The sequence below is a fragment of the Tachypleus tridentatus genome, chromosome 3, assembly GCF_004210375.1.
Source record: "Tachypleus tridentatus isolate NWPU-2018 chromosome 3, ASM421037v1, whole genome shotgun sequence".
Taxonomy (NCBI): domain Eukaryota; kingdom Metazoa; phylum Arthropoda; class Merostomata; order Xiphosura; family Limulidae; genus Tachypleus; species Tachypleus tridentatus.
This window is the reverse complement of record NC_134827.1, coordinates 101,073,430-101,217,608: the sequence shown is the minus strand read 5'-3', so window position 1 is coordinate 101,217,608 and position 144,179 is coordinate 101,073,430. Positions and strand designations below refer to the sequence as shown.

The following is a 144,179-nucleotide window of genomic DNA, read 5'->3' as shown; positions in this document are numbered from 1 at the left end:
AAAACTTTCGTTATATGATTAAATTATTATGTAATTTTTAAAATATCGTCATTATTAGAATTCTTATTATAAATCGACACTGATTCATCTAAAAAAATTATTTCCCCGCCAAACTTAATTTCACAGAAACAATTTAAATTAAAGTAATAATGGATCAGAAACTAATCCATGACATCATCAATAATTATTTTACGTTTCCTTACTTTCTCTTACATATTTATACACGACTTAAATCTGTTTCAAACAATATCTTTTATCCCATTCTTATGCAAATATTTTAAGAAATGATTTAGAGAAATTGTATCGAAAATTTGTGATATGTCTAACTAAAAGAACGTGTTAAATTAACATGTTAACAAAACGATTTCATTTACTAATCTCTTCAAGTCGTGCTTCCTCTGAATCTTTACTATTCCTGTTCGTGAAGTGATAATATAGAGAAAATGTTATTTTTTACCTTTTTAAGTACTTTTGATATAACTGATAACAAAGCGACAGGTCTGTAATTGTCTTAGTTTTGGGTTTAATTACATCTTGTAATGTCTGGAAAAATTCCTTTTACCGTTGACATATTAAATAAGTATATTATTATCTGTGTTAAATTATCAATATTCCATTTTATAGTTTCACTTGTAATTTTAACTTTTACTGCAAATTTTGTATTGTTAAGACATTTTATTAATTTCGTAATATTACATGCATCAGTTCGTGTTAAATACAGTGAATTTGTAGTTAAACGATTCTTTTATACATTTTATGTATTTGTTAAAAATTTAAACAGGTACAATAATTTGAATTTATGAACTATATTCGATGTTGTTAATCAAATTTGATAGTATTATTACTTACTGAAATACTTTCTCATTTTGTGATTCTTATTTTCAAGTCGTCTTTTCAGCCTTGAGTGAAGCGCTCATAAAACGGCTCTGTATGAATTTCTACGTGTGTATTTTTTTTGTTATTTTAACGTGTTAAATTTACTCTCATAGTTTCGCCATCTCCTGGCCGATTTGAGATGTAATTACAGTTTTGAGACTCAGAAAACCAAACCCTTTCAATGCATATATTTGACCATTCTCAATGTATATTAATTTACTTTAATAGTGCCTAGAAGAATTTCAGTTCAAGGGTAGGCTGATAGAGATCCTGATGAGTAATGAAACCGAAACCCGAGTATAGACGGTCCACATGCTGACCAAGAAAAATAAAAATTTCTAGTGCTGATTCCCTCTTGTTCCCTGATTATAATAACTTTTTGTTCTATTTTTTTGTACATTTAATTTCTATACTGAATAAATTATAGTAAGGCTCGGCATGGCCAGGCGGGTTATGGCGTTCGACTCGTAATCTGAGGGTCGCGGGTTCGAATCCTCGTCGCACCAAACATGCTCGCCTCTTTAACCGTGGAGGCGTTATAATGTGACGGCCAATCCCACTATTCGTTGGTAAAAGAGTCGCCCAAGAGTTGGTGGTGGGTGGTGATGACTAGCTGCCTTCCCTGTAGTCTTGTACGCGAAATTCAAAAAAACAACAACAAAAGTTTATAGTAAAACATATCCACGAGTAGGTACGTTTCAGGACTTACAACAGTAAATTACAGTGTTTGATTCCAGAAATAGGTTACATTTCAAACCCTCACGTTTTTTACTTAATATATGTCACCTCGTGCCAATAGATATTTGATGAAAATATCTTATTTGTTGGTTATTCTGAGTATGTGCAAAATTTAAGCAATGAATCAAAACTTTCGTACATTCACAGACACACAATGATATCGATTAAGGTGTTGGAATATTATCCACTACACAGAGGTCGCCATTTTGTGTGAAATTCAATGCTTGTTTACTTCTTTATATATTTCATTATTTCTGTCCAAGAAAGAAGACGGATGGACGGATGATAATTTTAGTGTAATGCAACATAACGTCTATCTGTATTTACCCATCCTTAGTTTCCAAAAAATGGTGTACAGGGATAGGCAGCTAGTCAAGAAACCTCCTCTTATTCGAATAATAGGTGTAATTAACCATCACTCACTTAACACATTCATTCCGCCAAAATGGCACCCCAGTGGCTCAGCGGTATGTCTGTGGACTTACAACGCTAAAAACCGGGTTTCGATACCCGTGGTGAACAGAGCACAGAAAGCCCATTGTGTAGCTTTGTGCTTAATTCAAAAACAACAAAACGACAACAACTGTCAAAATGTATAGTACATGTTTTCACTAACGGAATACGAACCATGCATCCTTGGATTCATAGTTCAGGCACACCGAGCACTAGGCTACGCCAAGCTCATGTGTGAGATTAGAATAATCGAACATGTTATCGTTAGAAATATGCTATTTTGGAGACAAAAAATATGAAAATTCAAAATTATAAGCGTTAATTATAATTTACGAATAAATAACTTGGAGAACTCTAGTGTGTGTAAGTAAACGGTTTAATCGCTAGAGGGCATGGATGTACTATTAGAGGAGTTTTACATTTAATAGGCTTACTCGGATCTGAGCCAACACTTCCCGAGGCTTAGTTTCAATTCTAGTCTAAAACATGTATAAATAATCTTAGTGGTTATTTAATTTTAATAAAAACATACATAAGGAGGGTTAATTTTACTTTATAATTTGGTTGCATTTCACAGCACTTATGCAAATTGTGTGCCACGAATGACATGTTTATCTCTTATACATAATAGCTTGATGGTGAACTTACAGCCATTTGACAGTACATTGGTTAAATGTATGGTTCAAGAACAAAGCTCGAGGAACACCATGTTTATAATATAGTAAACATAATTGATAGAGATAACTGCAAACACCTGAATACAGTCGCTACTGTTATTAAAACTTACCATTCGCTTTAACCCTTACACAGTGGAGACGTTGTACATAGTAGCGTCAATTGATGATGGCCGCTGTTTAAGGGTTAAAAGTGGCTGCTAAGAAGTTTCACATGCCCCAATTAGTTCAGGGTGGTTAAGTCAATCGACTCGTAATATGAGGGTTACGGGTTCGAATCCCCGTCACACCAAACATGATCGCCCTTTTAGCAGTGCGGGCGTTCTAACGTGACGATCAATCCCATTATTCGTTGGTAAAAGAGTAGCCCAAGAGTTGGCGGTGGGTGGTGATGGCTAGTTGCCTTCCCCCTAGTCTTACAATGCTAAATTAGGGACGACTAGCCCAGATAACCCTCGTGTAGCTTTGCGCGAAATTCAAAACAAAACAAATCAAACCCAGTTGGGTAAAGAAACAAAAACAACAAATACACGTGTTGTTTTCCAGACACGCTGTAGAAAAATATACAAGTCTTCCAGTGCGTCTCAGCAGTAGATCTGAAGAACATATAATGGTAAAAACTGGGTTTCGATACCCGTAGAAAGAACAGCACAGATAGCTCATTGTGTAGATTTGTGCTTAACAGCAAACAATAAACACACAATGTAGAAGAGACAGAAACTGTTGGAATATTTGATGAGGCCTGGATGTACTTCAGTGAATGTGGCAAGAAACGGACATTTTGTTAGTAACCACGAGGAGGCGTTCCAATATATTTCGCATTATGTAAAGAACCTTCAGTTTCTGATGTAAATTACACTTTGAACATCACAAACTGCACAATGAAAGAAAACATTACCAGGATAATGCATTGACGCCATATTGACGCCAACTGCACAGGAAGAAATATTTTTTTCAACGTGTGGTCGGGTTTCCAAGTTGTTTTTTGTTATTTTCGTAATGTTGCAATCTGGATCAATAGAGGCTTTCTTCTCAGATGTAAGTGAAGTAATAAGTATATATATTCGTGCCATTTGGTTTTGATGTGTTCACTAATCCGTTGTATAATTATATCTCGACAAACGTACGTTTCGAAGCATAATATTTTGGGACACGTTAGGACTACAGTACAGGGATAGCTATTAGTTCGTTAAGTCTGGCGTAACCAATTTAACTAAAACATTTTTATCATTTGGAAAACAAATTCATATCATATAAGGCTTAAACTATCAAGTCTACTACTAAAGCTTCAGAAAAATTCGAACTTCTCAAAATGGCGTGTCACAAGTTTAAAAAATTCGTTCCTTGCACATGAAAGAAAAACGACAAAAATTCAACCACGTTAGAGAAGTCGTAAAGAAATACAACTCTTGTATGGAACTTAGGGACCTCAGATTATATAGAACAATTATCTCACAAAGTCTGTTGTATTATGGTTGAAAGTTGTTTTCTTGTATAGGTGATGCAGTACGAATAACACCTTGCGCATTTGTGCACGTGATGCCTAAATCCTGAGTTTAAAACACTTTAAAAACAGCTAACACTAATATTTAACTTCAAAATTCGATACAATGTGAGTCTAGTGACCATGGTTTCTCTAAACTGTAATTTTCAAATAGTTACTTAATTTTAATAAAAAGCTTGAATATAGGCTTCTTTAAACTAAAAGTGTAAGATTTATATGAACGTGGTATGGTATACGACATTTATTTTTTGTAAAAAACAGAACAACAAAGAGGAATTTTTATTTCGATTTTAAGTTGTGTTCTTTCCTTGTTCGAATATAAAAGAAAACAATAAAACTTAATTGCATAGTGATGAAAACATGTTGACATCCTGTAACCGTCGTCATAGCAACAATATATTGTTAGTCTGAGACAAACGTCAACATGTCAAAAGCACAATTTGTAAAGGTTCACATTAAAACAAGTATTTATTAATGTGTACGCTCACATAATTTATTATTACGTACGACATTCTATATATGTTTGTATTAAACTCTTATAAGGTCCGCCTTTTTTTACGTCTTTGAAATTTCAACTAAAATATATAGCTATATAAAATCAGAAGTAATGAAACGTTGAAGGTAACACTAAAACTAAGTATTTCATCGACTGTAATGTAGTGAACGTCTAACTGGATGAAGTGAATGTGTTAGATGTGTGTTATTTTCTTTATTTTAGGTCAAAGTAACGCGACAAAATAGTAAAACATTCTTACTTTATCAGCTTATAAAGAGGTCATGACTGAAAGCTTTTAAAAATAACATGAATAGCATGGTAATATATTAACAATCGTCACAAGTAACATGGTAAAGTATTGTAGTTAACAACTGTCACCATCAGCATGGTAAAGTAGTGCAGTTAACAATCGTCACGAAAAGCATGGTAAAATATTCTAGTTAACGACTGCCACCGGTAGCATGGTAAAGTAGTGCTATTAACAATTGTCACGAAAAGCATGGTAAAGTAGTGCAGTTAACAATTGTCACCAGTAGCATGGTAAAGTAGTGCAGTTAACATTTGTCACCAGTAGCAGGATAAAGTAGTGCAGTTAACATTTGTCACCAGTAGCATGGTAAAGTAGTGCAGTTAACATTTGTCACCAGTAGCAGGATAAAGTAGTGCAGTTAACATTTGTCACCAGTAGCAGGATAAAGTAGTGCAGTTAACATTTGTCACCAGTAGCAGGATAAAGTAGTGCAGTTAACATTTGTCACCAGTAGCATGGTAAAGTAGTGCAATTGACAATTGTCACCAGTAGCATGGTAAAGTAGTGCAGTTAACAATTGTCACCAGTAGCATGGTAAAGTAGTGCAGTTAACAATTGTCACCAGTAGCAGGGTAAAGTAGTGTAGTTAACAATTGTCACCAGTAGCATGGTAACGTATTGTAGTTAACAACTGTCACCATCAGCATGGTAAAGTAGTGCAGTTAACAATTGTCACCAGTAGCAGGGTAAAGTAGTGCAGTTAACAATTGTCACCAGTAGTAGGGTAAAGTAGTGCAGTTAACAATTGTCACCAGTAGCAGGGTAAAGTAGTGCAGTTAACATTTGCCACTAGAAGCATGGTAAAGTAGTGCAGTTAACATTTGTCACCAGTAGCATGGTAAAGTAGCGCAGTTAACATTTGTCACCAGTAGCATGGTAAAGTAGTGCAGTTAACAATTGTCACCAGTAGCAGGGTAAAGTAGTGCAGTTAACATTTGCCACTAGAAGCATGGTAAAGTAGTGCAGTTAACATTTGTCACCAGTAGCATGGTAAAGTAGTGCAGTTAACATTTGTCACCAGTAGCATGGTAAAGTAGTGCAGTTAACAATTGTCACCAGTAGCAGGGTAAAGTAGTGCAGTTAACAATTGTCACCAGTAGCAGGGTAAAGTAGTACAGTTAACATTTGTCACCAGTAGCAGGGTAAAGTAGTGCTGTTAACAATTGTCACCAGTAGCAGGGTAAAGTAGTGCTGTTAACAATTGTCACCAGTAGCATGGTAAAGTAGTGCAGTTAACATTTGTCACCAGTAGCAGGGTAAAGTAGTGCTGTTAACAATTGTCACCAGTAGCATGGTAAAGTAGTGCAGTTAACAATTGTCACCAGCAGCAGGGTAAAGTAGTGCAGTTAACAATTGTCACCAGTAGCAGGGTAAAGTAGTGTAGTTAACAATTGTCACCAGTAGCATGGTGACGTATTGTAGTTAACAATTGTCACCAGTAGCAGGGTAAAGTAGTGCTGTTAACAATTGTCACGAAAAGCATGGTAAAGTAGTGCAGTTAACAATTGTCACTAGAAGCATGGTAAAGTAGTGCAGTTAACAATAACTATATTTAAAAACTAAAATTACTCATTTGCAAGTGAAACATATATTACCTGTATACAGAAAACTTACACAGCTTTGTTTACACGTTTTGGTCATCTTATCAAGACTAATAGTCCATCTATTAAATACGATAAGAATTATTAACATAAACTTAAAGCTGTGAGAAACCACTTAGTAATACATTCAACTATTCTCTGGATGGATAGAAGGACATAAATAAAAACTTCCAACACTCTTACAGCGATATGACGTCAGAGAGTACTGTAATTTTAAATAACCCGTCAGTGAGTGTTAAACCAATAAGACTTCTTGACGTAAAGTAATGCAATTCGTTTGGTTCTTTAAGAGCAAAGCCACATTGGGCTATCTGCTGTGTTGTTCACTGCGGGTAAAACAAAGGATTTTAAGGTTTTTGAACCGATACAGATTCAGATCGTTTCGACGTTTCTTTCCAGCGATAACATTTCATCGCTTATGTCATAATAATATGTCATCAGTAAAAACAATGTCAACGTCATCTAGTACAGATGAACAATAATAAAATGGTATGATGACGTATCAGACTACTTGAAGTGTCTGTTAGTAAGGACATCTCTTGTTTTATCGCGGTTTCTTTGATCTTATTGGAGTCTCATTGCACTATAGAAACCACGTGACAGAACGGGAGCATGTCTTAACCCTGAAGTGGCCCAGTGGTTAAGACGCTCGACTCGGAATCTGAGGATCGCAGGTTCGAATACCCGTCACATCAAATATGCTCGCCCTTTCGGTCGTTGGCAAATTTTGATGTGACGGTCAATCCCACTCTTCGTTGGTAAAATAGTAGCCCAAGAGATGGCGATAGTTGATGATAGGTAGCTGCTTTCCCTCTTGTCTTACATTGTTAAACTAGGGATAGTTAATGCAGCTAGCCCTCGTGTAACTTAACCCCGAAACTTATTTTGATGTTATTAAAAAACAGACACAGGTTGCAAGCAACCACACTGCAGGCTGTAAGTTTCTCCGACCTGATCTGTAAATAAAAGTATTCAAACTTTATTCAGTATAGAGAACTATATTTAGTCTTTTATGTTGCAGATACAAATATTTCACTTTTAACAGTAAAAAAAAAAAAACACCAACAAAAACTAGCTTGATTCACTGCAGTTTCGAACCGATAATGAAATGAACAAGGAAGCGAATGTATCCAGAACCGTTTAACATTATAAAAATAAATTATTACGCGAAAGAAAATATTGGCAGTTGCTTTACAAACACCCCATTTTGTTTAAATAAATTTATTACCATAAAATCTTCAGTGAATGTATCTCTTCTCAGCAATGAATAACAACTATAGAGAAACGGAAACTGAAACTGAGTAGCAGATGTGTTTGTTTTGCCTCAAGGTTGTTCGGGGCAAATGTGCTGGCGTTATTATCCATTTCCCTTTATATGTCGCAAGGCAATGGGTAACGCCAAACTTTTATTTGTTGCTTTATAAATCACTATTCCCAAACGACCCCTAAATACACACTAGCGCTCCTGTCGTGCAGAAAGTACATGAACGAACGTTAAGTGATAGATCGATGGAAATTTGGTAAATACATTTTCGGTTGCTAAGCCTAACAATCTGCAGTAAACGTTGGTTGGTTCCAGACCATAATGGTTTTGATAAACTATCCAAACAAAATACAATAACTTCTGGTTATTCATCCTCGAAAATATAAAACATAAAAGTTCTGGTCTTCCTCCTACTGACTCCTCTAATCTCTTAATGTAAACCTTTTATCAAATAGACTGTGGAAATATAAGCTCAACGAAGCCTATTTTTTATTCCGTCGTCTGCTTTGTCTGTGAATGTGATTATGAAATGAGAACGCTTCTGGTTCCAGGCTACAGTACGCTCGGCATAAACCTGTTATTCGAGCAACTAACCCTGACTCAGCTAAGTCATATTTTTGCTAATTAATCACGAACTTGAGGTTATTTTTCATTTAAAAAAATGTATTTCTTCATTCTCAGAGTTTCTTCTAATGCAGTTCTTCTATTATTGTTTGTTTCTCATGACTGGCATTTGTTTAGAAACGTATATATTTGTTGTTAGGGTTAAGTGTCACTCCTTATATTACTATAGAAATGTACAACTTTGCCTTTTCATGATTGTTTATAAACTAGATCGGAATTGCTTTATTCAAAAACCGATCGTAGTCGTGGGCGTTTAAAAGCGTCCTGAAATAGTTTCTATAATTTTTTTTAACAAAGGCTTCAAATTTTTCCGTGGGTGCTTGATTGGTAGACTAAAATAGTCTTCTCTTAGGGCAGCGCTAATGTCCTGAATAAATAACATGTTAATTTAATGTATTATTTTAAAAAATAATGGATTTACTTCTGTTGAATGAATATAATATGGACAATGCTACCCAGTTTTGGTTAGTCAGTTAGTTAACCCGACGGTACAGCGGTAAGTCTATATATATATAAATAGGCAACCATACCTCAGTTTCTTCTTAAATGGAACTGTATTAGCATACAAATTAGTATACGTTTTGGTTTTCACGACTGTTTCACATAAAATAGGGGTGAGGAAATTATAAAAAACGAAAATTCGTGGGTTAAATACATGGATATTTCAACAGTAATTAAGGTATTCATTGTAACACTGAACCAACAACTGTGTGAAATATTTCATTTCGTAGGTTAAATACATGAGTATTTCAACAGTAATTAAGGTATTCATTGTAACACTGAACCAACAACTGTGTGAAATATTTCATTTCGTAGGTTAAATGCATGGGTATTTTAACAGTAAGTAAGGCATTCATTGTAACACTGAACCAACAGTTGTGTGAAATATTTCATTTTTCAAAAAGAGTAGCCCAAGAGTTGGCGGTGGGTGGTGATGACTAGCTGCTTTCCCTCTAGTCTTACACTGCTAAATTAGGGACGGCTAGCGCAGATAGCCCTCGTCTAGCTTTGCGCGAAATTCAAAAAACAAACGTAAAACAAATTATAAACATATGAAATCAACGGTCTGAAATTAAAATACAATTGACGTAACGGATGCAAATATTGTTTGTTTTTGCATTTCGCCCAAAGCTCCACGAGGGCTATTTGCACTAGCCGTTCCTAATTCAGTAGTGTAAGACTGAGGGAAGGCAGCTAGTCATCACTACCCACCGTCAGCTCTTGGGTTACTCTTTTAACAACGAATAGTGGGGTTGGTTGTAACATTATAACGCCCCCACAAAAGAAAGGGTGAGTATGTTTTATGTGAAAGAGATCCGAACCCGTGATCCTCAGGTAACGAATCAAGCGCCCTTACAACCTGCCACGCTGGACCGGATGAAAATATTGATTGAATGGAGTCAGTCTTGGTCGAGTGATTAGAGATCCATATTGCAAATTGAAAAGTCCAAGGTTTCAACCCTGGATGTTTTGTTGAATACGTCCGTACTTCCAGCCGTGAACAGTTTATAAAAGTATCAGCCAATCCCGGTTAGGAATAGTTGTGTAGGCGGCGGATACTGCTTACTAGTTGTCCTTCGTCTGGTCAGCAGTTCTAATATAACTGATGCGTGTGTCTGCATGAGCCTCGGTCTATCTGACCTACGTGCCACATATCACTCATTTAGAAAATACCCAAATACTACTCGCAGTTGAAAAACAAAACAAATGAAAACGGAAAAAAATGTTATACAAAGGACTGCGTATGTTATATTGAAACGATTTTGAATACGCAGATAAGCAAGTCACACAACAACCACACTGATATTCCACACTGGAACAGAATGTATCAGAACTATATTTTACCATTGATCGACGGGCGTAAGTAGTGAGATGGCACCAAAAATGAACCCCTTTTGGAAATGTTATATAACTTTATTTTTCCCGTCCAAAATATCCATACGCTCAGATCACAAAAATGTATTTTTATCAGAAATCGGGTAATTTTTCAGATGGAAATATCTCTTGCATTTGATATAAATGAAAAAAACAACAAAGGAATATGATAAAGTTCACTAATCAAGACCATCGAGGAAGAGATCCACAAAAAATACGTACTCCAGCCGTTGTGAGTAAAGTGTGAGATCTTGTGATAGGTGAGGACCCATGAAGACAACGGTCAGTGATAAAAGCTGTCCACCTGCACAAAGCAACAGTACGCAGCATAACCATCTTGGATTTACCGAGTTAGTTCCTATAACAGACATGCCTTAAGAAAGCATATCTTGAACAGGTGAAGAATGAAACTAGAGTTTGTGATATTCCATACGAAGACATACCAGTGGTTTATTTCTGTGTGATCACACTGTTCTAATGAACGCTGGAAAACTGATTATTTTTTTTGTATACTGGCTGAATTAAGGAATGGCTGCAGGAAGGAGTTGTGTGTTCTGGACGTGACAATTTTTCAACAGATCGTTTGGATGCAGTGGAAACTATGCTTCATGGCTATTTTCAAGGAAGCCGTCAAATAGAGCACGATCACACGTGTATCTGTATTTACAGATCACCTTACATGCAGTAAAACCCAGGTTACTTCTGTTAGTATGATTAAATGAGACCATTCCGTGGTTACACACCGATTCAGGTACAAAAGTCACTCACAATAGGTGTTTAAAGTTTAAAAACAATATTCTACATAAGTTCAATCGACTAAATAAATCACGTTGATGACTCACTGTTATGTAATAAAGTTACTCAGCCGTTGCATTTACAAATGCCTTGTTTTACAAAATACCACTTGGCTTACCTCTCTTGGAACAAGTACTTAGCTAATTATTCAGCACAACAGCGAAAATAGTGCATCAAGTAACAGAAAGTCTGAGATTTCCATTTCACAAACGTCATTTCCGTTAGCTCGCACGTCATTTCCTGTTAGTCTGGTTAAAGATGGCTTCTGTTGCGTGAAAGGTCTGTGAGAGAAAGTAGGAGTGTAGTGTTTGTTTACCAGCTTAGGATTTTTTTTCTTTTATATCGGCGTTACCAATTCATCGACAGTGAAACGTCCAGTGTCTCAAACTAATACTTTTTGGCTCTTTTACACAAATATAATTTCTCTGTTTTATAAAAATATCGTTCAGAAAGATCCAGTTTTACATCTTTTTGCCATTTCTGTATTGATTTTTTGCAAGCTTGAATGATGTTCTATAATTCTATAGTTCGAAGTTATTGAGTTTAGCGTTATAGAAGGTATTTCCTTGCAAGAACCATAAGCAGGCTTAATGAAGTTTCGATTAGTCATCACTATAATCATACATCGATTTGACACTTGTTTCTATCCAGAAGGCTCACCATGGCCAGATGGATTAAGGCGTTCGATTCGTAATCTGAGGGTCGCGGGTTCGAATCCCCATCGCACCAAACGTGCTCACTCTTTCAGCCATGGGGGCGTTATAATGTGACGGTCAATTTCACCATTAGTTGGTAAAGAGTAGCCCAAGAGTTGGTGGTGGGTGGTGATGACTAGCGCAGATAGCCCTCGTGTTGTTTTGCACGAAGTTCAAAACCAACCAAACCAAACCAGAGGAGATAATTAGTCATCCAGATTTTCCATGAAAATTGTTAAATATGAATTATTTTATGAAAATTCTGAAGAACTATTTCGTACAGACAACGTCCACTTTTCTTCCAAACTAAAAGCGAACATTCATTCTGTTGAATTTCTTCACGGAAATGTTTGAAAAGCAAATGTTTATGAAGTGTTAAATCTAAGTAATGTGTAAACCTAATGGTTTATAACAGTTCATCCTTAGAACTATTTCTTATCTTGTTTTTTTAACTTGTACTCCAGTGAGAAAGCGGTAAGTTTACGGACTTACAATAATAGATTCCGGGATTCAATTCTTTGTTGCGAACACAGCAAATAGTCCGATGTCAGTGTGATCTGAAAACAAAAAAGAAACGCTCTTGCGTTAGATATATTTTGAATTTCTAAGAAATCTGAACTATTCGTGAACAATCATTTCTCAGATACTTTGTTTCAGCTATGCCTTTTTTTTGGGGGGGGGATTATCGCTTTGGTACCAATACATTTTTCGAATTGGTCTTAAAACCTATAATGTTGTTGAGAGGGGCTTTAAACGTCACGCGTAGTTGGGCAAAAGGAAGCTTTAGGGTTAGCTTAACCCTATTTGTTGATTAACTTCGATTTTATAGTTACACACACAGTTATTTTGTAAAATCAACTTGAATAACTGAATAATTACACATAGATATTCCCCTGATGATTTCACTCAGCGTTGGACGAACTCGACAACGCGAAATCTTATTTGGAGTACAGGTTATCACAAGGGTAAACGAGTTTGCTTAGGCCTAAATATAAATCGTAAGCCTAATCCTTATGTTTAATTTATTGAATAGAATTGATAAAAGTTTACCAACTTATTATAATTCACATCGAGATAAATTTTGTTCAAGTAGTTGAAGACATAAGTAGTGTCTGGACCAATCTTATGTCTGCTGCATCCCAACCAGCCTGATGAGCTCTGGAATTTACGAAAGGCCTCATCGGCATTGGATATAGCAGATATAATATGGTTGACATATTATATTCTTCTTTACTTTTATCCATTAGTGCCCACTTGTGGCTCAGTGGTACGTCTGATTATATGGCTTCTCTCTTAACAACAAAGAAACAGCTAAGTTTTTAGGACTACTAATGGACGCTTCATCTGATGGCGCTGTAGTCGATGGAACTGACCCACGACAAAAAAAAAAAAAAAAAGAAGAAAGAAAAAGATTAGCTTATTGGTGCGTCAGTTCATCTGAATGATGTGTGGAGTTAATTGAAATATGGTAAATAAATAATGTTACCAATAAACAAAATGGTGTTAAAATAGATGAACAACATTAATAGCAAACAATATGTTATTAAGATAAATCAATACTTCTAAATTAATCAAAATTAGAAACCCCTTTATGACGTGTAATGACTTAAATAAAATTTAACAGAAAATTAAAAGCTCAACTACATAATTTATTTCAAACTGAAATAATTAGTCGACTTAATACGTTAACAAAATGTTTATGGCAAAGACATTGTATATATTATTTGTAAAAGTAACAAACAGATGCTCGCTTCCTTTTCTTTGTTGTTTTAATTTTCTTCTTCAGGATAGGAGTTGCAATTAACATATTATTGTTTATATATATAAAGTACCTGGAGCAGCCGGTAATGTTTATAGCTTTTCTCTCGTGTCCGAGGCTTCCAAATAATGGCTACCTTCTTTCTGCTGCGTCAGTTCTATTTCTTCAGGTCCTTCACATTTTATGGTTTAAATCTTAGTTTTATATGTCTATCCTTTAAGTGCAATATTTTTCTTTTTGTTTGTTTCTGGCGTTGCTGTTTGAGAAGTTGCTTTAAAGTATCGTCGAAGGCAAAGAAAAATGGAAAAGCGAAGTTAAGATGGCCACGTTAACTTTGGACGATGTTCTCCCCAATCAAAGTGAATGTTATAAAAATGAAAAAAAAAAAAGTTTTAAAATGAGCCCTGTTTTACTACAAATGACATTTCTATTTAAAAGAAACATTGGACGATATTGGAAAATGTATTTCTTGTTCTTGGGGATATTTTAACTATGAAATTTAACTGTACAGAACAAAATTAGCCGAGTAATTGTGGGTACGTTGTCAGAACATATGGGGAAATATAATTCAACTCTTTTTCCTACTGTTATGTTCTTTTTTTTTTCGTAAACGTTAGAGTTAGCACAGTTTTCATGTAACCTTTATGGATACGCATGTCTGTCTGTCTATATGTATGTATATGTCTTTATACTCAACATGAAGGCTAGGACTCAATAAACACAACGGTAGTCGAAACACTATTCATATAAGCCATCTGTAAAAACAACTATTGTCGTGGTTTGAATGCAGTTTACAAACTAATGAAACATGAATATAATTAATTACAAAGGTATAAATATAACTCAAGTCTACGATTCCACATAACGTTTGAAAGTAATAAGTTTCATAGGCTCAAACTTCTATATTTGAAAGCACGTAGCTCAGGATATAATAACATTACCTTTCTTATTTCTTCAGATTTTTAGATCCCAGTCACCTATCTGGTCTTAATTTTATTTGTTTGTTTTTGAATTTCGCGCAAAGCTACTCGAAGGCTATCTGCGCTAGCCCTCCCTAATTTAGCAGTGTAAGAATAGAAGGAAGGCAGCTAGTCATCAGTGGTACACTGCTAAATTAGGGACGGCTAGCACAGATAGCCCTCGAGTAGCTTTGTGTAAAATTCCAAAAACAAAAAAACAAACAAACTTGCCTAATTGAACAGTGGGACCTGCACGTTGTTCTTTTTACGTCCCATTTGTAGAGCGTGATAATGCGGGAACGAGATGAGAACCACAAATTCTCAGATTCCCAGTCTGCGCATGCTAACCACTTGGCTCCGTACAGCCATGAAATTTGACGATTCGGCCTAGTAAGGTGACATTCCACTAAACGTGTGTCTGTGCTTTTAAGCCTACAACTGGTAAAATTATGATGCAGGCTGTAATATTATTCTTTCTTATTCGATGACTTTATTCAAGAAACACGTTCAAAATACAACAATAATAAAACAATTTTCTCTTAACTAAACCGATCGACAGGAATAATTTGTTTGCCTATTTTTAAAATTTGTGCAAAACTATCAGAGAGTTAACAGTGCTAGCCGCACCTAATTTTAAAATGATAGGACTTAAAAAGGCAGCTAGTCATCACTACCCACCGCCAATTCTTGGGCTACTCTTTTACTAACGAATAGTGGGATTTGACAGTCATATTAAACGCTCGCATGGCTGAAAGGGAGAGCATGTTTGATGTGGCCGGGATTCGAACTCGGACCCCAAGATTACTAGTCGAGCGCCCCCTAACAACCTGGCCATGCCGAGCCACCTATCATAGTTGTTGTTTTTAGGTGAGATTTGGTCGTGTTGTAACACAGAAGCGTAAGACTTAAAACAAAAAAAACACATTTTGGACTTGTTATATTATCTCAAAAGGCTCGGCATGCCCAAGTGTGTTAAGGCGTTCGACTCGTAATCCAAGGGTCGCGGATTCGAATCCCGGTCGCACCAAACATGCTCGCCCTTTCAGCCGTGGGGGCATTATAATGTAACGATCAATCCCGCTATCCATTATTAAAAGAGTAGCCCACGAGTTGGCGGTGGGTGGTGATGACTAGCTGCCTTCCCTCTAGTCTTACACTGCTAAATTCGGGACAGCTAGCGCAGATAGCCCTCGAGTAGCTTTGCGCGAAATTCAAAACAAACAAAACTTATCTGAAAAAGAAAACGCCACCAGACTAAACTTGCAACCTAAAGACTGATAACTGTATGAGTTTAGGATTTGTTAGAATTTCCCTTAACAAAGTGTTTTGATTTGAAAAGGAGTCGTTTGAAACGAGCTCTAGATAATACATTGTTTACTGCTGATGTGTGGGCTGTGTTGAATATATCAAAGTTCTATTAACAGCCATCGTTTGTAGTGTTTACTGTCGACTAGGGTCCACTTACAGTATACTATTACAGGATTTTATGTCTTACTTGATCATAATTCTCAGTGTAAACAAACAGTTTAAAAAGTGTCAAAATTTTCTATGTTATATAGAACATCCATAGAAAACATTTACAGTGTTTAGTTCTGAGAAGTTCTCTAGGAACTCCGTAACCAACAAAGTTGTAGGTCCACAAAGTAGTTGGTGTGAATTTCTATCGACAAGTTTAGGGTTTAAACGGGACCGTGATAATTTCTTTTTTTTTTACACCAAAACGTGAATTAAAGGAAGGAAAGATGACGTGGAGTTCTAACTTATACCTCAAGTCGCTAATTTTGCTCTAAGAGACTAGTTTTGTAGAATTCACAGTTCATCAGTGTTGCTTGGGATAGTGAAACAAATAAATAATGTAGGGCCTCATATAAAGAACGTATTCTGTTTGGTTTTGGAGTGAATATTCATTACTTACTATCCTGAAATATTAAATATTTAAGTTGTTCAGATAAATGTCATACGTCACAATTAATTATCCAATATTATTGAGCGGACTAACTGGTTTTGTATTCAGTTTATAATTTCTTAAACAAGCGTGACGATATGCGTTAATTAGTTAGTTATTATTATTAATTTTTGAATTTCGCACAAAATTACTCGAGGGCTATCTGCGCTACCCGTCCCTAATTTAGTAGTGTAAGACTAGAGGGGAGGCAGCTAGTCATAACCACCCGCCGCCAACTCTTGGGCTACTCTTTCACCAACGAATAGTGGGATTGACCGTCACATTATAACGCCCCCACGGCTGAAATAGCGAGCATGTTTGGTGCGACCGGGTATCGAACCCGCGACCCTCGGATTACGAGTCGAACGCCTTAACATACTTGGCCATGCCGGCCCGATACGTGTTAAAAGAAAAATAATACCAAATTAACACGAAAAGTGGAAAATGTAAACGTATTATTTTCCAGCAAGAATTATTCAATATAAAGGATGATTTAACACAAATATTTTGAAGATGGCGACTGATCCGGGACATTTCCACCTGGTGAGAGACAGCGTCATGAAAGTTTGAACAATAAACCTCTTCAACATTGGAGATACTCGTTTGCGAATCATGAAAATAAACAACACACACACACTCACATCCCTTGTCAGGTTTTAGGTCTTAAAAACCTGGGAGGGTCACATGCGTTTGACCTCTTCCTCCCTCCTTGTAGATGGCACAGGGTTTCTGAGGGTCAGAGTAACTCACACTAACTCGGACCTCGTTCAATGTAATGTCCATATAAGTACTTGTAATAACATGGTGGCTATAAACCATTATCTTTTGTTCTTTATTATAAAGTCCTGTACTTAACCGACAATTCCAGTATAATATCCACTTCCATTAGTTTTATAACTCTTTGAAAACATTTTTTAAAGCTGCTTTAGAAAGTAACGTAAATTATTTTAATCTACTGAGAGAAAATGAACAATTGAGATTACATCCTAGCACTTTAAGGGAAAGTTAGAATACCTTCTATTAGCACATATCTGTACAGCGACCAGAAATGTCAGGAAATCCTCGTGTATTTTTCTTTCCTCTTCTGAGGATAAATAAACTCGATGAATGATTAAAACTTTCTGACTGATTTATATTTTCTTTTAAATGATAGAATTCGCAGTAGAAGTCAGAAATATGAAGTATATCAATGTTTATGAGTGAGTTTTTGGGTCTTTGCATACTGCCTACATAGTTCACTGTGATTGGTTTCAACCACTACTTGTTATATCTGCTTTAGCTCATGAAATGATTCATCTATTGAACCCTGGACAAAGTCATAAGGCGAACCGAACTAATGCAATAGAGTGTTTAGTTGATTACTGGTACGTGAATCTTTTTCAAGTTTCACTTCTAAATGCACCCAAGCAAGCATCCATGCCTTCCAAGGATAAATTTTGCGTAAAGCAAATAAATATACGTTATACTTATGGAATGGAAAATCCAGAACTATTTCTTTCATCGCAGTAATATTAGGTTTTTCGATGCCTTTTGACTAGTGAGTTTCTCTGGCATGATCTGTATCAATATACAAGTTGAAACTGTCCAGAAATCTCTTGTTTTTATGGAATGTCTTTTCAGTTGAGCAAAAACTTTAAAAAGGTGCACGTGTTGAAGCGAATTGATTTATCGAACGTGACTTATATTACAACCAACAATTCAGTGGTTTCTCATGCATTTTGATGTTCCAACCCGTGAACATGCTTCAGTAAACGTCAATTAGAAAATGTTGTGAAAAATTGCATTTAAACGAACCTACACCATCTGTCGATGACAAAAACATTAACGTTAGAGATGAAGGATGGTGGATTCTCCTTCTTGTCAGCTCCTATGACGTAGTTAGAAACTTCTATACAACCTCCCGATGAAGGGCTTATCGACAAGTCTGTTTAACTTTCTTATGAAAAGTTTTTTTTTTTCTCCAAATTATTAGAAAACATCGTTTCTATAAGATTGGACTATTTTCTAGTAGGTGGTTATCCGTAAATAAAAAATATTCATTTCTTATATTGGGCCTGGCATGGCGAAGCGTGTTAAGGCGTGCGACTCGTAATCTGAGGGTCGCGGGTTCGCATCCCCGTCGCGCCAAACATGCTCGCCCTTTCAGCCGTGGGGGCGTTATAATGTGACGGTCAATCCCACTATTCGTTGGTAAAAGAGTAGCCCAAGAGTTTGTGGTGGGTGGTGATGACTAGCTGCCGTCCCTCTAGTCTTACTCTGCTAAATTAGGGACGGCTAACGCAGATAGCCCTCGTGTAGCTTTGCGCGAAATTCAAAAACAAACGTTTTTGATTAATGAAAGCTGGCGCAGCTATGTAAACCAATAATAATAATAAGTCTGTTATTAGAGATAAAAAAACAACACCCAAAACTTGATAGGTTGGGCATTGAAAACTGCATATATATAAAAATAAAGTTACATATAAATATTGGGCTAACATACCCCAACCTAGCTGATGAGTTGCGGCATTGAATGGACAGTGACTTGTTGGAAACAAAAGATAGACTTCAGATTCTATTTTTATATACTTTTTACACATATATTTTTATTTTTGTATTCCTATCTCTTTAGCAGCACATTCACTGTTTATCTGAGACAAGGCGTCTTCTTCTTACACAAATCTACTGTTAGGTACTACTTATATTCTTATCAGACGGTTCATTGTTTATCTGAAAGGTCCAGGTTTTACACAAGTCTACTGTATATTGGCATTACCTATCTTAATAGATGACCCAGTGGTTATTTGAGATAATTTATATAACGATTTTCCTATTTTCATTTCGTGTTTATGCTTTTATACAGGTACTAAAAGCATAGTGTTAAAATTGGTACAAGTTCAAAACTGCACTTGAACAGACATGTGTGTGATCACATAAAATTTACTTGAAATATAGAAGACTGTTGAACTTGCTTCTCCAATGGGCTCACACGCGCAGACTCATTTAGGAGATCTCAGCTTACAACGACTCTGTCCCACCATAAAAGAGCGCCTGGTATATCAGCTGCATGAACACTTAGAGGGAAGAGCACATATCCCAAGGCCTCATTAAGGTCCATACCAATGTTTATGAGGTTTAAAGGTATTTGCTGTTGTCATTCGCGGGACATAAAACCAGTTTTTTCCCCAAACTTAACGACGTCTCTGCAGAGCGATAAAGCGAGATATCCTTGTTCTGATGATTACGGTTGGCGTTTGTCCAAATAGGTGAGAGGTTTTGATGAAAAAAAATCAGGACTTCCTTGTGTTCTATTGGTTGTTTGGGCCTAAGTAATCATGCAATTTCTGGGTTTATTCGACACTTTGTCTGTAGTGTACCACACCCGTAAGCCTAACCATGCAGAGAGTTTGTTAAAAACGTTGGTTATGTATAACCATAACCTCTCTGTCAAAGAGGACGGATGGATTAATTTATCGACAGCTTTGATCTCTTTACTTTGACGTCCAGGAAAGCTGATATGTTTTCCTCACGAATGGGAGGATGGGATGAAAGCAGACGTCTCTGTTATTGTCTTACAATCATCAGATAGTCGGAACTTCTCCGATCCCTGGGTCTAACATAACACTTTGTATCACCATAAATCGAATGAACGAAGAGATGAGATTTTTTCACATTTTTTTTTATATTATTTGAGTGGATTTAAACGTACGATGGCTTATTACAAAGTTGGTAAGAAAATATAAGATCACGGCGAATATTAAGATGCCAATTTCCTGGAGTTAAATAATTAAATATAATTATACAGCATCACACCAGGTGGCACTAGTATCTTGACAGACCGTTGTAATTCATGTTATTTGGGCAAATGTTGAATCACAATTTCTGATTTCGATGTGCACATAAAAAAAAATGATGTCGTATAATCGGTGTCAGTTGAAACACCAGGAAATCTCATTTAGTAAGGGACTTGGAGTCTATTACGATTATTTCAACTTCGCCTTCTGATTGTTTATTCTTGACTACGCTTCATTACAAGACGTGTGACATTTCCACTGCAAGAAGCCATTACCTCTCGAGAGAATCAAAGGCGCCTACTTCTGACAAGCTTTTCGGATCTCATTCTGACACGTGGCTTAATGTAACCTTCTCACTGTCTACTTCTGTAGGCTTAAGACACTTCGAATCTTCATCATTTTTGCCACACTTAATAGAGATATAAGAAACTGCTGGCTCGTCTGTCCATCTATTACTCAAGAGAATGATCTCATGAAACTTTCATAATCAACGATTTTATCAGATTTTCTTCCAGAACTGAGATGTTATTGGTTTTCTTACTGGGTTCTCATACATGGTGATTTTTGAACGTCTTTTAACAAACAGCCAAGTCTGAATCAAAACGGCGTTTGGACACAATGCATGGTTAGGCGGTTAGGGTGCTCAACTCTTAATCTGGAGGTCGCGGGTTCGAATCCCCGTCACACCAGACATGCTCACCCTTTCAGTCGTGAAGGAGTTATTATATTATAGTCAATCCCACTATTCGTTGGTAAAAGAGCAGCCCAAGAGTTAGCTGTGGGTGGTAATGACTAGTTGCCTTCCCTCTAGTCTTATACTGCTAAATTAGGGACGGCTAGCGCAGATGGCCCTCGTGTAACTTTGCGCGAAATTCAGAAAACAAACAAACACAACGCAAATAGCCAGTTGTGCAGTTTTACGTTAAAACAAAGACCAGTTAGATCAAAAAAAGGTTTGTTTTTTTTAATTTCGCGCAAAGCTACACGAGGGCTATCTATGCTAGCCATTTCTAATTTTGCAGCGAAAGACTAGAGGGAAGGCAGCTAGTCATCACCACCCACCGCCAACTCTTGGGCTACTCTTTTACCAACAAATAGTGGGATTGATCGTAACATTATAACGCCCCCACGGCTAAAAGGGCGAGCATGTTTGGTGCGACGGGATTCAAACCTGCGATCCTCGGATTACGAGAGACCAAAAGAAATTGTCCGTGCGTGTTTAGAGCAATAGGCCAAATTTTCACCTAGATCTTAAGTTAGATCAGTACTTACAGAATTTGAACTGCACGATCGTTTTCGAAATGTGCTGATAAACATTTTACTTACCACTTACATACTCTACATCTAATAGATAAACAGCATAAATATGTTGTAAAATCGCTAATATCATTATAAAATAAGTATTCTTCACGTAACTAAACCGCTAATATCATTATAAAATAAGTATTCTTCACGTAACTAAACCGCTAATATCATTATAAAATAAGTATTCTTCACGTAACTAAACCGCTAATATCATTATAAAATAAGTATTCTTCACGTAATTAAACCGCTAATATCATTATAAAATATATACTTTCTTTACGTAACTACACCGCTAATATTATTACAAAATGTGAACGTTCTTCACGCAACTAAACCGCTATTATCATTATAAAGTGTGTAATTTTTTGAAATAACATCCGATACTGAGAAACAAGCACATTAAAAAAGAAAAACGTTACATAATAATATTATCCGTAAGTTAATAATAGTAACGAACAACAAACCGTTAACTATGCGATATTTTCTATAAAAAATATTATTAAACCTTTAAGCTGTAGAAGTGAAACACTGATTAATAAATGAGGTATTCATTGAAAAGTGTATTTTGTTAATATGATGTCAGTAATCCTTCTGTGTTATAAGAAGTTGAGTTCTAATAGATGATTTTACTTTGGTCCGAAATTATTTCTTTCAAGTTAACTATGTTCAATGTTTACACTGTTAATATTCCTGCGTCATGAATTTCAATGGATTTGTTTTAGTAATTATTATTACGTTATTGGAACAAGCGTGACCAACGGGTACCGTGCCGGGTTGTCCATCAGATTATCTACGCCTCGTGCCAGCTGTGTGCCATTGAACACGCTCAGTAATATTAGCTATTTGACTTGGAGTAGCCATCTTGTTTCTGACAGCCTTCCCTCTAATCCAGTGGTTCTTGACCGTTTTCATCGTCTTACCCCTGAGACTCTCCAGGGAATTACCGTGACCCCTATAATAATTTTTGTAATGGTGAACTTTGCATAAAGGTAGAATAAAACAAAACTATATAAAGATCCTAATTTATTGAAAATGTTACAAATAAATTACCTTGAGAAATACTACAAGTGCTAAACAAATGTAAAATCCATGGAATTACTGAACACGATAGAAACCTGCTTATTCACTCAGTGTGAGGGTTAATATATATATATATAATGAGAGATTATACTAAATACGATGGAAACTTTGATATTTAAATGTTAAGTTCGATGTATTAATATTATATAGTTAAAAATTTAGTCAATCCAAAACGTAATATATGAACATTTCTACTCAAAATTAGACAGGTGGTTGCGCAACAAGCATCTCGACGTGGTTCAACTGCCACACTTCAGAGTGTTTCACATTGGTGGGCAGTTACAGGCACTTGTCACAAAAACTACAAACTGCTCCGTGATTTCCCCAATAATTCCCAAACCTTCCGTGACCCCCCGAGAAACTTCAAACGACCCCCAGGTTAAGAACCACTGAGACTAATCAGGCGTTCTAAATTAGGGACGGTTGTTCTTGGCCAATCAGCCAGGTGTCGTATAAGGCATGTTTGTTCGGGGGAGTGTCAATCCCTGGATTTGAAGACAACAGTTAATTAGGGAGAGCGTAGCTCCCTGGACGATAACAGTTCATTAGAGAACGTGCTGCTCCCTAGATCCAACGATAACAGTTTGTCGATATAAACACAAGATTAACACTAAGTGTTATTATTTTACTGAAAGATGTCAGATGGTGTCTAGATTTATGATGCTATTTCTGTTTTGTTGTAGTCAGTAAAGAAAACTTTGTATGGTGAAATTCACGGAAATTTCTCTCATGATGAAAAATCTTCCGTATGAACTATCCGGACACCTCGGTTCACATCACAAACACCAATTGCAAACAAGTCGAAACAAGAGAAATTACACACAAAAACTCTGCATCAACTGAAAAGATCCCAGGGTACAAGCTACAATACAGCGTTTTTTGTATCGTTTCAGCTTGTTTTTGAGTTATAACAATTGTTTTTTTTTTGTTTGTTTGTTTTGGAATTTCGCACAAAGCTACTCGAGGGCTATCTGTGCTAGCCGTCCCTAATTTAGTAGTGTAAGACTGGAGGGAAGGCAGCTAGTCATCACCACCCACCGCCAACTCTTGGGCTACTCTTTTACCAACGAATAGTGGGATTGACTGTCAGATTATACGCCCCCACGGCTGGGAGGGCGAGCATGTTTAGCGCGACGCGGGCGCGAACCCGCGACCCTCGGATTACGAGTCGCACGCCTTACGCGCTTGACCATGCCAGAGTTATAACAAACTAATATAATTAGTCACAGGTTTGGATTTACTGTTTTTAACGGAGTCCTTCCTTGCAATTTTACTTATTCTGCTATTTAACTTCAGTAAAATGTATTTATTATACTAATATATATATATATTAAATACAACTCTGTTTTTCCAATAATAATACACAATTTTGTTGAATGTATTTTGGCTGTAACTGACCTAACACAGAAAGTTTTGAGTTTATTAGATGCTCGGAAATTACAAGATATTTTGTTATTTTATTATCTTGTGTTATTCAGATTTAATTAATAAAATTATTTTTAGTTTTATATTCATGAACGTGTGTGTGTGTGTGTATATATATATATATAATATTAAAATAAAGCCCAACCAGTAGACTCCAGAAAAGCATACTGACTGAACTGTTGTACCCGTCTAAGGAAATTCCCCCAGTCTAACACAGTACACAAAATTAGGTGGGTCTTGAGACAAGCTTTAACAAATTGAACTAAGTCCACGAGTTTTACAATATACTGATACATACTTGTGCAATATCATAGTTTGTTGATGATCCTTTTATATTGTAGTTTACTTAATCATTACTGGAAGAGCAGAAAACAAAGTACACACAAACAAGTTGAAACAGCTAGATAAATTGACTGATATAGGTAGGTTCACGTACACACAAACAAGTTGAAACAGCTAGGTAAATTGACTGATATAGGTAGGTTCACGTATACACAAACAAGTTGAAACAGCTAGGTAAATTGACTGATATAGGTAGGTTCACGAATACACAAACAAGTTGAAACAGCTAGGTAAATTGACTGATATAGGTAGGTTCACGTACACACAACCAAGTTGAAACAGCTAGGTAAATTGACTGATATAGGTAGGTTCACGTACACACAAACAAGTTGAAACAGCTAGGTAAATTGACTGATATAGGTAGGTTCACGTATACACAAACAAGTTGAAACAGCTAGGTAAATTGACTGATATAGGTAGGTTCACGTACACACAAACAAGTTGAAACAGCTAGGTAAATTGACTGATATAGGTGGGTTCACGTATACACAAACAAGTTGAAACAGCTAGGTAAATTGACTGATATAGGTAGGTTCACGTATACACAAACAAGTTGAAACAGCTAGGTAAATTGACTGATATAGGTAGGTTCACGTACACACAAACAAGTTGAAACAGCTAGGTAAATTGAGTGATATAGGTAGGTTCACGTACACACAAACAAGTTGAAACAGCTAGGTAAATTGACTGATATAGGTAGGTTCACGTATACACAAACAAGTTGAAACAGCTAGGTAAATTGACTGATATAGGTAGGTTCACGTATACAGAACCAAGTTAACAGCTAGGTAAATTGACTGATATAGGTAGGTTCACGTACACACAAACAAGTTGAAACAGCTAGGTAAATTGACTGATATAGGTAGGTTCACGTATACACAACCAAGTTAACAGCTAGGTAAATTGACTGATATAGGTAGGTTCACGTACACACAAACAAGTTGAAACAGCTAGGTAAATTGACTGATATAGGTAGGTTCACGTATACACAAACAAGTTGAAACAGCTAGGTAAATTGACTGATATAGGTAGGTTCACGTATACACAACCAACTTGAAACAGCTAGGTCAATTGACTGATATAGGTAGGTTCACGTATACACAAACAAGTTGAAACAGCTAGGTAAATTGACTGATATAGGTAGGTTCACGTACACACAAACAAGTTGAAACAGCTAGGTAAATTGACTGATATAGGTAGGTTCACGTTTACACAAACAAGTTGAAACAGCTAGGTAAATTGACTGATATAGGTAGGTTCACGTATACACAAACAAGTTGAAACAGCTAGGTAAATTGACTGATATAGGTAGGTTCACGTATACACAACCAAGTTAACAGAGAGGTAAATACACGGACAGACGAAGAGACAGAAAAATGGACGGACAGATAGAGAAATAGAAAGTGGATGACAGATAAATATTGTTAAGAATAGGTGGTCATATAGATATATTAAGTAATTCATACAGAGGCGGAAAATATATTCACAGGGAACGACCATTCACCGGACGGTAATAAATAAGAGACACTTTTCTATAACAGCCAAACGGCCCGGCATGGCCAAGCGTGTTAAGGCGTGCGACTCGTAATCTGAGGGTTGCGGTTTCGCATCCCCTTCGCGCCAAACATGCTCGCCCTTTCAGCCGTGGGGACGTTATAATGTGACGGTCAATCTCACTATTCGTTGGTAAAAGAGTAGCCCAAGAGTTGGCGGTGGGTGGTGATGACTAGCTGCCTTCTCTCTACTATATCAGGGACGGCTAACACAGATAGCCTTCGAGTAGCTTTGTGCGAAATTCAAAAACAGACAAACAAAACAATTCTTTTACACAGCCTATATTGCTGTGCGTGTGCGCGCGTATATCACACAAAGACGGTTATGCATGAGCAACGTGTATCTTTTCCACCCATACACGCATATTAGTCACCTTCAATTACTTAATATGTTTATTCTAATCACTCCAGCTATTGTTGTATTTATATTCTTAGATCCCAGAACTCTAGCTGTGTTTCGAACTTCTGAAACGTAACAGTTATTGTACAATATAAAACGCCCGACTCTCTGTTAATATAATTTTTTTAAGTTATTTCGGTTCCACGGTGGGACAGCGGTAAGTCTTTGGGCTTACAACACTAAAATCAGCGGTTCGATTCCCTTCCGTGGACACAGCAGACAGCCCTATGTGGTTTTGTTATAACAAAACACACACACAGATGCGTTGAGATGTAAATCACGCTTATTCCTATCCGGACTCTGTTTGTTTTTGGAAATTCTGTCAAAGCTACACGAGGGCTATCTGCGCTAGCCGTCACTAATTTAGCAATGTGAGACTAGAGGGAAGGCAGCTAGTCATCACCGCCAACTCTTGGGCTACTCTTTTACCAACGAAAATAGTGGGATTGACCGTCACATTATAATGCCCCCACGGCTGAAAGGGCGAGCAAGTTTGGTGCGACGGGGATTCGAACCCGCGACTCTCGAATTACGAGTCGAGTGCCGTAACCACCTGGCCATCTGGACTCTTACTTAAATATATTATCCTATTGCAAAAACACTGTTTTGGCAGCGTTTCACGTATATGCTGCATTATAATTTAATGTTCTATGTTCGATTATCCTTGTAATATCAAACCTTCTGTTTCATTAAGTGTTAAGTGTTCCAGCCCCAAACGTTGTGAACAGTAAAGAAACCATTAACATTTTTCATGGTATTAAGATTTTCCACCGTTTTGTTTTAGAAATATAGATATAACTAACTAGTTAGACAGAGAAAGCGAGAGAAAATATGGATGAATGCATAGATAAAGAAATACAAAGATGGAGAGATAGGTTGATAGGTATAGTTAGAGACATACATACAGATATAGCTAACTACTTAGATAGACAGAGATAAACAATATGGATTGATAGATAGATAGGCGGACAATTATTTATAGTTGTAGATAAAGAGACATATCAATGTAGCTAGCTGTTTAGACATACAGGAATAGAAGGATAGATAGATAAAAATGTACAGAAAGAGTGACAGATATAGACAGACAAATATACAGATAGAGAGTCTGAGAGAAGAAGGTACACAGACAGACAGACAGACAGACAGACACACAAATAAATAGGCTCTTTGAAAGCTTATTTAACAATAAGCCATTGAACATCAAAGCATACAACCTGTATCCATATTTGGATTGTTAAACCTATAAATATGGCAAATTAAACGAGTCTAGAGCAGTTAAAAAACAAACAATAGGAAAATCGATTTTATAAACTTCTTTCAAATTTTGCAGCACTGACACAGAAGACACGCGGGTTTCTAAATATTTTTCTTCCACTTCACGAAGAAAAGCCTGTACCGATGTTCCGAAACGCCCACTCGGGCTTAAGATCGCACGAAACCATAATTACTGGTTCAAGTTGTTAGTGTCTTGAGAGATTCGGTTTAAGAGAAGCTATCAGGTCTTGTTAAGGAGTATTGTTCTAAACTTTACCAATTAATGATGAGATATGTCACGTTTAATCAGCCCAGAAGAGGCTAGGAGAAGAAGAAACAAAATTCATTAAAGGAAATTTAGTATGTCTGAAAAATAAGTCGTTGTGGAAAACCCCATGTCCATAATATATCAGAATGACAACTCATAACACATGAGAATATCTGGACAACACGACATAGCATGTGACTAACAGTGTTTAATTTATAATGACATTTAGACAACAGACTAGATCATTTATCTTGTATTGTTGGTTGAGTAAGGGTTCGAAATTTGAAACGAGTGAGAGAAAACAAAAAGATGACTTTGTTGGATATTAGGGGCAATCTGCTGGATGACATTTCGGGTAACAGTTCTTATGGTTTGAAATTAAATAGTAACACGGCTGTTGACTGTACAGCAGTCTTAAGACACGGGTGTTGACAGTACAGCGGTCTTAAGACACAGCAAATGACGATACGTTGGATCAACAAGACAGCTGATGGCAGTACATCGGCCCTACAAGACAGTTGGTGACAGTAAATTGGCCCTACAAGACAGCTTGTACGGTACATCGGTTTTATAATACAACTGGTCAGAGTACATCGGCCCTACAAGACAGCTGTTGCTAATACATTGTTTTACAATACGGCTGATGAAAATCCAGCTGTTAGCAACATATTGGTCTTACAATAGCGGTCGTAGGAACACACAGGTTCTACAAAACAGCTGATGGCAGTTCTATGTGTTCATGAGTGACAATTCTTGTTTGTTATTGAATGATACTTTAGTTGATAACAATTCATATTTTATTACTGTAAGCTTTTAGTAATTCTCAGAACGGCTGGTATGGGTATTAAAACTGTTATCGAAATATAGTGGAGAACAACGTTTTGACCTTCTTAGGCCATCTTTAGATTAATTAAAAGAGCTTGCAACTGACCGTTGCCGAGCGCAAGTCTTAGGAACGAGAGTGTAAATGGGTACGGGATTGTAGGGGGCGTTGCAAGTGGATGTTAAGTTACTAATTAGTATTGGTTTAAAGGTGTTCCTTTATATTGGTTTAATTTTTGTTTTAGTTGCTGCATAAGTAGGACTTCTTTGATTTTACGTTTGTTTATATTTGTTTTCCTACTTAATATCTGAGTGTTTTCTACGGTTATCTTGTGTTTGTTTTATTTACAATGATTGATCAATTACTTTTAATAATTCCACACAATATTCTTAGGTTACCATAACAATATAATAAACAATTGCTTGTGTGTACAATATATAAGGACTTTTGAGCAGAATAGCACTATTTATTATATGTTTATGCATATAACACAGTCGCTACTCTATAAAGTAATAGCACATGTACAGTAATGTGTAATACATACAGCTGTCAATATTTAATGGACAGAATACATAGGACCCCTAAGCAATGCAGCTTTATATATATATATTACAGTCACCACTGTGGAGAATGAGGACACATGTATATAAAAAGTAATATATAATACTTAAAGCTGCTGTTATTCAATGGAAATATATTTTTTTAACTGAACTGTATGTGTTGTAGAATATGGAGCCCATATTAAAAATACTAGGAACGAATATTAATAAAAATATTGAGCAAACACTTTAGTGCTAAATATACTGTAAAAAAAACTGACAGAATTTATCTAATCAACTATAAACATAGGAAAAACACAAGCCTATTTTTCTTTACTTTTTAAAGCCTAATTTAGACTATAATGGATAAGTTAATCTGATAAATAGGAAACGTATTAGTTCAAATGATAATAAACTGTTCACTTTGTTCCTATATATACTCTGTGTTTTTTGAGATTTTTGGTTCATCGACAGCGAATGTTCCAAATATGGGTGAACAATGTAACCGGCATGTAACTCATTTCGTGTTTTGTTTGTCTCCACTTATACTATTCAATACGTATTTAAACTACACATGATATTAATTATGCTGTTCTTGACGTCTCGGAGTAGCGAATAGAACAAAATCTTATTCATTACGAGGAAAAACACGCCCCTAACCCTAACCTAACTTAGCAGTGATCCCACTTCGCAGACCGACCGAATATTTTCTTCCCTCATTCATTTACGTTAGAGATCATTATAAAACGAACGTTGTTTCGAAAGGGAAGGGGGGGGAGGAAGACACAAGAATTAACTTGAAAGCAAACAAATTAGTTTAGAGAGAATTAGGAAAACATTTCACACAATTTCAGCAGCTTAATTTTCGTTTGTCTAGTTCTTTATAAATAACCGCGAGTGCGTCCTGAAAAAGAAATCCCATAAAAACTACAACAAACAAACTCACTTCACCTTGATTAACGTGAGATTGGGAGACGTTTCTAATGACTTTGCTATGCTGGCGTTATATCTCCGTATATAGGATGATGATGCGACAGCGCAAACTCAGATATAATTAATCATTCCTGTAGGAGTTATACACAGATCTATCCACGCATTTCAGGTTGAGGAGAATACGATAACATGCAGATATCAGCTTTTTGTTTTTGCTTTTTTTAAACGTAAGGCTTTTCTTAAACCATGGACAATCACCTAGTGTTTGCTATGAATAGGCCCGCTTAGATCGGTAAAAAAATCAATTGTCGCTTCTTATTGAATTATCACGGCATACCACGCGCTCATTTATAAGCTGAGGAATAAGTCCTGCGAGTACATTAAGTTGGCGATAAATAATAAACATCATTATATATTCCTGAAGAATAATTTGGAAATGGCCGACACAAGAACGGAAAGCTGTCTTTGTAAAAATATGACATTCGTTTTATACATGTATATAATGGTGGGTCTTATTGGTTTCTACACGATTAACACTCAAATTACCGACTTATTTCTATATTCTATATACTGGTTTTGTCCATATATATTAATTAATTTTAAGGTTTATATTTATTGAAATATTTAATGCACAGAACTGAAAACAATAATTGGAAGGATTAATTAATTTTTTTATGTAAAAGCCTAGCGGTAGTTAGTGGAATTAAACATAATTTTGGTGTTACTTTGATTGACTTTCCTCTAGGTGTTTCATGTTTTTATTATGGAGGCCACAAACAGTTTCATGTTCGAGTTTGTTCGTTTTTGAATTTCGCGTAAAGCTACTCGAGGGCTGTCTGCGCTAGCCGTCCCTAATTTAGCAGTGTAAGACTAGAGGGAAGGCAGCTAGTCATCATTACCCACCGCCAACTCTTGGGCTACTCTTTTACCAACAAATAGTGGGATTGATCATCATACTATAACGCCACCACGGCTGAAAAGGCGAGCATGTTTGGTGCGATGGGGATGCACCATCATGTTCGAATAGTTTTTTTTAATGTTTTTAGAAATCCAATGGGAGAGAACCCTATCAGCGGTTCGATGGACAACATTTAAATTTGAATTATCAAATATTATATGTTAAAATAGCTTGCTTTTTACTTACGTTTCCGTTTTTTTTTTAAATAATGAGATAGCGTTTTGGTCTACAAAACAACATAAAACTTTTTACCAGATGTAGTCTATTAACAGTTAATTACATATACAAATGTTTAGCATCAGAATGTACTATTTCTTATGTCGTTTCTCAGCTATTTAGATGAATTAAACCGGTGTATGTTCGTTTCTTTGATTATTTTCAGAAGCCTCGTAACCAGGGGTGCTGCTACCACCCCAACTACTACACATGACACTCATATAGTAACTTTAAATCATACTATTGTATTAATTTCCAAAACGAAAACCAAACTTACTATATCCTTGTAAGTGTAAAGTACGTTTTCTAGAGACATTTAAATAAGTGTTGTTTTTTCTTTTTTTTACAGTAAGTTTGAAAAGAGATAGCGAATCTTAATATATCAATGTACCGATATAATATGTGGAAGACAAACTTGCTGGATTATTCACGACAATACAGACCAAGATTAATAGAAGGTTTATAAAATATTCCGCTATATTAATAGTTAAAGATTTTTCAGAGAACGTTGAAACAAAGTTAAACAATCTAGAATCTACATAGTATCAGTAACTCCCATGTGGAAACAGGCAATCTAGAATCTATGTAGTATCAGTAAATGACATATGGAAATAGATGAAACAGACAATCTAGAATCAATGTAGTATCAGTAAATGACATATGGAAATAGATGAAACAGACAATCTAGAATCAATGTAGTATCAGTAACTGACATGTGGAAATAGATGAAACAGACAATCTAGAATCTATATAGTATCAGTAACTGACATGTGGAAATAGATGAAACAGACCATCTAGAATCAATGTAGTATCAGTAAATGACATATGGAAATAGATGAAACAGACAATCTAGAATCAATGTAGTATCAGTAACTCACATGTGGAAATAGATGAAACAGAAATCTAGAATCTATGTAGTATCAATAACTCCCATGTGGAAACAGATGAAACAGACAATCTAGAATCTATATAGTATCAGTAACTGACATGTGGAAATAGATGAAACAGACCATCTAGAATCAATGTAGTATCAGTAAATGACACATGGAAATAGATGAAACAGACAATCTAGAATCAATATAGTATCAGTAACTGACATGTGGAAATAGGTGAAACAGACAATCTAGAATCTATATAGTATTAGTAACTCCCATGTGGAAACAGGCAATCTAGAATCGATATAGTATCAGTAACTGACATGTGGAAATAGACGAAACAGACAATCTAGAGTCTATATAGTATCAGTGACTGACATGTGGAAATAGATGAAACACACAATCTAGAATATATGTAGTATCAGTGACTGACATGTGGAAATAGATGAAACACACAATCTAGAATCTATGTAGTATCAGTGACTGACATGTGGAAATAGATGAAACAGACAATCTAGAATCTATGTAGTATCAGTAACTGACATGTGGAAATAGGTGAAACAAACAGTCTAGAATCTATATAGTATTAGTAACTCCTATGTGGAAACAGGCAATCTAGAATCAAGATATAATCAGTAACTGACATGTGGAAATAGATGAAACAGACAATCTAGAATCTATATAGTATCAGTAACTGACACGTTGAAATAGAAGAAACAGACAATCTAGAATCTATGTAGTATCAGTGACTGACATGTGGAAATAGATGAAACAGACAATCTAGAATCTATGTAGTATCAGTAACTGACATGTGGAAATAGGTGAAACAAACAGTCTAGAATCTATATAGTATTAGTAACTCCTATGTGGAAACAGGCAATCTAGAATCAAGATATAATCAGTAACTGACATGTGGAAATAGATGAAACAGACAATCTAGAATCTATATAGTATCAGTAACTGACACGTTGAAATAGAATAAACAGACAATCTAGAATCTATATAGTATTAGTGACTGACATGTGGAAATAGATAAGACAGACAATCTAGAATCTATGTAGTATCAGTCACTGACACGTGGAAATATATGAAACAGACAATCTAGAATCTATGTAGTATCAGTAACTGACATGTGGAAATAGATGAAACAGACAATCTAAAATCTATATAGTATCAGTAACTGACATGTGGAAATAGATGAAACAGACAATCTAGAATCTGTATAGTATCAGTAACAGATATGTGGAAATGGATGAAACAGACAATCTAGAATCCATGTAGTATTAGTAACTGACATGTGGAAATAGGTAAAACAGACAATCTAGAATCTATATAGTATCAGTAACTCCCATGTGGAAACAGACAATATAGAATCTATATAGTATCAGTTACTCCCATGTGGAAACAGGCAATCTAGAATCTATATAGTATCAGTAACTCCCATGTGGAAACAGCTAATCTAGAATCTATATAGTAACTGACATGTGGAAATAGATGAAACAGACAATCTAGAATCTATATAGTATCAGTGACTGACATGTAGAAATAGATGAAACAGACAATCTAGAATCCATGTAGTATCAATAACTGACATGTGGAAATAGGTAAAACAGACAATCTAGAATCTATATAGTATCAGTAACTCCCATGTGGAAATAGATGAAACAGACAATCTGTTGGACTACTCTTTCAGCAACGGTTAGTGGGAAGAGAGAATGCAGCTAGCCAACACCACCCACACCAAATCTTGGGTTACGTGTTTAGCACTTTTCTGAAACTGTGACCATGAACGAACACAATAATTAATCCGTACCCGGCTCTATGATCTATATCTTCTATATGTTACTAGCGCAACTGTTAAATACCAACAGAACAGCTTTTCTGTCAGAGCCCCCATTCTAGTGGCTCAGAAAAAACTGGATTTCGGTATCTCCGATGGCTCAGTACAGACAGCCTATAGTTTAACTGCGCGTTTAATAACAATAAAGGGTGAAACAACAAAAAATTGCATAACACTATATGGCGTGCTAGATAAAAGATGACAAAATTATATGACTGAAAAATAAACTTTTGTGATAACACAGAATATTTCATGTCCACAAAATACAAACTATAATTAAATAATTTTTGACATGTATTGAAACAGATGCTTTAGGAAGAAAATTATGCTACGGTGATCTATTATCTTAATAACAAAAAAACAATGGTATCCAAAGTTTCTTTGCTAATGTGCTGCCATCTATTTACAATTTGCAAAGCCTAACTTTAAAAAAAAAAGTACATTTTATATTAATATTTAAAAATCTGCGCAGTTAGTGGTAGATAACAATGCATTAAAACGTCGAGTTATCTAAAGCGATATATATACGTGTAGATATATTAAAACGTGTGTATAAGGCAAACCGTGAACTCAGCTGGACACTAATAATTAATTTTTAAATACCAGATCAGTTTCTAACAACATTTATATGTATATTTACGTAGCTTTACATTTAAGAACTTCGAATACGATTTATGTTAATTAAACCGGCGTACTGGCAACACAAAGTTCAAAACTATTCATTTTCCTGAACCTTCTGCCTGACCTGTATTAATTATCAACTATACCAAAGGTAGATTCTTGTTATGAAAAGAAACAACAATTACTTGAGACAAAACGTAGCAAACCGAGAAATAATTTAAAACACAAAATGGTTTGTTTTTTGAATTTCGCGCAAAACTACACGAGGGCTTTCTGCGCTATCCGTCCCTAATTTTGCAGTGTAAGACTAGATGGGAAGGCAGCTAGTCATCACCACCCACCGCCAACTCCTGAGCTACTATTTTACCAACGAGTAGTGGGATTGAACGTCACATTATAATGCCCACAAGAGTGAAAGGGCGAGTATGTTTGATGTGACGGGGATTCGAACGCGCGACCCTCAAATTACGAGTGGAATACCTTAACTACCTGGCCATGCCAGGATTTAACACAGGATGAAGTGTTGGAAAGGGTTATAATAAAATATACTCTTCAAAAAAAGAAACGCAAAAGGCAAAATTTGAGACAAATTGTTAACAAGTTTATTCAGGGTAGTTCTGTATGACATGTGTGAAACTTTGCACATTCACTGCTGAACATCCAAAGTCTGCAAAGGCGAAGTCCACGCTCACTAGGTGAAGTTTAACGTCACTCAACGTCAATAACGAGTATGCCCCCCGTGAGCATCAATAACTGCTTGGCATCTCCTGCCCATGGAAGCGATGAGATGACGAATCACATCCTGTGGAATGGCTGTCCACTCAGCCTGCAAAGCTGCTGCAAGCTGAGGTAGAGTCTGTAGTTGAGGTTGTCGCCGTCGCAGACGTCGGTCCAACTTGTCCCAAAGATGTTCGATGGGGTTTAAATCTCGTGATCTGTAGGGCTAGGGAAGTACGTTGATGTTGTGGTGTCTCAAGAAGACAGTGGTGAGTCGGGCTGTGTGAGGACGGGCGTTGTCATGTTGAAAAGCGTCGTTGACGTTCACCATGATGGGTTGCACATGGGGCCTAAGAATCTCGTCGACATATCGTTGAGCCGTAAGATTCCCTCGAAAGTGCAATAGGTCTGTTCTGGCATTGTAGGCGATGGCAGCCCACATCTGTCAACTTCCTGCACACAGTTTGCTACAAAACGTTCACCTCGGCGACGGTAAACACGGGTCCTTCCATCCTGCCTACGAAGCATAAAACGTGATTCATCGCTGAACCAAACATGCCTCCATCGTCGATGAGGCCATACCCGATGTGCCCGAGTCCACTGCAGCCGTGCTTGACGAAGTTGCTGGGCGAGGATGACGCCTCTGACTGGACGTCGAGATCGGATTCCTGCATCTCGTAGACGGTTGCGTACGGTCTGATCGGAAATCCTACGCAGCCCTGGTATGGTTGAGGCAGTAGACGTCGCAGTGGTGGTCCTATCCCGAAGGCGACGTAACAGGATGTAGCGATCTTGTGCGGGCGTGGTCACACGAGGTCTGCCAGATCGTGGACGGTCACGAGTTGATTCATGTTGTTGGTGACGATTCCATAGCCTTGTGATGGTGCTTGGGTGGACATTCACAGCTTTGGCAACATCTGATCGAGATTCGCCTGCTTCCAAGCGACCAATGGCGTTGTTGCGTTGTGCTTCACTCAGTCTTGGTGTAACTGTATTGCGTGTCGGTGGCTTAACACTGAGCTATGGAAACCGAGAACCCGTTACTTTTATAGGGATTTTGCACATGTTGCACTTGCAGAACATGCAGATCTCTCAAACAAATTTATTGGACACGAATGCGTTTTGGCGAAAAATCCGATGTTTTCCTCCGTTTTCAAAGTGCACAACTTTTATTGTCATTTTGGTCTGACAATCAGTGCCTTAACACGTGTAACATCACATACTCTGAGCTTGTAACATTATTACATATATTTCTCTTTAAAATAAAAAAAAAATATTCCTTTTGCGTTTCTTCTTTTGAAGAGTATATATAGATAGAAGGTTAGTAGAAACATAACATTCAGTAATTGTTAGAAGTTTCATGATGGGTCAGAGGTAAGTTTACGAACTTATAACGCTCAAATCCGGGGTTCGATTCCTCGCAATGGACACAGAAGGGGTAACCTAATGCTTTAAGTTTATCTATATTTCTAACATTTGCTTGCTTTGTCTTAAAGCAAATAAATAAAAATAAACTTAAGCAAATGGGGGTAATCATATAAGGTAAAGAAACGAAAATAAGTCAACGTAAATAGTATAGATTAGCTCGAGAGAGATAGGTATATGAAATCATAAGACGGCAAAGACAAACAATGTATGTAAAACGTTAACCCTACAATACTCTACGCATGTAATACGTTACCCCTACAATACTCTATTATGTAATATGTTAACCCTACAATACTCTGTGTATGTAATATGTTAACCCTACAATACTCTACGTATGTAATACGTTAATTCTACAATACTCTACGTATGTAATACGTTTACCCTACAATACTCTGTGTATGTAATACGTTAACCCTACAATACTCTACGTATGTAATACGTTAACCCTACAATACTCTACGTATGTAATACGTTAACCCTACAATACGCTGTGTATGTAATATGTTAACCCTACAATACTCTTACGTCAGTGATGCAGATAGCGTTGGTTTTCGTTACCCGTGGACTGATGTTTAGCCCTGGATCAGAGTGGCAACTTATAAGAGCTTCAAAATTAATCATTTAAAGAAAAATAAAATCAATACTTAATGGTGCTCGTGCGGATGTCAATCGATAGGGACGAATTTGTTTGAAACAAACAGAGAAGGAAAGAAAAAACTCAGTAGTTTTGCTCCCTCTGTACACGTGATGTATGTATAATATATATTAATTTATGTCTTTAACGGAAAGTACGCCATAGAAAATGCATTTAGATCCGAAACGTCCTGTATATGACTCTGTTTCATCAGTACTGAGTATAATGCAGATAGTCGAATAATTGTGAAAGAAACAACTTAACATTATGTAACTTTCAAGCGAAGTTTCAACCCATCAGTAGTATCACTCCATCAATTATTTTATAATAAAACTGACTTCATGCTAGGACTTTGTATCTTAGAAGATTATTACGGGAAATAATTCAAATATATTATGGTTATTATATTTTTAAACACTGCATTCATTATGCAGCCTCTTAGGGGTTTTCAAGAATTAGAAGGGTCATTATAACAATAGTACTTCCACCACACTATGCTCGTCATATCCGTTGTCGACGACACGTTTCGCTCATTGAAACGCTCATCAGGACACCCAACAAACATAATAAAGTCGGAACTCTGTTTATGTAAATCATTTGTCACTACAATTTTACGGTGTAGACATTCCATCCAAACTAACGAAATGTTATAATAATTATACTAGTCATTAAACATTTGTGTTAGCCCTAGTAAGGTGTTAACGGAACATTCTTTATGTTGTCTCTTGGGGACTTTCGAGTTCTCTACTGCTGAACCGAAGCATTCTCAGTAGACAGTGTTCGAAGCTGAAATAAATAAAATTTATTTTCGGGAACAAATTGACAGTGTAACTTTCCCACCAGTCACTATTTTGTGGTGATTCTTGACGCTACAGTAATAAATTTAATACTTAAAAAAATGCACCCTTTTAAATGTCCCCTCTCCAGTGGTACAGGGGTATGGCTGTCGAGTTGCAGAGCTAGAATCCGGATTTTAATACCCGTAGTTGGAAGGGCACAGTTAGCCCATTGTGTAGCCTTAACTTCAAAACAACAATCCCTTTTAAATCTATAAACTTCTGAATTCCAAGAGAATTTTGAGCTACCAACTACAGGGAAGACTACCAGTCGACAGCACCAACAGCAAACCTTTGAACTGTTCTTTGTCAATGTATAACCAGTGGCGGCGCCATGATATTTTCGTTTGGGGGCTGAGGTAAACTGTGGAGGGGCTTTCTAAAATGTCATCAATATGAAGTATAGATGGTAAATTATAATAATGTAAATACCAAGGTACATTTCAGAAAGGTGTGCTATTTTGAACTGCGTTTTCAATGCAGTTTCCATTGAAATAGAAATAATCTGTTTATGAAAATATGCGTATATGTAAAAGAGGAAGCTCACCTAAATTCCACCCAAGGTAATACATAAAAATAAAGAAAATCAAGATTAGCTTAGATTGAACATTTAATATACCATTAAGAGTAAAGCTACAAATCAAAAGAAATATAACATAAAGACATAGTTAACATAGCAGAAATGAATTATCCCATGTGAAGTTAATACACTCTGAGGAAAAGTAAGGTCACTCACTATCAGGCTAACTATCTTTCATCATGTTGTGTTTATGGTCAATATTACTTCGAAACAATGCGCCTGTTCTGGTGATTGGCAGCAAACGTGTCTATACAGTATCAATATCGAGTTGTTTTGCCCTCCTGGAGTTTACTGGTATGACAGCAAGGTTGCTGGTGCGGTTGTTACCACTGCTGGGTTCGGTTGTTACCACTGCTGTTGCGCAAGTATGTCTTGAGAAGCTTCAGACATGAGAAACTTCTCTCACAGGCAGCTGAAGTGACAGACAGGGTCACAGCGATGCATACAAGTTTGTGGAGATCCATGAAGGCATCCTTGTATTAAATTAAAGTGCTAATTAAGGAACACAAACACAGCTTTGATAGGGCATGTTGTAAAACTGTGGGCAGCTAATGGGAGTAAGCAGGCGGGTGGCGTGCGGCTGGCATCTGGATCTCGATCGGGCTGAGCCGATCGTTAGCCGTGCGCAGAGCGTACACCATAGTCAGCGGCTCGGTGATCATATACTTAAGGCGTTCGAGGCGGGAATTGCGCGTTCGAAAAAGAAACCCGCGGCCTGGATATTGAATGGTCATAGTAGCACCAAAACAAAATGTCTAAATTTCAGTTGACCTTCACAGAAAGGCTGGTTTCTTCATAAGTTCACATTATTCATACAGGCCAAACTGTGATATTGTTCTTATTATCATAAGTGTGACAAGCATCTCTTACAATAATGTAACTACTACATTACATTAAATTAGGCACTTCTAAATAGCCCAATGACAATTTGGAAATTCGTTCTGGAATTGTTTAGAAATATTATTTGGTCAGTTAACATGTAAGGTTATTGTCCATTCATAAGTATTACAATAATTGGATTGTAAGTCACAATTTTAGGTGTATGCCACAATCATCAGTACAGTTATGAATGACTGATACACAATGCAAAATGATCTCACAGAGAACACAACAACGGCTAAATGCTTCATAGTTTTGACCTATACACAATACACTTATACATGCATGCTATGTTTTACTTTTCAATAAAAGATAAATGAAATTAATGGGTAAATAAATACCTGTGAAACATTTGGTTTATCAAGTAAAATCCCTGATAATCTGTTGTAACTTGAAATCAACGTGGTTGTCTAATCTTCGTCAAAGTTCAAGATAGAATGGCATTACACAGGAAGCGGCAATACAGTGCATGAGTTTCAGTGCATTCAGTACGTTGCTATGGGACGCATGACACATACTTCCGTCCTACTGAATACGTTGAGTTCTACAGATCTATGTGTCTTTGATGCTAATTGTTAAGCAACAACGACGATTGTGTTTTCCATATTTTTTGAATATATGTAGGTAACAATATTGGGGGGGCTTGTCTCATTTGGGGGGCTCAAGCCCCCAAGCCCCCCTTGGCGCCGCCACTGTGTATAACCGCAAGGTAATTACGTTCCCACGTCTGAAAGAGAGCCATGTTTAGTGAGGGTTTATATTCCGCAACTAGCAGATTGCTAATCGAAAGCTGAAATTATTATACAGTGTTAGGCCCACTAGCTTTGTCATAAGTACACAACGCACTTTAGTTAATGGATTTTAAACTTGACTCAATGTCTTAGAAAACTGACTCGAGCTTCGATCCTCATGAAACTGTTTAGTTGCTTGAGTAATGTTCACTCAAAGCTACGCAAGGACTTTATGAGCATATTCGCACCTACGTTTGAGCTGATAGACTGGAGGACAAGCAGCTCACCAACAACACAAATTGCAAGTACTTGGGGTGCTCTTATCTGACCATGGTCCAGCATGGTCAGGTGATTAGGACGCTTGACTCGTAACCTGAGGATCGCTGGTTCGAATCTCCGTCGCACCAAACGTGCTCGCCCTTTCAGTCGTAGGGACGTTATAAAGTGACGATCAATCCCACTATCCGTTGGTAAAAGAATAGCCCAAGAGTTGGCGGTGGGTGATGATGACTAGTTGCCTTCCCTCTAGTCTTACACTGCTAAATTAGGGACGGCCAGCACAGGTATCAAACAAAAACAAACTTATCTGACCGGATAGCTGGATTTAGTAACGGTCTGAAATGAACACGTCGCTACAATCAGGACTCAGTAACATCATTTAGAAATATATTCAACGGTTAGCTAATACAGCTAAACACAGCTAATAAAACAGTACCTGGCCAGGATTTTACAGCAATATTAATAAACAAATTACCATGAATATTAATAAATTATTAATAATGGAGTCAATTAAAACATACACAGAGGAAAAAAACAACACCACAGTCAGTACAATATTCAAACAATATCAATTCGATATTAGCTAATACTGCTGGATATAAATATGTTCTTTAAAATCTTCCCTGTGTTCGGAAACCGTTTCTCATCTGAAAGCCTTTCACCATTCTCATCTGACCTCACTTCACTACCTCCAGAGTGCGTATCTTTCACACGCCCTGATCTTTGGTCTTCAAATACAATAATTAGGACTTCTTAAACAGTATCAAATTCGTTATTTTAAAGTAGTTGTATACCTCTATACCTGAAACCAGCAGTACTGAGTGAAACTCTACAATCAAGAGAGACATGGGCAACTGTACGTTTCACAAATGTTTCATACTGTCATGGACTTTTCACCAGTAAAGACGAAACCACATGAGTGATAAATGAAATACTTCTGAAGCGTACAATTGCTGTTTCCTTCAATTATGAAAAAAAAAAACAACAATGGCGTAGTTACCAAAATATAAATGCAAGAAATAAAACAGGTTTAATATTTTATTGTTTGAAATACAAGTTACAAAAAAATGAAATAAAATGGTTGCAGCGAAACCTTTGTGGTTTCTGATGCGGTAATGGATACACACTTCTTGCCATGTGTGAGACAGTATGGATATAATTTATAACTGATAGCATTAGGCAGCCAAATTTTATCTGCACCTTGTGTGGTAAGATGAACTGATAGAAGAGAGAAATCCTAACCTAATTATAACCACGTACAACGTCTTATGAACGTTGTGTCTTCACCTTGTATATAATACTCGTCTCTTTGTCTAATTTTCGTGGTGCAGAGATTTAATCAACTCTATTTCTCTCGGTATCAAAGGAATCATGTTGGAGGAAAATAAAAACGATAATAGAATTTACTGTCGAGTTTTTTGTCTGCCCTCGCACTTAATCACAGGAAGTAACAGCTGTTCTAACGCTCACTCAGAGAACTAAATAATAGGATATTAAACACGTGGACAACAATGAAAGAGATGAAACTATAACACATATAATTTAATTCATAAAAAATTCAGAAAATCAAATTGGTTTTAAAAGTACAATTACGTTGTACACGTTACTGATGTGTTTTTTTATTGGTTTAGTGGTGAAATATATTTCGACAACAAAATGTTTTGTGTCTTCGTTACAGATAAATAAAAGGCTGTCAATGTATGGTTTTCTATTAGTATATTATTATTATCCCGCGGTAGGACAATCCTGAAATTTGGAGTTCAATTCCTTTCGGAGTATACAAGAGATAATCTAGTGTGGTTTTGTTCTGAAACAAACAAAGAAGTTCACACGAGTATGTAAGTATGACCAAACAACGTTTCGACCTTCCACTTGAGTCATCATCCAGGATGTGTTTGTTTGTTTTTCAAATTTCTCTCAAATCTACACAAAGCCCGGCATGGCAAGGTGGTTAAGGCATGCGACTCGTAATCACCACACCAAACATGCTCGCCCTTTCAGCCGTGGAAGCGTTATAATGTGATGGTCAATCCCACTATTCGTTGGTAAAAGAGTAGCCCAAGAGTTGGTGGTGGGTGGTGTTTACTAGTTGCCTTCCCTCTAGTCTTACACTGCACAATTAGAAACAGTTAGCGTAGATAGCCCTCGTGTAGCTTTGCGCGAAATTAAAAAAAACAAACCAACAACATTACATGAGGGCTATCTGCGCTGGTCGTCCCTAACGCAGGAGTATAAGTCTGGAGGAAAGACAGCTAGTTATCACAAATTCTTGGACTACTCTTTTATCAACAAATAGTGGGACTGACCGTCACATCTTTAACGCTCCCACAGCTGAAAAGGCGATCACGTTTGGTGTGACGGTGATTCGAACCCGCGACCCTCAGATTACGAGTCTAGCGCTCTAACCGTCATCAGGAAAGAGAAGATAGCGACCAACTGACACCTTAGAGAACACCAGAATAATAAAATTAATCAACACTATTATCGACTATTGACAAACAGTATCTATGAAAACGAAGAAATGAGATTGGAAAACTCATTTTCATTTATTATTATCGTTTTATAAACAGTATGTATACAGCCACAAATTTTGTTTGAAGTAGGTTAGGCACTCTTGTGTTTGTTTTTTGAGTTATCGCGTAAATTTAGGCGAGGGATATCTGCGCGAGCCGTCCGTAATTTAGCAATGTAAAACAAGTGGACAGGCAGTTAGTCATCACCCCCCACCGTAAACTCTTAGGCGACCCTTTTACTAATGAAATGTGGGATTGACCGTCATATTATAAGGGGCGACCACGTCTAATATGACGGGGATTCGAACCCGCGATTCGCAGATTACAAGTCAAGCACCCCGAGCCACCTGGCCATGACAGACCTAAGCAATCTAGTGATAATTGTTTTTACCTTCTAAAGTGAAAAGTTATTCATTGGGCTATCTGGGCAGCGTCTTCAGCGAGGGATCGATCTCAGAATTTTAGCGTTGTAGTGACAGAAGAACAAAAATTTCTGAAATAATTCAAACTTGTTAATGATGTAAAGTTTTTAATTATTATTAGTTCGTGTGGGTAAGCCTAACAGTCATTCGGAAGTTTGATCTAAGCTTTTTAAATTATCACATCAGTGCAAACCAAAATTGATTTTGACCCAGAATTCAAGGCTATTAGTTTGTGTTTATAGTAACGTTCAGCTTATGCTTACACACGAAAGGCTAATAATAAACTACTACAGTGGCACATCTGCCAGAAACCGAGTTTCGATAGCCATAGTGGGCAGAGCACATTGTGTAGCTTAACTACAAACTACTGATAATAATTATATTTATTTACTAGATAAAGGAACGATGTGGTTATCCATTAAATGCTGGCGTTGTTGGTGAAATATTATGAATGAATGAAGATTTCATGTATCATATACACATATTACATCCGGGAACTTGAAAAATCAGTATATGCACAAACTTCTTATCAACAACCAAAGGCAAAGTACGAAGAAATCACGATCAGTAAATATATTTACAAACACTCATAACACATACAGGTGTACACGATAAAGGTGTATTGAAATGTTAACTAAAGTAAGCAAGAATGGTCAAGATATGTTGTAAATTGAGAAGAAAGGAGAAGAAAACAAATATTAGTCGGTTTCCATGAATAATAACCATAATTGGTTCACAAATGTTCGTTGGCGTAACTTTTTTTTTTTTTTACATGCATGTTTATTCTCACTGAACTGCCACTTACGCTCGAATTGAGAAGGTTATTAGCTCGTTATTAGGAACTGCACGAAAGGAGACAATGTCCTACGTGTGAGTGAGCAGTTTAGTTAAAAACTACAGCGAAACAGTCAGAGAACAAATGGATTCGTTGAAATACAGGAGTCTTTACTGTTTAATGGGTTTTTTTATGTTAACAACCACTGATATTTATAGCTATTATTTTACGAAACAAACGAGAAAAATCGATTTTTCCACTACATCTCTTATGTAATTAGAGTCAAATACGACAATATCTATGAATTATAGCAATTTATTTTAGTAAAATTGCGGTCACTAGTTATTTCTAGTTTATTTGCACTGAAACATAATAGTCATGGAAGTAACTTAATGTCAAAGTAATCCATTTTTAGATTATTTTAACACTGCCTTTAATGGATCACGTTTTTAGTGCATATATATTGCTTATTAGTTGATTTACAGGAGATCTAACTTTTCAAAATCACCAGGGATGAGTTTCTACTGCACAGGTTTACTTTGTGCAATATGTGCCTTTGTGTATTCCTATGTGTGTATGTGCCCACCACTGTAGTCCAGAGGTAAGTATTAGGGTTTATAATACTAACAATTTGCTTTCCATACCCATCGTGGGCGCAGCATAGATAGCCTATTGTGAAGCTATTTCTTTAAAAAACTAAGCAAGCAAACCTTTGATGTTAGGAAGAAATGTTCAACAGTTTTACCATGCTCTTACACTTTGCCTGCTTGTTATCGTATCCACAAAACCAAATTTAAAACTTGAAACATGAAATACCATTGTTATCGTATCCATAAAACCAAATTTAAAACTTGAAACATGAAATACCATTGTTATCGTATCCATAAAACCAAATTTAAAAGTTGAAACATGAAATACCATTGTTATCGTATCCATAAAACCAAATTTAAAAGTTTAAACATGAACTACCATTGTTATCGTATCCATAAAACCAAATTTAAAAGTTTAAACATGAACTACCGTTGTTATCGTATCTACAAAATAAAATTCAGTTTTTGAAGTAACACCACTGTTACTACACATAAAGAATCAAATCCAAGAAGAAATACCACTGTTACCACACATAAAGAATCAAATTCGAAAGAAGTAACATCACTGTTACCACACATAAAGAATCAAATTCTAAAGAAGTAACATCACTGTCACCACCAAAGAATCGAATCCTAAAGAAGTAACATCGCTGTAACAACATCCAAAGAATCGACTTCTAAATACGTAATACCACTATTACTACACCCAAAGAATCGAATTCTAAAGACGTAACACCGCTGTTATCATACCCAAAGAATCGAATTCTAAAGACGTAATACCACTATTACTACACCCAAACAATCAAATCCTAAAGACGTAACACCACTATTACTACACCCAAACAATCAAATCCTAAAGACGTAACACCACTATTACCACACCCAAAGAATCAGATCCTAAAGAAGTAACACCATTGTTATCACACCCAAAGAATCAGATCCTAAAGAAGTAACACCATTGTTATCACACCCGATGAATCAAATTTTAGAGAAGTAACACCATTGTTATCACACCCAAAGAATCAAATTCTAAAGAAGCAACACCATTGTTATCACACCCAAATAATCGAATGCTAAAGAAGTAACCATTGTTATCACACCCAAAGAATCAGATCCTAAAGAAGTAACACCATTGTTATCACACCCAAAGAATCAAATTTTAGAGAAGTAACACCATTGTTATCACACCCAAAGAATCAAATTCTAAAGAAGTAACACCATTGTTATCACACCCAAAGAATCCACTTCTAAAGAAGTAACCATTGTTATCACACCCAAAGAATCAGATCCTAAAGAAGTAACACCATTGTTATCACACCCGAAGAATCAAATTTTAGAGAAGTAACACCATTGTTATCACACCCAAAGAATCAAATTCTAAAGAAGTAACACCGTTGTTATCACACCCAAATAATCGAATGCTAAAGAAGTAACACAACTTTTGCCACACCCAAAGAATCAAATTCTAAAGAAGAGACACCATTGTTACCATACCTACAAAATGTTTGAAGAAATAACGCACTCTTGTGGCTTTACTCTCAAGTATCACAGTCACGTGGTGTACTAAAGCTTTAAGTTCTAGAAAATATATGCTGAAGTTATCAGAATGTAGCATACACTGTCTCTCTTTGTGTTTCAATAAAATATACCTGGCGGTTCAACTGACTGACTACAGGTGGCGAGTTATGAACCATGAATGTCAACGTTATTCATGTATAAAGATTAGAATAATAACAACAATAGTTTGTCCGATAAGAAAAGACATATATCTTTTAATACATAGAATAAACTCATCCTCTCGGGTATACAAGAAGCTATATTGCACACAAAGCAATGTTTCTTTTGAGCTATCACTATTCCAATGACGCGCCTAGAGTCCTCTAAGTTTATTGAAGTGTTTCTATAGCCCCATTTACCAGATTTAAGGATATATAAATCCAACAGGGGCTAAGATATTCCTTGCTCCGCAACCATATATAACAATTATGTGATGTGTTGAGAGTTTTTCGAATGATTGCAGAGAAAGACAACACAATGTCTTATTGAGAAACTGGCCCTCTGTCTGTTGATTAATCTGTCACGTATTGGCTCACAGCGTCCCCTAAAAGTAGCTGTAATGGGAAGGAACTATAATTGTTATTTATTAACTTGTAATTTCATTTTAAGTTAAATTATTTTTTTAAGTTTGTCTCTTAGCTTCACGCTTCAGTTTGTTTTTCTTTTAAATTTGAATTGTTTGTTAATTTATGTTTTGTATTTATTCCACTAGTTAAGATCATTGTCTTTCTGTTGTTCTTTTTCAGTTGACGTCTCTCATTTTACGTTCTCTAACCTCATCTGAACTAAGCTTACCACACTTAGCCTGTACTGTTAAAAATCAGGTTTAGATATTTACCATAGGCACAGCACAGATCGCCCACTGTATAACTTTATGCCTAACAATAAAAGAGACAATTCGTTTTTTAAATTAATTTTACCCTTTCAAATTTTTGAGATTTCATCTTTCTTTTTTTTTTTTTACTTTGATGAAATTATTTTTATGTTGGGATAGACAAATAAATTAGGCGAAGTTCTAATCACGTGCTCAGCTAGGCTGAGTTTATTCCGATAGCAGTAAACACGAGCCAGGCTGGGCCTGTCATGTCGTTAGTCTGTGCATGAAGTGAATCAGAAGGTTTCGCGTCGTTGTGCCAAAAACAATTCGCCCATAGTTTGGGGTTATGAGGGCGCTACAAGATCGGTGATCAAATCTCAACATTAAGATAGACAAGAGTATCACAAAAGTTTGCGGTAGGTGCTGTTGACTTGATCACTTACTTCTGGTGTATCGAATCAAAGTTAGAAACAAACGACGCAAATACGTCGTTGTGTGACTTAGCACGAAAATTCTAAAACAACAACAAACAAACCCGAAATAACCCAAACTGTACGAAACTCTCTAGGTCGAGGCGAACCTTAAAGAGGTTAACTAATATATATATTGTACAGTTTATTCATGATTCTAGAAAAATAATAGGTTCAAGAAGTGTTAATAAAAATGAATAAAATCCCTATAACACGATCGTTTGTTTTGTTTTTGAATTTCGCGCAAAACTACTCGAGGGCTATCTGCGCTAGCCGTCCCTAATTTAGCAGTGTAAGATCAGAGGGAAGGCAACTAGTCATCACCACCCACCGCCAACTCTTGGGCTACTCTTTTACTAACGAACCGTCACATTATAACGCCCCCACGGCTGAAACGGCGAGCATGTTTGGCGCGACGGGGATGCGAACCCGTGACCCTCAGACGTTTTAGAAAGGTGGACCTTTCTTCTTCAAGGTTAAACTGGGAATAGTATAGTTTATCCACAGTCGAGTTACTTTATTTCTTCCTCTTATGTTTTGTGTAAAACCATCGAAAAAAGTACTGTTGTGCTGTTTGAAATATTTACGACAGATGTTACTGTAGAGATTTGTGTTTTCACTGTCGTAGTTTGAATACCTTTCAGAAACTGACGAAATAGTTCCCACGAGAAAACAGAAAAGAGTGAAGGGAAAAAAATATATTTTTGTCCGTAACTGAAAACTGCTCTTCCACTTTGAGAAACCAGGAAATTAATCGATAACTTAACACGCAAGTCAAATTTCAAATTAAGAAAAAACGAGTTGAAAAGAAAACGTGAAATGGAAAACTCAAAACGTAACGTGTAGAAGTGAAATAGAACAGGGAAATATAACACGTATTAAAACGTTTATTTTATAGAACGTAACGTGGAGAAAACGAAGAAAGAAATTATTCTTGATGACGAGAAACCGACTTGAAGTAAAAATGTATCTCAGGTTAACCTTGTTCTCTCCTTATCAGTAAAAGTGTTAATACCCATACCAGCCGTTCCGAGATACAAGGCAAAATTAAAGTGTAAATACCGGGAAAGGAAACGTAAATGACAAAAGATATCAGGTGTAACAAATAAAAATAAAAATAACAACAACAGATATTACTTAAAGAGTGTAAATAATATATTAAAAACTAACACATTACAATTAATGGTTTGTTTATTGTTTCATGTATCAGCGTCAGAAATAGACGAGAAACACGTGCAACTTACTTTGAAAAAAAAACACATTCTGATAGAAAGTCTGTAATTTTTTCTTAGCCACAGGTATTAACTACGTACAACTCCTCTCTGTCTATTTTCCCTTTCCTTTTAAGAATATCTCAAACACTTTGTTCGATTTGTATTCTTTGTTCCTTTCGCAAAGACGAAGAAACTTTAAGAGGAACATACGTTTGTTGGATGATGCAAGGTTATTGATAGCAACGTGAGCTGTTTCTATTGAGGTTTTTACCAGATACGACGTTTTGGACACTGTTAGAAGTTCTATTGTTGACGTCCCAACCAGTGGTAGCAACACGAAACTGACCATAAGACAGGAAACAGGAGTTTTTATCAGACACATTCCTTGTGTTAGTGGCTAACACATTAAGCAGTGGCTATGTGCCAAATAGAAATATTCACCCTTCAAAGACGACGTGGAAATACCAACTTTTGCAAGACCAATTCTACTAACACCTAAAATATTTTTCAAATAACTTTTGATGTTCTCTTACGTGCGCTAAAAAAGTGAATCACATTAGTTCAAGTTGGAGCTGTCCAGAGTTAGTATCTAATTACTGTCAAACATTTATTACAATCGGGCTGCGAACAATTTCATCAAACTTTCAAAAATCTATAAAAACAAAACAGTCCCAAATCCTAGTTATTGTTGAAATTATTAATATGAATAACATGTGGATTGATGGAAAATTAGTTCTAATTTGTCGCTAGTTTCACTCCATTTGTTAAGAATGGGAAATTTATCGTGTAGTGTAATTTAAACGCTTAATGCAATTGAAGGCAAATCTAAACATTTGGATAATTTTACCTTTGTTAAAAGTTTAAAGAATTAATGTAATTGAAGGTAGGTCCAAGCCTTCGGATGGATGGCTTTACTCTGTAGAGAATGTTTAAATAATTATTGTAATTGAGGGTAAGTCCATGCCTTTGGATGGATGAATTTAGCCTTTTAGATGCACTACGAGAGTGAAAGTGAAATCGCACAATTCGGAGTAACTGCGCAGACAGCCCAGCCCTTGTGTACGTTTGCGCAAACATTCTATAAACCGATGGAAACGTAACACTTATTTCTAATTTTACACATGCTGACGTTCTGTTTCAATGTTAATGTTCTTTCTTATGTTTCGGATTGTGTATTTGTTTTAATTTAACAGGTAGCGTTTAAGGTTTAACTGTTATAATAACGTGACCTTGGTTGTTTCGAATTAACCACAAAGCTACACAATGGGCTATCTGTGCTTCGCCCACCACAGATATCGAAACCTGGTCTCCAACGTTGTGCGTCCGCAGACATTCCGCTGTGCCACTGGGAGAGGGGGAGGGCTAATATGATCTTGATAAAGGCGTAATCCGAAACGTTGAACAATACAAAAAAATTACCTCGGTCTTTTGGAGTTAATAGTGACTTAGTTCTAATAAATGAAGTTTCGTTTTGAATGCAAAATACGTAATTTTACTTGCTTTTCTATGGTCATAAACTATAATTTGAACCATGTTCAATAAACAATTCTAAAATATGACATAATTATAGCAAAATGTACCCATGCTACAGTTATTTAAAATATATATATATATATCGATAACAGAAGCGGATTCGTTTTTAATCATTTACGTTGAATCTATACACATTTCAGGACCATTTGTGTTAGCCCGGCATGACCAGGTGGTTAAGGCAATCGAGGATCGCGGGTTCGAATCCCCGTTACACCAATCATGCTCCCCATTTCAGCCGTGGGGCGTTATAAATGTGACGGTAAACCCCACTATGCGTTGGTAAAGGGCAGCCCAAGAGTTGGCGGTGACTAGTTACCTTCCCTCTAGTCTTATACTGCTCAATTATGGACGGCTAGCGCAGATAGCCCTTGAATAGCTTTGCGCGAAATTCAAAACAAACCTAAGCTACGCAATGGGCTATCTGTGCTCTGCCAATCACAGGTATCGAAATCTGGTTTCTAGCGTTGTAAGTCGGAAGACATACTGTGCCACTGGGGGAAGAATAAATGAGTTTAGTTGATTTTTTTGTAGTTTCGCGTAAAGCTACCAGAGGGATACCTGCGATATCCATCCCTAATTTTGCAGTGTAAGACTAGACGGAAGGCATCATCACGCACCGCCAACTCTTAGGCTAATCTTTTACCAATGAATAGTGGAATTGACCGTCACATTATAACGTTACCACGACTGAAAGGGCGAGCATGTTTGGCGTGACAGGGATTCGAACCCGCGACCGTAAGATTAAAACCGGGCCTTGTATTAAGAGTTTTGCGTCAGAGAGTAAACTCGTTCGAAAGAAATGTTTAACACAGTTGTGGAACAAAGTTTAGGTGTTAAAAACAACAACTGAACATTTGAGAAATGATTCATTACTAAGTAAGCCCACAATTAGTTATTTTCAGAAACCTGCTTTTAATGGCTTTTTTTTTCTTTTCAAATAAATCAAAGCTGCTTTATTCGTGAATATTTCATTTTACTTAGCACTGATTATGTTCCTGAATATAATATCGAGCCTAATGACTCTAATAATATGGCTACAGCGAGGAAACCGAAACCAAACCACTGGCAGTGTCCCTCGTTATTATTGGTCGAATCAAATTTCACTGGTATTATTTCCCCGAGCAGGTTGCATTGCGGAGTCGAGGTACGGGAAATGCGTGTCAGCTACCTTTTCCTCTACCCCCGTGAGAGATCCGTAATAAGTCAAGTACTAAATGTCTCTTATAATGATGAAGACCATAGTTTATTCACGTGCAACGTATAATTGACATTAATCGGTAATTCTCCAACCTCGTCGCTCGTGCGTTTTCGTGTCTCTTATCTGTGCCCTTCTCACCGTATCTTTTTGATAATTTAGAATGTTAAAGTGAGACACGACCGTGTTATAACATTTAACGTTGTATTTTTTTTTCATTGTAACTGTATACGTGATAATTTTATGAAAGAATTGCACTAAAAATAGCTGTTGTGCAGTTCTGCTATAGAATTACAATAAACCTTATTATCTGGAATATTCTATGGGAAGAAAGGTTAATTTACATTATTTTATTAATCAAACCCTATCGTCATTCTATATTCGGATTCCACAGTGAAGAAGTATTTGTATCGAAGCATTCCCACGTGAATGTACAGTAAAACTGAAGATTTACGGTTCGCATCCCGCTATCGCAAAAAAACAACAACACACGCACACAAATAAATGGACCTCGTGCGTTTGGTGCCCTAAAAGAGTGAAGATAAAATCTCACTATTCGGCTGGACAAGAGTATCTCCAGAGTTGGCGGTGGGTGCTGTTGACTGTTTCCCTTCCTTCTAATTTATCAATTCCAAATTAGGAAGGGCTAAGCGCAAATTGTTCCTGTGCAGTCTTCAGCGAATGTATGAAATACACAATCAAATATTTAACGGTTATAATTGTTTTCTTATTGGTTGTATTTCACTCAGGTTTAACAAAGTTTAAGAGAGGTTTCTTTATTAGAAATTTTTGAAAGCGATCGATGATGTTTGTTTGTTTTGAATTTTCGCACAAAGCTACACAAGGGCTATCTGCGCTAGCCGTCCCTAGTTTAGCAGTGTAAGACTAGAGGGAAGGAAGTTAGTCATCACCACCCATGGCCAACTCTTGGGCTACTCTTTTACCAACGAATACTAGAGTTGATCGTCACATCATAACGTTCCCACTGCTGAAAGTGCGAGCATGTTTAGTGTGATGGGGATTCAAACCCGTGACCCTCAAATTATGAGTCGAACGCCCTAATTACCTGGTCGTGCCGGGCTCGATGGTGTATTTGGTGTTGTTTGTTATGAATGTCCGTGCAAAGCTAGCTGTCAGAATTTGTAATTTTAAACAGCTATCGAGTAGGCAGCTAGTCAACACAACCTCCGCCAACGCGCGGGCTACTTTAAATTAACAACGCTTGTTCATGGCCTAAATTCATTGTTTTGTTAATAACGCGATGATTAAATCTTACTAATTAACCACAAAGGCTATGTAATTGTTGGTGAAGTTTCCGTCGAAGAGCAACAGCTGTTTCTCTTTATCAGTAGTTTCCAACACTTCCCCCTCTTACCCACTCAGATCAGACAACTATATCGATCAACGTATACTAGTGTAATATGATTTAGCTCTTGAAATATGAGGAAGAGAAATTCTATTCCTCATTTTTCTGTTATTATAAAATCACATTATAAAATACCGTGTTGTTTCAATCAACGAGTTTCTGGACTGGTGTTTTTATAAAATACATCCATCTGTACGTCACTGGTTTTTTGTTTCTAGTTGACTAGTTTGTCTACATTTTTATCTTATTTCACCTCAAAACTAAGCTATGTATGTAAAAGGTCTAGTGTGCATAGACTCAACACTCTGTAAGTTTACTGTGTACAGACTCAACGTTGTGCAAGTTTAGTGTGGACAATTTCAACGTTGTGTAAGTTTTGTGTGGACAGACTCAACGTTGTGTAAGTTTATTGTATACAAATCCAACGGCATGTAGATCTAGTGTGTACAAACCCAACTTTGTAAAACGTTTAATGTGTTTAAATTCAATATTGTGTAGTGTCGCGCATGTTCAGTGTGTGCAAACCCAACGACACGTGGATAACCCAATGTTCTGTAGGTGTAGTATATTATATACATCTGCAGCGTATTGTCATGAATGTCCAAGCACCATGAGGTTTACCATTAATTGATAGAACTTCAGTAATTATCATCAGAGTGATGAATACCAATACCTATGTTAATTTTGAACTTACTTTACAATATTACGTGTTTCTTATAAACAGAAGACATTCACTTACCCACTAACCCGATCTTCAGTGGAATACACTCACTTACCCAATGATCCGATCTTCAGCGGAAGACACTTACCCAATGATCCGATCTTCAGCAGAAGACACTCACTTACCCAATGATCCGATCTTCAGCAGAAGACACTCACCCAATGATCCGATCTTCAGCGGAAGACACTCACTTACCCAATGATCCGATCTTCAGCGGAAGACACTCACCCAATGATCCGATCTTCAGCGGAAGACACTCACCCAATGATCCGATCTTCAGCGGAAGACACTCACCCAATGATTCGATCTTCAGCGGAAGACACTCACTTACCCAATGACCCGATCTTCAGCGGAAGACACTCACTTACCCAATGATCCGATCTTCAGCGGAAGAACACAATCATCAATGACCCGATCTTCAGCGGAAGACACTCACTTACCCAATAATTCGATCTTCAGCAGAAGACACTCACTTACCCAATGACCCGATCTTCAGCGGAAGACACTCACTTAATGATCCGATCTTCAGCGGAACACAATCACCCAATGACCCAATCTTCAGCGGAAGACACTCACTTACCTAATGACCCGATCTTCAGAGGAACACATTCCCTTGCATCATGTCCAAACAATGTAGTCCAATCTCATCTAAAAAGTTTCGATTGTGAATAAATCGTTTGTATGTCAAGTTGGAGAGAATATTAGGGATATGTAATGTCAACAACAGAGAATATTAGGGATATGTAATGTCAACAACAGAGAATATTAGGGAAATGTAATGTGAACAACAGAGAATATTAGGGAAATGTAATGTCAACAACAGAGAATATTAGGGAAATGTAATGTCAACAACAGAGAATATTAGGGATATGTAATGTCAACAACAGAGAATATTAGGGAAATGTAATGTCAACAGCAGAGAATATTAGGGATATGTAATGTCAACAACAGAGAATATTAGGGAAATGTAATGTCAACAACAGAGAATATTTGGGACATGTAATGTCAACAACAGAGAATATTAGGGAAATGTAATGTCAACAACAGAGAATATTAGGGAAATGTAATGTCAACAACAGAGAATATTAGGGATATGTAATGTCAACAACAGAGAATATTAGGGAAATGTAATGTCAACAACAGAGAATATTAGGGAAATGTAATGTCAACAACAGAGAATATTAGGGATATGTAATGTCAACAACAGAGAATATTAGGGAAATGTAATGTCAACAACAGAGAATATTAGGGATATGTAATGTCAACAACAGAGAATATTAGGGATGTGTAATGTCAACAACAGAGAATATTAGGGATATGTAATGTCAACAACAGAGAATATTAGGGAAATGTAATGTCAACAACAGAGAATATTAGGGAAATGTAATGTCAACAACAGAGAATATTAGGGGTATGTAATGTCAACAACAGAGAATATTAGGGAAATGTAATGTCAACAACAGAGGTTATGACTTTCCCACCTTCCCTGCACTATTCCTTTTTTAAATGTTATTTGACGTTTTACGGTAGAGAACCGCATTAAAAACACATAAAGTTTGTTTTTAAGGTGAATTTGTCAGGAAATAAAAGGCGTTTCATGAGGAATCGTTTTTTCCCCATTTTTATCGAGTTTTTGGAAGAGCTGCTTCTTACATCCGGGCCATTCGTTTTTCTTTACAACAGTTTTGTTTGAGTAATCGTTGCACAGAATTGATTTGAAATTTTAAGAAAAAACAAAAAACTATTTGAAGTCCAAATCTTCGTGGCGTCTTAACGACGAATATATTTTTTAGAAAGTCTGAATTTAATGTTCAGCAAATCGTGGAGATCATCGGATGTCTGGGAAAAAAAAAAAAGCTTCCATCGATATAGTCATGGGAATTAGGTTATTTGTAAGCCTAATAACATATTGTTAATAGGTTCGACCATAACAGTAATATTAGTTTTGACGATGTCCATAGGGGAGGAATGTCCGCCTGTTTTGTTTTAGGGTAAAACTACATAATAGGCTATCGAAACCCGGATTTTAGCGTCATAATTCTGTAAACGCACATAGTGGATCATCTGACAAAGAGTTTCAAAAGTGTATATTGTTTTGCTACGTTAGAGTTTCTGTTAAGTTTTGGTTATTCACTGTATAATAATAGTAATTACAATTATATGCATTTCCACATGAATAATATCTACAGCTATACCTGTGAGATATTTACCTTCACCTCCTTTTCTTCATAGTGGCGCCTACTTTATAACTTAGTAACCATGAGGAATGTTAATTGTAATTCTGTAATACGGGTGCAAATTTTCAATTAGAATTCGCATATTTCATCAAATGCGCCCAATGATTCACTAGTTAAATATGATGTTTCTTGTGTTTATTTTGTGTGATTAATGTTACAAGAGCCCGGCATGGCCAAGTTTGTTTATTTTGAATTTCGCGCAAAGCTACTCGAGGGCTATCTGCGCTAGCCGTCCTAATTTAGCAGTGTAAGACTAGAGGAAGGCAGCTAGTTATCACTACCCACCGCCAACTCTTGGGCTACTCTTTTACCAACGAATACTGGGATTGACCATTACATTATAACGCCCCCACGGCTGAAAGGGCGAGCATGTTTGGTGTGACAGGGATTTGAACCCGCGACACTCAAATTACGAGTCGAGTGCCTTAACCATTTGGCCATGGGCCCGGCATGGCCAGGTGGGTTAAGGCACTCGATTCATAACCTAAGGGTCGCGGGTTCAATCCGACTCTCAGTCACACCAAACATGCTCGTCCTTTCAGCCGTGGGGGCATTATAATGCACGGTCAATCCCACTATTCGTTGGTAAAACAGTAGCCCAAGAGTTGGTAGTGACTAGCTGACTTCCCTCTAGTCTTACACTGCTAAATTAGGGACGGCTAGCGCAGATAGCCCTCGAGTAGCTTTGCGCGAAATTCAAAAACAAACTATTTGAATCGCAAACCAACATTAAAATTTTAAAATTCTGCTGCATTTATTATCTATTTTTTCTCCCGCGTTCTCAGCATAATTAAAAAAATGCACCGTTTTACAAGACGAAATTCATATAGCGAACGAAACCGGAAAAACGTTGCCAATACTTGGATTTTTGTTTTGGTTTTTGCTGTAACAATACCTGTTTCAGGATTACGTGCGAGATAAAACTTTGAATCGTCGGGTTTGAGAGTATTGAATACTACTTTATTAGGAGAAAATCCAGAATGGTTTATTAAAGAAAGTCTTCCGGAGAAGAATAAAAGGATAAAAGGAATATGTCGTTATCTCAATAAATGTGTCGCCATTTGTTCGGGGATGCTGGGGCCCTGGTGATGGATATTTTATGTGCACACTATTCGAATAATTCTGTTAAAGAGATCATCAAATGCTGTATAAATCCACTGAATAGATAAAACAAACACTTCTGAACAGTCCAGTTTGCTCGATCGGTTTAACAACTAGAATATTCACTTTAGTCATGGTCCCCGTTGATACAGCGGTAAGTCTACGGAATTACAATACTAAAATCAAGGGATCAACTGCTCGGTGGACTCAGCAGATAGCCCGAAGTGGCTTTACTATAAGAAAACACGAACACCTTAATCATGACTTGAAATAACTTTCACTAAACACAAAAAGTAAAAAAAAAACAACATGGAGTGAGGCTGGAACAAAACGAAAATTACTGAGAGTTAACTCCTTTGGCTGTCAATTGTGGTTTTACTTCTACTGAACTTCAGTCTCTTCTGTATATATTTGATGTGCCAAAAAGTTATCTTAAATCTAATCACCCCTATTTATTAAAAATAATCCCCTCCACGATGTGGTTGGATTTCCTCCCAGCGGACGCAGCAGCCCAGCGTGTTCTTGCTCAACAACAAACAAAATTATCAAAAGATATATTCCAAAGAAACATTTTGTGCCTATGTATTTCTTTAGCAAATGAGTTATTCCAAGCCTAATCGCTTCTAGGTCCTGTGGAGCGCACGCGCTTTGCGAAACCTAACCATTCTGGACATGGTTGGATATAGTAACTTTCTGAGAGCAGTGTAAAACTGCATTATTCTATGATTGATATGTGTTACTAATTAAACGCTGTTAAAATTACCGAAACAATAAATGATCTCGAAAGAAGACCCAACATTTTCCACGCTAAGTAACCAAAAATAAAGAAATGAATACTAAATAAATCAGAAAGAAAAAAATTACAGTGTGGAATTAGATCGGACAAACTGACGGATGTGTACAAACAAAGTCAGGAATCGTAGTTTTTGTGTCTTTCCTTCCAGCCTTGTTAAAGGAGAAGAAAGATTTATTAAAAGAGGGAAGCGAAAGGCTGTACCTCAACATATGTCGTCATTTATATTTCAACCAATAATAATAATTTGCACTAAGAAGGAGATCTTCGAGGTCAACACCTCATCCACAACGTGTACCTAAGCGTCCATAATTAAAACTAGGAGGTCTTTTCTAAGGATGCTTAGGTACACGTTAAGGATGAGGTGTTGACCTCGAAGATCTCCTTCTTAGTGCAAACAAACGCAAACTAACGTGGCAGGGGTTTAGTTTAGAGAGAGAGAAATCAGAAGAGTTCTCTCTCCAACTGGGGTGTTCAGGAACGTTGTGGTTCCTCTTCGTCCCCTTCGTGGAAGTTTATTGGATTTAGTTGTTTTTTTTTTTTTGTTTTGGACTCTTTTGGGTGAAGGAATGAGGTTGGTCATAATTAATATTATTCATGAACGAGGCAAAGGTAGCACCGGAGAAAAAAGCCAGAACTTGTCCCGAAAGGCAGATGGCATAGTAAATGTGAACATAAACGACCCGATTCAGGGCATGGCAATAAAGTTGCCCAGGCTTGGATCTAAAGATCCAAAAAGATCCTTCTTAGTGTATTTGTTTGTTTTTGAATTTCGCACAAAGCTACTCGAGGACTATCTGTGCTAGCCGTCCCTAATTTAGCAGTGAAAGACTAGAGGGAAGGCAGCTAGTCATCACCACTCATCGCCAACTCTTGGGCTACTCTTTTACCAACGAATAGTGGGATTGACCGTAACATTATATCGTCCTCACGGCTGAAAGGGCGAGCATGTTTGGCGCGACGGGGGATGCGAACCCGCGACCCTCAGATTACGAGTCGCACGCCTTAACACGCTTGGCCATGCCGGGCCAGACTCCTTCTTAAGTAACATTGAATTATAAATGACGACAAATGTTAAAATATAGCCTTTCCCTTCCATTTCTAATAAATCAATAATTACTGAAAGACGTTGAATGTGATGAATGTTTACACTTTAATACAAGCATTAAACAACTGCTACACTGTGTAATACTGAACAATAAGCTCAGGGCAATGCCATAATATTGAGGTTGACTATATTCTACCCAACGTTTTTTTAACCTGGTCCTCAGAGAGTTAAGATTAACCCTAACTTTTGTACAAAACCTTGGCCTGACTGGCCTTTATACAACAGGCTTGAACATGCGCAGTTATTTTAACTTTCTAATAAAACAGTATCAGAAACTGATGATTTCTTACGTTCTATTTATTTTGCAGACTTTAAACTGGTTAGTTAATCCATACATTATCACGATTAGAGCTCACCAAGCGAAACCTGGAAAACATTGTTTGATATGAGACGGGAGTGTCACGTCAGGTTAGAAGGTCCAAAGTTCGAGCCGCGATGCGCCGTTGTGCATGTTTCTTATTTTTCAAATGTGACAGCTATTTAGTTATCAGTACCGGTATAGGCGGAGAGTGCTGTTTCCTGTTGACCGTCACTTTAATCAGCATCTCTAAATGATGGATTTCTACATGTGACCCTTAAGGTTTTCTGGCCTGATCGTTTAGTCCACATGTCGTGGACATGTAAGGTAAGGTATCGCTTAGGTTGAGAATATCTTTAAAATTTTATTATTTCATTTATCTGGTAACAAGTTCATATAATAATGAACATATTAGATACAGCTGTTTGAATTGTGTTAAATTCTTCTAATGAAACTTAACATTTTCATAAAGCAAATTTTGAAATCTTTGCTTGTTACTTTTGAGTGTACTGGCATTATGAGATAGCTAGGAAGTTTGGAGTTGATGAACCGGGTTGGAATATATGTGATGCCACAAATTTTTCACCGCACGTGACGTTATGGATGTGTTATGGAAGAGTGAAGTTAGTTTACTGGTATTAATCATGAGTAGTAGTGTGTTGGTGGCTTGTGATATTCAAAATATTAGTTATGATGTCCTTACTGGCTTTCAGATAAATGCAAACTACGAACACGATTGTGACATCCCACAATTCTATATTATTTGTATTTATTTATATATATAGGAAATAAACAACAATTTGTAAATGACTTTTATATGGTACACCATTTTAAGCTCAAGAACTATCTAATATAAGATATCGTAATATTGATGCAAAAATCAAAAATGTTTTTGTCTCGGATATTCATACAAAGTCCCGGCCCAGCGTGGCCAGGTGGTTAGCGTGCTCGACTCGTAATCTGAGGGTTGCAGGTTCGAATCCCTGTCGCACCAAACATGCTCACCCTTTCAGCCGTAAGGGCGTTATAATGTTACGGTCAATCCCATTTATAGGTGGTAAAAGAGTAGCCCAAGAGTTGGCGGTGGGTGGTGATGAGTAGCTGGCTTCCATTTACTCTTACATTATTAAATTAGCGCATATAACCCTCGTGCAGCTTTGCGCAAAATTCAAAAACAAAACAAACAAGCAAAGCCCCCCTCTCACCACACACAAAGCTATACCAAGTTTAGAAGCGCGAGCTATCACTAATTCTATACCGGTGAGCTACAAGTATGGTCATCAGTCAACAGCGTTAGTCACCAACTCTTGGGCTACTCTGATTGAAAGGTAACTATATATTTGTTTGTTTTTGGAATTAAGCACCAGCGATATCGAAAACTGGTTTCCAGCTGTGTGAGTTCTCAGACATACTGTTGTGACGGAGAGGGGGGGGGGCAAAAAGTAGATATAACCGTTGCTCTTATAATATACCTACGGCTCCAACGAGTTGAGCCCAATATTTGTTATGTAACGGGGCACCAACCGTGGATCCATAGATCCACTTCCGACCAACAAGGAAAGAAAATATTACTAATCATCCCAAGTAATGGATTTTGTTTTCTAATCCAGCTGGGTCTTTTTATTCTTAATTATCAATGAAATGTGCTCTCACACCGAACTTCTCTCTAATTGAAAAATAAATAAATTAATAGATTTACTAATTAAAACCTCTCAAACATACACCATTTTATTGTAGCCTTCCTGAGACACTTTCTGCGCATATCGACTTGCACAAGCCTGTTTTTTAAATACTTTAATTAAAATAAAAGATTCAAAGAAGTTATAACAACGAGAGAATGAGGAATGTAAGGAAGAGCACGTGACTTGGCGCTCGTGTAATGTTAACGTCACAGCATCAAGGATGGGTTAAATAAAAAGAAATACACCTTTTGTGCGGTGAGGCTAAACGACTAGAACTCGAGGATAGTCGTTCCTAGTTATGAACAACTAAACAGAAGGAAGGCAGACAACACCTGCCAACATAAGGATCTTTCTAGCTTTCTTATAGCACGGCCACGTCTGAAAATCCTGCTGAGCTTGCTCTGTGGCATCGCGAAACGAACGATGAACTTTTTCAAGATCCGCAGCCCGGAACGCCAATCACTAGAATCACGCCTATATAAAAATAACCGTGAAGCATTGTTGTATAAGATAACTTTCTTGTTTTTTCGTATTTTAAATGCGGATATATACTTGCTTTTACAAGACTAATAGATTGTACATTGTAGTTGAATATATTACAATTCTAAATGCGATAGGTTTCTTAAACTTTGAGATTTAATCCTCTTGTTACGTGATACTTAAGAGATTAACATTCTAATCATAGACACTTAAATCATCTCTGTAATCATCTTCCATACCTAGAAACATCTTTGACGGGAATGAAATTATTTTATTTTAGCGGTAAACCTAGGCCCGGCATGGCCAAGTGTGTTAAGGCGTGCGACTCGTAATCTGAGGGTCGCGGGTTCGCATCCCCGTCGCGCCAAACATGCTCGCCATTTTAGCCGTTGGGGGCGTTGTAATGTTACGGTCAATTCCACTATTTGTTGGTAAAGAGTAGCCCAAGAGTTGGCGGTGGGTGGTGATGACTAGCTGCTTTCCCTCTAGTCTTACACTGCTAAATTAGGGACGGCTAGCAGAGATAGCCCTCGAGTAGCTTTGTGCGAAATTCACAAAACAGACAAACATAGCTCTAAACCGAAAACACGTGATAAATCCATTTCTTCATCTCCAGGTGGAACTAGATACGTAATAATTATATTAAAATATATATGTAATTTAACAGTCCATATCTTGTAGACAGCTAATGAATGTGGACTGCTTTTAGTCTTGCGAACAATTCATTTGTTGTAGCTCAACGACACGTAATTGGTTTGATTCACTTTTCGCCACAACAAACGAGATTCGGAGGTTTGCGTTATAAGCCCTAAAGTTTATTGTAAAGCCCCAAGTTGTTCATCGACAAGTCTGAAAGCAGTTGTCAGAGCACAGACAGACGGTTGTGTCCTCAACAACAAACAAACTCTGAATATAAGCAACTAATCTATTCAAATGATGTTCAGAAAGTGTTGGTATAATTTCAACAAAGTGACAACAAATGGCTAGTCTTTATTTCAAAATGTAAGCTTTCTCCTTCCAATAAATTAGGATGTGGCTTAATTGTACTGAACAAAAGTAGATTATAGTATGCGGTGAATAATAGATTTTTTTTCTTTATTTAAGAGTACCATGAATTTTAAGTATATTTTCGAACTATTTTTAGATGTTTGTGAGTATATGTGATAGCCAATAGAAATTGTGTAAAATTAAGTATGACACGTGTTATTTAATAAACCCGTAGCCTGCGTATTTATACCCAGTGACGCATGACCTGGAATGTTTATGGTTATATAATGTGACACAGAGTACTTATTGACATGTGACACCAGACTTAAAATGGTTATGGTTCTAGAATGTAACACATGGTCTAAAAATGTTTATAGATGTACGATGTGACACATAGCTATAGACGTGTGACACGTGACCTAGTGTTTATAACTTTCTGGCGTGACACAGAGTGGTTTTGACATGTGACACAAGATTAGTGTTTATAGATGTGTCATGTGTATGAGGCGTGCTTACCTAAAGTGTTTATGTGTTTTTTATGACAAATACTTATAAACATATGACACGTGATCTACAGAGAGAGTGTGTGTGTGTCTATAGATGTGTTATTTGACACAGAGTACGCACGGACTGCGATATGCGATTTGAAGTGTTTATAAATACGTGACAAGTGTATTGGTATTTTGTTTTTACAACAAAACTAATAAGGCTGTCTGTCGCTGTTACTACATTCGATCTATCGACCAAAGAGAAGACCACTGGTAAGTAACACCCTACCACTAACACTGAAGGATTAACTGTCACTCTTATAATGCACCTACGGCTTAAAGTGCGGGGAATATTTTATCGCACGGATTAGAACTCAGCTCTCCAGTTCCAAAACAAAGTAACAATGATACATGGATTTATATGTCTTCGAGCGTTCTCACCGATGTACAGCTATAATGGTTTCGGCTTTAGTATTGGTTATCAATTTACTTTCTTCTTATATCACTTAGGTCCATAATACCCAGTGTTTTGATCAATCACTGCAAGGTGGAGCACTGATATTAGTAAATATTTTATACATTTTTCATATGAGAAAAATTACATTCAGTAAACTGATGACAATCGGTGGGTTTCGGGTTCGAATCCCATTACCGAACATGATCACCCCTTTCAGCCGTGGGAACGTTATAAAGTAACGGTCAATCCTACTATTCGTTGGTAAATAGTGGTTTAAAGGTTGGCGGGGGATGTTGATAACTAGCTGCCTTACCCCTAGTCTGTCACTTCTAAATTAGGCCCTTAGCACAGATAGCCTTCGAGTAAGATTTGTGCAAGATTCAAGAAAAAAAAACAAATAAACTGTTGTTACACATTTGGTAAACAAATAGAATACGTATGAGAAGTCTTTTAAGTAGAACAAAGTAATGTTGTTATCAAATTCAAAATATTTGAATTTTGTGTATTGTAAAACACCTGCTGTTTTTATGCCAGTCAACAGAATACAGTACTGCCAACTTCCGGTTTGGTAAATATGAAACGTTTATGGTTGTTTCAGAGATCACTTGGAAATTTTAACTCTTATATTAGTAACTTGTTGTTATGTTTACCACTAGTGCATTCACATACTGATTTGTTCTTACATTTACTACTAGCGGGATCTCCATATTGACTTCTTGTTGTGTTTACTACTGGTGGGATCTCCATATTGACTTATTGTTGTGTTTACTACTGGTGGAATCTCCATATTGACTTCTTGTTGTGTTTACTACTGGTGGGATCCCCATATTGACTTCTTGTTGTGTTTACTGCTGGTGGGATCCCCATATTGACTTCTTGTTGTGTTTACTACTAGTGGAACCCTAACATTCACTTGTTCTTACGTTTACTACAAGCGGGATCTCCATATTGACTTCTTGTTGTGTTTACTACTGGTGGGATCTCCATATTGACTTATTACGTTTTCTACTGGTACGATCTGCGTAATGCAATCATTCTGTGTGATTATTTGTGAGTTTTTTTCTATTAATAAACACATGTAAAGAACTGAACAAAAACTAGTACAGTACCTAGCAGTAACAACATACAGGGTAACCAAACAATAAAAACATACAGGATAACCAAGCAGTAAAAACATACAGGATAAACTAGCAGTAAAAACATACAGGATAACCAAGCAGTAAAAACATACAGGATAACCTAAGAGTAAAACAGTCAGGACAACCTACCAGTAAAAACGTAGAGGGTAACCTAGCAGTAAAACATTCGGGATAACCTAGGAGTAAAAATGTACAGGGTAACCTAAGAGTAAAAATGTACAGGGTAACTTAGGAGTAAAAATGTACAGGGTAACATAGCATTAATTACTATAATTAATTGCAATGTTGACGCTATTTTGTATTATTTTTATGTGACAACTTTTTTTCCACTAACGACATCTTTGTTACTTGACTCTGGAAATACAGCCGTATCACGTGTATTAATACCTAGATACTTACAGTTTCTCTGACAGGCTTATCTTCTTATTTACAAAAATCAATAAATACGTTCACAAAAATATGGAATTGTGGTTAACACAGTCGTGGACTCGTAAAATATTTGCTGCATAAATAGTTTAGAAGAAATTGTGTTTCCAAACCAGATGTTGTCTCTTCCGTAATCCAAGCGTGCGGTACTTCTCAGGCCTACGCATACTGTGAGAACTATTTCGTTTCTGAGCTATTTGAATCTCTTATCTCGAGCCACATGGTCGAGATTTGAAGCTTCGAAGCTGATACCATTCCTTTGAAACTTACAGTATTTAGTTGACGCGTATCATTAGGCTTACTGATGAAAGACTTCAAAGGATCTACTCCAAGTTTCAACAGTATCTTTGTTCTCTACGCCTTCGTATTTCAAGCTCTGAACGATCACGCGGTTCCTAGTTTTAGAAACTCTCTCTCGTCTTAAGACCTTATTAAAGTTTGTTTTTTTACATCATACAGCTACGTGTATTTAAGCTTCAAAATCTGGACTAGTCCGAGAAATATAATCCTTAGGATTCAACTAAACTCGCTGTATGTTTGTTTTCTGCAGTAAATAAAAGCTTCGTAGAATAATTTTATAAAATTGGAAACATAAAAACATGAAACTATTACCTTCTGAACACTTTGGCTTTTATTTTAGTAGCTAATGTACGATTACGCTTATAAAGTGTTTCCGTAGTTACAAACACAATAACAATGGAAGACAGTTCTGGGAACAACAGGCTCAGAAGAAATCTGCTAATGAATCCATTTCAACACTATTGTGAACTGTAGAGACATTTGTATGTAAGAGGCACCAGTGAGTTATTTAGGTTTGAAATGCAAAATGTAATTTTTGTTTTCATCTCGTTTCTGTGAAGCAATTAGAAACTTTCGGCATAAAGAAAATAGAAACCAAACACGAACTTAAGCTGAAATGCCTTGTCCATGAATAAATTTGGTAAAACAATATACAGCAAATAAAATTACTATAACATTAATTCTGAACAGTTTTTTTCTTGCGAGAAATACTTACGTGCATAAGGCTTTGTTGTAAACAAATCAGTGCTTCCCCCCAGTGGCTCAGCGATTTGTCTGCGGAATTACAACGCTAAAAACCGGGGTTCGATACCTGTGGTGGGCAGAGCACAGATAACCCATTGTGCAGCTTTGTGCTTAATTCAAATCACCATCAACAACAACAACAAATCAGTGGTCTTGTATTGAACTCATATTAAGCACTATTTTTTTTTTCTCTATTCACACAAGAAAGGTTTAGGGTCAAATGTTGCGAAAACGTTCAATATATCTGTCCTAATTATAACATCGTATTACATTCTAAAGGAAATTACTTTTAAGAAGTGCATTTTCCCGCCGTTCTGGCCCGGCATGGCCAGGTGGTTAAGGCACTCGGCTCGTAATCCGAGGGTCGCGGGTTCGAATCCTCGTTTCACTAAACATGCTCGCTCTTACAGCCGTAGTCAGTCCCAGCGTTCGTTGGTAAAAGAGCAGCCCAAAAGTTGGCGGTGGGTGGTGAAGACTAGCTCCCTTCCCTCTAGTCTTACACTGCTAAATTAGAGACAGCTAGCGCAGATAGCCCTCGAGCAGCTTTGCGCGAAATTCAAACCAAACCATTCGTTTCTTGTGTTTTTTTTGGAAACTGCGTTTTACAAATGAATGATTAGTTTTATCAATAGGACAGGATTATAAACAGCTCTGCTTTATTCATCGCTTAGGAATAGTCGAGAGACTGAATTTTCAAAAAAAAACTCGGACTTGTTAATTACTCTAGTGATAACAATGTTGTAGTGATTATACCAAGTGCTCAGCTTTCAAACATTAATTTGTTAGTAGACATTTCACTATTAGTCTAAAACTTTAATAAATATACTTCGTTTATTAATGTTTCTTAATCTAAACTTTGTTTCCATGAATGAATACACGTTGAACTTTGTACGAAGAGTTCTTTCTCTTGCTCCAGAATCACATCCAGATGTTACTGTTGACACAGACCAACTCTCAGTTGTTACTCTTTAACTTCGTCCTGGTAAATATTTCTTAAAAGAAAACAAATGGAGTTGCCAAAGTAGAAAGTTCGAAGGTCTGAGAGGAATGATATATAATGGGGTATTAATATGAGAAATATAGTCTACCACTAGAGTGCCTCTTTAACTTTGGTTACCTTCATATGAGGAAAAGTTCGTGAATAGGTTTTCACTAAACACGTATGCGGTGAATGACTGAATATATTCGATAAACAAACAATAGTTATTTAATACTTAAATTAAAATTGCGACGATCGAATATCAATCACCTCCATGGTTTGGAGTATATGTAATAATTTAAGTTCGATTAATTAATTCGATACGCCTTCGCAAAATCTATTAACCAAGACAAAGAAAAACCACCGTTTGGGCAAGCTAAGTATTTCGTCACTTCCGGACAAGCGGATATGGATTTTAACAGAACAGTACGTGAAGTCCTACGTTTAGCAAGGTATCAGTAATTACTGCACTCAGTGTATCTAGATGTCAGTATATGAAGTCCTAAGTTTAGCTAAATATCAGTAATTACTGCACTCAGTGTATCTAGATGTCACTACATGAAGTGCTACGTTTAGCTAGGTTTCAGTAATTACTAGCATTAGTGTATCTAGGTGTCAGTACATCAAGTCCCAAGTTTAGCTAGGTATCAGTAATTAGACACTCAGTGCATCTAGATGTCAGTACATAAAGTGCTACGTTTAACTAGGTTTCAGTACTGTGATGTGAAAGGTATACATTACTTTAAGACTGGTATTCATGCTGTAGTTACACTGTGATATGAAAGGTATACATTACTTTAAGACTGGTACTTCATGCTGTAGTTACACTGTGATGTGAAAGGTATACATTACTTTAAGACTGATACTTCATGCTGTAGTTACACTGTGATGTGAAAGGTATACATTACTTTGAGACTGATACATCATGCTATAGTTACACTGTGATGTGAAAGGTATACATTACTTTAAGACTGGTACTTCATGCTATAGTTACACTGTGATGTGAAAGGTATACATTACTTTAAGACTGATACATCATGCTGTAGTTACACTGTGATGTGAAAGGTATACATTACTTTAAGACTGATACTTCAGGCTGTAGTTACACTGTGATATGAAAGGTATACATTACTTTAAGACTGATACTTCATGCTGTAGTTACACTGTGATGTGAAAGGTATACATTACTTTAAGACTGATACTTCATGCTGTAGTTACACTGTGATATGAAAGGTATACATTACTTTAAGACTGATACTTCATGCTGTAGTTACACTGTGATGTGAAAGGTATACATTACTTTAAGACTGGTACTTCATGCTGTAGTTACACTGTGATATGAAAGGTATACATTACTTTAAGACTGATACATCATGCTATAGTTACAATGTGATGTGAAAGGTATACATTACTTTAAGACTGATACATCATGCTATAGTTACAATGTGATGTGAAAGGTATACATTACTTTAAAACTGATACATCATGCTATAGTTACAATGTGATGTGAAAGGTATACATTACTTTAAGACTGATACTTCATGCTGTAGTTACACTGTGATATGAAAGGTATACATTACTTTAAGACTGGTACTTCATGCTGTAGTTACACTGTGATGTGAAAGGTATACATTACTTTAAGACTGATACTTCATGCTGTAGTTACACTGTGATGTGAAAGGTATACATTACTTTAAGACTGGTACTTCATGCTGTAGTTACACTGTGATGTGAAAGGTATACATTACTTTAAGACTGATACATCATGCTATAGTTACAATGTGATGTGAAAGGTATACATTACTTTAAGACTGATACATCATGCTATAGTTACACTGTGATGTGAAACGTATACATTACTTTAAGACTGATACTTCATGCTGTAGTTACACTGTGATGTGAAAGGTATACATTACTTTAAGACTGATACTTCATGCTGTAGTTACACTGTGATGTGAAAGGTATACATTACTTTAAGACTGATACATCATGCTATAGTTACAATGTGATGTGAAAGGTATACATTACTTTAAGACTGATACATCATGCTATAGTTACAATGTGATGTGAAAGGTATACATTACTTTAAAACTGATACATCATGCTATAGTTACACTGTGATGTGAAAGGTATACATTACTTTAAGACTGATACTTCATGCTGTAGTTACACTGTGATGTGAAAGGTATACATTACTTTAAGACTGGTACTTCATGCTGTAGTTACACTGTGATATGAAAGGTATACATTACTTTAAGACTGATACATCATGCTATAGTTACAATGTGATGTGAAAGGTATACATTACTTTCAGACTGATACATCATGCTATAGTTACACTGTGATGTGAAAGGTATACATTACTTTAAGACTGATACATCATGCTATAGTTACACTGTGATGTGAAAGGTATACATTACTTTAAGACTGATACATCATGCTATAGTTACAATGTGATGTGAAGGTATACATTACTTTAAGACTGATACATCATGCTATAGTTACACTGTGATGTGAAAGGTATACATTACTTTAAGACTGATACATCATGCTATAGTTACAATGTGATGTGAAAGGTATACATTACTTTAAGACTGATACACCATGCTATAGTTACACTGTGATGTGAAAGGTATACATTACTTTAAGACTGATACATCATGCTATAGTTACAATGTGATGTGAAAGGTATACATTACTTTAAGACTGATACATCATGCTATAGTTACACTGTGATGTGAAAGGTATACATTACTTTAAGACGGATACATCATGCTATAGTTACACTGTGATGTGAAACGTATACATTACTTTAAGACTGATACTTCATGCTGTAGTTACACTGTGATATGAAAGGTATACATTACTTTAAGACTGATACTTCATGCTGTAGTTACACTGTGATGTGAAAGGTATACATTACTTTAAGACTGGTACTTCATGCTGTAGTTACACTGTGATATGAAAGGTATACATTACTTTAAGACTGATACATCATGCTATAGTTACAATGTGATGTGAAAGGTATACATTACTTTAAGACTGATACTTCATGCTGTAGTTACACTGTGATGTGAAAGGTATACATTACTTTAAGACTGATACTTCATGCTGTAGTTACACTGTGATGTGAAAGGTATACATTACTTTAAGACTGGTACTTCATGCTGTAGTTACAGTGTGATGTGAAAGGTATACATTACTTTAAGACTGATACATCATGCTATAGTTACAATGTGATGTGAAAGGTATACATTACTTTAAGACTCATACATCATGCTATAGTTACACTGTGATGTGAAACGTATACATTACTTTAAGACTGATACTTCATGCTGTAGTTACACTGTGATGTGAAAGGTATACATTACTTTAAGACTGATACTTCATGCTGTAGTTACACTGTGATGTGAAAGGTATACATTACTTAAAGACTGGTACTTCATGCTGTAGTTACACTGTGATATGAAAGGTATACATTACTTTAAGACTGATACATCATGCTATAGTTACACTGTGATGTGAAAGGTATACATTACTTTAAGACTGATACATCATGCTATAGTTACACTGTGATGTGAAAGGTATACATTACTTTAAGACTGATACATCATGCTGTAGTTACACTGTGATGTGAAAGGTATACATTACTTTAAGACTGATACTTCATGCTGTAGTTACACTGTGATGTGAAAGGTATACATTACTTTAAGACTGATACTTCATGCTGTAGTTACACTGTGATATGAAAGGTATACATTACTTTAAGACTGATACATCATGCTGTAGTTACACTGTGATGTGAAAGGTATACATTACTTTAAGACTGATACATCATGCTATAGTTACAATGTGATGTGAAAGGTATACATTACTTTAAGACTGATACATCATGCTATAGTTACACTGTGATGTGAAAGGTATACATTACTTTAAGACTGATACATCATGCTATAGTTACAATGTGATGTGAAAGGTATACATTACTTTAAGACTGATACATCATGCTGTAGTTACACTGTGATGTGAAAGGTATACATTACTTTAAGACTGATACTTCATGCTGTAGTTACACTGTGATATGAAAGGTATACATTACTTTAAGTCTGATACTTCATGCTGTAGTTACACTGTGATGTGAAAGGTATACATTACTTTAAGACTGATACTTCATGCTGTAGTTACACTGTGATATGAAAGGTATACATTACTTTAAGACTGATACTTCATGCTGTAGTTACACTGTGATGTGAAAGGTATACATTACTTTAAGACTGATACATCATGCTATAGTTACAATGTGATGTGAAAGGTATACATTACTTTAAGACTGATACATCATGCTATAGTTACACTGTGATGTGAAAGGTATACATTACTTTAAGACTGATACATCATGCTATAGTTACACTGTGATGTGAAAGGTATACATTACTTTAAGACTGATACATCATGCTATAGTTACAATGTGATGTGAAAGGTATACATTACTTTAAGACTGATACATCATGCTATAGTTACACTGTGATGTGAAAGGTATACATTACTTTAAGACTGATACATCATTCTATAGTTACACTGTGATGTGAAAGGTATACATTAGTTTAAGACTGATACTTCATGCTGTAGTTACACTGTGATATGAAAGGTATACATTACTTTAAGACTGATACATCATGCTATAGTTACACTGTAATGTGAAAGGTATACATTACTTTAAGACTGATACATCATGCTATAGTTACAATGTGATGTGAAAGGTATACATTACTTTAAGACTGGTACATCATGCTATAGTTACACTGTGATGTGAAAGGTATACATTACTTTAAGACTGATACTTCATGCTGTAGTTACACTGTGATATGAAAGGTATACATTACTTTAAGACTGATACTTCATGCTGTAGTTACACTGTGATGTGAAAGGTATACATTACTTTAAGACTGATACTTCATGCTGTAGTTACACTGTGATGTGAAAGGTATACATTACTTTAAGAGTGATACATCATGCTATAGTTACAATGTGATGTGAAAGGTATACATTACTTTAAGACTGGTACATCATGCTATAGTTACACTGTGATGTGAAAGGTATACATTACTTTAAGACTGATACATCATGCTATAGTTACACTGTGATGTGAAAGGTATACATTACTTTAAGACTGGTACTTCATGCTGTAGTTACACTGTGATGTGAAAGGTATACATTACTTTAAGACTGATACATCATGCTATAGTTACAATGTGATGTGAAAGGTATACATCACTTTAAGACTGGTACATCATGCTATAGTTACACTGTGATGTGAAAGGTATACATTACTTTAAGACTGGTACATCATGCTATAGTTACACTGTGATATGAAAGGTATACATTACTTTAAGACTGGTACATCATGCTATAGTTACACTGTAATCATCAAAACGTAAAGTAACCTCCTGGTTAAGTGAAACTCATCAAGCACAATCCACGTGTTAATAACAATAAAGTGAATAGCTCTGACATTCGTTTTGGTTGGAGGAGAAACATTAGGCTATGGATGATAATTAGAATATCTCCTTCTGACGTGTCCTTCATATTTATTCATATTGTTTTATCAAGCTTGTAATATATTTCAGCAAGTGTTTTATTGTTTAACATGATCCAGCTTCATAAGCCTCATAAGATCTACGTGTGAACTTAAGAGTGCATTGTTTTAATTGTGTCGTATTGAGTGGTTTTGTATTTTTGCCTGTTGCAACACCTAGTATAAAGGCCTACCCCATGAAAAGTGAGTTAAATATTTTTCTAAGTAAAATCCGTATGATACCCAAACAATAAATAGTGGACTTAACTGCAACATCAATGCGTATTTGTTATTATTAAGCAAAAAACTACACAATGGGCTATCTGTGCTTTTCTCACCCCGCATATGTAAATCCGTTTTCTTAAGCCCGGTAATCTGTTAGATTCGTAGTATTGGTGAATTCCCCGAAAGGGAGTCGAAAGCCGACTGGAGAGGTCACCCGTTTTAAGCACTTACACCAATATACAGTAGTACGTTGTATGTCAGTCAGTTCACACTGAAACTACGTCACATAAGAGGCAGTTAACATCGCAGTTTGTACAGTTATGACGTCAATAAAACGTGAGCGTGCCGTGAATCATGAGAGGAGTTATGTATTCTGTAAGCTACAACACAGCGTAGCACGTGCACTTTAAAAGCAAGAAATACAAGTACTTGTTACCATTAATTTTGGTTTTATTTACTCTTGAAACAGAACTCTTTCGGAGAACATCTAGTGTACTTGTTTACTTTTTTATTTGATTCATGTTACTAGGTTTGTTTCGTTATCACGCACAAAGTTACAGAAAGGGCTATCCGTTCTCTGCCCACCAATGCTATGGAAAACCAGTTCCTAGCAGTATAAGCCCGCAAACGTACCACTGTGGCACTGGGGGACCACGTTACTAGGATCGTGTAAAATCATGGACTCGCGAGAAGGTTAGAAAACTGTTTGTAAACAAGTAATATGACAGATTAAAACTATGTTTATAGTTGTAGAAAACCCATAAAACTTGACAAAACTACTGATGATACAAAGTGTTCATAAATATATTAGTTGCCAACAGTCTAAGCGACAATAATATAGTTTCATGCAATGAATCTTACCTAACCTACTGTATTCATGACTCACAATGAATGAGTCAGAGATATATACACCCATCAAACAAACGAGACCGAAATGATATCTTCAGTTATATATAATTCATGTTAGGCTAGAGTGACGTTTTGAGATAAAAGAGGTTAACACAACAAAGTAATGTATTCAGCCACGTTCTTGATAAGTACGATATATGTTCGCTTATTTGAGCTAGAACTGCGTTTGAAGCGTAGTCACGATCAAAATTTACTTATATAATTTGTTATAGGAGTATCGACTCTTAAAATTCATTCATACTGTCAAGAATATTCGTTCAGTTTTCACGAAATTTCATCTGATTGTTACAACCCTCGGCTCTTGAGATTGATTTGTTTATATTGCCTTCTAGAAGACTCTGAGTCATCAAGCACCAATGTTAGGTTTAACCATGGACGTCGAGGTTTATCTGATTACGCGTTCGCGGATTAATACATTGTTTTAAAAGCTTTCCAGCATCTGGGTTATATGTAACTACGGACACTGAGGTTTATCTGCTTACACGATCGCGGATTAATACATTGTTTTAAAAGCTTTCCAGCATCTGGGTTATATGTAACTACGAACACTGAGGTTTATCTGCTTATACGATCGCGGAGTAATACACTGTTCTAAAAGCTTTCCAGCATCTGGGTTATATGCAACCACGGACACTGAGGTTTATCTGCTTACACGATCGCGGATTAATACACTGTTTTAAAAGCTTCCCAGCATCTGGGTTATATGTAACCACGGACACTGAGGTTTATCTGCTTACACGATCGTGGATTAATTTAATACATTGTTTTAAAAGCTTTCCAGCATCTGGGTTATTTGTAACTACGGACACTGAGGTTTATCTGTTTATACGATCGCGGAGTAATACACTGTTCTAAAAGCTTTCCATCATCAGAGTTATATGTAACCATGGACGCCGAGGTTTATCTGCTTACACGTTCGCGGAGTAATACACTGTTCTAAAAGTCTTCCCCCTTCTCTTTTCTATATCTGGTGACATTTTCAGACTACTTCTCTTACAAGAGCATATAAGTTAAAGAGAGAATTTCATAAAAGGTGACTGGTTTAATTTGTTTTGCGAGAGCTTGGATATCAAATGTTTTTCTTCAAATAACGCGCAGGCTCGACTTTTAGAATGCGTGCAATCGTTGAGTGTCGCCTGTGACATTTCATAATCACGATTCCAACTAATCAGACCAAGGCAAGGTTTCTGTTTGTTTTTGTGTAAATCTTTTATCGGAGTCCTCACCGACAAGAATCGAAGCTCCCAAGTGAAAGAAAGAGTCTCACGTAAGGTAACATGTCTTCCATAACCTAAGCATTATGTTTCTCAGTACGGAGATCTGCAATGTGTTATTATGTCATTTAAATCTGTGTAGGACATCGACTAGAAGTTTGTACTATTAAAATGTTAGCTTTGTTTTATTCGAGTTTCGCATTTGAGAATTAAATACTTTACCAAGTGTTTGTTTGGGCTGCCGCTTATAACGACGTGGTTTAACAGTGAAGCATGGCTTACAGTATTCAGGGCTACCTATGACAGCGTTTAGTCTTATCAGTGAAGCACGGCTTACAGTATTCAAGGCTACCTCTGATAGCGTTTAGCTATTCTTGTTGTTTGATCTCTCTGGAATTATTTTATATACGACTCAAGGTCATTAAAGTCACAAAACTGGTATCATTCCATCTGGTTATTTTTATAGTTGAACTGTATTTAATAAATATGTCATCAAAACTAGTATGGTAACTTTTACTTTATATACATGCAGTGTATCTGTGTACGTATCTGTGTGTATCTATATAACTATATAAAATCATATAATATACATTACATTTGTTCCTTTTTATAACATCTACGAAATATAAAACACCGAAATATTAAATATAAAAACAATATTGAACTGGTAGACAATCGATAACTCCTGACAGCTGTAACAGCAAATTTTGATCTAATAAAATTACGTTCCGGAAATAGAGATCGTGATTCTATGTACGCGAATAAAAATATCTCTAAGCCAATTCCGGTTGGTGTTAAACAAAATCAAGAACAATATTATAATGTCTCTAAAATATATCAAAATCAGGCATTTTCACATACTATTAGAAAAAAGACTATAATTCCTTTTCGTTTAAAATTTGATCCTAATCATTATTGTAACAATACATTTGAATCTAACAAATTTTTCTTATAATTATTATTGTAACAATACATTTGAATCTAACAAACTTTTTTCCTAATCATTATTGTAACAATACATATGAATCTAACAAACTTTTTCCTAATCATTATTGTAACAATACATATGAATATAACAAACTTTTTCCTAATCATTATTGTAACAATACATATGAATCTAACAAACTTTTTTCCTAATCATTATTGTAACAATACATATGAATCTAACAAACTTTTTTCCTAATCATTATTGTAACAATACATATGAATATAACAAACTTTTTTCCTAATCATTATTGTAACAATACATATGAATCTAACAAACTTTTTTCCTAATCATTATTGTAACAATACATATGAATCTAACAAACTTTTTTCCTAATCATTATTGTAACAATACATATGAATCTAACAAACATTTCTCCTAATCATTATTGTAACAATACATATGAATCTAACAAACTTTTTTCCTAATCATTATTGTAACAATACATATGAATCTAACAAACTTTTTTCCTAATCATTATTGTAACAATACATATGAATCTAACAAACTTTTTTCCTAATCATTATTGTAACAATACATATGAATCTAACAAACTTTTTTCCTAATCATTATTGTAACAATACATATGAATCTAACAAACTTTTTTCCTAATCATTATTGTAACAATACATATGAATCTAACAAACTTTTCTCCTAATCATTATTGTAACAATACGTTTGAATCTAACAAACTGTTTTACCTACCTTAGCTGTATTTAAAGATACACTCTGAATGGGTTTTAACTCCCAGTTAAAATAGGCAAGTAAATTTCATTATGTTAGCGTATATTTGTTGAGACAAATAAAGTACTGAGTGTTATTAAATTTTTGTTTATAATAGAAAGATAAATTCAGAAAGCACTACTGAAATCCTTATCTCAACACTACAATAGAAATACACGTGTTTCTCTTCCATAATGAATTCAAATAAAAATCTAAAAACTTGCTATAAATATATAGATTTATTTCGTAAGTGAAAACTTTAAGTTTCTACGCCTGTGTAAACGAATTGTGAGGTTTCGAAACGTGATGTTTACAACAAAAAACAGACTTACGTTTTCGTTAACTTTATTTTATAAAGTGTCAAACGCACGTGGCTTCAAGAGAGAATTTGCGAAACTCTGGTGCCCACACATCGAGTTGCTCGATAACACGTCCAAAGTTTGCTCGGACGACATGACTGCAAAAAGACGCGTACTCCTTGCTGATACGGTATTGGAAGAAGACTGCTGATTTGTCCAATAAGAAACGAGCAGTTGAAGGAGTAATCAGCGGGGATTGTTGGAGAACACAGGATGCCACTACACAGAAGCGGTCAAGTCCTCGGAACGCTCGCGCTGGTGATCTTGGCTTTTATGCTGCAGAGAAGCTGTCGTCTCTACATCTCAGGATTACCAAGAGAAGTAGTCCGTATACGTACAGGTTAAGTTAGCCCACTCTTATAGCTTTGTAATATAGTTAGAACTGTCTCAAACGTAATAATAAAACTGCTTGGAAATCGGCTTTCTAAAATATTATAGTTAACGAAGTGTTTCTATAGTCTTTAGTGTTGTTTTTTTTAGTTTAGCGGTAAACGTTTTTGTCGTTTCACATATTTTCGTATCTTTACCACTTAGGCCTACACAACTTTCTAACAAACAGTTACGGATCGGTCTTTTCTACTGAATGTATTAAACAAGAAACGTGGGCTCGGAAAAAGAAATGTGCTTCGACATCCTGCGAAATAGTTCGACGTATTTATTATGTAACGTAAGTTTTCTCTGTAACTTTACTAACGTAAGTTTTAACACTACAGCCGTTCTTTACATCACAGGAGGCTCTTACGATTGTCTTATTGACGTCATCAGCACCATATGCTACGTTAATAAGTTCCATATTTTTACCGTTATTTCTACAGATATCAATGTATTTGTTGTGAAAGTTCACCTTTGTTTTAATGCTAACGTTTTTCTTTGTTACTTCCATGTTTCCATTAATTACAGTAAACTGGAATGGTCCAGATGTTGATGTTGTAGTATTTGGAATTAGTTATTTTGACTTTAGAATGTTTGGAATAAATAATATGCCATCAACAGCTTCATACAAACATATACACATATTACTGTTAGAAACAACATTGGGTTATTAAGTCACATCCAAGTTGTCTTGTTACACATATTACTGTTAGAAGAAACACTGGGTTATTAGTCATATCCAAGTTGTCTTGTTACACATGTGACTGTTAAAAGAAACATTGGGTTATTAAGTCACATCCAAGTTGTCTTGTTACACATACTACTGTTAGAAGAAACATTGGGTTATTAAGTCACATCCAAGTTGTCTTGTTACACATATTACTGTTAGAAGAAACACTGGGTTATTAGTCATATCCAAGTTGTCTTGTTACACATGTGACTGTTAGAAGAAACACTGGGTTATTAGTCATATCCAAGTTGTCTTGTTACACATGTGACTGTTAGAAGAAACATTGGGTTATTAAGTCACATCCAAGTTGTCTTGTTACACATACTACTGTTAGAAGAAACATTGGGTTATTAAGTCACATCCAAGTTGTCTTGTTACACATATTACTGTTAGAAGAAACACTGGGTTATTAGTCATATCCAAGTTGTCTTGTTACACATGTGACTGTTAGAAGAAACATTGGGTTATTAAGTCACATCCAAGTTGTCTTGTTACACATACTACTGTTAGAAGAAACATTGAGTTATTAAGTCACATCCAAGTTGTCTTGTTACAAGTAAAAGCTATGCTTCAAAAATGTCTTCGTTCAATCATCAGTGCTGTGTAAACTTTTATCTTTTATGTTACCACAGATTATGACGTAATTTGTTTTGACCCACACATTTGTATCGGATCTGGAGAAGTTCCTCTGTTCATCTCCAGACTGTTTTTGGTTTTCAAAAGTAACCGTCTTACACTATGTTTTATTATGAGATGTAGAGAGAGTTTCTGTAACCACAAACCTCCATACATCTATGTTTTATTATAGGCTATAGAGAGAGTTTCTCTTACCATCACCTTCATACATCTATGTTTTATTATAGGCTATAGAGAGAGTTTCTGTAACCACAAATCTCCATACATCTATGTTTAACTATAGGCTATAGAGAGAGTTTCTGTAACCACAAACCTCCATACATCTATGTTTAACTATAGGCTATAGAGAGAGTTTCTCTTACCATCACCTCCATACATTTATGTTTAACTATAGGCTATAGAGAGAGTATCTCTTACCATTAACCTCCATACATCTATGTTTAATTATAGGCTATAGAGAGAGTATCTCTTACCATTAACCTCCATACATCTATGTTTAATTATAGGCTACAGAGAGAGTTTCTCTTACCATTACCTTCATACATCTATGTTTTATTATAGGCTATGTAGAGAGAGTTTTTGTTGCTATTAACCTCCATACATCTATGTTTAACTATAGGCTACAGAGAGAGTTTCTCTTACCATCACCTCCATACATCTATGTTTAATTATAGGCTACAGAGAGAGTTTCTCTTACCATCACCTTCATACATCTATGTTTTATTATAGGCTATGTAGAGAGAGTTTTTGTTGCTATTAACCTCCATACATCTATGTTTAACTATAGGCTATAGAGAGAGTTTCTGTAACCACAAACCTCCATACATCTATGTTTAACTATAGGCTATAGAGAGAGTATCTCTTACCATTAACCTCCATACATCTATGTTTAACTATAGGCTATAGAGAGAGTTTCTCTTACCATTAACCTCCATACATCTATGTTTAACTATAGGCTATAGAGAGAGTTTCTCTTACCATCAACCTCCATACATCTGTGTTTTATTATAGGCTATAGAGAGAGTTTCTCTTACCATTAACCTCCATACATCTATGTTTAATTATAGGCTACAGAGAGAGTTTCTCTTACCATCACCTTCATACATCTATGTTTTATTATAGGCTATGTAGAGAGAGTTTTTGTTGCTATTAACCTCCATACATCTATGTTTAATTATAGGCTATAGAGAGAGTATCTCTTACCATCAACCTCCATACATCTGTGTTTTATTATAGGCTATAGAGAGAGTTTCTCTTACCATTAACCTCCATACATCTATGTTTAATTATAGGCTATAGAGAGAGTTTCTCTTACCATTAACCTCCATACATCTATGTTTAATTATAGGCTATAGAGAGAGTTTCTCTTACCATTAACCTCCATACATCATGCTTTGTTACATATTGTATCAGACTTCCCCAAATTCTACACAATGTATGCATATCAGAAACACGAAACTGAGCATGTTTACACAGATCGTTCAAATGTCTATTGTTAGAAACAGATAAAAATAAATCCTTCGTCACCGATTATATTCTGTTTACCTGTTTACCGAGAAACTCGCACTTGGCCACCAACTTTTGGATAACTGAGGGTGAAAAATGATTTATCGACTATCTTTTAAAGTAAGAGAAAATACAATTCTTTGCCGAGTTTAAATACAGTAAAAACTTGGATAAAATTGTTTATTTCATACCGTAACGTAAGTAGGTTTGAGATAAGCAATATTCCAATTCCAAAACATTTTTTGAAAAATTGGAACAGAGTAAAGATTAGTGTCTCTCTATTCAAGTCTCTCGGTGACACAGCGATAGGCCTGCTGTTTTATAACGTTAAAACCAGAAGTTTGATTCCCGTCGACGGACACAACAAATAATCCGCAGTGGCATTACTAGGAGAAAATACATCATCATGCTTTCTTTACAGTATTGCTAATACATCAACATGCTTTCTTTACAGTATTGCTAATACATCAACATGCTTTCTTTACAGTATTACTAATACATCAACGTGCTTTCTTTACAGTATTTCTAATACATCAACATGCTTTCTTTACAGTATTTCTAATACATCAACATGCTTTCTTTATAGTATTGCTAATACATCAACATGCTTTCTTTTTCTTTACAGTATTGCTAATACATCAACATGCATTCTTTACAGTATTTCTAATACATCAACATGCTTTCTTTACAGTATTACTAATACATCAACGTGCTTTCTTTACAGTATTTCTAATACATCAACATGCTTTCTTTACAGTATTGCTAATACATCAACATGCTTTCTTTACAGTATTACTAATACATCAACGTGCTTTCTTTACAGTATTTCTAATACATCAACATGCTTTCTTTATAGTATTGCTAATACATCAACATGCTTTCTTTTTCTTTACAGTATTGCTAATACATCAACATGCTTTCTTTACAGTATTGCTAATACATCAACATGCTTTCTTTACAGTATTACTAATACATCAACGTGCTTTCTTTACAGTATTTCTAATACATCAACATGCTTTCTTTACAGTATTTCTAATACATCAACATGCTTTCTTTATAGTATTGCTAATACATCAACATGCTTTCTTTTTCTTTACAGTATTGCTAATACATCAACATGCTTTCTTTATAGTATTGCTAATACATCAACATGCTTTCTTTACAGTATTTCTAATACATCAATACGCTTTCTTTACAGTATTGCTAATACATCAACACGCTTTCTTTACAGTATTGCTAATACATCAACATGCTTTCTTTACAGTATTGCTAATACATCAACATGCTTTCTTTACAGTATTGCTAATACATCAACATGCTTTCTTTACAGTATTGCTAATACATCAATACGCTTTCTTTACAATATTGCTAATACATCAACATGCTTTCTTTACAGTATTGCTAATACATCAACATGCTTTCTTTACAGTATTTCTAATACATCAACATGCTTCCTTTACAGTATTGCTAATACACCAACATGCTTTCTTTACAGTATTGCTAATACATCAACATGCTTTCTTTACAATATTTCTCATACATCAACATGCTTTCTTTACAGTATTGCTAATACATCAATATGCTTTCTTTACAGTATTTCTAATACATCAACATGCTTTCTTTACAGTATTGCTAATACATCAACATGCTTTCTCTACAGTATTTCTAATACATCAACATGCTTTCTTTACAGTATTGCTAATACACCAACATGCTTTCTTTACAGTATTGCTAATACAAAAACGTGCTTTCTTTACAGTATTGCTAATACAAAAACGTGCTTTCTTTACAGTATTGCTAATACATCAACATGCTTTCTTTACAGTATTGCTAATACATCAACATGCTTTCTTTACAGTATTGCTAATACACCAACATGCTTTCTTTATAGTATTGCTAATACATCAACCTGCTTCCTTTACAGTATTGCTAATACATCAACATGCTTCCTTTACAGTATTGCTAATACATCAACATGCTTTCTTTACAGTATTAAAGAAATAATACACCAACATGCTTTCTTTACAGTATTGCTAATACAAAAACGTGCTTTCTTTACAGTATTTCTAATACATCAATATGCTTTCTTTACAGTATTGCTAATACATCAACATGCTTTCTTTACAGTATTGCTAATACATCAATACGCTTTCTTTACAATATTGCTAATACATCAATATGCTTTCTTTACAGTATTGCTAATACATCAACATGCTTTCTTTACAGTATTGCTAATACACCAACATGCTTTCTTTACAGTATTGCTAATACATCAACATGCTTTCTTTACAATATTTCTCATACATCAACATGCTTTCTTTACAGTATTGCTAATACATCAATATGCTTTCTTTACAGTATTTCTAATACATCAACATGCTTTCTTTACAGTATTGCTAATACATCAACATGCTTTCTTTACAGTATTGCTAATACATCAACATGCTTTCTCTACAGTATTTCTAATACATCAACATGCTTTCTTTACAGTATTGCTAATACACCAACATGCTTTCTTTACAGTATTGCTAATACACCAACATGCTTTCTTTACAGTATTGCTAATACAAAAACGTGCTTTCTTTACAGTATTGCTAATACATCAACATGCTTTCTTTACAGTATTGCTAATACATCAACATGCTTTCTTTACAGTATTGCTAATACACCAACATGCTTTCTTTATAGTATTGCTAATACATCAACCTGCTTCCTTTACAGTATTGCTAATACATCAACATGCTTCCTTTACAGTATTGCTAATACATCAACATGCTTTCTTTACAGTATTAAAGAAATAATACACCAACATGCTTTCTTTACAGTATTGCTAATACAAAAACGTGCTTTCTTTACAGTATTGCTAATACACCAACATGCTTTCTTTACAGTATTGCTAATACATCAACATGCTTTATTTACAGTATTTCTAATACATCAATATGCTTTCTTTAAAGTATTGCTAATACATCAACATGCTTTCTTTACAGTATTAAAGAAATAATACATCAACATGCTTTCTTTACAGTATTGCTAATACATCAACATGCTTTCTTTATAGTATTGCTAATACACCAACATGCTTTCTTTACAGTATTTCTAATACATCAACATGCTTTCTTTACAGTATTGCTACTTTTATGTATTTGTTTGTGTTTAATTTCGCGCATATCTACTCGAGGACTATCTACGCTAGCCGTCCCTAATTTGACAATGTAAGACTAGAGGGATGGTAGCTAATCATCACTACCAACCGCTAACTCTTGGGTTACTCTTTACCAACGAATAGTGGGATTGACTGTACGTTATAACACCCCCCACGGCTGCAAGGGCGAGAACCTTTGGAGTAACGGAAATTCGAAACCCATTATGTGATTTTATTGTATTTTTAATGTTTATCATGTTAAGGTAAAAAGAAATTAAACCACAATTTCCTTTCCTTTGTTACAAACAAGTTCTTATTTCACCTGTCCAACGGACACATGGATATATTCCGGGTTTGCTAGTTTTATAAGATCTTAATATAATAATATCAAATGCTTTATAAAAGAAAACAGTAATAAAGTTTATAAAATACAATAGCTTTAAGTGCTGTATTAAATATAATGGTATTAAGCACTTTATAAAATGAAATAGTGTTAAATGCTTTTAAAAACCTTAATAAAATATTACTAAGTACTCTATAAATATTCTAACTTGTATTAAAAGTACTGCCCTAGGCTTACAATAAATATATTCTTTAAACTTAGTAGCAACGTACAATAAATATTTATAGTGAAAGTCATAAAGACAAATATGATTATAAAGTTCTACGACACCTAGCGGCAATAGTCATGAAACTTAATTTTTAACATTTCCAATACATATTTTTGGTATGAAAGGATTGCAAGGGCTGATATGATGTGCAATTATATACTTGTATATGTATGAAAAGGATAAACTTCGGCATGTTTATTACAAGGTTATTCTCAGCTCCAGGGCTTTTCTGGTATTATCAGAAAATATATATCTCGATAAACATGTTCAGATAGTTTTGTTTTTAATTTCGCGCAAAGCTACTCGAGGGCTATCTACGCTAGTTATCCATAATTTAGCAGTATAAGACTAGAGGGAAGGCAGCTAGTCATCACCACCCACCGCCAACTCTTGGGCTACTCTTTTTACCAACGAATAGTGGAATTGACCGAACATTATAATGCCACCACGGCTGAAAGGGCAAGCATGTTTGGTGCGACCGGGATTCGAAACCGCGACTCTCGGATTACGAGTTGAACGCCTTAACCCACCTGACCTAGCCTGGCCTGCTAAGATAGAATTGGTTTATTCATTTTTGACCGACCATCTGATAGAAGTGGTCCGGAGTGACCAGGTGGATAGGTGGCGCTTGACTTGCGCTTTGAGGGTTGCAGACTCGACTCATCATCCCACCAAACATGATCGCCCTTTAACCCATGGGGGCATTATTATGTTTCGGTTAATCCCACTATTCGTTGGTGAACGAGTAACCCAAGAGTCAGAGGTGAGTGGTGATGACTAGTTGTCTTCACTGTAGTCTTTTTTTTTTTTTTTGGCTAAATAGTAGACGCCTGGTACAGACAGCCTTCGTGTAGCTTTGCGCGAAATTCAAAAACCAACAATCAAACCTAAAGAAGGTAACAAGACTCTAACTCTTGGATCACTCTTTTACCAACGAATAGTGGGATTCTGCATCATATTGTAATTCATCTACGACTGAAAGAGCGAGATGTTCGACATCGGGTTTCGATTCTCGACCCGTAAATTGTGCTCTAGCCACCAGTCCATGCTAGGCCTAATCTAAGTAAAAAGTAGACAGCGTTTCAGCGATGATATTTGAAAAATAAGGAGAATTTTTTTTATTCAATCATTCAAAAGTCGAACATTAGCTAATATTAGTTTAGATCAATGATCATAATTACCCGTTTAGCAATAAATCACAGTCTAATCGTCTATTGCCAGTTAAAATACTGTCAAATTGGACATCGCGTAAGGTTAAGTGTCTTCTTAATTAATTTAAATGTAAACATTTTTCTTTTATCATATCCGCCATGTTGTTTAAACGTTCGAACAAAAAATTAGGTTTATTTATCAAACGTAGTATTTTCCTTTTACGCACGTCTACTGAACATACGAACTCTTGTTGTTTGACAACAGCGCAACCATTTGTGGCAAGTTATTCACGGTTGACGAAATATCTGAGAGCACAATTCGGTTGTTTTTAAGGTTATATCCATTTTCGTTTCCTCAAATGATGCCTAAATGATAAATGAGAGTCCACGTGGAGTGGGGGATGGGGGAAGGAAAGAACAACTGTATGTCTGAAGCTCTTACTCATAGTTGTTTCCTTCTCCCCTCCCATTCTAACGTAGAATGTTAGAAACTGGGTGGCTATCGATGCTCGTGGTGGGAAGAGCACATGCAGCCACTTGTGTAGTTTTGTGTTAACAACAAACAAACATTACCGACTTCTTGACACACCCTACACTGTTGGAGTCGCTCTCGTATTGCATCGTACTGAGTATATTTGTTTGTTTGTAATTAAGCACAAACCTATAAAATGGGCTATGTGTGCTCTGCCCGCCACGGGTATCAAAATCCGGTTTAGAAAAAGGTATAAACTGAGACGTACTTACACAAAGGCTTGACTAGAATGTTGTAAAGGAAATATCTTCCTTGACTCGTATGTGTGTGTGTGTTTTTTATAGCTAAGCCACACCGGGCTATCTGCTCAGTCCACCGAGAGGAATCGAACTCCTGATTTAAGCGTTGTAAACCCGTAGAATTACCGCTGTACCAGCGAGGGGAAATTTGACTTGTAACCAATTTTTCTATTAACAGATCATAAAATTCTAATACCAGCACTAACTTTATTTTTCGAAATGTGTTTTTCAAGGCTTAAGTACAAAAAAAAATCGATATAACTGTTTCACATATTCCAACATTATCGAGTACATGTGAGTTGTTCGTTTTTAGAGAAAACCTACAAAGGAGGTTATCTACATTCTGTCTACCGCGAGGAATCGAATCCAGGATTTTAACGTTGTAACTGTCCGCTAACCCCTTGAAGAATGGTATGCGTTAAATTATAAAACATAAAGTAAAAAATAAACGTTTCTAAAGTAATACGATTACCACGCAAACATAATTTAACAAAAATATCGTTGTATTCGACGACGACTGGCTGTTAACAGTAAATGTCAAGATAGCCTGGGGTTTGAACTTCGGGCAAAGCTACACGAGGGCTATCTGGGCTAGCCGTCTCTAATTTAGCAGTATAAGACTAGAGGGAAGGCAGCTAGTCATCACCACCCATCGCAAACTCTTGGGGTAATTTTTCACCAACGAATAATGGGATTGACCGTCACATTATAACGCCCCTACGGCTGAAAGGGCGAGCATGTTTGGTGTGACGGGGATTCGAACCGGTGACTCTCGGATTACGATTTGAGTGCCTTAAGCATCCGGCTATGTTGGGCCTATTGTTAAGAATAATATTTTTAATATAATCCTTACACCATTTGAATTTCTAGGAATTCAAACTTAGGACAGAGAGCATTTTGACCATAAAATAGTGTTAAGTCATATCTATAAACATTGCTATGATAATCATACAAAACTTGAAAGACAGAAACTCGGCAACTTTCAAACTACTTACGTCATTGGTGCCCATCGTGAGCAACAAACATTTTCTAAGACACATAAAGACAGACCGTTTGATCACTCAAGCAGGCATACTCAATATGGTGGGTAATTCGTTATTATTTATTTGTTGTTTAGGGTATATTCTATATCTGTCTTTGTATAGTTGCGGGAAATTTTTCATCACTTAAAAAAGTCGCTTACGCATATTCTTTTAAATATATTTTTTACAAAATTTATATAAGAAATACACTAACATAGAAGTAGACGAATCGAACACAACCCTTGTACACTTGGTGTTTCGATAGAATGTGTTGTGTCAGAATTGCTTTGTTGTCCATCGTCTTCTAACAATGCGACAATAAACACGCAACTAGTCAATTCTCAGGCAGTATTTCTGGACATAAATTAGCGATTCTACGATAAGAATAGCATCTTTATACATATATTAGTGGTTCTGGAAGGTATATACCACTTTTATACATATATCTGTGGTTCTGGAAGGTATACACCTATTTTATACATATATTAGTGGTTCCACAAGGTGATTACCACCTTTATACGTATATTAGTTGTTCCACGAGGTGATTACCACCTTTATATATACATTAGTGGTTCTACAAGGTATATACTACCTTTATACAAATATTAGTGGTTCCACAAGGTATACATATATCAGTGGTTCCACAAGGTGTATACCATCTTCATACGAATATTAGTGATTCCACAAAGTATATATCACCTTTATACAAATATTAGTGGTTCCACAAGGTATATATCACCTTTATACAAATATTAGTGATTGCACAAGGTATATATCACCTTTATACAAATATTAGTGATTGCACAAGGTATATACCACCTTTATAAATACATATTTATCAACGGTTCGCTAAAGAATATAACATCTTTTTATGAATATAAACAGAGTTTTCACAAGGGTATAACGTCCTTATATATATATATATATAATTTTTCCAAGAGTAAACGTATTTATATATGTATAAACAGATATTTTTCAAGGGTATAACATCTTTATATATATATATGGACAGAGTTTTTCAAGGGTATATCATCTTGATGTATATATATACAAACTGAGTTATTCCCAGAGTATAGCGTCCTTATATATATATATATAAACATAAACAAAACGCATTAAAATTAAACAAAATACCCTGTATATTTTAAAAAAAAAACCGATCCTAGGGAACAAGGTACAACGTGAGATTATAAAATGTATCCCAAGTTAAAATAACATAAAAAATTAAAAATAAATTAAAAATACAATAAAGTGAAAATAAAAATTAAGGAAAATAAAGTACTGACATCTGGTGGTAAGATAAAGTGAAAATAAAAAATAAGGAAAATAAAGTACTGACATCTGGTGGTAAGATAAAACTTACCTCTCGAAGTTAGCATTCCTGCCCCCAATATGGTAGAGGCACTAAATAAGGTCATTTAAGAACTTGGCACTACTTTATGCGGATGTACATCATGAACCGCATATAAAAGCAGACAGTCACAGTAAACTATCACTTTACTGATGTCGTGTACAAAGAATATGGCACCTTTATATACACACAACATTTTTACAAGAAAAATATCTTTACGTACATAAACAGTGTTTTACAATGGTATAATAACGGGTTTATATATATTATGAGGGTCCACTTGAGAAATAAAATATTTACATATATATTTATAAACAGTACTTTTATATGAGAAAATACTAATTCCATATAAGTATTGGTTTTTCGTAGATATAACATTTATAAGAATCAGTGGTTCGACAAGTGATATAACATATATATATGTATATACACATGCATGCAGACAGAGCTTTTATAAATAGTGTAACATCTATGTTTTTATAAGTGTTATAATATCTATATATGTGTATCTGTGTGTATGTAAACAGTGAGTTACAAAGGGCATAATATCTCTACATACAATCCGTGTTTCGACATGGAGTACACCATCTATACAGACAAATCAGTGGTTCTACAAGGAGCACAGCTTCCTTATAGGGATCAATGAAAGATATTACACTCCACACAAGCTAAGAGGTTCATTTCCATTTTGATATGTCCATATAGTCAGTACTTTGACTTAAAATGTGATATATCCACAAGGACTTTGGATTAGGCACATCTGTATTGCGTTGTCTCAAAAACGTATAGTCATATATACAAACTACATACACGAGACTGGGTTTCTTTATTACACTGTGTAATCATTCTGTTACGGTGTACGTCCGTAAGTTGTACAAGCTAATAACGACAGACGTAACTAGAAGTTCTCTGTCCAATCAATTCAAGTGTTAAGATAAACGGGATGTGGCCTTCTGAATTCCAAGCAATGATTGTCCAAACGCAATTCTTGTGTGTCAGGAAATCAAGAACTGTGTGTGGACATCACTGGTTGGATGGCAGTACTTCGTGTTCGTCCAGGATTGGTGTGCGAAATCAAAAATATCAGATCCAATCTACCTGTTAGTTCTGTTTACGGTCAACAGTGTCACATCTAGTCTACATATTAGTCTTGGTAGTATCACTGTAGGGTCAACAATATTAGGTCCAATATATCTATTAGTCCTGGTGGTATCTCTGTAGGATCGACACTATCTGATCCAGTCTACCAACTAGTCCTGGTAGTATATGTGTAAGTTCAACAGTAACAGGTCCAGTCTGCCAAATAGTCCTGGTAGTATATGTGTAAGTTCACCAGTATCAGATCCTGAACGTTAGTTGTACAACGACTGTATAAGCGGTTGATAATAAAAACAGTCCACCAAAGTTAATATATTATGTTTACCACAATATTTGTTATCAGTCAGCCATGTTAACTGAATATAACTAAAACATTCGTTGCGTTGGGTAAACAGTATAAATATATATACGCCAACATCCATCTACCTTAATATTCTTGGTTACCGTTGCATGATAAAAGTCTATTAAGGTACTGATTGAACAGTAAAAGGATTATACAACTGAATCTACTAAGGTCTGGTTAAACAGTAAAATTCAATTAACTTTAGCATGTCCATTAAAAAAAGGTACCGTAACCAGACGTAGTAAATGTGGCAGATACAGAAAATTAGATCAGCATCTACCGTGTAGACGCTCTAAAAACAAAATATGTCTGATAACAATTACGAACTGGCCGAATTAAAATCAAGTGGGCTTGATTGCTTTTTTTCGAATTAAGCACAAAGCTATACAATGGGCTAGCTGTGCTTTGCCCATCAGGGGTACCAAACCCCGGTTTCCAATGATGTGAGTCCGCAATCATTCCGCTATGTCACTGGAAGGGAAATCATGTGATATAACAGTTAGGAGCTGACTGGATCAATATCAAGTGGTATAACAATTAGGAGCTGACTGGATCAAAATCAACTAGTATAACAGTTATGAACTGACTGAATCAAAATCAAGTGGTATAACAATTAGGAGCTGACTGGATTAAAATTAAGTGGTATAACAGTTAGGAGCTGACTGGATCAAAATCAAGTGGTAAAACAAGAGCTGACTGAATCAAAATCATGTGGTATAACAGTAAGGAGCTGACTTGATCAACATCAAGTGGTATAACAATTAGGAGCTGACTGGATCAAAATCAAGTAGTATAACAGTTAGGAACTGACTGGATCAAAATCAAGTGGTATAACAATTAGGAGCTGACTGGATTAAAATTAAGTGGTATAACAGTTAGGAGCTGACTGGATCAAAATCAAGTGGTAAAACAAGAGCTGACTGAATCAAAATCATGTGGTATAACACTTAGGAGCTGACTGGAACAAAATCAAGTGGTATAACAGTTAGGAGCTGACTGGATCAAAATCATGTGGTACAACAGTTAGGAGCTGATTGGATCAAAATCAAGTGGTATGACGTGAACTAGCTCAATTAAAATCTAGTATGAAGTATCATTTAAGGTCTGCTTGAATCGTAATCAATTGAAGCAACAGTTAGAATCAGACTGAATCAAAGTCAATGTGTCTGAAAGAATTACATTTTGTAAAAAGAGGTACTGAGGAAAGGATGTAAACACATCTGACTCTGGTACAGTCTCTTCATTTGTGGTGTAGACCTCTAATTAACCAGTGCAGCTCGAAGCTTCATGATGTAGCTTTATGGTTAAGGCATTGGCGTACACCACATCCAAAGAATCCTTAGAAGTGGCTAATTAAAGTTGGTTACGGTTTCATACTTGCCAGCTCTTGGCTTGTAACGGTAGTACATCACAGCCCAGAGATGTAACACCAGACATCATCATTCTTAATCGGAAGAACATTGATCCTGATGAATGGGGAACAAATTTGTAGACAGAACTGACTTCAATATCATATCTTTTTTCCACAACAGTACATCAGTTCTTCGGAATTATGATACAATCTTTTACTCCAATTTCTTTCTTATGGTTCTCCACACCATAACTAAACCGTCACTGAAACGGTTATAATCAACGATATTTTTCAGAAGGTAATGTCCATCTCTCCTGGCTCGCCGGACACAGAACTCTTCTATAACGCCCATCTCTTCTGGCTCGCCGGACACAGAACTCTTCTCTAACGTCCATCTCTCCTGGCTCTCCGGACACAGAACTCTCCTATAACATCCATCTCTTCTGGTTCTCCGGATACAGAACTCACCTTAATTCATGATGTTTAGGTTTTAGGTTCACTGCTGAATATTAAAGGTGTCAGTTGGCGATGCTGAAAGTTATGGCAATCTCAACTTATTAGGACGGCTTAGCAATCTGGCCTTAAGGTTAACAGTCGACCTTTCAGAAAAACAGCCAGCTGTACAGTAGTCTGTCACGACCTATATATATTACAATGAGCTATTTCTTATTATTGTTAGTTTTGGTTTGTTTTGAATTTTGCGCAAAGCTACAAGAGAGCTATCTGCGCTAGCCATCCCTAACTTTGCAGTGTAAGAATAGAGGAAAGGCAGTTAGTCATTATCATCCACCGCCAACTCTTGGGCTACTCTTTTACCAACAAATAGTGTAACTGATCATCACATTATAATGCCCTCACAGCTTAAAGGGCAAGCATGTTTGGTGTGACGGGGATTCACACCCGCGATCCTCAGATTAGGAGTCTGGTGCCTTAACCACCTGGCCATGCCGTCCAAAACATACCTACTCGCAGAATATAAATGTAAATAATCCCAGTGGGGTAAAAAAAAAAACGAAAATTATCGACAACGTTAAACTTGAAACTGTTTTTTTTTCATGTCGGGTAGCAAGTGGAAAATGTACCAAAACAGATGTACAGTCTCGCTTTAAGACATATACCACGTGAGCATGAATAATTATATAAATGTTTCGAACTGCATTCAGAAGAAAATTTATCAACATAATGTTTTTAAATGTTTAAATGTAAATAATTAGTAACATTGTCCCTTTCCACAAATAATAGTTTTGGTATGTTATCCAAGCTTATTTTAATCAGTAGCCCAGTGTTACCAAAACAACATTCAATCAAAGACAATAGGTTAAACAAAATATCAGTTTATTTTAAGTGGTATTGTATTCTTTTTTTTTTGTTTAGTGTTAGTTTTGCTAACGGTATCGGTTGAAATGTTTAGTAAATGTATTTATTTGCATGAATTTGTTTTTTCTTTGCATAGCGTGCAAAGCTACTCGAGTGCTATCTGCGCTAGCCGTCCATAATTTAGTAATTATAGATTAGAAGGGCGGCAGCTAGTCAAAATCACCTACTGCCAACTCGTCGCATTATTACACCCCTTAGGTTGAAAGAACGGACGTACTAAGTGACAGGCATTTGTATGGGTATTCAATTGTCTCTTTGTTTATTAAGAGGTGAATAATTGAAAAATAGGAATATAAGTGTTAGTGGTATATGTACTGCTGTGGATCTATCATATTATAATATCGTTGGGGTCATTCAGTCTCCATTTTAAGGCCATATCCTTCAAAACCTTTATTGGTATGCATCATACACCAAGCATGTCAAGTGCAATGGTGTAGGCAGTAAGAAATGAAATTTTTTAAACCTGAAATTACTGAAATAATTAAATAAGAACAACGGTTGGAAATGGTGGCAAACAGTCATTATAGCTATGATTAAAATGCAGTTCAAATGGGAAAAATGCCAATATGGCGATTTCACTGTCAGTATCAATTACTCTTCATGGTCTGCCATATGCCATCTATGCATAAATAAGACTGAAATATGCAGCTGCCCATTTCTACCACCAAATATGTCAAATTCTAAAATGGCGTATACATTTTTGTCCGCATCACGTTTATACGTAAATGAATCTGTAGTACGCAGCCGCGTTTTTCTTGTAAGCTCACATAAAAGATAACGTTCGTCTAGAAACTGTTCGGCACACAATATATAGCAACAGTCTCGCTCTTCTGGTGACATTTTTCATACCGTAGAACCATGTTAAACCATTCTTCAGCTGAACACTGTGTCATTATTTAAAATATCTGGATGTATCTGCAGCTCAGTGTTTGCGTGGTGCCTAATGTAAGAGCTTTAGATTTATTTTAATGCATTTCAGCCTTTTAAGCTCTTCAAAGGTCCAATGGGTTGCTTATACAAAATTCTGACCTTGCACCTTATATTACAGATCTTGTTATGGTCAGATGTTGATCCTCTGTGGCACAAATATAAGTGCATGAAATGGTTGCACTAATCTCTGTAACTATTATTCTTGAAGAGATATTTTGGCAATTTTTCGGTTTAAAATATTTCATTTGTAATTGTCTACACTTTTGATATATACATTTTGGAGGCATTTTGCCTAATTATCAAATATTTAATATTTGGCCTGGAAGATAACCTTGATAGGTCTTAATGATACTGTGATAGTGTCAATACGAAAGGAAAGAAAATACATTTATGGAGTCACGTGCCTGTCAATGGACGTGAAAATCACTGTGTACATTTCTGTTATGACGATTTGTTTTTCATTGTTCTCTTAGTGCGTGGAGTTTGACCGAACCGAAATCGTCTAAGCTGGCAGCAAACTTTGCGATATATCGATATAACAACTGGAAATGAGCCAAACCATTACAATCAATATGAATTTCGGCATTACAACCATTAATATATATATATGTGACCTTATTAGACCGGAATATTAAATTAACTACATTATAGACAGTATTTAATTTTTACGTTTCACATAGTTAGATAACTTGCTTTAATCAGAAGGTATTACTAATTATTCGTTGGCATTATTTATTAATTTATTTTCCCCTAATATTCCATTATAAAGACACTTCTCATGACACAGCAGTAGGCCCGGCATGGCCAGGTTGGTTAGGCGTGCGACTCCTAATCTGAGGGTCGCGGGTTCGCATCCCTGTCGCACCAAACATGCTCACCCTTTCAGTCGTGGGGGCGTTATAATACAACGGTCAATCCCACTATTCGTTGGTAAAAGAGTAGCCCACGAGTTGGCGGTGGGTGGTGATGACTAGCTGCTTTCTCTCTAGTCTTATACTACTAAATTTAGGACGGCTAGCGCAGATAGACCTCGAGTAACTTTGCGCGAAATTCATAAAACAAACACAGCGGTATCTTTGTGGACTTCCAATACAAAAACCAGATTTCGATGTCTGTGGTGAGAACAGTGCCAATGTCCCATTGTGTAACGTTGTGTTTGGCTATAAACTCATAAATTAACTAATGCAAAGGCAAGAGAAGGACAGTATGTTAAGATAATCAACAGGAACAAATTAGAAGTACTACAAAAGATTATGCTATTTTATTATTTTCTCTGTATAAGCCAACTATTCTCCCAATGTAGCAAACTTCTTTCAAATACCAAAAATATAGCATCAGTACCAACTCAACATTTCTGTACTAAAACGTTTATTGTTCTTCGTAAGACGTATTTAAAAACACCAAAAGACCTGTTGAGATGGTTTTGTAATGGACTTACCGCTTCAGTGTGATTGGTTGAATCTTCATGACGAAGATTCACGCAAGTGTGTTGAAGAGTCGTTTTTCACTGACATCATTCAGATGTCAATGAACTCACCGCAGGTTACGTAGTTTGGTGTTAAGTTTCAATGTTAATTTATCAGAACAATCTAATTATAATAGATCCCAAATAGAAGAGAATAGAATGGTTTGGTTTGTTTTGAATTTTCGCGCAAAGCTACACGAGTGCTATCTGCGCTAGCCGTCCCTAATTTAGCAGTGTAAGACTAGAGGGAAGGCAGCTAGTCATCAACACCCACCGCCAACTCTTGGGCTATTCTTTTACCAACGAATAGTGGGATTGAACGTCATATTATAACGCCCCCACGGCTGAAAGGGCATGTTAGGTGTGACGGAGATTCGAACCTGCAGCCCTAGGATTACGAGTCAAGTGCCTTAACCCACCTGGCCATGCCGGATCCTGGGAGAACAGAATGACGAAAGATTTTTAAATTGAATGAGCCAATGATCTGGATCAACCAAACGTTCTAACGTATTTTAGAGAACAGAATGAATTCTTTAGGAGTTAAAAAATAGAATTTGAATCTGTGTAAAGTGATTTGTGTTCTTGTTTTTCAACTCAACACCTCGGTCATTAAGAACTCGAAATTAAGCCCAGAACGTAACAAAAAGGTTTAAGTAAAGCACGTGCGTCTCTCTTCAAATGATCTTATTCTACTTAACATTAATATTTCCAGCCCGAACAGCACTTAGTACACATTTCAACTAAGTGTTCAATTCCAGAGACTTCATAGTTACTGGTCAGAGGGATTGTTCTGGTTTGTTTTGAACTTCGCGCAAAATTATACGAGGGTTGTCTGCCCTAGCTGTCCCTAATTTAGCAGTGTAAGACTAGAGGGAAGGCAGCTAGTCATCACCACCGACCGCCAACTCTTGGGCTACTCTTTTACCAACGAATAGTGGGATTGACTGTAATATAATAACTCCTTCACGAGTGAAAAGGCAAGCATGTTTGGTGTGATAGGGATTCGAACTCGCGACCCTCGGATTGCGTGTCAAGTGCCTTGACCACTTGGCCATGCCGGGCCGGTCAGAGGGATGCAAGCCAATCAGTATTACCTAGCGTCTTAAGGGCTTTTGTCCCTTGCTTTGAATTGAAGAATGAAATTAACTGTTACATTTGTAACTAGCCCACGACTGAAAATTAGAAACGCGTTCAATTACATTCAATCTCGAACCTTGGATCTTCTAGCTTTCTACCTGGTTTGTTCACAACTAGATCACGTCTGGTGTTTTGTACTTTTAATTTCATTTCCCATGTCAGTTGGTGAAGTGTTGTTACATCATCTCAGTTGATGAAATGTTGTTTTCACAAGCGAAATTAACGTTGGTGAAAAACCTTTTCAAATGATTCGTTTTAACAATCAAATTTCAGAAAATTATCTTGATGTTAAATTTTCGATCGTTCTGATAACCGGAGTATTTTTAAATTCGTATCTTTTCTCGACAGAATTGTATTGTAGAACATCAGAAGAGACGATATGTTTGTTTATTTCTGATATTCCAAATCGCATTCAGAACTTTGGTTTTGTTGAACCATAACCGCGAACCGTCGATCGGTCAGTCAACTTCCTTATAAACCAACCATTAGACCACGCACGGACCTGCAAGGAACGAACATACGCGTTACGTTAGATTAGGTTAACAAAATTACGATGAATTTGTTGCTTGTAACGAAACTGTAAATAAACACAGTGATACGTGAAGTTCTACCAGTCTACTTAACCAACTTCAAACAAAAATCATTTTGTGGAATTACATTGTCATGTTGGGACTTGTTCAAATACTTTCTTACCATTTCTCTTAGTTCTCAACATTTTTTTATATTACTTCTTGTCGGAAAACAAAAGAAGTGGAATGTCTTTATTTCAAGTTAAACTGAGTTCTGTCTGGCGGGAATTGGGTTTTGTCTCACGCTGAAGAAGTGCTCGTGCACTCAGCTGACGACGAACGTTAGAGTAAAATAAACATTAGCTTACTCTATGGGGACACCTGCTAAGGTTTGGAATGTGTTATAACACATTGACTGCGCCTGATTTAACTACGAATCTGGGGCACTCTCCTGAATGATACAGCCACAACGAATCAAGTGCTACTACCGTTGAGCCAAAGCTCAAGGGTTAGGGGCTTACTATGGAATTAGTGATTGAAAGAGAGCAAAAGTTAGAAAAGGAACGTTCTATATATATAATAAAAATAACTAAAACATTTCAGTTGAAGCAAGATAGCATGTCGAAAAGATATGTTTTGGGTTTCATGACCGTATAGAATAAAAAACGAAAGTTATGGGTTTGAAGAAATTATGAGTTAGCAAAGTTCAATATAATGTTTCAATACATTAATTAATTCATTTTTTCCTGATTAATTTTTAACGACTATGTGACGTCAAGGTTGTAGTTGGTCAGAAAAATATGACGTCATCAGATATGTATTCGCTACTTTTATCAAAATATATTAAATTATTAGATTCTACATACTAAGAAGATGTTGCATGTGCCTTCTGAATTGTTGGTTTCAGATTGACGGCTTTTCTGTAATAAGGGAAACATTGTATCTTTTAATTGTCGGTTTCACATTAAAGAACCCTCTAAAGATAAGGAAAACCTTGTATCTTTTAATTGTTGGTTTCACATTAAAGGACGCTCTGGAGACAAGGAAAACCTTGTATCTTTTAATTGTTGGTTTCACATTAAAGGACGCTCTGGAGACAAGGAAAACCTTGTATCTTTTAATTGTTGGTTTCACATTGAAGAACCCTCTGGAGACAAGGAAAACCTTGTATATTTTAATTGTCGGTTTCACATTAAAGAACCCTCTGGAGACAAGGAAAACCTTGTATCTTTTAATTGTTGGTTTCACATTAGAGGACGCTCTGGAGACAAGGTGGCCCGGCATGGCCAGGTGGGTTAAGGCGTTCAACTCGTAATCCGAGGATCGCGGGTTCAAATCCCCGTCGCACCAAACATGCTCGCCCTTTCAGCCCTGAGGGCGTTATAATGTGACGGTCAATCCAACTATTCGCGGTAAAAGAGTAGCCCAAGAGTTGGCGGTGGGTGGTGATGACTAGCTGCCTTCCCTCTAGTCTCATACTGTTAAATTAGGAACGTCTAGCGCAGACAGCACTCGGGTAGCTTTGTGCGAAATTCCAAAAGAAACAAAACAAACTGCAGACAACGAAAACCCTGTATCTTTTAATTGTTGGTTTCAGATTAAAGAACGCTTTCTAGCAATGAAAAATCCTTGCTTCACTGATGACTATTAGTACTTTGCTTGACCTAAGAAACTTCAATGTACATAAAGGCTTTGCTGATTCACAGCTGAAGGGTCTTTAAGCATGTGTTTAGTTTCTGCTAGGTGTGCTATTTCACTACTTTAAGTTTCTGATTCCTTTTCTCTATGTGTTTGGTGTCTGACTGATGTTATTCTGTGTATGCGTTTAGTTTCTGACTGGTGTTATTTTATATATGTGTTTAGTTTCTATTAGGTCTTTATCACTATTTGATTCCTATTTCGAGTTCTCTTGTATGTGTGTGTGTGTGTGTGTTTCCTTAATTTCTGTTTGTTTTGTTTCTGTTTAGTGTTAATTTCAACTTGACACTGCACTCTGTTTCTAAATGTGTTAAGTGTCTGCTTATTGCTTTTTCGTTTTTAGATGTTTATTTCTTCTTAATGTTCTTCTATACTTTTTTAGTTTCTTACTGTTTTGTGCTAAGTTTCTGCACTTTGTTTTTCCATAACTTTCGTTATTCCAACTTTGAATTACATTTATGAGAGAGCTTGATGTATTTCAAATATTATTTTTCTAATTAAATACTCCTCAGAACGTTCGCAAGAAGATATAACGTACACAACATAAAACAATGCGGCCAGGCATGGCCAGGTGGTTAAGGCACTCGACTCCTAATCTGAGGATCGCAGGTTCGAATCCCGGTCACACCAAACATGCTTGCCCTTTAAGTTGTGGGGGCATTATAATGTGACGACCAATCTCACTATTCGTTGGTAGAAGAGTAGCCAAAGAGTTGGCGGTGGGTGGTGATGATTAGCTGCCTTCCTTCTAGTCTTACACTACTAAATTAGGGACGGCTAGCGCAGATAGCCCTCGAGTAGCTTTGCGCGAAATTCAAAACAACCAATAAAATAATGCCAGAAGAAAAAGAAGATATAAAGAAATGTTATATGCATTAAAAATAGCCAGTTGGTCGACGCAAGTTTGATATCTGGTAATAAAATTACTTGTTTTTATTTTGATATTGAACTCGTTAGTTTACATAAACAACATCTGTGGAGTAGATTATGTTATGATAAAAGGGAACATTTATCATTAAAAGGTATTTCAAGAGAAACAAACACGTGTGTTATTCAACTAATCTGATCAAACAGCATAAACATGTGTTGGAAGAGTTCGTGCGATTCGGCGACATTTTAAACTTTATGAACAATTTATTTGAGTATTCGTTTTGTTTTCTTTAAGTAACTGAATAACGTGTTTTCTATTTAACCAGCTAGGACATATATTCAGTAACCTTATTTAGCTTTGTTCTTGTGTCTCCATAGTAATAACTGCTCATTACGAGTTAAGTAAATAGAGGAACAGTCTCAAAGTGTAACACCTTTGTTGAAAGTTAATCCTTTGTTCTTTGCCTGGATTCTCGAACAAAAGATGCATTTTTTACAATAAGAGTAATACAACAGTGTCTATGCAAAATATAGTTTCTGTCTCATATTAATACTTAACATCCGACAGAGCCACCTATATGAGAGTTTTTGTAACTAAAATAAAAACACTACGGGGCAAATTTGCGAGGAAAATAATATATCAACCTCAACACGCTTGGCCATGCCGGGCCATATATATGTAAAAATCAGCTGGTATGGATAGAGAAAGCACTATGGAGAAGAGCGAACAACGTTTCGACCTTTTTCGATAACGATGACCAAAGAAGGTCGAAACGTTGTTCGCTCTTCTATATAGTGCTTTCTCTATCCATACCAGCCGTTTTTAACACATATAATTTTCTCTACAAGTGTGTTTTCTCGTCATCACGAATTACGAATGAATCCGGTTTCATGCAGGCTCCATCTAGTGGTGGCATCCCGAGGAAACTGACGCTTTGACGTGAAGAACACACACACACACACACACTCAAAAGAAACAATTTTAATGCTGTATAGTGACGCTGTACGAAATGGCGTACAACCAGTGATGTACAAATTATAAGATTAAATTACCTTTGTTAAAAACAACCATTAAAAAATCATGAAACGAAAGAGATTCGTCATTATTCCTCGCGAAAATCAGGATGTATCCTTTCGAATGTAACCACACTTGATTCTCCAGTGAAGTATTTGGGACTGTGGTTGGGTGTGCCATAAATGTCACATCCTACTATATTGTTTGGGAGTAGCCCAAAAGTAGCTTTTTGGCGTTATATGACAAGTGTTCAATTGAGAGTTGTTCAATAATTACTTATTGGCTTTATATGTCAGGAGTTCAAATACGAGTGGTCCAGTGGTCACGTGTTTGCATTATATAACAATGAACTTGCATTTTGTTTTTGTTATAAATCCGCTAAAGTTATTTGTCGATGTTCCTCATGTTGAAGGAAGCCAGTAAACACCACTCTATTAATCATCATTCACGATAATACATTTACTATTACTCTTATAACGCACCATCAGCTTCAAGTCCGGGTAATATCTTGTGGTACTGCACGGATTAGAGTTGTGTTCCGCAACTCTAAAATTCAGAGCTCTACCACAGAGCCAGCCCATACCTCATGGGATAATGACTTGATGTTCGCTTGTGTATAAATATAAGAGAAGTGGATTGGGTAATCTCGAGTCTTTGATTTAACCACTTTAAATGAAAAAACAAAGATAAGGGTCTACGCGAATTGCATTGTAGATAATTTGCCCACTCACTATTTGCATCAATATTTAACTGTGAATTTTTTAGAGAATGTTACGTGATCTAGGTCATGTTGTACTGCACAGTCGCAGTTTTAATCAATTAAAAACCTAAAACATATTCTACAACTTATGTTTAGTATTTGAATAAAATAAGTCAGATTTATATTTCTCTACAAATTTTAAAATACTAGTCTGTTAAGTAAGAGATTTAACAATATTGTCCCAATGATGTGTGTGTGTTTTTCTTATAACAAAGCCACATCGGGCTATCTGCTCAGCCCACGGAAGGGAATCGAACCCCTGCTCTTAGCGTTATAAATCCGGAGACATGCCGCTGTACTAGCAGGAAACAACTCCCAATGATACAAACTCCATTAACAACAACACATTTAACTCAAAGCCTGACCTAATAAGGACTGTGTGTCGAAAGACATGAGACACTGAATACTCTCTGCATTTTGAATTCTAGAAGCGTTATAAAAGTAACAGTCAATCCCTTTTTCTTCAATCTTCGTTAATTCAAAGTAGCAGCAACATAGGTATTTTCTAAAAAAAATGAAATAAAAATAGAGATCGAGCGTGGCCTAATAGTGTAAAAGGTCCGATTGTGGATGCCTTTGAATATTCTATGCATTTTGAACTCTGTACGCGTTATAAAAACAGCAGTCAGTCCCTTGTTCGTTTCAAATATCCTGAAACACCCTTTGAGGTGGCTAATTCTGCCCTCTCTCTCTGGTCAGGAGTTTGACACAAAAGACTGAACTCTAAGGATAATGATTCGGCGGATTAACCCACTTAGGCGAAAGATACCAATCAGATGGAAAATTCTTATTCCCAAAAGTAGATTATTCTAAATCCAAACAAACAATCATTAAAATTCTCTGAGAGCCACAGTAGTTCTCAGTTTATCTGCTGTTGCTGTAATACGGCCCCAAACTCGATATATTTTTTAAAATTTAAATTGCTATGACGCTTGCTATTATATATATATATATATACACACACACATGTATCTACGTGTATGGAGAACTGGTGTAAAACAACATACGTCACAACACTTCCAAGGCTTGAATGAGTGTTTTTATTTGGTGTGTTGAAACTGTTAAACAAATATATCTATCTCTTCTCCAGTGGTAACTTACAGCGTGTGCTATGTCCAAAATTTATTATGTATTGGTATGTAAGAGCGACCTCTGGCATCAAATTATTTAAGATATAAATTAACTGTGTAACGTGTTTACAACTTCTGAAGAACCGTTGGAGATGTGTGAGTTTGGAGAAGTTTTTGGATGTTAAATGTTTTTGCTGTGAGTCTAAAGTCAGTACTGCTAACATACACTGATATATGGACAAACGTTTCCTGATAAGAGATTTCAGACTCTTAATATAAGAGTTTGTAGACAAACAAACGTTTCGATGTCCATCCTACACTAAAGACAAAGAAATAAACCTATAAATATCCGACTTTTAACATTCATTGTTTTTAAGATTTTGGAAAACTATGAGTATAATGTTCCTCACATTCCTGAAATGTTTCACATAAAACTCTTAATAAACATTTGGAAAAAGTGTTTCACTTCACAGAAACATGATGAAACATTAATGTTTGTCAAGAGTTATAAATACTGTATTTAGCCCTTTCATAAACTAGCCAGCGCTTTAGTCTAAAACACACATTGTATCTGTCTATCTGGAAACCGAACACACATACAGATATCACAGCAACTTATTAAGTTGTTTGCTTCCTATCAGTTAGAAGCGAGTGGATCACTTTAGACAATTTAGATTTGTATCAAACAATCTATACCTGTATCACATCAAACAATCACACTTGTATTTCATTAAACAATCTAGACTTGTATCACATCAAACAATCTATACTTGTATCACATCAAACAATCACACTTGTATTTCATTAAACAATCTAGACTTGTATCACATCAAACAATCTATACTTGTATCACATCAAACAATCCATACTTGTATCACATCAAACAATCTATACATATATCACATCAAATAATCTACACGTGTATCACATCAAACAATCTAGATTTGTATCATACCAAACAATCTATACTTCTATCACATCAATCAATCTATACCAGTATCACATCAAACAATCTATACTTGTATCACATCAAACAATCTATACATATATCACATCAAATAATCTACACGTGTATCACATCAAACAATCTAGATTTGTATCATACCAAACAATCTATACTTCTATCACATCAATCAATCTATACCAGTATCACATCAAACAATCTATACTTCTATCACATCAATCAATCTATACCAGTATCACATCAAACAATCTATACTTGTATCACATCAAATAATCTATACCTGTATCACATCAAAGAATATATACTTATATCACACCAACAATCTATAGTTGTAACCCATCAAACAATGAAAAGTTGTATCACATCAAACAATCCATACTTGTATCACATCAACCAATCTAGACGTGTATTTCATCAAACAATCTATACTTGTATCGTATGAAACAACTTAGACTTATATCAAAGAACCCAGACTTCAACATTCCTTTTCTGTTAGTGCGTTTGAGGAACCCACAGGATTTTTTAAAATCATATTTTAAAAATGATTTATATTTGGGGTCTTATGGTTTCCTAACGAAATGTGGGGGAGAAAATACTAAACTAAAATAGTGTCAGCACTGAAATAATTCTTACAAGTTAATATTGGGGTTCCACGTGCTGTTACTAATTTGTTCCACGCGGTTTTGTCTAATTCTTTACGACGAGTGCTGTCACATGCAAAACATATCATGTAACTGGTGTAAAAGCCTATCAAAAATTAGAGGAAACCCAATACATTCCATATAAAACTGGAAGCATATAAAATAAATATAAATTTTCCTTTTCGAGATACATGCTTCATTTTTTTTCGTAAAAGATTTAAACATACGATGACCATGTGATTACACACACATCTGTTCTGCTGAAGAAAAGTCGCCCGTCTTCCCTCTAGATAATTGTTATCTTCAGTCTGTTTTAAGAAAGGTTTTTCCATAATAACTTCCCATCATAGACTGGTGTTGATGCGTTGTTTTTTTTTTCCATAAGCATTAATCGGGTATGAATCCTACCAAGCTTGACGTCATAATGATGTGAATGACGTGGTGTCACACACATAACGCCACACCTGATTTGGTCCTTGGAACGCTTTCCTTGATAGGCTTTTATATAGTATTTACAAAGTGCCGAAATCTGGGAGCTATTCACGCTTATCTTAGTAATTAAATTAAATTAAAATAGGAGCAGGCAATCAGCAAAAAAATGTATTATAGGAGAAAAGGTCAAATTGGATACGCGTAATTCGCGAGAGTGAGAGAAATCGAGCGTGACCGACAAACAGTCGGTTTCTATATATATATATTGATATGTGGGCTACACCGATAGTGAATGGTATAAAAACAAATTGATCGCTCGAAGGCAGAAATCTTGTTTGTTTTGGATCTAGCACAAAGATACACTAGGACTACTTGCGTCAGCCGTACCGAATTCAACATTGTAATACATCAACATCACCCACCGCCAACTTTTGTGCTACTGTTTTGCTCATTAATTGTGAGATAGATCGTCATATTATACCACCCCGACGGATGAAAGGGTGAGCATGTTCGGTGACGGGGATTCGAACCCGCGAAACTTAGATTGCGGGTCGATCGCACTAACAACCAATTACAGACATTAAAACGGATAACTAAGAAAAACACTTATATATAACACTTATGTTGACGAGTGTCATACTTACTGGTATAAAACTCTTACGTTGACAAGTATCATAACTCACTGGTATATAACCCTTATGTTGACAAGTGTCATACTTACTGGTATATAAGTCTTATATTGACAAGTGTGATACTTACTGATATATACTTCATAAGATGACAAGTGTCATACTTACTGGTATACAACCCTTATGTTGACAAGTGTCATACTTACTGGTATATAAGTCTTATATTGACAAGTGTGATACTTATTGATATATACTTCATAAGATGACAAGTGTCATACTTACTGATATATACTTCATAAGATGACAAGTGTCATACTTACTGGTATACAACCCTTATGTTGACAAGTGTCATACTTACTGGTATACAACCCTTATGTTGACAAGTGTCATACTTACTGGTATATAACCCTTATGTTGACAAGTGTCATACTTATTGGCATATACATCTTAAGATGACAAGTGTCATACTTATTGGTATGTAACCATTATGTTGACAAGTGTCATACCTATTGTTATATACCTCTTATGTTCACAAGTGTCATACTTATTGGTATATACCTCTTATGTTCACAAGTGTCATACTTATTGGTATATACATCTTAAGATGACAAGTGTCATACTTATTGGTATATAACCCTTATATTGACAAGTGTCATACTTATTTGTATATTCCTATTACGTTGACAAGTATCGTGACTTACTGGTATATACCTTTTCAGATGACAAGGGTCATACTTGTTAGTATATAACTGTTAAGATGACAAATATCATAACCATTTGCTGTGGTTCTCATATTTGGGTGCTAAAAAATTCTGAGATGGATGGACATCAAAACGTTCAGTCACAACTGGGTTGTACATTAAAATGTAAGTTACTGTATAGTTACATACATAGCTCATAATTACATTAAAATGTAAGTTACTCTATAGTTACATACATAGCTCATAATTACATTAAAATGTAAGTTACAGTATAGTTACATACATAGCTCATAAGTACATTAAAATGTAAGTTACTGTATAGTTACATACACAGCTCATAATTACATTAAAATGTAAGTTACTGTATATTTACATACATAGCTCATAATTACATTAAAATGTAAGTTACTCTATAGTTACATACATAGCTCATAATTACATTAAAATGTAAGTTACAGTATAGTTACATACATAGCTCATAATTACATTAAAATGTAAGTTACTGTATAGTTACATACATAGCTCATAATTACATTAAAATGTAAGTTACTGTATAGTTACATACACAGCTCATAATTACATTAAAATGTAAGTTACTCTATAGTTACATACATAGCTCATAATTACATTAAAATGTAAGTTACAGTATAGTTACATACATAGCTCATAATTACATTAAAATGTAAGTTACAGTATAGTTACATACATAGCTCATAATTACATTAAAATGTAAGTTACTGTATAGTTACATACACAGCTCATAATTACATTAAAATGTAAGTTACTCTATAGTTACATACATAGCTCATAATTACATTAAAATGTAAGTTACAGTATAGTTACATACACAGCTCATAATTACATTAAAATGTAAGTTACTGTATAGTTACATACACAGCTCATAATTACATTAAAATGTAAGTTACTGTATACTTACATACATAGCTCATAATTACATTAAAATGTAAGTTACTGTATAGTTACATACATAGCTCATAATTACATTAAAATGTAAGTTACTCTATAGTTACATACATAGCTCATAATTACATTAAAATGTAAGTTACAGTATAGTTACATACATAGCTCATAATTACATTAAAATGTAAGTTACTCTATAGTTACATACATAGCTCATAATTACATTAAAATGTAAGTTACTGTATAGTTACATACACAGCTCATAATTACATTAAAATGTAAGTTACTGTATAGTTACATACATAGCTCATAATTACATTAAAATGTAAGTTACTGTATAGTTACATACACAGCTCATAATTACATTAAAATGTAAGTTACTGTATAGTTACATACACAGCTCATAATTACGTTAAAATGTAAGTTATTGTATAGTTACATACACAGCTCATAATTACATTAAAATGTAAGTTACAGTATAGTTACATACATAGCTCATAATTACATTAAAATGTAAGTTACTGTATAGTTACATACATAGCTCATAATTACATTAAAATGTAACTTACTGTATAGTTACATACATAGCTCATAATTACATTAAAATGTAACTTACTGTATAGTTACATACATAGCTCATAATTACATTAAAATGTAAGTTGCTGTATAGTTACATACATAGCTCATAATTACATTAAAATATAAGTTACTGTATAGTTACATACATAGCTCATAATTACATTAAAATGTCAGTTACTGTATAGTTACATACATAGCTCATAATTACATTAAAATGTAAGTTATTGTATAGTTACATACATAGCTCTTTGAACACTCACATTTAATATTTTAATGTTCACTGACAGGTGATTATTAGTATGTAGTTTGCCGTTAGGTGTATTTTAAAGGGATGAAGGTCATCATGACATAGAAAACAAGTAGGATGGCACTTAGAAAGTTTGCTGCCTTATTATAGACTAATATAACACATAACATTTACGATGTTTTGTCACTGTTCAATTTATGAATTAAAACGACTAAATAAAATTACATATTTGGTGCTAATATGTTTTATTCAGTTCAATGTCTGTACTAACCGTTCCAATAGAACTTTGAGTTATTTTCTGACACTAAGCCAATCACATCATGAAACACATTCTAAACTAGTACAATTCGCAAACAAGGTAATGTTGTGTATGTAGGAAATGGTAGTCATTTCAATGTGTGTTGTTAATCTATGTAACAAAGATAGATTTCAGTTGTTTTTTCCTTGGTTACTTGCTTCAATTTGCAGTAAGAAGGCTTACGAATCACTTTTTCATCTCCTTGTCTGTTAAAAACCATAAGGATGAAACCGGAAGGAGATAACTTACACACGTCATCAGACAGCTTGCTTCTAATTGGTCGAAGAATTATGAGAATGGTTTGTTTGCTTGTAAAGGAAGTTCACGCTAAACTACTCAAGGGCAATTTACGTTAACCGTCGTTAATTTAGAAATGATTGAAGAGAACGAAAGAAGGCAGATAGTCAACACCGCTCACCGCCAACTCTTGAGATACTCTTTTACGAATGAAGAGTGAGATTCGGCGTCACATTATAACTCTGTCACAAAAGGAAGGACGAGATTGTTCGGTGACGAGATTGGAACCCACAAATTGCGAATCGAACGCCCTAACTACCAGGTCGTGCCAGGCATTTTAGTAGGTTTGTTGTATTTTTCAGATAATTAATAGTTTAATTATTTTTATAAATTATTAAACGATGTTACAAGTCATATATTTATTTTTTGGTCATACTGGACGAAACTTTTATATATTTATACAAAACTTATTAAGTTTATTTGACGATTTTTCATTCTTAATGACGAAAAAATTAATAATGACCAGTAATTTAACACAGAATGAGAATAATAAATTGAAATAAATTATAATAAATGGTTAGTCAGTCGTATGTAGAATAACAAAGTGTTATATGAAAATAAATATCATACTATAGCGAATTAATATATTTTTGATAATGCAGTTTCTACTTAGCTAAGAAAGAATCTGCTAGAGTCATTAAAATAATACAGTGGCCCCCAAGGTGCCCAGATCTCAACCCAATTGAGCAGATCTGGGATTTGACAGTCCAAAAACTTGACAAATCGAAAGTTACTTCCAAATAAACTTTATAGGAGTGTATTTGAGACATTTGAAGTAAAATTTCAAAATTTAGCACTTTCACTGAGTTGATGTTGTAGCAAATATGAAGTTTAATAAACTTCTGATGTTTCACCAGTGATTTACCTTCTATTGTTCTTTGAAAGTAGCCTGAAATCTAACACTTTCGACAGAAGTTTCGTTAATAACGTAAAAACAATGTGTTTACTTATGCATTTTTTCAGTTACAAAATACGCAATCACGAGAGGTGTTATTGTAAACACGTTGCCAAAGTTTGATGCTATAAAACTTTGAATTATTTCTTTCTATATTTGTGATGATTAACACCTTAAGTAAACATTTGTTCATAAAATTAAACTTAATCTTTTATTATTATTTACACGCAACCGACACAAGTTACTCTAACCCTAGCTGATATCACTATCTAACAGTACAAGTTACTCTAACCCTAGCTGATATCACTATCTAACAGTACAAGTTACTCTAACCCTAGCTGATGTCACGAACAATCAATACAAGTTACTCTAAATCTGTACAACATGCACTGAACTTAAAAAAATGTTAAGCCTATCTTTCTACTCATTTATATTAAAAAAACAAGTTTAACATAATTTTAGTGTATCAGCAAAGAAATCTGATAACTGAATCACATTTGGACGGTAGGTAAATTAAACAGAATACATGAACGTGTTACAACTGACGTAAGTAATCACGCAACTCGGTAAGCTTGTAATTAGACCTATGATTTTTTACAGTCATTTATTCTTATTATAGTACAATATTATAGGTACTACTGCTGAAGTAGGTCGAAGCTTGAAATTAAAACTCAATTTTGAATGGTAATGAAATGCTTTTGAAACATCCAGTTAAATTATATATTTCAAATATAAATGAACACTTTGACTAGTTTAGGCTTAAACTCTCTTGATGGTTTAGATATAATCAACCCTAATTACTCTACACATTGTCTATACGATTAAACATTAATACAAGATAAATTGTGTTCGTAACAACTAAATTATCTAACTGACATCATTTTTGTAATATTTAAAATACCTAAAAATAACGACTAATCTCTTTGTCACTAATAAACGAGTATTGAATTGCGCAGTTTTATTACTTAACTATACTTTTATATTAGGCAAAAAACAGTTAGGCCTACTTTTACACACTACATCGTGTTAAGTACACTGCATTAGTAGCCATTTACGTGAAACTTTAATCAAAGTTAGAACTGTCATTATATCATTCATTTACATACAGAATATAATCATAAAGGTTAAATTATGGGGTACATTGAACAAAGCAGAAGAGAAAAAACGTGTAATCCACTAGCCTATCTGACTTATTAAAAATTATGTTTCTTATACATTGACATTTCTTCGAACCTTTTACATTGTATGGTTATATAAATTTATCAATAAATTTAACTTTAAGATAATAATAATAATTATATATATATAGATAATTTTATGTGACGATCAATTGGTTTGAAGCATCTAAATGAATCGTAAATTGTTTGGAGCAGAAAGTATATACAAATATACCACAAACATCGTAGACGTGACGTTACACAACCTATATGATGTCTTTTGACCTTTGACGTTTCATGTCACAATAATAAAATAATACTACTAATTTAGGGTTTATTGAGCTATACTTATTGTATTTTAGTTTCGGGTGGTATTGAAAAAATCATGTTGAATCCTTAATGTGTTTCAGTCTTAAATAATATTGAAAAATCATAATTCATCTCCACTGCGTTTTAGTTTGAAGTAATAATAATATTGAAAAAAAACACGTTTAACCCTTACTGCATATTAGTTTGAAGTAATATTTAAAAAATCATGTTTAACCTTTAACTGCGTTTTAATTTGAAGTAAAATTGAAAAAATCATGTTGAACCCTTACTGTGTTTTAATTTCAAGTAATATTGGAAAAAATCATGTTGAACCATTACTGCGTTTTAGTTTCAAGTAATATTGAAAAACTCATGTTGAGCCCTTACTGTGTTTTCGTTTGTAGTAATATTGAAAAAATCATGTTGAACCTTATTGCGTTTTAGTTTGAAGTAATATTGAAAAAAATCATGTTGAATCCTTACTGCGTTTTCGTTTGAAGTAATATTGAAAAAATCATGTTGAACCTTCTTGCGTTTTAGTTTGAAGTAATATTGAAAAAAATCATGTTGAACCCTTACTGCATTTAGTTTGAATATTGAAAAAAATTATGTTGAACCCTTACTGTGTTTTAGTTTGAAGCATTATAGAAAAAATCATGTTGAATCCTTACTGCGTTTTAGTTTGAGGTAATATTAAAAAAATCATGTTGAACCCTTACTGTGTTTTAGTTTGAAGCATTATAGAAAAAATCATGTTGAATCCTTACTGCGTTTTAGTTTGAGGTAATATTAAAAAAATCATGTTGAACCCTTAGTGTGGTATAGTTTGAGGTAATATTGAAAAAATCATGTGGAACCCTTACTGCGTATTACTTTGAAGTAATATTGAAAAAATCACGTGAAACCCTTACTGCGTTTTAGTTTGAAGTAATATTGAAAAATAATCATGTTGAACCCTTATTGTGGTTTACTTTGAAGTAATATTAATATTGAAAAAATCATGTTTAACCCTTACTGTATTTTAGTTTGAAAGAATATTAAAAAATCATATTGAACCTTTACTGTGGTTTAGTTTGAGGTGATATTGAAAAAATCATGTTGAACCCTTACTGTGGTTTAGTTTGAGGTAATATTGAAAAAGTCATATTGAACCCTTACTGCATTTTAGTTTGAAGTAATATTGAAAAAATCATATTGAACCCTTACTACATTTTAGTTTGAAGTAATATTAAAAAATCATGTTGAACTCTTACTGTGTTTTAGTTTCAAGTAATATTGAAAAAAGCATGAACCCCTACTGTGGTTTAATTTGAAGTAATATTGAAAAAAATCATGTTGAACTCTTACTGTTTTAGTCTGAAGTAATATTGAAAAAATCATATAGAACCCTTACTGTGTTTTAGTTTGAAGTAATATTGAAAAAAACCATGTTGAACCCTTACTGTGTTTTAGTTTGAGGTAATATAGAAAAAATCATGTTGCATCCTTACTACGTTTTAATTTGAAGTAATATTGAAAAAATCATGTTGAACCCTTACTGCGTTTTAGTTTCAAGTAATATTGAAACAATCATGTTGAACCCTTACTGCGTTTTAATTCAAAGTAATATTGAAAAAATCATGTTGAACCCTTACGGCATTTTAGTTTGAAGCAATATTGAAATAAGCATGAACCCCTACTGTGGTTTAATTTGAAGTAATATTGAAAAAAATCATGTTGAACTCTTACTGTGTTTTAGTTTGAAATAATAATGAAAAAAATCTTGTTGAACCCTTACTGCGTTTTAGTTTAAAGTAATATCGAAAAAAATCATGTTGAACTCTTCCTGTGTTTTAGTTTGAAGATTGACAAAATCATGTTGAACCCTTATTGTGGTTTAGTTTGAAGTAATATTGAAAAACTCGTGTTTAACCATTACTGCGATTTAGTTTAAAGTAATATTGAAAAAATCGTGTTGAACCCTTAGTGTGATATAGTTTAAGGTAATATTGAAAAAAATCATGTGGAACCCTTACTGCGTATTACTTTGAGGTAATATTGAAAAAATCATGTTGAACCCTTACTGTGTTTCAGTTTGAAGTAATATTGAAAAAAAATCATGTTGAACCCTTACTGTGGTTCAGTTTGAAGTAACATTGAAAAAAATCATGTTGATCCCTTACTGTGGTTCAGTTTAAAGTAACATTAAAAAGAATAATTTTGAACCCCTTGAGTATTTCACAAAAACAAGCAATAAGCTTAGTGTATAACCGTAATAATATACAGCATTGACGAAACGTTTTTCCATATGGTACTAATAGTGGTACTAATACTTGTACTAATAAGTTTAGAAGGGGATTGTAAATTACAGTGGTTAAAACGAGTTACTTTAGAATCATTATTATTATATATATATATATATATATATAATTATTGTATATATTCAAAGTAACGATATTATATGCCGGATGCAAGGTTGAACACCACGATTAATAATATGTGATAGTCAGGCTCGAAATTTTGGAGTCGATTACCTAATGAAAGTAAATATTCAACAACAATATATATGTTTAAAACTTTAATGAAATATATCTTATAAGCAAATTAGAATTGGCTGAATCTTATTGTGCGAGATGCAAGTCTGTTATTGTTAAGTTTGTGTGTGTTATACACGAGATCGTTTGATGTAAATTATTAGACACTTTGTTAAATTGAAGATGATATCAGAAGGTCGATACTTTGTTTTTCTGTACTTTATTTTAATTAAAGTTTTAATATCCATACCAGCTGTGCTGATAATACATATTCTTAGATTGTATGTTTCTTCCCAGCATGTACTGATTTATAGAAAATATTAAATTGTATTTCGTGTGTATCCATACTTCAGTACTTAATAATATGTGTCAAAAAAGCGCTCGCCCTTTCAGCCGTGGGGGCGTTATAATGGTACGCTCAATCCCATTATTCGTTGGTTAGAGAGTAGCCCAAGAGTTGACAGTGGGTGATGATGATTAGCTGTCTTCCCTCTAGTCTTACACTGCTAAATTACGGACGGCTGGCGCAGATAGCCCTTAAGTAGCTTTGCGCGAAATTCAAAACAAATAAACAAACAAAAAAGCGTTTACTTTTTAACGTGAACGTATCCCATGATTCACAACTAAAACATGTTTAGGGTGAGCTCGTACTTTCTGCATGTAATCTTAGTTTTTACTAAATTAAATGGTATGACAAATTAAGGGTGATTTCATCCCCTATCTGCAGAAAACGGGTATAAATACGATTAGCAATTTTTTAAAGACTGAAAATACACCATTAAATACATCTCAGTAATTGTTTAAAGTGGGATATTCTAAGGAGCAACGTTCCTGAACGGTTTTGACATTGAATTACTACCTTGGTTTAACCTGTTGACTGCCAAGTATTTCAGCTGATACAGCAACTCCGAACCAAGTTCAAAATACAACTCTAATGCTTCTCCATTTTGTAAACTTTCTCGTGACGCCATTTTGGATCGAAAGTGAAACAATATGTAAGTAGGTCAAGTGCATGTATGGTGCTGACATCTGGCGTTGAAGTTAGGTATTATTGAGAACGAATTAACTCGTCCGTGGCACTGTGTTACCGATCGGCACTGAACACGTTAAAGAACTTAATATGTTATACGGAAACTATACTCTTCAAAACAAAAAACGCAAAAGAGATATTTTTGTTATTTTAACGAGAAATATATGTAATAACGTTACAAATTCAGAGTATGTGATGTTACACGTGTTAAGGCACTGATTGTCAGACCAAAATGACAATAAAAGTTGTGCACTTTGAAAACGGAGGAAAACATCGGATTTTTCGCCAAAACGCATGCGTGTCCAATAAATTTGTTTGAGAGATCTGCAAGTGCAACATGTGCAAAATCCCTATAAAAGTGGCGGGTTCTCGGTTTCCATAGCTCAGTGTTAAGCCACCGACACGCAATACAGTTACGCCAAGACTGATTGAAGCAAAACGCAACAACACCATTGGTCGCTTGGAAGCAGACGAATCTCGATCAGATGTTGCCAGAGCTGTGAATGTCCACCCAAGCACCATCACAAGGCTATGGAATCGTCACCAACAACATGGAGCAACTCGTGACCGTCCACGATCTGGCAGACCTCGTGTAACCACGCCCGCACAAGATCGCAACATCCGGTTACGTCACCTTCAGGATAGGACCACCACTGCGACGTCTACTGCCTCAACCATACCAGGGCTGCGTAGGATTTCCGATCAGACTGTACGCAACCGTCGACGAGATTCTTAGGCCCCATGTGCAACCCATCATGGTGAACGTCAACGACGTTTTTCAACATGACAACGCCCGTCCTCACACAGCCCGACTCACCATTGTCTTCTTGAAACACCACAACATCAACGTTCTTCCCTGGCCCTCCAGATCACCAGATTTAAATCCCATCGAACATCTTTGGTACGAGTTGGACCGACGTCTGTGACGGCGACAACCTAAACCGCAGACTCTATCTCAGCTTGCAGCAGCTTTGCAGGCTGAGTGGACAGCCATTCCACAGGATGTTATTAGTCATCTCATCGCTTCCATGGGCATACCAAACAGTTATTGATGCTCACGGGGGGCATACTCGTTATTGACGTTGAGTGACGTTAAACTTCAACTAGTGAGCGTGGACTTCGCCTTTGCAGACTTTAGACTTCAGCAGTGAATGTGCAAAGTTTCACACATGTCATACAGAACTACCCAGAATAAACTTGTTGATAATTTGTCTCATATTTTGCCTTTTGCGTTTCTCTTTTTGAAGAGTATATGTGCAGTTTTATCTTTTCCAGAAAACAGCTATCTTTATATTAGTAAGTCGTAATTTTTAACGCCATGCAGAGCTCAAAGAAATCAGTAACTTAATGAATCTTCATTGAAACAAACCTAGTTCGACTGTAGTAATGCTGTTTCTGAAAGGGAAAAGAATTAAAATATTTGACGTCATTTCAAGACATTCTACGTCACTGAATTATTAAATGTCGACATAAGGTTTTAATTGGTCTGTAAAATCAATCTGCTTCTGAAACAGACCTGTAATGTTTTCCGATTTTAACTTTAGATTTATAATTAAAATGTTACAGCGCTAGTGATTAAGTGCTCTAGAAGAACCGAAATATTAAGTAAAAATGTTAATTTTGAAGACTTTGTGTTTACATTAATACAAGACCTTAAAATGTTAAGTGTCGAAGAACTTTTTTATTTTTCTCCCTTTTTAAGTACAGTTTATTTAGGGTTGAAGATAGAGTAATGAACCGTCATCCAGTAGGTTATTTATTATACATAAATGTTTGTTTTTCCTTTTTTTTCTAGCGAAAGCATGTAAACACTTTAATTAGAAAAATCTTTCTCCATTATGCTTACTTCCACGCATTGAAATCAAAACAAACTCTCTAACTGGTTATTATTTTCTTGTTTCTTTGATTTCGCGCAAAGATATTTTAGGGATATCTGCGTTATTCGTCCTCAAGGCGGCTAGATAATACCATCATCCATAATCTTTTGGGCTACTCTGCTCAAACCGAATAGTGAGTGAGATTTGACCGTCATTCTTATTACACACCTAAAGCCTCAAAGCGGGGAGTACGATTTTCTTTTTGGTAGTAACAGGATGCGAACCATAAAGTGTCGATCTGCAGCCCAGCACGCTAACCTCTGGGCCACACTCAGTGCTGACTGTCTATTCTACCTCTTCTTTTGTGGTAACATTTTTACACAGAACAGAATGTGTAACAAAAACCAACAGCAACGTTTACGTTTTCAACAATTCGAGTCTCTGTGAGAACTACTGTTTAATTTCCTGCCTCAAATTATATCCAGGACTTTAGTATTAATATCACATTAGACTAAAGGGAATGATACTGAGACCTTTCGTTATTAAGCCTAATAATACAAAAGTGCCATCTGTGCTTAGCCCACTATGGGTATCAAAACCCGAAATATAGCAGGCATTGAAAACTGAAATTACTGGCCGTTTAATTGAAGTACTTAATTAATAGCAATAAATACTTAAAGCATTATGATCTTTAGTATAAAGTGGTTCAGTCCAGCATCTCCTGTAATCATTCTTAAGCTTCGATATTAACCCTTAAATTAACATAAACCATTCACTATGGTAGAGTTGGGGGTGGAGTCCACTTAGTTGTATCATGGTTAGTATTTTTTTATTACAATACTCAGTGTAAAGAACTGACTTAAAACAAATTAGATTAAATTACTCACTCAGTAAGTGTTATACACAGGGCCACCTACCCAGTGGGATCAAATTACTCACTCAGTAAGTGTTATACACAGGACCACCTACCCAGTGGGATCAAATTACTCACTCAGTAAGTGTTATACACAGGGCCACCTACCCAGTGGGATCAAATTACTCACTCAGTAAGTGTTATAGACAGAGCCACCTACCCAGTGGGATCAAATTACTCACTCAGTAAGTGTTATTCTCAAGGCCACCTACCCAGTGGGATCAAATTACTCACTCAGTAAGTGTTATTCTCAAGGCCACCTACCCAGTGGGATCAAATTACTCACTCAGTAAGTGTTATACACAGGGCCACCTACCCAGTGGGATCAAATTACTCACTCAGTAAGTGTTATACACAGGGCCACCTACCCAGTGGGATCAAATTACTCACTCAGTAAGTGTTATACACAGGGCCACCTACCCAGTGGGATCAAATTACTCACTCAGTAAATGTTATACACAGGACCACCTACCCAGTGGTTACAGGCAATATTAAAGACATTCTAATTTCAATTTCTTTGTGTATCTCGTATGTCATTAGTGACACCATAAGCAACATAATAATGGTTCCATAAGCTACTTGGTGCATAACAGTTCATAGAACATGTTTAAAGTTTTCATGGAATCCGTGGTAGTTGTAAGGAGAAACTACATGAGTGTGACAGAAGCCATTAATAATGTGTAGTTTTTGCACAATGAGATTGGGTGAAACATTCTGGATGCCAACACTATAGAGCACGTGACTGCATAATTAGTTTCTCTATGGATTATAAGTTAAGACGTATACACACACACACACACATATATATATATTATACCAGCTGCATTGGATATGCAAACTGAATGTCCTAATCCATACATTTTTTTTATCCTGTAAAGTAAAGAATAGATGTTCCAAGAATACTGAACTTTAACTCGTGTAATAACTCGTCTAATTCTGAACTAGAAGGAAGGGAGTTGGTCAGCAACACCCACCGCCAACCTTTTGTACGATCGATTAGAAAAATTAGACTGTCAATCTTATAATGCAGCCATGACTGTGACCCAAACCTTAGTCTCTCGGATTCATAGTCCAGCACGTGTTAACCAACAGTCCTCGTCCCACTGTCCTGAAAGTCCTCATTTCCGATAAACAATAAGTTTTATAGCAAATTCTATATCATTAGACAGTCAACATTTGCAACACCAAGTAGCCATTTTGACTCACCTGTGTATCCTATCACGTTTGCTTTGGTTATATATGTCAAAAGCAGTCATCATGGAAGGAATCCTGAAAATGTATATCTTCAATCGCCGGCTCCTCAACTAAGAAACAGTTTTATAGCAGCTCAAACATGGCCGACACACGTCCGTGCAGTAATTTATAATTAAAGAGTAATTCAAAGCACCGAGGATCGGTAATCTTAAGTTTTTCAGTCACATCAGGTAATGGCTGTTTTCCATAATCTCTGGATGGCGTTAATGTTTCATGTGTGCGTCTGTGTGTGACAGAGAAGCATTTTAATTACGTTTGGCCGCTAAATGATAAAAGATTGCTCAAGCGATGAACAGTGTTGTTGATGTATGACATTTCTTTTATCTGCAGACTTCCTACGCTTTACAGTGTTTTGTAAAGTTTACTAAAACGTCGAAGGTTAATACCGGTTGCAACAACAAGTGTTTAAGTGAAATGTATTAATTACAGGCGAAAAGATATCAACACGGTTCGAACATTTTTAGCGATGTAACAAGTTTTATTCTTTATATACATACCAGAAACGTAAATTATATTTTAACAAACAGACGGCTAGAGTGTGTTTATAAATGCCTACTGTGTCTCTTCGATAACCACTACATTGAATGTGTCCCATGCTGTGACAGTGGTAAGTCTTCGGATTTATAACACTAAAATCAGCGGTTCGATTCCCCTCGATGGACACAGCAGATAGCTCGATGTGACTTTGCTATAAGAAAATACAAAAAAAATAACGAATGTTCTTTTCGAGGAGGCCCGGCATGGCCAGGTGGTTGGGGCGTTCGACTGGAAATCTGAGAATGAGAAATAGGTTCGAGTCCTCGTTACTCCAAACTTGCCGTTTCAGCTGTAGAAGCGTTATGATATGACGATTAATCACACTATTGGCGATGATTGGTGATGACTAGCTGCCTTCCCTGAAGTTTCATACCACTAGATCAGGGACGGCGAGCACAGGGAGTTCTCCAAAAACAAACGAACTTTTTGAGGAGGTTGGCGTTTAAAATACTTTCTATTAAAATACCATTTCATATTCATTTCTTAATGGAGTATTCAAGGCAGTAACTTTATTCGTACCACTAACGTTAAGGCCTACCAGAACATCTAACAAGTTCACTCTTTAATACCTTGTTTTAAATCAACAAGTAACAAGATAAAGCGACACCGAACTGCGTAATTTATTGTCAGTAAAAGTCAAATTGAACACGTAGTTTCAAGCTTTCTGTCCTTCATCGACGTAATAATGGTATTTCTTGACGTCATATCTCAATCTCACGTTTCTTTAGAAACGTCATCAAGGGAGATTTAATGCGTTGTTTTTCGAAAACAGTTTCGTAATTTTCATTGATGTAACACATATTTGTTAGCATTATGGCTTAATGACATCATTCCTTGTCAGACGTCCGCTAACGTTATCACAAAGGGGCTAGTTATTGTAGTTTTTGAGAAGAATCTTTGGTGAAAATTAAGAACTCTTATGTTTTATTCTTACGTAAAAAACTGAATAATTTGTATATAATTTTGTTATCAAAACAACCTATTTGAACAAGCATATGTTAACAGAGTTTTAGTGGACTGTCTATTCATGTTTGATTTACATTCCTCTGTTGTCCAATCATGTAAGATTTAGATTTCTTTGTTGTCCAATCGTAATAGGCTTACTCTCCTCTGTTATCCAATCGTGTTAGGTTTACACTCCTGTATTGTCCAATCATGTTACAGTTTCTCTTCTCTGCTGTACAATCATGTTAGGATTACCCTCTCTTGAAATACTCGCTTAAAAATGGCTTCAGAGCAACTTGCTAAGTTATAACGTCATTTTCTTGTACAAAAATCTGATAAAACATTTGACATGTGCCAAAACAGCCAAATTAAAATAAAGGGGCCAGCTATAATAAAGATGTGATATCCAAAAGAGCAAACTCTGTAAACTGCAATGTAAAAGGTGGTAAATTAAATAATATACTTTTATTTCTATTGCAAGTAAAACAAGTAGAAACATTAACATGAAAAAAGAAAGCAATGTTTTCCTATTTTTTGTTGTTTGACTTTTATAATATTAGGTTGAGGAATAATTCGTGAGCGTTTTTAAATAATTTCATTCAAGCATTACATGCAAGACTATACAATACTTCAATGTATGAACACATTACACCCAAAACATTTATTATGATACTTTATTTCATGTAATACCTAGGTATATAGTATGCATTGTTTTAAACGAAATTGCAAGAAATTAAATGCGAAAAGCAGATGGTGTCGAAAATGCTCGATTTTGTCCACTTGACATTCCATTTAATGAGCTGAAAATGAAAGCAAAAATTAAAGACACATGAAAATCAAACACACCATCTATTAGAGCAAAAAATTATCTACCAAATGACATGAAATATTTTGCGAAAGCGTTTCATTTATGAATATATTTTGTTAACTTGAAAAAACGCTCACGAATTATTCCTCAACCCAATACTTCAATACAGGGCTTGGACTTTTATTTGACTTTCATAATACTTCAATACAGGGTTTGGACTTTTATTTGACTTTAATAATACTTCAATACAGGGTTTGGACTTTTGTTTGACTTTTATAATACTTCAATACAGGGTTTGGACTTTTGTTTGACTTTTATAATACTTCAATACAGGGTTTGGACTTTTGTTTGACTTTTATAATACTTCAATACAGGATTTGGACTTTTGTTTGACTTTTATAATTAATACTTCAATACAGGGTTTGGACTTTTGTTTGACTTTTATAATACTTCAATACAGGGTTTGGACTTTTATTCTAGCTTCACTGTTTTTTGCGCATGCCAAATGTTTCGCAGGGTGTTACAACGTATTTGTTGTTAGTATAATTTTGAACAGCACAATATCTGAGTTTCTTGAAAATTGCGGCCCGACATGGCCAGGTGGGTTAAGGCGTTCGACTCGTAATCTGAGGGTTGCGGGTTCGAATCCCGGTCGCATCAAACATGCTCGCCCTTTCACCCGTGGGGGCGTTATAATGTTATGGTCATTCCCACTATTTGTTGGTAAAAAAGTAGCCCAAGAGTTAGCAGTGGGTGGTGATGACTAGCTGCCTTCCCTCTTGTCTTACACTGCTAAATTAGGGACGGCTAGCGTAGATAGCCCTTGTGTAGCTTGGCGCGAAATTAAAAAACAACAACAACAAATCTTCTGTTATTTTGACTTTTCAAGTGCCTCAAGGTTGTTCAAAGTCTATATCTGCGTATACTGAATAAGTGAGATTTGTCCAGACTTTCCCCTAATATATTTACTGAACTTACTATAGCTAAAACATCAGGAAGAACTGTTTTAGTACGTTAGGTTATGCAGTATCAGTTAGATTCCTCTAGCCGTTTTCCTAACAACGTTATACAGTACACCTAGATACTTTTAACATGGAAACTAATATTTTTGCTTATTTAAGAGTCCTATTAGAAAACTGCGACATTTGTTCTGTATGTTTAAAGATGTTAGGTGCTTTTTGTACTGATCGATCACGTGTTTTTTTTGGTTAACTAAAGTTATTAAGAAACCGATGTCTCACGTGTCTTTTTTATTTTTACTAAGTTAAGAAAATCGGCTTAACTTTTTATCTCGATGGAAAAGAGAAATAAAATATAAGGGGAACCTAGAAACTTTTTTACCATACAACAACTATTATACGTATTAATTTACTATTTTAAAATGAATTAAAAAAGGCAATTCCGACTGAAATGAGTTCGAAACCCCTGAAGGAAGTTTTTAATATAAAACAGCTCTGTACTCCACTACTTCATTAAACTTTTTCAACTGTCCATAAGTACGCCCCCGCCTCTCCCCATAAGTGCGGGGTGCTCCCAGCAAAAATTTGGGTGGGTGGAGGGTCTGACAAATCTAAGATAACCAGCAAGGGGAATTAATGTAGTTAGAACACTGAGCCTAGCCGTGGCCACTTCAGTCGTCAGTTTTAAACTAATGGCTCTAACCATCATTAAAACCATAAACAAATATTTATAGGAATTATTGATATACGTGGTACAGTTCATATAAAAACATACCAGAAGCAATTTGTTTCGTGTGGTACTTTTTTGTTTTTACTATATGTTATACCTCTTCAACAACAAGAACAGGGATTCTACCTTGATTGTTGACTTCTCTTAATCTGAAATACATCTAAACATTTTAAGTTGATGTGTTATAATAATGGTGTTATGGTCTTCAGAAAACAAAAACAGTGTTATTCCACCATTTGAAACAGCTGTGGTAATAACAATAAATAATGTTTACAGCCACTGTTGTTCTGGCAACAGCAGAGATCAACTCAGTCTTATTTTTATATTAGTTGTCATAGTATTCTGTAATTACTGACTATGAACCTGTGGTTCTGTATGTATAATCACTGAAACTTAACCCAGTCGTGAATTTGGTCACCATCCTTCGAGAATTTACCACACTGGAATATTATGCGTTACTCTGGTGATGTCTCATCTTTTGCATGGAGAATCACAAACTTCGTTCACATAAATATGTATCAAGGAGCGTATTCATCAAAAAATGTTTTCGAGTCCTGAGCTCAAGAGCGCGAGAATTTGAGGGGCGCATCTAAGGGATAAAAATTTCAATATTTTTTCTTTTTAATTTCAAAATAAATTTAATGAAAACAGTTTTCGTCCGGTTCACTCACTGCGATTTACTTTATTTGTGTTTTTGTGTCGGTAGGTAATTTTCCTGACGAATCAATTGAGAAGAAGGGGGCCCATCTGAAATTGTTGGCCTAGATCGCCACTTAAACTTAATACGCTAGTGAATATATTAGAAAAAAAACAACTAAATTTGAAGTAAGGAACTGAAATATTCGATATTTTTCTGACTTAATACATTTACATTAATTACAAGGACAATCAGAATGATTGGCTCGTCGTTCCTTTTTGAGACCACGTGCGTTTCTATTGGATGGCCCGGCATGGCCAAGTGCGTTAAGGCGTTCAACTCGTCATCCGAGGGTCGCGGGTTCGAATCCCGGTCGCACCAAACATGCTCGCCCTTTCAGCCGTAGGGGCGTTATAATGTGACGGTCAATCCCACTATTTGTTGGTAAAAGAGTAGCCCAAGAGTTGGCGGTGGGTGGTGATGACTAGCTGCCTTCCCTCTAGTCTCACACTGCTAAATTAGGGACGGCTAGCGCAGATAGCCCTCGAGTAGCTTTGCGCGAAATTCAAAACAAACAAACAAACAAACTGATGTTTTAGGGGGTATCCAACGAAAATGTTTTTCTTCTTTTACAAGCATGACGTTAGTGATTTCCCTCGGTGGACTCAGCAGAGAGCCCAATGTGGCTTTACTATAAGAAAAAACACACAAACACGCGTTAGTGACATTACGTTTATAATGTCTAGGTAATGTATTATTCGTAATCCTAGACATTTGATTTATCGAAAGTACTTTAAACAGTTTTTGCAGTTGGTTTTAATAATTCACGCGCTATACAACCTATAGTCAACAAAATTACGAATTTTGAAACTATAAAACACTTATTGTGTCTAGCAGGTTTATCTAAACAGTTTACTTTAATGAGATGAGTAATCACTTTGCACTTAATAGCGAAATTTTGTTACCTTCAGGCTAGCCCTAATGATACAAGTAACTCTGTAATGAAAGCAATTTCATGCACGAGTTGTTTACCATCAATCCATGCTGTGATGAAGTAAATTATGCTTTCATTTCTCTTTTGCTGTTTTTTTCATAACACAATATTTCTCTGCAGTTGCAAGATATTAATAACGGATAGCAATATCTAGTCTTAAAATTTATTAAAGAAGGAAACGCACACGTACTTAATTATGTTCACCCAGATATACTGAGTGAAAGCATATTACACTCTACATGAATGTGCAACAGTAGCTTGACCAACAAATATTTATAAGCATAATATAGAGAAGATGCTATTTACTACTGTGTTAGCATAATTTGCTTCCGTTCACAGGTAACAGAAAATATTACTTCCGCCCACTGGTGGCTTATCGATAGGCTTCGACACTTATAATGTTGAAATTAGGGATTCGATTCTCCGCAATGAACAGCACAGAGCAGATAACCCATTGGTAGCTTTGCGCTGAAACAAATAAACAGAAGTATAATTTACGGTTTCGCACGAGACTTCTTCCAAGCGGTCATTTCGGTTCCTAAGAAATGGAACTTGGAACATTTTGGTATTATAGTTAGACTCAGACTTGGCTGCCCCGATTATTGCACTTTTTTTTAGGAATTTTGCCCAAGAAAAGGGTTTTAACCCTGAAATAGTACGTTTCCACTCTTTACCGTCCACAGTTAGTTGTATTTACCACCCTAACTATTTGTTTGGCAAATGAAAACTGTCAGACAATGGACGTAGACTACCTTGTTTTAGAAATATTTGCCCCAGAATGGGGATAAAAACGCCCTAAAATTTGACATATTTCTACTTTCTTTACACAGGATGTCAGAAAAGTCTGTAATCGCACGAAATTTACAGCTTTGTTTTAAATTTCAGACACGTTACTAGTTATGGTGCCGTCGAAACATGAGAAGGTCGAGTCAGTCCGGCTGTTAAGCGAAACCTGTTTCGGATTACAAGAACATCACGTGTAACACATTCTGTAAAACTGGTTGAAGTGCCCACGGTTCCAGACTTGTTGGACATCCTAACACTTCAGGTTTCCATTACCCGCAATTTCCTGGTTTGATTTTCGTTTTTATAAGGTAACTGGAAATTGTTCGACAGTAGAGATTGGTTCCTTGTTTTAGGCTTCTTGACCAAGAAAGAAGATAAAAACACCTTAAAAGGGCACACACACCCATTTTGTTAGAGACTTTTGGCTTCGAACTTAAAGACAAAAGTATTCAATTAGTTTAATGAGCCCGTTTTTCCTTTCAGAAATCATGGTATCCAATTACAATCTAATGAAGTCAGTAGAAACTTAATAACAAATGAAAGACAGTGTTAGCTAACTTAATCCTTTAGTAAATGTTTACTTCCTTAAGAAGTGCCCCCTGCTGGCACAGCGGTAAGTCTAAGGATTTACAACGCTAAAATCAAGGGTTCGATTTCCCTCGGTGGGCTCAGCAGATAGCCCGATGTGGCTTTGCTATAAGAAAACACACACTCTTTAATCTTTAAAAGCCCACCGAGGGAAATCGAACCTCTGATTTTAGCGTTGTAAATCCGTAGACCTACCGCTATCCAAGCGGGGAATCTTAGGGAGTATCCTTAGCTAGTTGTATTAGAAAAAAGATTTGAAAGTTTGATACTCACTTTGTGAAGGAACGTGTTTAAGCTACAATGTGAATACATGTCCTACATGATCATGCTAAAAGATGTAACTTAAGCCTAAATTATAATAATAAAGCATCAATTAATTTTAATTGATCTGTAAATCTTCGTGTGTCCTTTACTTGTCAAATCATCTCATATGGTGATATATATACACACACAGACATATACATACAGATATCTTAAATAAAAACAAAATTAATGATATGTGAACATTATATGACATATATACCCAAAGATTACACAGTCAAGTGTGTTCGTATAAAAGGTTTAGAAATTCCTGGATAGTCGCAGTTAAAATCGAAACTTAAGCATAGTAATAACACGGATCTGCGAATTTAAACCTTATAAAAATTGTTTTGGTTTTAATAACATATTTTTCCACAATTCAGCAACGTGGGTTTCGAAAATAATATTGATTTTTTTCATCACGTAAGGGGCTCGGCATGGCCAGATGGGTTAAAGCGTTCGACTCATAATCTGAGGGTCGCGGGTTCGAATCCCGCTCACATCAAATAACGCCCTTTCTGCCGTGGGGGCGTTATAATGTTATGGTCAATCCCACTATTCGTTGGTAAACGAGTAGCCCAAGAGTTGGCGGTGGGTGGTGATGACTAGCTGCCTTCCCTCTAGTCTTGCACTGCTAAATTAGGGATGGCTACCGCAGATAGCCCTCGTGTAGCTTTGCGTAAAATTCAAAAACAAACAAACAAACATTACGTAAGGAGTTTTTTTACAAATCGAGAAGAAGTAAATTATTTCATTTACAACAATAACATTTTTTTATTATTGTTATGTTTGTTAATAAATATACAAACAAACCAAATATAATGTAAGAAAACTGATGTCAAATGAATATCTATCCTCATTCAACCTGATGTTTCTGTGAAATCTTTGTCTTTCAGTCTAAAAACTGTGTTGTGGTCTTTCATGTATTGCACCTGGAGCATCTCATTTAAAGGTCAGCAGTAATCAGCCATCATGCTGATGTTTCACCTTCCCTCATACATTCTCTCCATTACCCTGATGTCTTGATGAAACGTTTTCCCTTGTTATTTGCTGATGGTATCCAGATTTTCAGTTATTGATTATTGTCGATATGTAAGTGTAAGAATTGAATTTTCAAGCTCATATTTCAACCAAACTCTTTGAATTTATTAATCATTTTATTGACAATATGTTTATAATTTGGGTCATTGTTGTTTCCTGAAACATTTGTCAATAACATCTTAAAAGGCAATCTATGATTCTTTTTCAGTTTTCCTCATTCTCCTTTCAAACTTTTAAACTGAAGTCAATTTTTTAATATGAGGCCCAACAAAAATCCCTTCTGTTTTGCTTCCGAAAAAGTTGAGAATTGTCCATATAGATACTTTGGAGAGTCACCTTCTTTGTTTCAATAAAACTTTCTTGTTCAGTGGTTTTCAATCCTGGTATCAGGCTGATTCTGTGTGACCATCACTTCTTTATCCAGTGTTGATTTCGTGCCCTCCTGTACCATTCACATGCAAAAAAACATGGAAACTTTGTATAACTAGACTTTTGACACAACAATATGCAGTTTTTGCGGGTTTTTTTATTAAGAAGAATTTCGAACTTTTCGTACGTTTCCTTCAATTGAACCGAATGATCAAAAGGAGCAGATGCATATATATGTTAACATTTTGAAGTAGAACACTTTTAGACTTCTTCTGGAGGAACCAATGAGCAATTGTCAGTCATTCAGTTCATAGACTGCAGCTCTTAGCAAGGTATGAATTTAGCAATATTGTTGCAATAAACCAGTGAATCTTATTGAAAAAAGTATGGTATAAATTCTTTTTCATGATTTATGTACCAGTAAAATGATGTCCCTGGAGAAAATAAGTTCTTAGTCCAAAGTCTGGACCCCAAAATATCTGAAGAATCCTTTGGAAGGTCCAAACCTTTTACAAAATCAGTTCACCTTCTGTGAAAAGTTTTGGTTTTTCATGTTTCATGTTGAAAGCAATCCTTATCATAATGTCTACTGACATCAGGATCAGATGAAACTGTATGAAGAGTCTCTGGTGAAGTAGGTACAAGTCCATGTGTAATAGGTTTTACAACAGACTCAAGGTTCAGATAACAAATTTTCTTTTTATTCGAGTTTTGTAGCCTTGTACGTTTCATGAGCAAAAACAACATTCATCTCTGTGGTTTCTAGGCTTACGCCAAACCTTTGAAATTCCAAAAGGCAAAGACTTTTCCTTATTTTCAGTCCACTCTCTGAACTCTTCGACACAAACGGTTCAAAATTTGTGCGAAACCCACAATTTGTCTCGGATTCACTATACAGGAATTACTGGAGAGCATGTAAAAATAAAACCATTGCAGGCCTGTGTTACCTGTTGCCTAGACGATCGTAACTAAAAACACGAGTACAAAATTACCGCTTGCTCAGATAATCGCAGCTAAACTCCAAACGAAGACTCACAAACTACTGTTGTCTGGGTAACCCAACTAAAATCAAAACATAATAATTAAGTGTTGCCCATATGACCTGACCGTCCGATGCCCAAATAATTACTGCTAAAACCTAGATAGCTTTGTTGATACTCGAACGTGCATGTACATAACCATAAATAACCAAGACATTAAATGAAACATTTCTAGTTATGACATCACTTAAGTTTAAGTTAGTGAATGTTCTCGTTGTTAAACAACAACAACAGAAGTGTTCCGGCCTTCTTCAGATTTGTAGCTGCTTACTGAAAGAGGTCCAATTGATTACCTGTGACATTAGTAACTGTAAGATTAAACAAATGGCCAACTGAAGCCTAATTTTAAAAAGTGATTATACACTTGATTCAGATCACTTTCGTTAACGACGAATACTTTGTATTTCCTTAATTACCAGAGGTAAGTAAAGATAGAAAGGATTAATCCATTAGCATCTTTATAGTATCCAAATCAATCCTAACAAGGCCTTACGAAGAGACAAACTAGCCAGGATCAAATCACCCCTAACAAGGCCTCATGAAGAGACAAGCTTGTCACGAGCAGAAGAGGTCAACTGAACTTTATAAGTTGATTTAAACCAAAAACAAGAAACATTAACCCACATACTACGATTTAAATGATTTAACTAATCAATGGGTGGTAATAATTTATGTACCACCAGAGGGAAATAAATATTAATTGAAACGCCTACAAGTGTTACCTTTAAAAAACAAACACAAGTAATCGTTAAATTCCGTCCCCCGCTAATACAGCGGTAATTCTATGGATTTACAATGCTAAAATAAGATGTTCGATTCCCCTCGGTGGATTCAGCAGATAGCCCGATATGGCTTTGTTAAAAGAAAACACATACACACACACCCGTTAAATTCCATCGGCTTTATAATCTTGCAAGAGATAAAAGGTACCTACATATTTGAAATATAATTAATTCAGCCATATATTAAGGTTGCACGTAGAATACAAGTGTTAGGTTCTCAGTCGTAAATCCTTAATCTAATTGTAAAATCTTCTTTTGTTCTTATATAGACGGTCCGGGTGTGGCTGCATTGGCTAGCATGTCCAAACTGTGAATCTGAAGAGTCAAATGTTAAGGTTACATGTGAGATGAAAATGCTGAGTCTACTGAGGGGAATCGAACCATGATTTTAGCGTTGTAAATCCGTAGGCTTATCGCTGTATCAGCGGGAAACCGGGGTATGGTCTAGCGGTCAACGTACTCAGACGATGAGTTCGAGGATTCCCGGTTCAAGTTGCTTCAAAAAAACTGCACTTTTCATGATGAAGCCGAGGAATCCCACTGTTCGATTAGATGGGAATATCCCAAGAGTTGGCAGTAAATGCTGTTAATTAGCTGTCATCCCCTAAGCTTATATGTTCAAAGTTAGGAACAGGTATGTACAGATAACCCTTGACCCTTTGTGCAGTTTGGCGCGAATAATTCTAAAATAACAACAATAACGAAGTTTATAAGATATCATTATGGTACGAAAGTTAAATAATACATTTGGTGTTCGGTTTCGTTGATTTGCTAGTTATTAAGCCTAAAGCTGGACAAAATACAGCTGGTATCAAAACTCTATTTTCAATGTTATGAGTAAGACTTATCAACGAGCCACAAATTAGAAGCCAGTGTCTGGTGTTTTCATAACGTACGACATTTTGTGAGACACATTTTCAGATGACAATATCAAAGAACCTAAATGCTCAGTTGAATTAAGTTCTAAATCAAAACTTCTGACCAGAAAGAGAACAGCCAGCCAGCAAAACCCGTCAATGACATTGCTTCTACTAAATGGACAGCAAGATTGATCGTTAGAGTTATAAAGACTCTAATGACCTATCGTCCAGAACGTGTTTTGTGGCATACTGCAACTGGAAACTTGGATTTTCCTTCCATAACCAGATAGGCTATCAATAAAACTATGTCCGGCCACAAATTAAAAGATTGGGTACTACAATCGATTATAAATAAAATAATTCTCAATCACGTTCTTTTCATATTAGTTCAACGTTCATAATTTTAACACATTTAGCAGAATAGAAATCCCCTGGGATCAAAAGCACTCGACTAGCCATCTGCTTCTCGCGGGATCAAATCGCTATTGCCCAATAGGTTTGCCCGAAAATCGCCGATAATACATTGGCATCCAAGGTGCCCCAACGGTCGTTGGAAGCCTCGAGACTCAATAAAAAAATTAATTAGAAAACAAATTAACTAAGGTGATATTAACATTGTATCTTTATTAAACACATTTGTACACCCTCATCAACCTCTTAAATTTATCAAAAATAATTAGTTCATATTAGTTTTAATGAAATTATAGAATCATATTCATTGTCATCACTTTTTCTCTTAGAACATAAAAAAATATTATTACTTGGACTCTAAAAGGCTGCAACAAATATGTACTAAATTTTTAATGTATTTGAATACTTAATTTTATAGGTAGTAAACTGGAGTTAAGACCATATTATATTTACTATATATTATATAGGAGTTTCCCTTCAAGTGTGGCCCGGCATGGCCAAGCGCGTTAAGGTGTGCGACTCGTAATCCGAGGTTCGCGGGTTCGCATCCCCGTCGCGCCAAAAATGTTCGCCCTTTCAGCCGTGGGGACGTTATAAAGTTACGATCAATCCCACTATTCGTTGGTAAAAGAGCAGCCCAAGAGTTGGCGGTGGGTGGTGATGAATAGCTGCCTTCCCTCTAGTCTTACACTGCTAAATTAGGGACGGCTAGCGCAGATAGCCCTCGTGTAGCTTTGTGCGAAATTCAAAAATAAACAATTTATAACGCGACCTCAGCTGAAACTTCGAAGCGAATTCAACGACACCAGGTTTCGAAATATGGACTCTACATGGTGCAGCCCGTCACGCAAAGTCTTTAGTCCATGCCAGGCCACAGTTCACAGTAGCTGAGAAGAATTGTGAACTTCTCACGGAATCGAAGATTCACTCGATTGTATAGTTATATCTAGAAATTAAAAACTCGCATGATTTCGTACAGTTGCTCATGAACATGGGGACGGAAAGGTTTGTAAGCCTTCTTGTTTTCTCTGTTAAGCAAAATGTGTGGTTTATATGCCTGAATGCAAAATAAGGGAATATCTAATGCTTTGATGAAACATCTATTCAGTAGATGAAAGAATTCTATCACTTTATAGGAACTGAGCTGAGGGGTTTAGTACTTTTAAGTGGATTTTATTCAATGATGAAATATTAAGGATGAAAGAACTGTTAGTTTTGTAATTATTTTTATAATTATATAATTTGAGAAACATCCCTTAATTTAATGTCAGTTTCCTTCAATTTTCCTGGTCTGTTTATTCTCTGATGAACTGTTTTTTAGCAGGAGCGCGGCCTAAGTATTAGCATATCGAATTAGCGATATGAGGCTTTCAGGCGCGAAACGTGGTGCTGTATAAATGTTTGGCCCCGCATGGCCAAGCGTGTTAAGGCGTGCGACTCGTAATCTGAGGGTCGCGGGTTCGCATCCCCGTCGCGCCAAACATGCTCGCCCTTTCAGCCGTGGGGGCGTTATAATGTGACGTTCAATCCCACTATTCGTTGGTAAAAGAGTAGCCCAAGAATTCGCGGCAGGTGGTGATGACTATCTGCCTTCCCTCTAGTCTTACACTACTAAATTAGGGACGGCTAGCAGAGATATCCCTCGAGTAGCTTTGTGCGAAATTCAAAAAGCAAACAAACAAACAAACCTTCATCTGTGGATGCGTTATAAGAGTAACGCTGAAGTCAATTATTTCATTAACAATAGCCAATTCAAGCGGCTTGTGCTGTCGACTTGTTGCCTTCCTTCTTCTGGACCGCAATCCGTAATTAAAGAAAACTATGCCTGAATTATATATAAATACACGTATCTGTCGTGAGTGTTAAGCCTATTCTGTGTCGTTCTGGAGAACAAACAATATATTTTTCTTTTGATTGACTTAATGATGTTGTTTTTGGTTGTTTTTTTTTTCCTTATATGTAACATTTATTTTTCAGTTTAAGTAGCAGATAAAAACCTACAGCACTTAAAATAGTTTAATGTGTTGACAAATCAATAACTTATATCCATAAAATAGCGACGAATATATTTTCAACTATTACCAATAAAATGTATTTGTATGTAATGGAGCAACACCACATCGGACAACCTGCTGTGTCCAATGTGGGGAATCGAACCCCGAATCAGATCCAGAGTTACATCCACGGGGATCCCACTCAGCAGTCGATACACGCAGATATTTTAATATTTTAGTTTATAAAGTCCATAATAGGGGTTTAAAATAATAAATTATTTATTAAAATAAAAAAAAATTTCACGTTAGTAAATATTAGATAATGAAAAACATCTGTCCTGTTTCGACATATTTATGTCACTCGTTAAACTGACTTCCTTCATCAGTTTAATATGCCTCGTTTAAACTGTATATTAATAAATGTAATATTGCAACATCCTTAGGCCATATTAATCAAACAAGTATCGGTGTTAATCTGGAAGTTAATGTAACCTCTTATTTAAGAAAATAAAAGGCGATGCGAAAAATGCATTAAAAATTGAATAATTTAATATAATTTTAAAATATGTTGGCCTGTAATAAACACAGGGAACGTGAGACAGAATTTTCTAAACTAATAGATTTTCCGCCAATTTTATTTTGTTCACAGAAATCAAAGGTAAAACATAATTGTGTATACACAAATACCTTACGAAATTTTTGTTTCTGTTTTTTTTTCATTCTGGCGCCCCCCCCCCCCAGTGGTACAGCAACAAGTCTGAAAGTTTCCAACGTTGAAAAACAAGTTTCGATACCCATGTGGAGTACTGCACACATAGCCCATTGTGTAGCTTTGCGATAAACAAGAAACAATTACTTCAGCAATCAATCTGTTTGTCTCTTCACAAGCCCTGCATGACCAGGTGGTTAAGGCACTCGAATCGTAACCTGAGGGTCGCGGGTTCCGAATCCCAGTCACACCAAACATGCTCGCCCTTTCAGCCGTGTGGGCGTTATAATGTGACGGTCAATCCCACTATTCGTTGGTAAAAAGAGTAGCCCAAGAGTTGGTGGTGGGTGGTGATGACTAGCTGCCTTCCCTCTAGCCTTACACTGGTAAATTAGGGACGGCTAGCACAGATAGCCCTCGTGTAGCTTTGTGCGAAATTCAGAAATAAACAAACCCTTCAAATGGCACCGTGTTGGGCAGAGCATGGGTAGCTTTGTGCTTAACCTCAAAGAAACAAACATTAAAAAAGGAAATAAACAAACAACACGTCATATTAACGATAAAAATATCATATGAGATATTCAAGTTCCTCGAGATGTCGAGCAAATGACAAAAAAAAGACGCGACCTTTTATTAGAAATATCCTTTCTGGGTGTTAGTGGTTGGACTGGTTAGGGCTTTATTAAAACCTCTGTTGGACTTCACAACGCAGAACACTGACTACACTTATAAGTTATTGATATAAAGAACGTTGACTACACTTATCCATAATTTTGCTCCATAATTTTCTGACTTATTTTTTGATTCCATGATGAACTTACATTTTGAAATAGGCCCAGCATGGCCAGGTGGTTAGGGTACTCGACTCGTAATCTGAGGGTCGCGGGTTTGAATCCCCGTGACAACAAATATGTTCACACTAGTAGCTGTGGGAGTGTAATGTTGTAATGGTCAATCCTGCTATTCATTGGTAAAAGAGTAGCCCAAGAGTTGGCGGTGGGTGGTGATAACTAGCTGCCTTCCCTCTAGTCTTACACTGCTAACTTAAAAACAAAACAAAACAAAATCTGTTCACAATTTCGCCTTCTTTCTCTTACTTCCACGAACTTCCTGGTTTTTCTTTATCGTTTCTAAAAAGTAATAGTAGTTAATCATAAATGTAATTTTTAGGGGTTTGAAATATACAATAATATCTTTGACATAAAATAAAGAAATATCTTTACCAAGTGGAATGACGTATGTCAAATTATATGTGTCCATGTTTTGGATGGCACTGGATATTACCAATTCTTTTATTTCAAATTATTTCGAGGACTTTCTCACGTATCTCCATGTGTGACGTGGATGACAATACAACAATAGTGCTTAACGCACTGTAGCGCAGAGAATTACTGAAGATGTTTATATTTAGTATTTTCAACCCGGACGACACTTATGCGACGGGTACCCCAACAACAACAAATTGTAGTTTCTCCCTAACATAGTGCTATGTCTTTTATTATTATTATTACACACAGTTACAGCTCAGTAACAATATAAGTACTGGAAAATTAAGGGTATATCCTACAACCCAACCAAGTATTCATTCAGAGATTTACTTCTAACTCAAATTGCCCGTAATGGCCTAGCGCGTAAGGCGTGCGACTCGTAATCCGAGGGTCGCGGGTTCGAGCCCGCGTCGCGCTAAACATGCTCGACCTCCCAGCTGTGGGGGTGTATAATGTGACGGTCAATCCCACTATTCGTTGGTAAAGAGTAGCCCAAGAGTTGGCGGTGGGTGGTGATGACTAGCCGCCTTCCCCCTAGTCTTACACTGCTAAATTAGGAACGGCTAGCACAGATAGCCCTTGAGTAGCTTTGTGCGAAATTCCCAAACAAACAAATCTAACTGAAATTAAGAAACTTGTGTGATGCTTTTATTTGCGCAACTACGATTCTCTCTAGTTGTCTGTTGATAAGTTTCACAGAAAACTACCTACACAGTTTTGTTAGTTGAACTATACACAAGCAGTGCATTTACATCTAAATAACAGCAAGAGAAAAAAAATATTTATCTGTTATTGGTTGTCTGTCCTGATATCTATGTCGCTGTTTAATAATCGAATTGTTTAAAAATGGATTAAAAGGCTTCCATGAAACGTTTCGCTGGATTGTGGTGGAGTCGTTAAATGTGACGATATTTTAGGTATTTCAATATTTGTTGTTTTTTTTTAATTTTGCGCAAAGCTACACGAGGGCTATCTGCGCTAGCCGTTCCTAATTTAGCAGTGTAAGACTAGGGGGGAGGCAGCTAGTCATCGCCACCCACCGCCAACTCTTGAGCTACTCTTTTACAAACGGATAGTGGGATTGACCGTCACATTATAACGCTCCCACGGCTGAAAGGGCGAGCATGTTTGGTGCGACCAGGATTCGAACCCGGGACCCTCGAACGCCTCAACACGCTTGGCCATGCCGGGCCTATTTAAATATTTATCTTAGGTTGTTATTATTTCTATCTCTCTACCTTTTCTATTCTTAGCCTATTATTCGACTCTCTTTCCATCTATTTTGTGTGCTTACACTTATCTCAATTTATAGGCGTGTTTGTGACGCATGGTGGTTGTCCGACTCATGTTCTCTCGCCTACCTAAATCTAGCAATCTCAAAATGGTCCGACATAACTTGACACTAATATTTTCCTATCTAATGGGCTCCAGGCAGTTCTGCCTTCCTGCGGTGCTCTAAAAGCATTCTCTCGTTTGATGGTGCCACTTCTTAAGAGAAACAAAAGAAAGAGACCAGCGCCGTTATTGTCGCCTTGGTGACGTTAGCTGGATAAGAGAGAGTTGCAAAATGCTTTCAACCGACATCCTGTCGTAAATATGTAGAAATTATTCAATGCGTCGTATTTTGGGAGAAGAACATCTTTCCTCCCAGCTATCTCTCTGACGTCATGTCAGGTCTTGTTATCCATGATACCCGACTTTTGAAGAAGTTTCTCGAAATTTATCAACACAGTGAGATAAAAAAAATTAGAAAGAAAAAATCGCGTAGAATTACACGTGACTTTTCACGTCATTGTTGTATGGTTTTAATAAGAATTATTGTTAGTTTCCCAAACCAAGCTCACTGCCGACGGGTATAAATAGAGATAAGGGTTTAATGTTTGTTTGGTTTTTTTTTTTAATTTTGCGCAAAGCTACACGAGGGCGATCTGCGCTAGCCGTCAATTAATTAGCAGTGTAAGACTAGACGGTGGATTTTTTTGTTTGTTTTGAATTTCGCGCAAAACTGCACGAGGGCTATCTGAGCTAATTGTCCCTAATTTAGCAGTGTAAGACTAGATGGAAGGCAACTAGTCATCACCACCCACCGCCAACGCTTGGCCTACTATTTTACCTATGAATTATGGGATTGACCGTGACGTTATAACGCCCCCACGGTTGAAAGGGTAAACATGGGTGCGACAGGGATTCGAACCTGCGACCCTCAGATTACTAGTCGAGTGCCCTAAACACCTGATTATGCCGGGCCTAAGAGTTTATACTGAGAAAAGAAAATATCTTACATGTTTTTCTTTGTAAGATAAGTTAACCAAGATGTGCATTACCCCTGGTCGTGTTCCGTTTCCTGGTGAAATGATAATTTAAGTTTTGCAATATTATGGTTTACTAATTTCCTCCTGTGTCCTTCTCTCCATCGCCCTGACCTAAACTTAAGGACACAGTCTTATTATATATATTGTTTATATGTATTTAACGTCTCGTAATGAATATTTCGTGAGGTTTAACGTATGTATTAGTGTGTATATATTTGTGTGTATGTGTTTTATGATTTACGGAGATTGCCTCCCAATGGTACAATGGTATGTCTGCGGACTTATACTGCTAAGAATCGGGTTTCGATACCTGTGGTGGACAGAACACAGATTACCCTCTGTGTAGCTTTATGCTCAATAACAAAAACATCAAACAACAAAATAACCATTACGGAAATTTGAATGTGTGTTTTGAGTGAATTTTCTTAATCTGATATAACACTACTAGCTCATGGGTAATATTTCTTAAGAAGGAACGTAATGCAGTTCTATTAGCTTATCAGCTTTAAAAGCATACGATATTAAAAACAGCAAAAACGCTAGCGCCCCTAGTGATAACTTACTAAACTAAATCTTTTATCAAAATTCGGTATTTTTAACTATATTTAACATTTTACTTTATAGTAGCATTGATTTTGTAGTGATTACGTATTCTGATGTCTAGAATGTGAACTTTTGTTTTTAATACTTGTCCGAGATTTCAGTACGATTTTATACATAATGATTGAGTTATTAAAGATGTCCGACGACAGACGCCAGCACTTATCTCTAGACAAAAGTGTGAACCAAAATAAGAAAAGAAACACAACAAAAATTAGATATGAATGCATACACTGATGCTTAATTACCGAGGCAGTTCGTCTTGAAGCCGGCAAACAGAATGTAAGATTCGATAGACAACATGTGGCATTAGAAGTTTCCAGAAAAAAAAAAGGTTGTTTGAAGATCCTAAAGACATCTTTGTTTTTTTCAGTTCCAAAGGAACAATAAGCGCAAGGTACGTTGATCTGTTCGTTATTAAATGCTTTTTATTTAACATATCATGCATTCAGAACTGTTAACATACGGATAGGAAGCTTGGTTTGTTTTTGAATTTCGCACAAAGCTATACAAGGGTTATCTGCGCTAGCCGTCCCTAATTTAACAGTATAAGATTAGATGGAAGGCATCTAGTCATCACCATCCACCGCCAACTCTTGGGCTACTCTTTTGCTAACGAACAGTTGGACTGACCGTCACATTATAACGCCCCCCCGGCTGAAAGGACGAGTATGTTTGATGTGACAAGGTTTCGAATCTGCGATCCTCAGATTACGAGTCCAGTGCTTTCACCACCTGGTCAGGAAGGAATAAGGAATATGTTTAATTTTACCTGTTGTCTTTATAACCCTAAAACCCACTTTATATATACAAGTAGACCGTTTCTTTTATCTGTAAATCTACTTAAATTTGGGCTGGCTGTGGTGTATTGGTTAGCGTTTCGGGTTGCGGATCGAGAGTCAAATACTCAAGACGAAATTCTCCTGAATACGCTTTGTTCTTTCAGCCACGAGCACGCTACGGATACAGTAATATCTTTATTCAAAGAGCTTAACGCAAAGCAACACAATGAACTATTTGTGCTCTGTCCACCAGGAGTATGGAAGCTCAGTTTTTAGCATCATTAAAAATGAGACTTACCGACTGAGCCACTACTATATCTACGGTAGACACAAAATTAGGGATAGCTATGACTGGACTTCAGAGTGTCCTTAACCTTGCCGCCTAGTCCACATGGACTTTAGGTACCATTGTGGTTTAGAATTACATATATAAACCACAATAGAATGTAAATGAACGGAAGGGCTGCCATACCGAAAGCGACAAAATTTGCTTAAATACAAGCAAACACAACAGAATTTAAGTTGAGCAGAAACGAATCACACGAGTGTTAAGAGTTTGTTGGTAAATGAGACTTCTTATACAATATATGAATAAGTAGGAGACACAATCGACTAAATAGAGGGATATTTGTATTGTTAGTCAATTATTTTTAATGTTCCATCTAGCTAATCCAGCGGGTGTTCGAGCGTCACGAAATAGGACGGGTCATTCCTGACGGGTTAACACCTGAAAGTCTATGTACTGAGCGTGCACTTGAACAACCGCACGTATATGTTTTTGCGTGTCAATTTAATTTCATCTTTTTTAGAACATGAGATTTTAGAAAACTGCCACCAAATCTTACCATGCATTCTACAAATGTGTTCTGTGGTCGTGTGCGAAGCGGTACCAGTAGTAACGTAGCAACTAAGTGTGTATGCGTTTGATTTACAGCAAAGCCACACACCGGGCTATCTTCTGTGTCCACCGTGGGGAATCGAACCGCGTTACAACATTTAAGCCATTATCATACATTATTACATTTCTTATAAAGAATAATATAACGTATTTAAATATATATCTTAGCGCTAAGTATTTCATGATAGTTTTTTGTTGAGTTTTTTTTAAAACACACGCACACAGATTTTTGTAAGTTCAGGGTAACGTTCACACGTAGAAAAGAAGCAGGTTACACTCTACCACGAGCCGGTCTTGGATGTTGATTCACCGTAAAGAAATACGTTACGAAATAACGCTAAAATCAAAAATTATATACAGGTGCGACTCTCTCTTCCACGTATCATTTCCAGTTTCTCCTAATAAAGAAGGTAGAAACGTTGACTGTTTGTCATATGAAAGCGCCAGCGTGCCAGTATTAATCGATGAAGTAGGGCCTTGCATCGTATTAGGCCTCGTACTAAGAGAACTGGGCATGACAGAAAATATATTTCATGCTTGGCCAGATGGACTGAATCTTAACGTTAATTCGTTATAGCTCCAACATTCCTAACAGGTGGAAACCATTCCAGAGAGTAGAAAACCAAGAATTACTCAGATTTTTTGGATTTATTTTCTCGATCTAAACTCGATAGTTGTGGGGACAATTTAGGTACACTTTAAAAAAAAATTATTTAAAGTTAAAACATTTGTGGGTGACGGAGAAGAATAAGTCGTTTGTATTTTCTTTCCGCCATGTTATTGTTATAACGTATAAAACCAGGATTTAATAGCGGTGGTGTATACACTTATCAGCAAACAAACAAGTACTTACATACATATATATATATATATAAATGTGTGTGTATATATTAAAAAAATATTTCCTTTTTCACCAGAGGTGAAATTGAAAACAAAATATGACGTAGAGAACTAGTGTTTACTTGATGAAATGTCAAGGCATTATTCACATATTTAAATGTTGAAGTAAGAGATTCAAAACCCCATATATATTATACATACTTCACCATTATAAAAGGCCTAACTGTATTTCATTTGTTTGATGACTCAAGCTGAGCGACATTGTAATCTACATCGGAGGATACAGCCAATCAAAGAAAACATTAGGCCTCTACGTCACAGATTCTGTTTTCAGTTTCACTTCCGAGGAAAAATAAACGAAATGTTTAACACGTGCACACAATCATTGAACAGTTGGTCTGCTGTAAAGTAACGATTAACGAATACGATTCACAACAACATTCGCATAAATAAAAATTTATGTAGGTCACTACATGATGAAGTAAAACTGACCATAAATCCCCTAGGATCCAATTTATTGTTACCGTACTCACTAACTATCGTCTTTTGGCGGATGAATTTGTTGTTTAGACTTAAAATAAAATAGTGCAATTAAATTAATAAGTTGTTCATGTCGCTCGTGACGGTTCACAACGGTTTTCGCAGTGTATTTAACGTGGACGGCACCTTCCACGACACACTGGCTTAACAACCAGGCTAGAGACCACAGAAGTTCAGGTCACGAAATTGAGCGCTCATTGAAGGAGGAGTAATCAGCCAGCGGCGCCCGCCATTTCTAAAGCGGAACTGACTGTCACTTTATAACGCGCCCACAGCTGAAAGTGTGTTGCGTGTTCAGTAGCATATATCTCGAGCTCAAATCTCGGACTTCCAAACACGCATGCTATCTGCTTAGCTGTGCTTAACTTTAACGTTGCTGATGTACAGATTACCAAAATGTTTGGTATCAATTCTATTTCAATGACAATAATAATATAAAGAGATGCCATCTTTTAAATTGCTGCTTCCCAAGTGCAAATGTCTACTTCTTGTTCCAGCAAGAAACTGAATATTCTAACAATGTTTTTTTTTATCATGTAATTACTACAAGATTACAAACGGTTAATATAAATTGTTGGAATCATAAACGAGTTTCTCCTCTTTAGAATAACATGATGTTTTATGTTATACCTTCAATAACGTTTCAAACAATTCTTAAAATTTTAATAGAAACGAATGTGTAAGTACAGATAACACCTCGATTTCTATGTCACTGATTTTTGTTTCGTTTCTAATAAAACCGGTTGCCAATGAATTGTGAAAAACACTAGAAAATCTATACAGTTTTATTCGGCATGCCTATTCGAAATCGAAAATACAAGCAAATTAGAAAAAATAAATAAAATTTCACTGCGGCTGTCATAGTTGCAGCCGAATAGCTACAAATTCACAGATTCAGTTTCGTAGTTAATTGCGTATAGGTCTTACTAACATTAGGTTTAGTTTTCTTGTTAGCTGTTACGATTTGTTCCTTTGTTGTTGAGAGCGAGGCTACAGTATCGTCTGGCTATCAGTGCCGTTGCTGACACCCCTATCGAAACCCGATTATTAACGTAATAAGCCTTCAGACTTGCCGGTGAATTACTGGGGGTCGTGGGGACAACTATTAATAAAGTAACTTAGTAAATGTTTTAAAGACTTGCTTTTCACGTGATGTACGCATCTCGTGCATTACGTTTTACAAATAGCAAATAAAGAGACGCCCGCATGGCACTACAAAAAATATATAACTGATACGACAAAAGTGTAATCATATACGAAAATAAAATTTGTTGGTGAGAAAAAAATATCGCACAAATGTATCGAGAGCTTCGACTTACAGTATAAGTTTAATCTGAACACAGAAATACTTTTTGAAGTAAAATGACTGAAATAAAACATTAGGATTGATAATTAGAAATGTCAGTTCGATTACTTTCTTATTTTAACTTTCCTTGGGCTATCTTTAATTGGATTTTTTTTTCTCGTGCGACACCACTAACCTGTCCAGTCCAGTAGCTTACTGGAAGGATTATAACTAAGAATTATAACTAACTTATGTAAATCTTTGTGTTCAAATCCTACACGACTTCTAGTTTTTCTGAAACATTAGAGAAAACTGACTAGGAGGAAGACACGTGAAGCGTACAAATAACATCAAAGAGAGTCGTTTAAAAATTTATTTTTTTCCAAAATAATCATCCAATCTCATTAACTTGGAGAACAAACGAAGCGTGTACTTCAATCAAATAAACATAGGTCGTAAACAGAGTACAGATTTTTACGAGACAAAACAAATTGATAATCGAATACGCATTTACACTGAGAGTCTGTTTTTCTTTGCATGTCTTCCTAATCAAGGTAATAGGTAATTTCTATAACTTCGCATATTCTACGGACATACAACTCTGATTTTTGATAATTCTACAAATAATATACAAACTTACGACACTAAGTTTGTATATTGTTTACTAGTTAAAAATCTATTTCGTTTATCGAAAAAATCGTAAGATTACAAAAACAAAATACAAACTGTTTCAACAGCCCGGCATGGCCAGGTGGTTAAGGCACTCGGCTCGTAATCGTAGGGTCGTGGGGGCGCCACAAAGTGATGATCAATCCCACTATTCGTTGGTAAAAGAGCAACCCAAGACCTAGCAGCAGAGTGGCGATGACTAGCTAGCTGCCCTCTCCCTAGTCTCACGTTGTTAAATTAAAGACGGCTAACGTAGATACACGAGGGCTATCTGTGTTAACCGTCCTTAATTTGATAACCGTCGTGTAGCTTTGCAAGAAACTGAAAAACGGACTGTTTCACGATTACGTTTATTAATTAATTTAATTAACATCATTAACATACCTTCTGTTCAATAATTATGAGTTTATAGTTAAGTTAGAGATCACTCAAATTCTTCGGAAAACGAGATACGGGCGGAGATAAAACATTTTAAAAGTTGTAGTAATTCGCGTTAATGAATACAGGAAACTGAAAACAACTTTGAATTTAAAACAAACGTGTTAAACACTTGTTAATATATATATATTACTATTTCTGTTAGCAAACGCACTTCGCTACGAAGTTTCTGTGTTCTCGATGTTGCAGAAGTAATAACGATAAGAAGTCATCACTAGTAACAAATCAGAAAAGTAGCATTACAGGGGAAGGTAAAGATGAAGAGTGATCGCTTGGTGGATTTATTTCAAGTGGAGTTAAATTGAACTACGACACTATTACAGTATACAAAAAAATCCACATGTAGGGTGACGTTACATTTACGATCTTGTAACTCTAAAGTCCGGAGTTCGATTCCTTGTGGTGTGGTTTTGTGATAAATCAACATAAATATTTGGAAAATAAAATATTATTTCAATATATAAAAAAAACGGTTGGTTGGTATAAACTACAGCTGTTTCTTGGATTAATTTTAAGTTATTTTAATTATAGAATTGTTCTAGCTTTATAATTAGATATAAACCTCTTTATCTTCAGCTTTCAATGACTTGTATTCTTTATTTTCCCACCAGTGTCCAGAAGCATCGAGACTGGAGACAAAAGAAGGACATCTCCAGTACACGATGACCCATAACCCACTTTGATCCCATAAATCTTGATGGATCAACGATATTTCCAACTTCATTTGAGATTATGGTTTAATCTAATCACTCATAATAACCGTTCTGAAGTGTTTTGGGTGGTTGAAGATGAATAGTAGAAAAGGTAGATATTCATGTAAGGTTTGGTTTTGTTTTCGTTTTTTAAATTTCTTGCAAAGCTAGAAAAGGACTATCTGCGCTAGCCGTCCCTAATTTAGCAATGTAAGACTAGAGGGATGGCAGCTGCTAGTCATCACTACCATATCTCAGATAGACCATTGTGCAGCTTTGTGCTTAATTCCAAATAAACAAACTAAACCTAATATGAAAATTCATGATCTTAGTAAACACGTGTACCTTTAAGAAATAAATCTATCATAAAGGTACGATACCCAATAATTTCACACCGAATCTTGGTATACGTTTGTCCCTAACTTTCACACCGAATCTTGGTCTACGTTTGTCCCTAACTTTCACACCGAATCTTGGTCTACGTTTGTCCCTAACTTTCACACCGAATCTTGGTCTACGTTTGTCCCTAACTTTCAACCGACAGACCAGCTACTTGATACCACTTAACGCCGACTTTTGTCTCTCCACTAGAAACCGGGATTCGATATCCGTGTTGGGCAGATTAGCACAGACAGCCCACTGTGCTTAATTACAAACAATCAAGCAGTCTATATTCAAATTTGTTTAATAATGTTTGGCTGTCAACAAATCTTATAGAAAGATTTAGTAGTTGTGTTTTGTTGTATTTCACTATCAGTACTGTTTCTGGTTATGTTAGATCTTGGGTGCAGATAAAAAAAAAAAAACATATCAGTATTTTGTTTGAACTGAATTTGCGTCTCAACAATTTAACGAGAAATTACCTGTTCAACGAGCAAGCAGTTATAACAGTGCACAAATATAACTTGTCTGTAATCTCATTTAAATTGTAAACGAGGTTGTAACACTCTAGACCACCGCAGTAATCGAGAAAGAGGCTCATCCAATTTATTTTTCTCGTATTAAAGAAATTTTTGCATCTTAAGTGAATTGTGCAGATCTTCATGCCTGTACGAAACTTGTATTTTCCAATTATTACGCTGTTAATATCATGCGGACGTAAAACATGTATTACTCCGCTCTCGATCTCATAAATAGTTCCTACCAAATGTCCTTTTGATACACCGTTGTTTGTTTTGTTCTTCACAGCAGAACGCCAATCATTTTAAATTTTCCGTTGTAGCGATGCGCGCTCAGCTTTCGATAGTTTTCACAAAGCCTGCTGCTGCTCATAGGGAATATATTGAAATATTTTTTGAAAAAAAAAAAAAAAAAAGAGCTCGTGTATCTCGAAAGAAAGTTGTTTCTCCATATTGTTCTGAGAATGGTTTCCGTAGAAACAGAACAAATTATTCAGTAGTGAGATGCGACGTCCGACTCGTAATTCTATTCAATGCATTAAGGTTCCAGCGTGGAACTTCTTTTATGAATTCAATACATTTTCAATAAACAAGAATATGTAATCTTTAAGTAACATATGGAAACTTATGTATATATATACAAGTTTCTTTAAGAATTCGTGTCTTCATGGTTAGAAATTGCTCTCTCTTCGATAACGCAGACGTTTGCTTA

The 144,179-nt window shown here is 35.8% G+C and overlaps 1 protein-coding gene across 2 annotated transcripts; it reads left to right on the top strand.

The window, feature by feature from the left end:
* The first annotated feature begins 77,247 nt into the window (after positions 1 to 77,247).
* On the top strand, positions 77,248 to 142,664 carry LOC143246143 (uncharacterized). 2 transcript variants are annotated; one of them, XM_076492355.1, is made up of 3 exons: positions 77,248 to 77,579; positions 77,774 to 77,906; positions 142,488 to 142,664. In XM_076492355.1, exons 1-3 carry the CDS (start codon positions 77,453 to 77,455, stop codon positions 142,540 to 142,542), a joined length of 315 nt encoding a protein of 104 aa, XP_076348470.1. In that variant the 5' UTR covers positions 77,248 to 77,452; the 3' UTR covers positions 142,543 to 142,664. The 2 variants fall into 2 exon arrangements, with proteins under 2 accessions (XP_076348470.1, XP_076348471.1); XM_076492356.1 differs by lacking the exon at positions 142,488 to 142,664 and adding an exon at positions 124,250 to 125,015 and having other exon boundaries at positions 77,256 to 77,579.
* Positions 142,665 to 144,179: the final 1,515 nt, after the last annotated feature.

What these genes read in the sequence shown, in the direction of transcription:
- LOC143246143 (XM_076492355.1), top strand. Translation starts at nt 77,453, where the DNA reads ATGCCACTACACAGAAGCGGTCAAGTCCTCGGAACGCTCGCGCTGGTG. An exon ending in AGTAGTCCGTATACGTACAG is followed by an intron (nt 77,580 to 77,773) that starts GTTAAGTTAGCC and finishes TTTACCACTTAG; the next exon opens with GCCTACACAACTTTCTAACA. An exon ending in CGACGTATTTATTATGTAAC is followed by an intron (nt 77,907 to 142,487) that starts GTAAGTTTTCTC and finishes TTTTCCCACCAG; the next exon opens with TGTCCAGAAGCATCGAGACT.